The 113,849-nt window shown below is 56.0% G+C and overlaps 3 protein-coding genes and 1 non-coding gene across 7 annotated transcripts; 1 reads left to right on the top strand and 3 right to left on the bottom strand.

Moving 5' to 3' along the window:
* Positions 1-5,171: 5,171 nt before the first annotated feature.
* On the bottom strand, positions 5,172-14,426 carry EEF2 (eukaryotic translation elongation factor 2). The gene is made up of 15 exons (XM_003938806.4): positions 14,324-14,426; positions 13,083-13,297; positions 12,004-12,185; positions 11,702-11,913; positions 11,130-11,308; positions 10,763-10,868; positions 10,180-10,293; positions 9,727-9,865; positions 9,388-9,583; positions 8,571-8,829; positions 8,053-8,160; positions 6,835-7,188; positions 6,453-6,635; positions 6,239-6,371; positions 5,172-5,861 (listed from the first exon to the last, which is right to left on the bottom strand). The coding sequence occupies exons 1-15, from the start codon at positions 14,324-14,326 to the stop codon at positions 5,668-5,670; spliced, it is 2,577 nt and encodes an 858-aa protein (XP_003938855.1). The 5' UTR covers positions 14,327-14,426; the 3' UTR covers positions 5,172-5,667.
* On the bottom strand, positions 11,394-11,459 carry LOC120362891 (small nucleolar RNA SNORD37). Its single transcript, XR_005578683.1, has one exon. It is a non-coding gene; the product is annotated as a small nucleolar RNA SNORD37 (small nucleolar RNA).
* A 22,938-nt stretch (positions 14,427-37,364) lies between the features above and the next one.
* Positions 37,365-71,223, top strand: PIAS4 (protein inhibitor of activated STAT 4). Of its 2 annotated transcripts, none has more exons than XM_039466524.2 (11): positions 37,365-37,448; positions 41,864-42,287; positions 58,334-58,418; positions 61,406-61,447; positions 61,931-62,021; positions 62,136-62,264; positions 62,356-62,461; positions 66,120-66,193; positions 66,520-66,596; positions 69,196-69,326; positions 69,438-71,223. In XM_039466524.2, the coding sequence occupies exons 1-11, from the start codon at positions 37,422-37,424 to the stop codon at positions 69,695-69,697; spliced, it is 1,446 nt and encodes a 481-aa protein (XP_039322458.1). In that variant the 5' UTR covers positions 37,365-37,421; the 3' UTR covers positions 69,698-71,223. The 2 variants fall into 2 exon arrangements, with proteins under 2 accessions (XP_039322458.1, XP_039322457.1); XM_039466523.2 differs by having other exon boundaries at positions 66,436-66,596.
* Positions 71,224-74,534: 3,311 nt separating this feature from the next.
* On the bottom strand, positions 74,535-98,434 carry ZBTB7A (zinc finger and BTB domain containing 7A). 3 transcript variants are annotated; one of them, XM_039466081.2, is made up of 3 exons: positions 98,187-98,434; positions 86,646-87,922; positions 74,535-79,503 (listed from the first exon to the last, which is right to left on the bottom strand). In XM_039466081.2, exons 2-3 carry the CDS (start codon positions 87,905-87,907, stop codon positions 79,011-79,013), a joined length of 1,755 nt encoding a protein of 584 aa, XP_039322015.1. In that variant the 5' UTR covers positions 87,908-87,922; positions 98,187-98,434; the 3' UTR covers positions 74,535-79,010. The 3 variants fall into 3 exon arrangements, with proteins under 3 accessions (XP_039322015.1, XP_039322014.1, XP_039322016.1); XM_039466080.2 differs by lacking the exon at positions 98,187-98,434 and adding an exon at positions 96,937-97,411; XM_039466082.2 differs by lacking the exon at positions 98,187-98,434 and adding an exon at positions 95,775-96,848.
* Between the last annotated feature and the right edge of the window lie 15,415 nt (positions 98,435-113,849).

Below are 113,849 nucleotides of genomic sequence, written 5' to 3'. Positions count from 1 at the left end.
AGAGATGAATAAATAAGAATTATTACTTCTCTTAAAAGTTCAACATTTTGGGAAGACAGTAATCCCAGCATTTTAGGAGGCTGAGGTGGAAGGATCACCTGTGCACTAGAGGTCAAGGCTACCCAACCCAGATACTAAATGCATTTTTTATTTATTTTTAACATTTCAACATACAATGGGTTGGCCAGGCATGGTGGCTCATGCCTGTAATCCCAACACTTTGGGAGATCAAGGCAGGCAGATCACTTGAGGTCATGGGTTTGAGATCAGCCTGAACAACATGGAGAAACCCCATTTCTACTAAAAATACAAAAATTAAGGCTGGGCGCGATGGCTCACACCTGTGTGCCGAGGTGGGTGGATCACAAGGTCAAGAGATCGAGACCATCCTGGTCAACATGGTGAAACCCCGTCTCTACTAAAAATACGAAAAAAATTAGCTGGGCATGGTGGCGCGTGCCTGTAATCCCAGCTACTCAGGAGGTTGAGGCAGGAGAATTGCCTGAACCCAGGAGGCGGAGGTTGCAGTGAGCCGAGATCGTGCCATTGCACTCCAGCCTGGGTAACAAGAGTGAAACTCCGTCTCAAGAAAAAAAACAAAAAACAAAAACTAGCCTGGCGTGGTGGCAGGCATCTGTAATCCCAGCTACTTGGGAGGCTGAGGAAGGACAATCGCTTGAACCAAGGAGGTAGAGGTTGCAGTGAGCCAAGATTGTGCCTGGCGACAGTGAAACACTGCCCACCCCTGCCAAAAAAGAACAATAGGCTGGACACAGTACCTCATGCCTGTAATCCCAATACTTTGGGAGGCCAAGGTGGGCAGATCACCTGAGGTCAGGAGTTTGGGACCAGCCTGGCCAACATGGTGAAACTCTGTCCTCCACTAAAAATACAAAAATCAACCGGGCATGATGGTGGGTGTCTGTAATCTCAGCTACTCGGGAGGCTGAAGCAAGAGAATCACTTGAACACAGGAGGTGGAGGTCAAAGTGAGCCAAGATCAAAAAATTGCACTCCAGCTTGGGAGACTAAAGACTCGTGTCAAAATAGCCAGGTGCAGCGGCTGACGCCTGCAATCCCAGCACTTTCAGAGGTGAAGGCGGGCAGATCACAAGATCGAGAGATCAAGACCATCCTGACCAACATGGTGAAACCCCATCTCTAGTTAACAATACAAAAATCAGCTGGGCGTGGTGTTGCGCACCTGTACTCCCAGCTACTTGGGAGACTGAGGCAGGAGAATTGCTTGATCTCAGAGGCAGAGGTTGCAGTGAGCCAAGATCCTGCCACTGCACTGCAGCCTGGCAACAAGCATTTGAGACTCTGTCTCAAAAAACACACACACATACAATGGATTTCCCAGGATGCGACCTCATTGTCAGCTGAGAAGCATCTATATTTGAATCCAGACGTTTCTCTGAGGCAGCAATAGCATGATATTGCTAACAGGGGCCAGCATCAGCAGCCACAGGCCAACCTTCCCGTTTCCTAAGAACAGGGGACACAAGGGGGCACACTGTCAACTGGACCCGGGTCCACTCTAGAAATACATCCATGACTCCAGTTAGTAAGTGCCATGGCATTTGATGCTGGGTTATTTTGCAAAGAAACTCTTCCAGTGAACCGGCCATTGCAAAATTGTAACTGACACAGTGAAAAACAGCTGACCTACCAACTCCATCTTGCTTCCTTGTTCATTCATGGGTGTAGGCTGAACTAACTTTCGGAGGAATTTATAGTTTAAAACAAAGATGATGCCGGTGGCTCACACCTGTAATCCCAACACTTTAGGAGGCCAAGGCGGGCGGAACACCTGAGGTCAGGCTGGTCAACATGTTGAAACCCCATCTCTACTCAAAATACAAATATTACCCGGGTATGGTGGACAGGTGCCTGTAATCCCAGCTACTCAGGAGAAGAGAATCGCTTGAACCTGGGAGGCGGAGGTTGCCATTAGCTGAAATTAAACCACTGCACTCCAGCCTGGGAGACAAGAGACTTCTCTCAAACAAACAGAAAAAAAGGTAACAGCCCTTTCCCAAAAAGGGTTGGCTGAGGACTAGACTTGATTGAGGACTAAACTGTAGGACTAACATATCAGCCACAAATTAGAAATTATGGTTTAGGAGTCACACAGCTGGAGGCTACAAGATTCTGACCTTCAGACCAGGGAGAGTGGGTCACACCTGTAATCCCAGCACTCTGGAAGGCCGAGATGGGCAGATCACCTGAGATCAGGAGTTCAAGACCAGCCTGACCAACATGGTGAAACCCCATCTCTACTAAAAATACAAAACATTAGCTGGGCATGGTGGCGTGTGCCTGCAATCCCAGCTATTCAGGAGGCTGAGGCAGGAGAATTGCCTGAACCCAGGAGGCGGAGGTTGTGGTGAGCCGAGATCGCGCCATTGCACCCCAGCCTGGGTAACAAGAGCGAAACTCCGTCTCAAAAAAAAAAAAAAAAAAAAAAAAGGGCTGGGCGCAGTGGCTCACTCCTGTAATCCCAGCACTTTGGGAGGCCGAGGTGGGTGGATCACAAGGTCGAGAGATCGAGACCAACCTGGTCAACATGGTGAAACCCCATCTCTACTAAAAATACAAAAAATTAGCTGGGCATGGTGGCGCATGCCTATAATCCCAGCTACTCAGGAGGCTGAGGCAGGAGAATTGCCTGAACCCAGGAGGCGGAGGTTGAGGTGAGCCAAGATCGCGCCATTGCACTCCAGCCTGGGTAACAAGAGCGAAACTCCGTCTAAAAAAAAAAAAAAAAAAAAAAAAAAAAAAAAGTGATTCTCTCTGAAGGGCTCCTAAGGTCAGGGCTTAGAGGTATTTTACAGACTCTGCACTTCATCACCTGGCCCCACCCAGATCTGTTAATTGGTTCATCTGACTTTATGGCCCCCCCCAAATGAAGGAACCCACTCAGCTGAAAAAGACAGCTGAGGCCAGGTGTGGGGCCTCGTGCCTGTAATTGCAGCACTTTGGGAGGCCGGGGCAGGCAGATCACCTGAGGTCAAAAGTTCGAGACCAACCTGGCCAACATGGCGAAACCCTGTCTCTACTAAAAATTCTACTAAAAATACAAACATTAGCTAGGCATGGTGGCACGAGCCTGTAGTCTCAGCTACTTGGGCGGCTGAGGCAGGAGAACCGCTTGAACCTGGAAGGCAGAGGTTGCAATGAGCCAAGATCGTTCCACTGCTCTCCAACCTGGCAACAGAGCAGGATTCCTCCTCAAAAATGAACAAAAAAACAGTAGGGCCTAATACGGTGCCTCAGCCTGTATCCAAGGCAGGCGGATCTCTTTACGTCCTAAGTTCGAGACCAGCCTGGCCAACATGGTGAAACTGGCTCACCTAAAAATACAAAAATTAGCCAGACAGGGTGACTGGCACCCGCAATCCCAGTTTCTCAGGATGAAGCACAAGTCACTTGAAGCCTTGAACCTGGGAAGAGGTTGCAGTGAGTGGAGATCACGCCACTGCACCCCAGCCTGGGAGACAGAATGAGACTCACCCTCAAGAAATGAGTAATCCAAGTTACCCCTTGCGACTGGAAAACGGCAGTTACAGCCAATTCAAGTGGGACAGCCACAGCAAACCTCAGGCACACCTGTATGCGGGTCAGGCCTCAGCTCAAGCTTAGCCTTGGCAGTGCAGGGCGAGTGGACCCTACCTCTTGCCAGGAACCCACAGCACCACTCCATAGTCCCTACCTGCCACCCTCAAGACAAAAAGGTGAAAAATGACGTTTACCTTATTCTTACTAGCACTGACGAGACTGGACCTACTTACGTCTTAGGCACCACTTAGAGAACAAATGAGGCTGGGTGTGGTGGCTCACACATGAAATCCCAGCACTTTCAGAGGCTGAGGCAGGAGAATTACGAGCCCAGGAGACCAGCCTGGACAACAGTCAGACCTCATCACTACAAAGTAACATTAAACAGGCACAGTGGCTCACACCTGTAACTCACTGAACTTCGGGAGGCTGAGGTGGACAGATCACTTGAGGTCAGTTCAACACCAGCATGGCCAGAGCAAAATGCCCTCTCAAAATTAGGTGGGAATGGTGGTGCATGCCTATAGTCCCAGCTACTCAGCAGGCTGAAGCAGGAGGACTGCAGGCCTTGATGGCTCACGCCTATGATCCCAGCACTTTGGGAGGCTTAGGCAGGTGAATCAGAAGGTCTGGAGTAGAGACCAACCTGGTCAACGAGGTGAAACTGTCTACTACAAATGCCAAAATTAGTAGAGTGTGGTGGCCGGCGCCTGTGGTTCCAGCTACTCAGAAGGCTGAGACAGAAGAATCACTTCAAACAGTGAAGTGGAGGTTGCAGTGAGCTGAGACTGCACCACAGCACTCTAGTCTGGACAAAAAAAAGACTGTCCAAAAAAAAAAAAAAAAAAAAAAACAACCCTGATGGGTCTCCAGGAGCTAGTCAGGACTAGGGTGACAACAGTGAAACCTGAAGAACAGAATTTGTCAGCTCAGCTAGGTGAGGTGGCTCATGCCTGTAATCCAAGCACTTTGGGAGTCTAGGGCAGGTGGATCACAAGGTTAAGAGTTCGAGACCAGCCTGGCCAATATGGTGAAACCCCATATCTACTAAAAAGTTAGCCAGGCATGGTAGCTGCTGCCCATAATCCCAGCTACTCAGAAGGCTGGCTGAAGTAGAACTGCGTGATCCCAGGAGGTAGAGGCTGCAGACACGTTGCACTCCAGCCTGGGTGACAGAGCAAGACTCCGTCTCAATAAAGGAAGTTTGAAAGTAAGCAAATGGGTTTCTAGCAAGCTCGTCAGGACCACAGAAAATCTGATGGCACAAAGTATCTGTGAGCTCATGAGCAAGTTGGAGGTCACTGAAGCCTGCCAGGTCCATCTGGGAGCTCCATAATCCACAAGGCCACGGAAACACAAAGTGACATCTTGTGATTTAGTTCCTTGCCACACCGATCCTACTTCAAGTGTGCAGTAGACCCTCACAGCTGGCAACTGCTTCTCTGAACGACACAGGGGTAGGACATTCTCACCATTCTAGAACATTCTGACAGAGGCAGCCCCAGGCTGCAGCTAACTAGGGCCCAGGTCCCCTTCCAGGTTCTGGTGAACCCAGTACGGGGCAGCCCTGCTCCCCTGCAAAGACAGTGTGAGAAAAACCCAGCATGGAGTCACCACCATATCAAATTTATTATTCCAATGGCACTAGTACAAGCTGGAGGTGCTCATGGTGACGCCACACAGGACTTCCTGTGTGCTAGAAATTATCTATCCGGTTGTTCCTTACCCCTTTCTGGGGCAAAAGCCACAACGGGCCAATTACCCACATAAACCTCTTAATGCGTTTGTTAAATTTGTTTGGACATCTGAGTTTCCCTCTGAAGAAATGGAAAGTGTTGGGTGTCCCATCCCACCTCCCCCTCCCCCACAGGCCCAGTCAGTCCCTGCAAAGAGGGCGTGTCTGCTGCCTCTGGACTCTGGAAATAAATATCGAAAGAAACGGCATCAAGTATTGAGCTTGAGCAATGGCACGCAGCGGGCCCCAGAAACTTCTCAGGGGAGCGTCGCTGTGTTGGGACAGTCTCCAGGTGTTGTCTGACAATGTAAGGATGTGGTGCTGTAGGTGCCGTGAGTCCCCAGGGTGGCAGACGCTGCAGGAGGTGCCGCCTACAATTTGTCCAGGAAGTTGTCCAGGGCTGGGATGCCTTCCTTCAGGCCCTTGCGCTTTCGGGTCTCCGCCACCACCTGGCTGGGGCGGCTGGTGTTGTCGAAGGGGTCTCCGGGCAGGATCTGCCAGTGGTCGAACACGCACTGGGGGAAGGCCTGACCGCCCGTGTTAGACCTCAGGTCGGCGGTGAAGCCTGCAGAGGGAAGCAAGAGGCTCACTGGGCTGCCAGGAAGGTGGCGGGGCAGGAGAAGCTACTTCCTCAGCCAGTCACCCTGCAGACCAGACACTCAGTCGGGTGCCCAGCACTTCACCGAGGACCTCCTCAAAGACCACTCATGGGACTCGTGCCCCTGCTCATTCTGGACTACCCTGTGCGACAGCTCAGCTGCTCTACTGGCCGAGTCCTTCTAACCCTGAAGATGAGAGCCCTCCCTGGTGAATTTAGTGATTTGGGGGTCACATGCCCCACCAGGCCACCTCCTTTAACCCCCTGCGCCTCAGCTTAACGGGGCCTCTGTCCTACCTCCCTCGCTTGCCGGGCTCTGTGGACCACGCCAGGTTAGAACTCACCAAAGGACTCATTGACGGGCAGGTATGCCTTGACGACAAACATGGGGGTACCGGCCACCTGAGACTCCTCGAACACGTGGCCCCGCTTCCTGTTCAACACCCCATAGATGCCACCAACCACCTGCTCTGGGCACTGCCGGAATGGAAGAGGTACTGTCAGTGGCCATCGGGGAGGACACAGGGCAGGGTCAGAGGCGGTGGGGGGGGGGCTCACCTGGATCTCCACCAAGTAGATGGGCTCCATAAGGCGCGGCTGGGCAGTCAGCACACTGGCGTAGAGGCAACGCCGTGCCGTGGGGATGATCTGACCACCCCCGCGGTGGATGGCGTCAGCGTGCAGGGTCACGTCGTGGACGTCGAAGCGCACACCCCGCATATTCTCCTCACACAGCGCGCCCTGGGAAAGGGAGAGCCGCCGTCAGGGGCTAAATGCACCCTGGCTGTTGCCCTCCCCATGCCAAGCCCTGCAGGTCTCCACTGAGGGAACTGTCCTTGCCCACCTCAGCCCCATTAGGGTCCCAGAAGGCAGGACCATGAGGTCCCTTCTAGGGGCTGGAAACGTGGGTGTGGTCTGCCCATGGTGAGCTGTGCCTCACCTCCTTGGTGGCCCACTGGAAGCCAGCCACCACACTGTCCTTGATCTCGTTGAGGTACTGCACGCCCTTAGTGATGTCAGTGAGGATGTTGGGGCCGGTGCCGTCGGGCCCAAAGCACCAGATCTTACGGGCTTCGGCCACGTCCCACTCGTACTTCTCAGCCAGGTAGCGCGCCCGCTGCTTGAGCTCCTGGCGGGCAGACACCTCGCCTTTGTCGATGTCCTCGGCCAGGCCATCGGGGAAGGGCCGCGCCTTCATGTACAGCCGGTTGTGCTTGTTGGGGGACTTGGAAAGGCAGAGCACGTTGGACTCTTCACTGACAGTCTCACGGTATGAGACGACAGGGTCAGATTTCTGCAGAAAGAAGAGGAAGGTCACACACCTGCCTGGAGGAAGCAGGAACTTAACACACAGAGGAATCCTTAAAAGATTTTCCCAGCGAGGCAGACTTAATACAGCCTGGCAGAATGACGCCAGTCAGAATCAAGGAGTCAGTGTTGCACGGGCAAGCACATCTCACCGCCATCCAGGACACGGAGCAGGGCTCCACTGAGCTCTCCGGCACAGAAAACCATGGGCTTGCGCAATTCCAAGTTTTCATGAGTGAGAAACAAGGTCTGGAGCAGGCCTGGCCCGACCCCACTGAGCATGTGTGTTGGTGCACAGAAGCCCGTTGGATGAGCTGTGTCTGTGAGGAACTCACAATCGGCCCCGCTGGCTGGGTACGGTGGCTCACGCCTGTAACCCTAGCAGTTTAGGAGGACCAAGGCAGGTGGATCATGAAGTCAGGCGTTCATGACTAGCCTAGCTAACATGGTGAAACCCAGCCTCCACTAAATATACAAAAATTAGCTGCACATGGTGGCAGGCACCTGTACTCTCAGCTACTTGGGAGAATGAGGCAGGAAAATCGCTTGAAGCCGGGAGATGGAGACTGCAGTGAACAGAGATGGCGCCACTGCACTCCAGCCTCCAGGACAGGAGCAAGACACCATCTCAAAACAAGAAAATAATCCCACGTGTCTGTAGCAAACCCTAATGAAGAAACTTAAAATAACTAAGACAAGACCAAGGCCAAAATCAAGTCTAGGAGCCTGTGCAAAGCCCAGCTCAGCTTTAAAGCTGAGGGTGGGATTGAGCGCCCAGAGCACAGTGGCAACAGACTGTCTCAGCCTGAGGGGCATGGGGAACAGCTGATCACTGATGCTCGCAGCTCACCTTGATGGGGATGCAGGCATGGTCCTCTTCCAGGTCCTTGAGGCAGATCTCCAGGTGCAGCTCGCCAGCACCCGCGATGATGTGCTCTCCCGACTCCTCAATGATGCACTGAAAGGGACATGTGTCAGCACCAGCGCAGCGGGACGGGCCTGGGAACAGGCTCCCCGGTTCCCTTTAGCTGGGAAGAAGCTGGAGTCTACAAGGACAAGATTTCAGAGGAAGGTGCCGGGATCCTGGGACCACCCGAGGCAGCACGAACTGAAGATATGTAAGCCCACAAACTACAGTGCACATGCGCAGAGCAGCCTAGGAGAGGGTGGTGGCCGCCTAGGCAGGAGTCCCCATTTATAGGACTTCCACCTTCGAGGCATGATCCCCATGCAAGCAGGGGTTTCCTGCACAGCTGGGAATCCCTCCTTTCCAACCTTACAACCACAGCAATCCACACAGCCACAGATGAGGCCCCAAGCCATCCCCCCTCAGAGGGTCTACCCACAGCGGGTGCACTCCATGCCCACCTGCACCATGGGGTCGGACTTGGCCAGCCTCTTCAGACCCTCCACCAGCTTGGGCAGGTCGGCTGGGTTCTTGGCCTCCACGGCCACCCTGACGACAGGGCTGACGCTGAACTTCATCACACGCATGTTGTGGGCATGCTCGAAGGTGGTGATGGTGCCCGTCTTCACCAGGAACTGGTCCACACCCACCAGACCCACAATGTTCCCACAAGGCACATCCTCGATGGGCTCCACGTAGCGGCCCATCATCAGGATTGTTCTGGGAAGAAGCAGAAGGCCATGGTTCTGCTGGATCCTCTAGGTCAGGCGTCCCCAAACTACAGCCCCCTGAGGCCATTTATCCGGCCCCCTGCCGCACTTCAGGAAAGGGCACCTCTTTCATTGGTGGTGAGAGGAACACAGTATGTGGCGGCCCTCCAACGGTCTGAGGGACAGTGACCTGGCCCCCTGTGTAAAGTTTGGGGACGCCTGCTCTAGGTCCAGGGTGGGTCCCTCCGCGTTGGTGGCTCTCCTGCCTGGTCCCAAGGCAGGCAGGTGGCTTCCACAAGGCCCCGACTGCGGCATCGGGGCTGCCAGGAAACACATCCTCTCTGGAGTTCCCGCCCTCTCCTGGGTATGAAGCAAGACTGCTGCCACCAACGTGAAACCCAGGGACACAGATGAGCTAAGATTTGCTGTGCCCTGGGGCTTGTGGCGTCTCCAGGGACTCCCTCACTAGGTCATGATGACAAAAGCCATGGCTGGCATAAGTGTAACCCTACACTCCCTCCATGCTCCTCACTTCAAGCTGCTGACTGGCCATCACCCAGCTGCTCACCTCTGGATTGGCTTCAGGTAGAGGTCCTCCTTCTTCCCGGGGGTGTAGTTCGGCCCCATGATCCTGACCTTCAGGCCGGTGGAGACTAGGCCCGAGAAGACCCGTCCAAAGGCGTAGAACCGACCTTTGTCGGAGGTTGGCACCATTTTGGAAATATACATCATAAGGGGGCCTTTGGGGTCACAGCTTTTAATGCCTGAGGGAACAGGAAACCCACAAGGTTCATTCCAGCTCGGCTCATCCTTTCAGAACCCTGCAGCCCACAGAACTTTGGCAATGGCAAGTCTTCCGGCCATAGCCTCAAGCTGCAGCTCAGGCCCGGCACCCAGGACCACGTACCCATGGCAGCCTCATCGTCCGGGGGCCCCTCGTACAGGAGCTCACAGCGGTACTTCTGGGCTGTCACAGGGGAGGGCAGGTGTATGGTGATCATTTGCAACAAAGCGTCTCCGGCGGGCAGCCAGCGGCGCATCACAGCCTGCAGGGCAGAGGGCAGTACATGAGACACCTGGGGAGCCCAGGAAAGCTCCGTGCACGAGTCACGGAAGCCAAAGTCAGGAGTCGCCTTCTCCCACAAAGCACACCCCCTCCTGGAAGGCAGCAGAGGCCAGGCACACACCTGCCAAGACCCTCACCCACAACTTTCCCAGATGGGGCTGGCTGCTGGAATTTGACTTCAGCAGCACTCGGAGCCTAAAGGGGCAGCCGCTATCCCTGCCCAGCTGAGGACCTCAGCCCCCAGATGATGCAGTGTGCACTGCCCCCCTCCCGAGGGCCAAGGCCGGGCCGCACCTTCAGCAGGGGTTTGCCTTCCTTGTCCTTGTCCTCGCTATCCAGTTTGATATCCAACTTCTCGATCAGTTTTGCTGTCTCCTCCTTCTTGAAATTCATGATGGCATCGAACACCTAAATTCACCACCCGGAGACAAAAAAGCATATTTGGGAACAGCACGAGGATGCCTAGTGCTGCTTCCTCAAGAGACCTGGGCCAGCCAGGAGTGGGAGCAGGCATGGCCTGCCCACCAGGGGCCCAGCCAGCTCAGCAGATCAGGACCTGGAGATGATGTCACGGTAGAGCAGAGAAGAAAACCCCATTTTGACTTCTACCACTGAATGGTCACCTGCAACCAAAACCCCCGGTTATCCACCCCCGCCAAATAGGGGCAGTCCTAAGGCTCGGGCCTTGCAGTCCAGATCTCGGGAGAGGATCCCTGACTCTACCTCAGTTAGGAGCTGTGCCTCCTCCTGTCTCACACCTGCCCCACGGGGAGATGGGCCCAGCCAGCTGATGGGGAAGCTGGAGAGACCCCAGGTCCAAGTGCCAATAGTCCCACTGGCACAGAGCGCAGGGTGCTGGTGCAGCCCTCCTGCCTACCTTGAAGATGGGGTCCAAGATCAGCTGGCAGAAGGTGCGAGGCAGCTTCTTCCCATCGGGGCTGCTGGCGGACTTGCTGAACTTGCCGGTGGCGGGGTCAAAGTACCTGGCGGGCAGGCCAAAACAAGTCAGAGCTGCCTAGGGGTGACGGGGGCTGCCAAGGGGACATGCTTGGGCAGGGCTCTGCAAGGCGACTGATGCGCTTGAGCCGTGCTGTGAACACGACTCCGCACCCCTACATCTTGGGCAGGGCTCTGTAAGGTGACTGGTGGGCACCAGCCGTGCTGTGAATACCGCACCGTAACCCTGCGTCACTGCCACTCCCCTCAGATGTCAGGAACTCCCCACCATATCCCGTGGTGCTCACCTGTCACCCCACAGCTTCTTCATCATGTCCTCAACTTTCTTGGCCCGCTCGGCAGGCCCCAGCTGGCCCTCCCCCTTGGCAGCAAACTTGGCCACGTACATCTCAGCAAACTGCTTCAGGGTGAAGGCCCAACCATGGAGGCCAGACCCGAAGCCCACAGTACCAAGGACAGGATCGATCTGAAAGTGTAAGAAGCAGCAAGAAGCAATGAGCAGGGCCCCTGAGCAGAGCCTACAGCTGCAGGCCGAGCACCAGGGATCCAAGTCTCAGACACTAGATTTCTTCAGTAGACATCAGGTCAAAGTGAAGAAATAGTCAGTCATCACGAACAAGGGGCCAGCTTCAGCTGCAGTCCCTCCACCACCCAGGGGCGCCGTTCCCTGAGTCCATCTCCACTGGCTGCCCAAAGGTCAAGGGCTAGACAAGTCGGTTGAGAACATGCCAGCTGCCTACTGTCACCCCATTAATCTTGCCAATAACACACTTCTGGTGCTCTCAAGTCAACTCTGTCCCCCAACAGCTCCTGAAAACCCCGCTGTGGAAGCACACCACCCAGCCAGGGAAGGCCGTACCATGATGTTGCCCATGGGGCCGCTCTCGCCCTCGCCATAGGTGGAGATGATGACGTTCACATTCTCCACTATGCGCTGGAAGGTCTGGTAGAGCTCCTCGGGCTCCAGCTGCAACTCCAGCAGGGCGCGATCCATCTTGTTCATCATCAGCACGGGCTTGATACGCTCAGCAATGGCCTGCCGTAGCACTGTCTCGGTCTGCACGCACACGCCTGGGGACGCAGGGGACCGGGCACGCTGTCATCATCAAGCTGGGATGGCCCCGGGTTCTTCTGGGCCCTGCCTCAGGACTCGATGCTTACCTGACACGCAGTCCACTACCACCAAGGCGCCATCAGTGACTCGGAGGGCAGCAGTCACCTCCGAGGAGAAGTCCACGTGCCCAGGGGAGTCGATGAGGTTGATGAGGAAGCCAGCACCATCCTTGCTCTGCTTGATGAAGTTCAAGTCGTTCTCCGAAAGCTCGTAGAAGAGGGAGATGGCACTGAGGGAGGGAGGGACTGGTCAGGGGACAGGAGCCACACCTGGCCCAGGGAGGCTGGGATGCTGTCAGAAGCCAGGCTACTCCTCCATGACTCATCCCTGGACAGGCTCCCAGAAGAGCCAACCCACCCCTGTCCTTTGTCTCTGCAGTCCCCTCTCCCCAAAACAGAAACTCCTGGTACCAGCTCCACAGAGCCAGAGCTTTCCTGTCCAGAACCCCCTCTGAGCCTACTTGGTCCCCCCAGACTCATCACACCCAACTCAAAAGTAACAAATAAAAGACCCAGCTAGACAGCCAAAGCCTCCAGACTCCAACCCTTCCCTCCTCATTTCTCCCCCACCTCCAGCAGAAATGAAAAGCCTAAGGCAAAAACCCTCACACTGGCACCAACCCAAAACACGAAGAAGCTGAGGTCACTGAGCTCTGCTCTCACCTTTTAGACTCACGCTACTCACATCAAGGGCCAGAAACTATCATGAAATGAATGCTGTCCAGTGCAACACAGGAGTTTCCCAGCATTCCTCATGCCAGGAACTCCCTCCCCTTCCAAGAGTGACAGACAGGAGTTTCCCAGCAATCCTAGTGCCAGGAACACCCTCCCCTCCCAGGTGTGACAGCAAAACTGTCTGGATATTCCAGGAGTGGAGAAAAGTCCCCCAGGGAGGGAGACCACTGAGTTAAACCCCGACCTCAGACACCCCTCCAGCTCCCAGTACCCCCATCCCTGTGCCTCTCCAACCTATCTTGCTAGACTGAACCTCACTCATTCTTCTCAAAAATTAAAAAACCAAGGAAAACAGACATTGTCTAGTCTCCCCTCTCCCACCCTGGCTCAGTGGCCTCCAGCTGCCAGGCCAGCACCTCCCTGCCAGAGTGCAGAGGGCACGGGGAGCTCACGTTGACTTGATGGTGATGCAACGCTCCTGCTCGTCCTTCCGGGTGTCAGTGAAGCGTGTCTCCCCAGCCCGGGCAGAAGCAATGATGCCAGCCTTGCACACCAGTGAGTCTGTCAGCGTGGACTTGCCGTGGTCCACGTGGGCGATGACAGACATGTTGCGGATGTTGGCCTTCTTGTCCATGATGGCGCGGATCTGGTCTACCGTGAAGTTCACCTGGGCAAGCAGGGGAGGCTCAGTCAAGATCCCCATTTCCAGGAACACAGCTTGGCATGGAGCATTCAGTCCAAATGAAACTCCAGGCCCAAGGCCAGGAGGGGGTTGTTCCTAGGGTGCCCCACGGCCATCCAATCTCCAGCCTAACACCCCTTAAGACTCACCACGAAATCTCTAAAGAACCAGCGTTAAGAGGGGTCATTCAGGATTGACAACCCAGAAACAAAACTCCTTGGGAATAAAACCGGGTGGCAACACATTTCCTTGGTACCAAGCACGATACTAAGAAGTACTTAGGGTCAAACACACAAGGGATGCACCCGCTCCCAAAGCCCTCTCCCTCCACGTTGTCATCAGGCCACCCAGGCTTCCCCGAAGAAAAAGCTTCATTATAAAATGCCAGGTCACCACTCAGCAAGGGGGATCAGACAAGACCCCCCACCCCACAAGGAGATAACGGGGAGCCTGAACGGCCCTAAAGCACAAGCCTACACCTCGTGTCTCAAAAACAGACTGCACATTTGGTAGTCACAGGAAGGACAAGCGCCTAGGGCCGAAGGTTAACATCGGGAGAAGATATTTGGAGAGGAAAGGAGGGAGCCTTTCAGGCGTCGCTTTGCTCGTTCTGCCATTTCTCTGCCGCCCCTAGCCCTTCGGCAGAAAATCGATCTCAAACTTGCGGCCCGCGGGTTACATAAGGCGCTTCCCCGTCTCCCCGCTTCCACCGCGGTGCCCGCCATTACAACGCCTGCCACATCATCATTCCCCACCCCCATCCCCGCCACCACCCCAGCTCCAGCCGGATCCAGGCAAGGTTACAGCGTCCCCGGAAGCGGAGAAGGGGCTCGGCGAACAGCGCGGCGCACAGACATGGCGGCGGCCGCTTCCCCAACCCCTGCTCCTCCAGTCCCGCCGCCTCCCCGTCTCCTCCAGGCACGGACAGCCTCAGCGTCCCAAACTAGGCAGCGTCGGCCCCGCGGAGGCCCCGCCGCCGTTCCAGAACACCAGTGAGGTAGGGTTACTTACCATGGTGGCGGATGGTGGTGGATTCTTCCAGGTAGATCCGAATGAAGCGAGTCGCGCCGATTATGGCGGCGACGACGGCGGAAGAGAACGCTGACGTCAACACTCAGCCTTTTATAGGCGGACGCCGGTTGGGCGGGTCATGTGACTGCTCTGCGGAGGCGGGGCGAAGCGTCTCCGCGCAGGCGCACGGGGGAGGGCCGCCTGTTGACCCCTTCGGCGCCGGCGCGGCTGCTCTTAGATACAGACTGGGCGTCTCTGGGGCGGTGGTCGCCTTCGGTGTGCAGTGCTCAGGTGCACAAAGCAAAGGGCGCCGTTTTAACTGAGAATAAAACCATAGCAACGACATTAGCTTGCAAAATGTCCAGCACTTCTATTAAAACCACATTACAAGGTGAAGAGAGTCTGTGAATTATACCCAAGTCATTTTCCGGGTTTGGCCATTGTTATGTAAGATGATACCCCCGGGAGAGACCGAGGAAAAAGGACACTCGCGACCACTCTAGTTTTTGCAACTCCTTGCCTGTAATTATTTCAAAACGTAAAGTTCTATAAGAGGCCGGGCGCGGTGGCTCACGCCCGTAATCCCAGCACTTTCGGCGGCCGAGGTAGGTGGATCACCTGAGGTCAGAAGTTCGAGGCCAGCCTGGCCAACATGGAGAAAACCCCCGTCTCTACTAAAAATACAGGAAAAATAGCTGGCGTGGTGGCAGGCGCCCAGCTACTCGGGAGGCTGAGGCAGGAGAATCGCTTAGAATCCAGGAGGCGGCGGAGGTCGCGATGAGACGATATCGCGCCATTGCACTTCAGCCTGGGCAACAAGAGCGAAACTCCGTCCCCAAAAAAGGAAGAAGCAGGCATCGAAATCACTGATCCCACAAATGCATACCGAGCATCTACGCACCAGGCATTATTAGGGGTTTTGTATATACAGCAGTGAGCAAAACACCTTGCTAGCTTGACCACACTGCGTGTTTCTTCTAGGAGCTACTGGGATTTATCTGTGCCTCAATTTCCTCATCTGTAAATCGAGGGTGATCAATACCACCCTATTGTTTGGGGGAGATTAAAACAAACTAAATACATCTAAAAGAATTAGCACCGTGCCTGATATCCAACGCTCAACAAACGCTATTTTAATTAGCTAACGTTGCTATTAATAAAACAGTTACTTATTTCAGGGCTGTTTTACCACGTCCCAAGCACCCGGCTAAGCGCTTTACTGGCGCAATTTCATTTTCTATTTCTTTTCCTCTCCAGGGGGCGGCGCAGGAAGACTGTTCAGCATTTGTGTCCTAATCTGACCCTAAGAAACAGCTGAATGTGTTTCGTATCTTCGGCTCGAGGGAATTAATTGGCGTTCAATTGAGTATCTCTATTCGCTATGAAGAGTCCAGCCAACGTTCTGCACATAGTAGGCACTCAGTATTTCTTGCACGATGTTCTCACAGTGCAAATGAACCCCCTTGCTGTAAATCTTTCCCTAAACTCACTTTGGGAAACAGGAGAGCGACTGCAGTTTTCTTCCTGGGCTGGGAGAGGGGGAGGTGTGGGACCGCAAAAAGTAATGCAAATTCCAGGCTGGACTCTAAAATAAACCTGTACATGCCTCCCCCTCGCAAATGCTTCGGGCACTTTGCTTTATAAAGCGCCATCAACCTTGGCTTTCATTTAATCGATGATTGATCTTGCTATCACCATTTAACCCAGGGGAAAACTGAACGGATTGAAGCTCTGAAAGGCAGAGGGGTGGCAGGGAGCAGGTGTGAGCGCTAGGGGTTCTTAACCACCTACACCTGTGTCCGAGATGTGTCTAATGTTAAGTTACAAGTCAAGCGAATGCGCCAATTGGGGGATGAGGGGTTTTTGTTTTGTTTTGTTTTGTTTTCTTTGAGACGGAGTGTGGCTCTGTTGCTAGACTGGAGTGCAGTGGCGGGATGTCAGCTCACCACAACCTCCACCTCCCTGATTCAAGTGATTCTCCTGCCTCAGCTTCCCGAGTAGCTGGAATTACAGGTGCACACCACCACACCCGGCTAATTTTTGTGTTTTTAGTGGAGACGGCATTTCACGATGTTGGCCAGTCTGGTCTCGAACTCCTGACCTTGTGATCCAATCCCCACGGCCTCCCAAAGTGCTGGGATTTACAGGCGTGAGCCACCGCGCCTAGGCTTGGGAATGAGTTTTTTTTTTTTTTTTTTTTTTTTTTTTGAGACGGAGTTTCGCTCTTGTTACCCAGGCTGGAGTGCAATGGTGCGATCTCGGCTCACCGCAACCTCCGCCTCCTGGGTTCAGGCAATTCTCCTGCCTCAGCCTCCTGAGGACCTGGGATTACAGGCACGCCACATACCCAGCTAATGTTTCGTATTTTTAGTAGAGACAGGGTTTCACCATGTTGACCAGGATGGTCTCGCTCTCTTGACCTCGTGATCCACCCGCCTCGGCCTCCCAAAGTGCTGGGATTACAGGCTTGAGCCACCGTGACCGGCCTTGGTTTCGCTTTCTTAATAAAATTCTTTTTTTTTTTTTTTTTTTTTGAGACGGAGTTTCGCTCTTGTTACCCAGGCTGGAGTGCAATGGCACAATCTCGGCTCACCGCAACCTCCGCCTCCTGGGTTCAGGCAATTCTCCTGCCTCAGCCTCCTGAGTAGCTGGGATTACAGGCACACGCCACCATGCCCAGCTAATTTTTTGTATTTTTAGTAGAAACGGGGTTTCACCAAGTTGACCAGGATGGTCTCGATCTCTCGACCTTGTGATCCACCCGCCTCGGCCTCCCAAAGTGCTGGGATTACAAGCTTGAGCCACCGCGCCCGGCCTCTTAATAAAATTCTTTAAAATCTTTAAATACAGGCCGGCCTTGGTTTCGCTTTCTTAATAAAATTCTTTAAAATCTTTAAATGCAGGCCGGCCTTGGTTTCGCTTTCTTAATAAAATTCCTTAAAATCTTTAAATGCAGGCCGGCCTTGGTTTCGCTTTCTTAATAAAATTCTTTAAAATCTTTAAATGCAGGCCGGCCTTGGTTTCGCTTTCTTAATAAAATTCTTTAAAATCTTTAAATGCAGGCCGGGCGCGGTGGCTTAAGCCTGTAATCCCAGCACTTTGGGAGGCTGAGGCGGGTGGATCACGAGGTCAAGAGATCGAGACCATCCTGGTCAACATGGTGAAACCTCGTCTATACTAAAAATACAAAACATTAGCTGGGCATGTGGCGCGTGCCTGTAATCCTAGCTACTCAGGAGGCTGAGGCAGGAGAATTGCTGAACCCAGGAGGCGGAGGTTGCAGTGAGCCGAGATCGCGCAATTGCACTCCAGCCTGGGTAACAAGAGTGAAACTCCTTCTCAAAAAATGCACTTAGCACTTACTATGTGTTCTGTTCTCTATTAGGCACTTCACAGTCGTTTTTTCCTTGCAAAGGGGGGCCATTTCAGAGATGTAATGCAAAGGTTCTCATTAAAAGAGGTGTTAGGCTGGGTGTGGTGGATCACGCCTGTAATCTCAGCACTTTGGGAGATCCAGGTGAGCGAATCACGAGGTTGCAGTTCAAAACCAGCCAGGCCAACACAGCGAATGTCTCTACTAAATTACAAAAATGAGCCTGACGAGGTGGTGAGTGCCTGTAATCCCAGCTAGTCGGGAGGTTGAGGCAGGAGAATTGCTTGAAGCTGGCGAGATATAGATGGCAGAGTCAAGATCAGGCCACTGCACTCCAGCCTGGGAGACAGAGCAAGACTCCGTCTCAATCAATCAATCAATCAATCAATCAATCAATAAAGAGGCCGAGCACGGTGACTCACGCCTGTAACTCCAGCACTTTGACAGGCGGTGGGAGGATCACACGGTCAAGTGCTCGAGACCATCCTGGCCAACATGGTGAAACCCTATCTCTACTAAAATTTAAAAAATTAGCCAGACGTCATGGTAGGTGCCTGCAATCCCGTTTCAAAAAAAAAGCGGGGTGTGGCAGGGGGCTGTGGATCCTGGAACTTAATAAAAAAGGGGTTGAATTTGTTCTCGTTTGCGTAGATTGCTTATTGAAAAATTGGAATATCATGTAATTTAAAAAACTAAGGAGACAGCGTAAGGGAAAGATGGAAATTTTCCACCCCACAGCTGCAGGGGGGAAGCCAGTTGTTGGCAGGGAAGGATCTATCCCCATATTCACGAAGAGCAGAATCCTGAGTACCACAAGCAGCCACAACCAGGTCAGCTGTAATAAGTACAGTAATAAATACGAGCAGGGTTTAAAGGGTGGGGACCAAAAATAAAATTCACCTCTGCAGGGAGGCTCCGCTGCGCATGCGCCTGCTGCGGCGCCAGGAGGACCCAGAGACGGCAGCAGCGGCCCCTGCTGACCGGCAGGCGCCAGTGCACGTGGACGCTTCTCGACACAGCTTTTTTTTTTTTTTTTTTTTTTTTTTTTGAGACACAGCCTTGCGCTATTTATTGCTCACTGCAACCTCCGCCTCCCAGGTTCAAGCGATTTTCCTGCCTCAGCCTCCCGAGTAGCTGAGATTACAGTCGACTGCCACCATGCCCGGCTAATTTTTGTATTTTAGTAGCGGGGTTGCATCATGTTGGCCTTGCTGGTCTCAAACTCCTGACCTGGTGATCCGCACGCCTCGGCCTCCCAAACTGCTGGGATTACACGCATGAGCCATAGCGCCTGGCCAACACTAGCTTTTAATTACTTAGCGCTTACTAGGTCCTGACCTCACTGCCGTTTTCTTTCTTTTAACCCTTCAAGCTTTTTTTTTTTTGAGACGGAGTTTCACTCTTGTTACCCAGGCTGGAGTGCAATGGCGCCATCTCGGCTCACCGCAACCTCCGCCTCCTGGGTTCAGGCAATTCTCCTGTCTCAGCCTCCTGAGTAGCTGGGATTACAGGCATGCACCACCATGCCCAGCTAACTTTTTGTATTTTTAGTAGAGACGGGGTTTCACCTTGTTGACAGGCTTGAGCCACCGCGCCCGGCCCCTTCAAGCTTTTATTCACTGCCCTCTAAATCAAATCCTTCACCTAACCCACCCATACTCTGGGCTTTGGGTAGGCTCCTTTACACCAGAGAAAACTGACACTAAACGAAGTTAAGGCATTTGCCTAAGGTCACAGAGCTATTAAAGGGGCAGTCAAATCCGACTCAAGGAGTCATTTAATCAGGAAAGAGCCCTGCCCTGCAGCTGTTGCCCAGATGCATTTCAGATTTGGGAAAACGAGCCGGAAGGGGAAAGGGGGCAGAGCAAAAGCATAATAATAATAGGGGCCGGGCGCGGTGGCTCACGCCTGTAATCCCAGCACTTTGGGAGGCCGAGGCGGGTGGATCACAAGGTCAAGAAATCGATACCATCCTGGTCAACATGGTGAAACCCCGTCTCTACTAAAAGTGCAAAAAATTAGCTGGGCATGGCGGCGCGTGCCTGTAATCCCAGCTACTCAGGAGGCTGAGGCAGGAGAATTGCCTGAACCCAGGAGGCGGAGGTTGCGGTGAGCCGAGATTGCGCCATTGCACTCCAGCCTGGGTGACAAGAGCGAAACTCCGTCTCAAAAAAAAAAAAAAAAAAAAAGATAATAATAATAATAATAATAAAATGAGCCAGGCACGGTGGCTCATGCCTCTAACGCAGCACTCTGGGAGGTGGAGGAGGGCAGATCACCTAAGGATAGGAATTCGAGACCAGCCTGGCCAACATGGCGAAAACCCATCTCTACTAAAAATACAAAAATTACCTGGGTGTGGTGGCGAGCACCTGTAATCCCAGTTACTCAGTAGACTGAGGCATTAGAATCACTTAAACCCGGTAGGTGGACACTGCAGTGAGCCAAGATCAGGTCACTGCTCTCCAGACTGGGCGACAGCAAAATTCCATCTCAAAGAAAAAAAATTGGGGAAAACAAAGCCAGATGTGCTGAGTTTACACTTAGCTTCTGACCTCTCTGGCTGTGTGACCTTCGGGGAATTAATTACTCAACCTCTCTGAGCCGCAGGTGCTGCGTGTAATATATTGAATCATAACAGAAATGGTTTTATAGGGCTCTTGTGAGATTTAAAGAAATTAGTAGGGCCGGACGTGGTGGCTCATGCCTGTAATCCCAGTACTTTGGGAGGCCAAGGTAGGAAGATCAGGTTGCGGTGAGCTGAGATCGCGCCATTGCACTCCAGCCTGGGCAACAAGAGCAAAACTCCATCTCAAAAAATAACAACAAATCATAATTTTTTTTTTTTTTTTTTTTGAGACGGAGTTTCACTCTTGTTACCCAGGCTGGAGTGCAATGGCGCGATCTCGGCTCACCGCAACCTCCGCCTAGTGGGTTCAGGCAATTCTCCTGCCTCAGCCTCCTGAGTAGCTGGGATTACAGGCACACGACACCATGCCCAGCTAATTTTTTTTATTTTTAGTAGAGACGGCGTTTCACCATGTTGACCAGGATGGTCTCGATCTCTTGACCTCGTGATCCACCCGTCTCGGCCTCCCAAAGTGCTGGGATTACAGGCTTGAGCCACCGCGCCCGGCCCAAATAATAATTTTTAAAAAATGAAAATATAAAGAATTTAATAGACACAGTGGCTCACACCTGTAATCCTAGCACTTTGGGAGGCCGAGGCGGGCAGATCACCTGAGGTCAGGAGTTCAAGACCAGCCTGGCCAACATGGGGAAACCCCATCTCTACTAAAAATACAAAAATTAGCTGGGCGTGGTGGCACGTCCCTGTAATCCCAGCTATTTGGGAGGCTGAGACGTGAGAATCCCTTGAACCCAGGAGGCAGTGGTTGCAGTGAGCTGAGATCATGCCATTGCACTGCAGCCTGGGCAACAAGAGCAAAACTCCATCGAAAAAAAAACAGAGAGAGAAAGAGAAGGAAGGAAGGAGGGAGGGAGGGAAGGAGGGAAGGGGAGGAAGAAGGAAGGAGGGAAGGGGAAGTGAAGGAAGAAGGAAGGGAAGGAAGAAGGAAGGGAAGGAAGGAAGAAATAAAGGAGGGAAGGAGGGAAGGGGAGGAGGAAGGAACGAAGGAAGGAAGGAGGGAAGCTCCAAGCAACAGCTGGTACTTCTGACCACAGGGCGATTCACAGCCTTTATGGTGAATACGGAATTATATGCAGCCCAGATAATTGAGGCTTAAACGCAGGGTCTCAGCGTGCGCAGAGCTCCCCCTTCTGCCGAGGGCTCCCAGTGCAACCGTAGGGACCTGCAGCAGAGCCCCGGCACCTGTTTCCTTTGTTGTTGTGGCTGTGCTGGGGGCCTCTGGGCTAGGGGACTTTCCACTGGGCCACACCCATCTTGCTGGCAAACGCACCCATCAGTTTTTCCCCTGGTTTTCAACTTCTCTCGAAACCCAGTTCCTAACATAACTCAGCCCCCAGCACTCATGAGTCGAGCAAACCTGGGACACAGCTGGAAAAGACTCACACAGAAATCCCAGCCCTCAGGAGATGATGGAGAGGACTGTGCCAGGAGGGTGAGGGAGACTAAGCAAGGAGCGGGCATCGTAGAGGAGGATAGGCTGGGCGCAGTGGCTCACACCTGTAATCCCAGCACTTTGGGAGGTTAAGGCACGTGGCTCACCTGAGGTCAGGAGTTCGAGATCAGCCCCGCCAAAGTAAACCCCTTCTCTACTAAAAATGCAGTAATTAGCCAGGCGTGGTGGCGGGCGCCTGTAATCCCTCAGTCAGGAGGCTGACGCAGGAGAATTGCTTGAATCAGGGAGGCAGAGGTTGCAGTAAGCTGAGATCACCGTACTGCACTCCAGGCTTCACGAAGGGAGCAAGACTCCGTCTCAAAAAAATAAAAGAAAAAAACAGGAGGGGACTGAGATCGACCGTGGGGGGTCAAGGAGGGCTTCCTGAAGGAGGTGATTTTTGCTTTAAATTTTTTTGTCTTTTGAGACAGAGTCTTGTTCTGTCACCCAGACTGGAATGCAGTGGCATATCAGCTCACTACAACCCCCACCTCCCAGGTTCAGGCAATTCTGCCTCAGCAAACTGAGTAGCTGGGATTACAGGAACCTGCCACCATCCCTAGCTTTTTTTTTTTTTTTTGTATTTTTAATAGATTCGGGGTTTTGCCATGTTGGTCAGGCTAGTCTCGAACTCCTGACCTCAAGTGATCCCCCCCACCTTGGCCTCCCAAAGTACTGGGATTACAGGTGTGAGCCATTGCACCCAGCCTGAGTAGGTAATTTTTAAGCTGTTACCTGAAAGAGAAAAAGGGCTAATTAAACAACAGTACAGAGAGGAATCCAGGCTGCAAGAACAACACAGGTTCAAATCTGAGGGTGGGACTCAGGGTTGAGAATTTGCACAGGGGCTGAGCAGCGCGGCTCATGCCTATAAGCCCAGCACTCTGGGAGGCCGAGGCGGACAAATCACTTGTGGTCAGGAGTTAGAGACCAGCCTGGGCAACATAGCAAGACCCTGTCTCCACTAAAAATACAAAACTTAGCCAGGCATGATGATGGTTGCTTGTAATCCCAGCTACTGGGGAGGCTGAGGCACAAGAATCGCTTGAACCCAGGAGGCAGAGGTTGTGCTGAGCAGAGATAGCGCCACTGTGCTCCATCCAGCCTCGGTAACAGAGGAAGACTGTCTCAGAAAAAAAAAAAATACTGCACAGGGCCATCGAGGTGTTCACGCCTGTAATCCCAGCACCTTGGGAGGCCAAGGCAGGAGGATCGCTTGAGCCCAGGAGTTTCAGGAACTGGTGAACTATGACCCTGCCCACTGCACTCCAGCCTGGGTGACAGAGCAAGACCACCACCCGCCGCATCATCTCTTTAAAAATAACAAAATTTTCTCTTAAAAAAGAAAACAAAAAATATATTTTTTTTTTTGTAGAAAGTGCTTTATTTAAAGAGAGAAAGAAACAGTTAACTCTGATGCTGAGTGAGAGAATTCAGAAACATGGAATCCAGGAGAGGAAAACAGCTTCCATACTGAGTGGAAGGAAATAGAGATGGAGTTTAGGAGGGGAAGACAGGCTTCCATGAGAGAGTGTGGAAGGGGACCCCAGAAAGGATATCCAGGAGAGAGGGAGAGAGAAAAGCAGCTTCCACGAAGAGAGTGTTCCTGGAAGGGGACCCAAACATGGAGTCCCTCTTTTTTTTTTTTTTTTTTTTTTAATTGAGACGTAGTCTCACTCTGTGTCCCAGGCTGGAGTACAATGGCACAATCTCAGCTCACTTCAACTTCCACCTCCTGGGCTCAAGCGATTGTCCTGCCTCAGCCTCCCAAGTAGCTGGGACTACAGGCACCCACCACCATGCCCTGTTAATTTCTGTATTTTTAGTAGAGATGGAGTTTCACCACGTTGGCCAGCCTGGTCTCAAACTCCTGGCCTCCAGTGATCCGCCTGCCCCGGCCTCCGAAAGTGCTAGGATTACAGGCATGAACCGCCTCGCCTGGGCGCCCCAGGGCTCCCCCACCTAAGACGTTGCCAGGATGGTCTGGAACCATAGGTTCAAGTGATTCCCCTGCCTCAGACTCCTGAGCAGCTGGTGTCACAGGCAGGAACTCCTGCACCTAACTAACCCGCAGTGTGGATTCTGCCCCAAGGAGACACCTACAAACTTCTGGAGAAATGCAGGGCGCTCCTGGGATAGAGTGGGTGGAGGCCAGGGAAGCTACTGGGCGCTGGAAGTACACAGGACGGCCCCACCCCAGAGGAGGATCTGGCCCCAAATGTTGATGATGTTGAGGTTGCAGTTGAAACCCTGTATCAATTATCTGTGAAAAACAAAAAACAAAAAACAAAAAACAAAAAACATGAGCCGGGCGCGGTGGCTCACACCTGTAATCCCAGCACTTTGGGAGGCCGAGGCGGGTGGATCACAAGGTCGAGAGATCGAGACCATCCTGGTCAACATGGTGAAACCCCGTCTCTACTAAAAATACAAAAAATTAGCTGGGCATAGTGGCGCGTGCCTGTAATCCCAGCTACTTGGGAGGCTGAGGCAGGAGAATTGCCTGAACCCAGGAGGCGGAGGTTGCGGTGAGCCGAGATCCCGCCATTGCACTCCAGCCTGGGTAACAAGAGCAAAACTCCGCCTCAAAAAAAAAAAAAAAAAAAAAAAAAAGAAAACATTGAGACACCAGAGTAAACTCTGGACGGGGTGAACAGATCGCACCTCCTGGGATTCACCTCCTCCATCCCTCCCCACTCAGGGTGTGGATTTCAATGTGTACAGCCTCCTGGGAGGGTCTCAGCCAAGGTTGATCCTGCCTCCCCAGGGGACACTGGCAAGGTCTGGGGACTTTTGTGCTTGTCCTGGCAGAGTGGGTGGTGTTCAGCACCCTGCAGTGTCCAAGATGGCCCCACCCGAGAGAACCATCTAGTCCAATTGTCAATAGTGCTATGATTGGCCGGGCATGGTCATCCCAGCACTTTGGGAGGCCGAGGTGGGAGGATCACGAGGTCAAGGGATCAAGACCATCCTGGTTAACACAGTGAAACCCCGTCTCTAGTAATCATACAAAAAAATTAGCCAGGCGTGGTGGCACATGCCTGTAGTCCCAGCTACTTGGGAGGCTGAGGCAGAAGAAACGCTTGAACCACGTGCCACTGCACTCCAGCCTGGACGACTGAGCAAACCTCCCTCTCCAGAAAAGAGAAGCGCTGAACATGATTGTTTAAAATTATGGTTTGTTTGTTTTAAGAGACACAGGGTTTCACCTTGTTGGTCAGGGTGGTTTCGAACTCCTGACCTCAGGTGATCCACCCACTTCGGCCTCCCAAAGTGCTGGGATTACAAGTGTGAGCCACCACGCCTGGCCGATTATTTAAAATTATGAAATGCAGAAACTACTCTAAGAATATAAAATAAAATGGCTGGGCGCGGTGGCTCATGCCTGTAACCCCAGCACTTTGGGAGGCTGAGGCGGGCAGATCACAAGGTCAAGAGATCGAGACCATCCTGGCCAACATGGTGAAACCCCGTCTCTAAAATAAACATATATATACATATAAAAGAAAGCAGAAACTATTTCAGAATTGCTATGCCCATTGTATTCTCTCATTCCACCCACACTTACAGGGCACTTTCTGCTAGACATTTACTGAGGTACTGGGGACACAGACCTGGTTGGGGCGGAGACTCTAGTGAAGGTGACAGCAAGGAGGTGATGGGGCGGGTTGTACAGGACCCTGTGGGCCTCAGAGAAGGCTGGAGCTTTTATCTGGAGGAAGGTGGGAGCCACCGAGGGCGGTGGGCAGAGCGCGGGGTTTGACTCGGGTGCTCACCCGCGCCCTCTGCTGGTTGCTGCCGGGAGACCAGGAAGAGGCTGCGATTTGCGGAAAGCAAGCTGCAGGCGCTGGAAACCCCACCTGGACACCTCGACCCTTTCCATTGCCGCACAGGAGATGGAGGACGTGGGGAACAGATGCCAACATGATGTTCATTTGGCCTACCATGGTCTGAGTTTGTTGTTTGTTTGCTTGAGAGAGAGTCTCGCTCTGTGACTAGGCTGGAGTGCAGTGGCTCAATCTCGGCTCACTGCAACCTCCACCTCCCAGGTTCAAGAGATTCTCCTGCCTCGGCCTTCCCCAGTAGCTGGGACTACAGGCGCCCACCACGCCCGGTGTGAAGCTCTTTTTTTTTTTTTTTTTTTTTTTAAGACGGAATTTCTCCACGTTAGTCAGGCTGGTCTTGAACTCCCAACTTCTGGTGATCCGCCTGCCTTAGCCTCCAAAGTGCTTGGATTACAGGCGTGAGCCACCACGCCCGGCCGTGAAACTCCATTTCTACTGAAAATACAAAAACAATTTAGCCCAGGGTGGTGGCACACGCCTGTAATCCCAGCTACTCAGGAGGTTGAGGTTCGATAATTATTTACACCCTGGAGACGGAGGTTGCAGTGAGCCAAGATCACACCAGTGCACTCCAGCCTGGACGACAAGTAGAGACTCTGTCCTAACTAAAAATTAAAAAAAAAAAAAAAAAAAAATGCCGGGCGCAGTGGCTCAAGCCTGTAATCCCAGCACTTTGGGAGGCCGACGCGGGTGGATCACAAGGTCGAGAGATCGAGACCATCCTGGTCAACATGGTGAAACCCCGTCTCTACTAAAAATACTAAAAATTAGCTGGGCATAGTGGCGCGTGCCTGTAATCCCAGCTACTCAGGAGGCTGAGGCAGGAGAATTGCCTGAACCCAGGAGGCGGAGGTTGCCGTGAGCCGAGATCGCGCCATTGCACTCCAGCCTGGGTAACAAGAGCGAAACTCTGTCTCAAAAAAAAAAAAAAAAAAAAAAAAAAAATTCCAGCCGGGCGCGGTGGCTCACGCCTGTAATCCTAGCACTTTGGGAGGCCAAGGTGGGTGGATCACCTGAGGCCAAGAGTTCAAGACCAGCCTGGCCATCATGGTGAAACCGCATCTTTTTTTTTTTTTTTTTTTGAGACGGAGTTTCGCTCTTGTTACCCAGGCTGGAGTGCAATGGCGCGATCTCGGCTCACCGCAACCTCCGCCTCCTGGGCTCTGGCAATTCTCCTGCCTCAGCCTCCTGAGTAGCTGGGATTACAGGCACGCGCCACCACGCCTAGCTAGTTTTTTGTATTTTTAGTAGAGACGGGGTTTCACCATGTTGACCAGGATGGTCTCGATCTCTCGACCTCGTGATCCACCCGCCTCGGCCTCCCAAAGTGCTGGGATTACAGGCTTGAGCCACCGCGCCCGGCCTAATTTTTTGTATTTTTAGTAGAGACGGGGTTTTACCATGTTGACCAGGATGGTCTCGATCTCTTGACCTCGTGATCCACTCGCCTTGGCCTCCCAAAGTGCTGGGATTACAGGCTTGAGCCACCACGCCCGGCCCGTATTTTTTTTTTAGTAGTACAGTCGGGGTTCCGTCACGTTGCCCACGCTGGTCTCGAACTCCGAGGTGGCGATTCGCCCGCGTCGACCTCCCAAAGAGCTAGGATTACAGGCGTCAGCCACCGCGCCCGTCCTTGCGTATATACACCCAGGAGTGGGACTGACTGCTGCCTTGTTAATGTTTCTCCTGGAGCAATAGATAACTGAAACAATTACCCTTCCAGGTAAAAAGTCCCAGCTGATAGGCTGATAGGGTGCATCTATTACAGCAGCGGCGTCGAGAGCTCCAGCACCTTTTTTTTTTTTTTTTTTTTTTTTTTTTGAGACGGAGTTTCGCTCTTGTTACCCAGGCTGGAGTGCAATGGCGCGATCTCGGCTCATCGCAACCTCCGCCTCCTGGGTTCAGGCAATTCTCCTGCCTCAGCCTCCTGAGTAGCTGGGATTACAGGCACGCGCCACCATGCCCAGCTAATTTTTTGTATTTTTAGTAGAGACGGGGTTTCACTATGTTGACCGGGATGGTCTCGATCTCTTGACCTCATGATCCACCCGCCTCGGCCTCCCAAAGTGCTGGGATTACAGGCTTGAGCCACCGCGCCCGGTCCAGCACCTTTTAACGCTTTGCCTTGCTCTCCCCAAAGTATCGCCTTCAGCCAGCCTCAAAACCCAAGGTGTCCACCATCACGTCCACATGTCAGCCAATAGGAAAAAGGAAAGAGGAAAACAGGAAAAGACTTTACACGCCGCTCCTGCTATTGGCCAGAAGTGTGTCACGTGACCGCACTCACCTGCAAGCGTGGCTGGGACATGTAGTCTTTTTTTTGTATGGGAGGCCACGTGTTCGGCTTAAAATGGTCTTTTTTTTCTTTTCCCTCCCTCCCTTCTTTTTTCCTTCCTTGTTTCTTTCCTTCTTTTTTTTCTGAGACAGGGTCTTCTTGTGTTGCCCAAGCTGCAGTGGTGCATTCATAGCTCATTCTAGCCTTGAACAACTGCTTTCAAGCAATCCTTCTGCCTCAGCCTCCATAGTAGCAGGCATGCACCACCACATCCAGGTAATTTTGGTTTCGTACTCCTAACTTCTGCCTCTGTTGCTTTATTTTATTTAGACACGGTCTTGCTGTGCTGCTCCAAGCTGGTCTTGAACTCCTGAGCTCAAGGGATCCTCCCACTTCAGCTTCTCAAGGTGCTGAATTACAGGCATGAACCATCACATGCAGCCAGTTTTTTTGTTTTTGTTTTGTTTTGAGTCTTGCTCTATCACCCAGGCTGGAGTGCAATGGCGCAGCCTCGGCTCACAGGAGATTCACTTGAACCAGGGAGTCGGAGGTTGCAGTGAGCCAAGAACGCGCCACTACACTCCAGCCTGGATGACAGAGCAAGACTTCATCTCGAAAAAAAAAAGAAAGAAAAGAAAAGAAAAAGCACCAAAGAAGATGTACTTTTTTTGTTTTGTTTTGTTTTTTTGAGACAGAGTTTCACTCTCGTTGCCCAGGCTGCAGTGCAATGGTGTGATCTTGGCTCACCCCAACCTCTACCTCCTGGGTTCAAGCGATTCTCCTGCCTCAGTCTCCGGAGAAGCCGGGATTACAGGCATACGCCGCCACGCCCAGTTTATTTTGTATTTTCAGTAGAGACGGGATATCTCTATGTTGGTCAGGCTGGTCTCGAACTTCCGACCCCAGGTAATTACCTGCTTCAGCCTCTCAAAATTCTGGGATTACAGGTATGAGCCACTGCACCCAGCCTTTTTTTAATTTTTATTTTTATTTTTTTTTGAGACGGAGTTTCGCTCTTGTTACCCAGGCTGGAGTGCAATGGCACGATCTCGGCTCACCGCAACCTCCGCCTCCTGGGTTCAGGCAATTCTCCTGCCTCAGCCTCCTGAGTAGCTGGGATTACAGGCACGCGCCACCATGCCCAGCTAATTTTTTGTATTTTTAGTAGAGACGGGGTTTCACCATGTTGACCAGGATGGTCTCGATTTCTTGACCTCGTGATCCACCCACCTCGGCCTCCCAAAGTGCTGGGATTACAGGCTTGAGCCACCGCGCCCGGCCTTTTTATTTATTTATTTATTTATTTATTTTTTTATTTAAGAGGCCAGGCAAGGTGGCAACAAGAGCACAACTCAATCTCCAAAAAAACGAAAAAGAGTATGAGACCGGCCTGGCCAACATGGTGAAACCCCATTTCCACAAAAAATGAAAAAAAAATTAGCTAGGCATGGTGGCGTGTGCCTGTAAAACCAGCAATTCAGGAGGCTGAGGTGTGAAGATTGCTTGAGCCGGGGAGATAGAAGTTGCAGTGAGCCAAGATTGTGCCCCTGCGCTCACTCCAGCCTCAGAGATAAGAGTGAGACCCTGTCTCAAAAAAAAAAAGAAAGAAAAGAAAAGAAAAGTAGGTGGTTATGCCTATGAAAGAGACTTCTGTGTCCCTGAGAACATGGCCTGAGGGTGGGGTGGTGGGAAAGAGAACACATTCCTTAACTCCCAATTCAATTACTTCCTTGTTTATTTATGTTTAGACAGGATCTCACTGTTAACCCAGGCTGGAGAACATTGGCGTGATCAGCCTCGACCTCCCAGCTCAAGCAATTATCCCACCTCAGCCTCCTGATTAGCTGGGACTACAAGTTCACGCCACCGTGCTCGGGTACTTTTTAAATTTTTGTAGAGATGGCGTGCGACTGTGTTGCCTAGGCTGGTCTTGAACTCTTGAGCTCAAGCAATCTTCCCTGCTCCGCCTCCCAAAGTGCTGAGATTCCAGGTGTGAGCCCTGGCACCCAACTAACTCCTCATTAGATTAGATTTGTTTCTACAATCTGTTTGGCTTATTTATTTACATTTTTTTTTTTTTTTGAGAGGGAGTCTCATTTTTTGCCCGGGCTGGAGTGCATCCACACGATCTTGGCTCACTACAACCTCTGCCTCCCAGGTTAAAGCAGTTCTCCTGCCTCAGCCCCCCGAGTAGCTGGAATTCCAGGTGCACACCACTATGCCCAACTAATTTTTGTTGAGAAATGTGAAGTTTATGAATATTGATGATGCTAAGTGTATGAGAGAATACATTGTTTGCTAGGAAAAACGATGGCAAGGGAAACCTAAGCGCCCCCCACCAAGTGGAAAACTACTTGGGGCGTTCCAAAGTGGCATGGCAATGTATAAATACCATACACTGTTTAAAACCATTCTTCGGCCGGGCGCGGTGGCTCCTGCCTGTAATTCCAGCACTTTGGGATACTCAGGCGGACGGATCACAAGGTCAGTAGATCGAGACCAGCCTGGCCAATATAGTGAAACCTCGTCTCTACTGAAAATACAAAAATTAGCTGGGTGTGGTGGCACGTGCCTGTAATCCCAGCTACTTGGGAGGCTGAGGCAGGAGAACTGCTTGAACCTGGGAGGTGGAGGTTGCACTAAGCTGAGATCCTGCCATTGCACTCCAGCCTGACGACAGAGCGAGACTGTCTCAAGAAAACAAAAACGACGATTCTTGGTTTTTCTTTTTCTTTTCTTTCTTCCCCTCACCCGCCCCCCAAAACCACAATTCTTTAAGATATCGGACCCTTCTCTCGTGGAGAATACTTTTTAGGTTGTCTGTGATCCGTGGTAAGCGGGCACCAGCTGCCTACTTGGTGTGTTTTGTGTTAGGAGAAAATACTGAACACCTGTTTGTCAATGAGGATCACCTGATGAGAGAGAATGCGTGGGTCAGCGTTTGGGGCTTTCAGCCCTGAAGGCTGTCCCCCCCTGAGGCTTTCAATTCGGAAGGCTGCTGCCCGCCCCTCCGCTCTGCATACGCCCGCATACGCCCACCTTGCTGTTCTATCTGGGTGTCTGCCTCTCAGTTCCTTCGAGGCTGCTTGGGTGGGGGTCTCTACGGCCCAGCTGGTACTCAGTATTTTGTATTTTTAACGGAGACGAGGTTTCACCACATTGCACGGTCTGGTCGTGAACTCCTGACCTCAGGTGCTCCTCCTGCCTCGCCTCCCCTCCCCAAGTGCTGGGATTACAGGAATGAGCCACCGTGCCCAGCCTACAATCTGTTTTGGAGCCAGAAAATGCAATCAATAGTGGTAATATATTGTTATGTATTCAAATGTATATATACAAACACATATAACTTTAAGCTGCTTTTAACATGCAGCTAACACCAAATTCAGTTTCATAGGTTTTCTTACCCAGGAAACGACTCCATTTATTTAAGTGCAAAAGGGAATAACTGTACGTGTATGTGTATCTGCCTCTCCTCATCTATCTCTATGTATCTTACGTAACAGTGGAGGTGGTTTGTGAAGTTTGTCAGAATCGCAAAGGATCTGATTTAGATCTCATGAATTCTGTCCTAAAACAGGCTGTAAAGCTTTAAATTGGTCATGTGGGGATTTTCCAAAGCCTCCCTCTCTGCTTTCTTGTCTGTCTACCCCCTATCAGTGTCTGAACTTGTTCTGTCTGTATTTAGCTTTTTTTTTTTTTTTTTTTGAGATGGAGACTCCCTCTGTTGCTCAGGCTGGAGTACAATGGCGTGATCCCAGCTCACTGCAAACTCCACCTCCCGGGGTCAACAGATTCTCCTGTCTCAGCCTCCTGAGAAGCTGGGATTAACAAGCATGCACCACAACGCCCAGCTAATTTTTGTATTTTTAGTAGAGACGGGGTTTCACCATATTGGCCAGGCCGGTCTCGAACTCCTGACCTCGGGTGATCTGCCCACCTCAGCCTCCCAAAGTGCTGGGATTACAGGCGTGGGCCACTGTGCCTGGCAATTAGCTTTTGATGGTGTTTGTTGTTCATCTCTTTCCTGGAATGTCACCTCCATGAGAACAGGAAATTTTGCCTGTTGTCAACAGTGTCTAAGCGTGTCTAACAAAGGTTAGCAAACCACAGCCTTCAGCCCTAATCTAACTTGACACCTTTATTACTATCTTTGAGACAGTCTTGCTCTGTCATCCAGGCTGGAGTGCAATGGCAGAATCACGGTTCACTGCAGCCTGGAACTCCCGGGCTCAAGCAATCCACCTGCCTCAGCCTCCCGAGGCATGAGCCATGCACAGTTCATATTTTATTTTTTGCAGAGACAGGGTCTCAATGTTGTTCAGTCTGATGTAGAACTCCTGTGTTCATGCAATCCTTCCGCCAGGCTCTCCAAAAGTGCTGCGATTACAGGCATGACTCATAGTCCCGAGCCTTCTTTATCTTTTAAATCTTCAAATAAAAGCGTAATAATAATAATACCATGACCTGAAAATACACGAGATTGGAGGCCCAGGCAGGGGGATCATGAGGCCAAGAGATTGAGATCATTCTGGCCAACATGGTGAAACAAAAAATACAATAATTAGGGCCGGGAACAGTGGCTTACGCCTGTGATCCCAGCACTTTGGGAGGCCGAGGTGGGCGGATCATGAGGCCAAGAGATCCAGAATTACCCTGGCCAACATGGTGAAACCCTGTCTCTATTAAAAAATACAAAAAATTGACCGGGCGTGGTGGCTCAAGCCTGTAATCCCAGCACTTTGGGAGGCTGAGGTGGGTGGATCACGCGGTCAAGAGATCGAGACCATCCTGGTCAACATGGTGAAACCCCGTCTCTACTAAAAATACAAAAAATTAGCTGGGCATGGTGGCGCGTTCCTGTAATCCCAGCTACTCAGGAGGCTGAGGCAGGAGAATTGCCTGAACCCAGGAGGCGGAGGTTGTGGTGAGCCGAGATCACGCCATTGCACTCCAACCTGGGTAACAAGAGCGAAACTCCGTCTCAAAAAAAAAAAAAATTAGCTGGGCATGGTTGTGGGTGCCTGTAGTCCCAGCTACTGGGAAGGCTGAACTGGAGAACTGCTTGCACCAGCAGGCAGAAATGTTTTTTTTTTTTTTTTAAGATGGTGTTTCACCATGATGGCCAGGCTGGTCTTGAACTCCTGACCTCAGGTGATCCACCCACCTCAGCCTCCCAAAGTGCTAGGATTACAGGTGTGAGCCACCGTGCCCGGCCAAAGAAATTTTTTAAGAAAAGGCCAGGTGTTGCCAGGAGCGGTGGCTCAAGCCTGTAATCCCAGCACTTTGGGAGGCCGAGGCGGGTGGATCATGAGGTCAAAAGATCGAGACCATCCTGGTCAACATGGTGAAACCCCGTCTCTACTAAAAATACAAAAAATTAGCTGGGCATGGTGGCACGTGCCTGTAATCCCAGCTACTCAGGAGGCTGAGGCAGGAGAATTGCCTGAACCCAGGAGGCGGAGGTTGCGGTGAGCCGAGATCGCGCCATTGCACTCCAGCCTGGGTAACAAGAGCGAAACTCTGTCTCAAAAAAAAAAAAAAAAAAAAAAAGGCCAGGAGTGGTAACTCACGCCTGTAATCCCAGCATTTTGGGAGGCCAAGGCAGGTACATCACCTGAAGTCAAGAGTTCGAGACTGGCCTAGCCAACATAGCAAAACCCTGCCTCTACTAAAAATACAAAAATTAGCTGGGTGTGTTGGCACACACCCGTGATCCCAGCTACCTGGGAGACTGAGGCAGGAGATTAGATTGAACCCGGAAGGTGGAGATTAGAGTGAGCAGAGATCATGCCACTGCACTCCAGCCTGGGTGACAGAGTGGGACTCTAATAAAAAAAAGAAAAAAGTGGCTTAAGTGGCTTGGCCAGGGCCTGAGCAGGTGGTTCCCATCTGATCCTGGCTTTCATCATCAGAGAACTGGGGTCAATGGGGAAGCAGCTAACATGGAAACACCTTGGTCTGGCAGTTTCTAGAGGCAGGCTCAGCAATTTTTTTTTTTTTTTTTTTTTTTTTTTTGAGATGGTATCTCCCTCTTTTGCTCAGGTTGGAGTACAATGGCATGATCTCAGGTCACTGCAACCTCCACCTTCCAGGTTCAAGCAATTCACCTGCCTTGACCTCCCAAGTAGCTGGGATTACAGGCACCAACACGTCCTGCTAATTTTTGTATTTTTACTAGAGACAGGGTTTCGCCATATTGGCCAGGCTGGTCTCAAACTCCTGACCTCAGGTGATCCACTCACCTCGCCCACCCAAAGTGCTGGGATGACAGGTGTCAGCCACCAGATCTGGCCAGTTGCGTAAAATGTTATCACTGGGGGAATGTGGGAGAAAGGTGCACAAAGTTGTCTACTATTTTTGCAACTTCTTGTGAATCTTCACCAAAACAAATAGAACTTATAATTTAAAAAACCTGGCCAGGCACGTTGGCTCACACTTGTATTCCCAGCACTTTGAGAGGCCGAGGCAAACCGATCATTTAAGGTCAGGAATTTGAGACCAGCGTGGCCAATGTGATGAAATTCCGTCTCTCCTAAAAATACCAAAAATTAGCCAGGTGTGGTGGTGTGCGGCTTTAATCCCAGGGACTCAGGAGGCTGAGGCAGGAGAATTGCTTGAACCCAGGAGGTTGCAGTGAGCTGAGATCGCGCCATTGCACTCCAGCCTCGTGACAGAGCGAGACTCCATCTCAAAAAATAAAAAGGGGGGGACCAAATGTCATTAAACATTTTTTAAATTTAAAATTTACAAATTTAAAATTCAAAAAATTTAAAATTTACAAATCTAAAATTTAAAAAAAATTTAAAATTTAAAATTTACTTGATCTTTCCCCTTCCACCTCCCCAACTCCTTTTTTTCTTTTCTTTCTTTTTTTTTTTTTTTTTGAGACAGAGTCTTGCTCTGTCGTGAGGCGCCAAGCTGGAGTGCAGTGGCACAATCTTGGCTCACTGCAACCTCTGCCTCCCAGGTTGAAGCAATTCTCCTGCCTCAGCCTCCTGAGTAGCTGGGATTACAGGCACGTGCCACCATGCCCAGCTAATTTTTTTGTATTTTTAGTAGAGACGGGGTTTCACCATGTTGACCAGGATGGTCTCGATCTCTCAACCTCGTGATCCACCCGCCTCGGCCTCCCAAAGTGCTGGGATTACAGGCTTGAGCCACCGCGCCCGGCTAATTTTTGTATTTTTATTAGAGACAGGGTTTCACCATGTTGACCAGGATGGTCTCAATCTCTTGACCTCGTGATCTGCCTGCCTTGGCCTCCCAAAGTGCTGGGATTACAGGCTTGAGCCACCACTCCCAGCCCAGCCCTTTCTTGAATGCCTCCAGAGACTCTATCTCAAAACAAAAGAAAATGAAAACAAAAACCAAACCCCATCCCCGGCACAATCAACAGGGCCAGAATTAGGGTGACATGAGACTCACATGTGTCATGGCAGTTATATTCAGCTGTCAATGAACAACTTCAATAAATTTAAGGACCTTAATTGGCTTCACTGCAATTTGCTACACTTCATTCCATAAAATAGGATAATTGTTCCAATCAGTTGCACAGAGGAGGTTGGCTCTATAGACAGAGAAAGGCTGAAGAGAGTAAAACCAAAGAATAGTTTGGGCGCAGTGGCTCATGTCTACAATTCCCGCACTTTGGGAGGATCACTTGAGCTCAGGAGTTTGAGAGCAGCCTGGGCAACTTGGCAAAGCCCCATCTCTGCAAAACACACAAAAATTAGGCCGGGTGGGGTGGCTAACGCCTGTAATCCCAGCACTTTGGGAGGCCAAGGCAAGTACATCACAAGGTCAGGAGTTCAAGACCAGCCTGGCCAACATGGAGAAACCCTATCTCTACTAAAACGACAAAATTAGCTGGGCGTAGTGGTACATGCCTATAATCCCACCTACTTGAGAGACTCAGGCAAGAGAGTCACTTGAACCTGGAAGGTGAGGTGTGGTGAGCCAAGATCGAGCCATTTCACTCCAGCCTGGCCAACAAGAGCGAAATTCCATCTCAAAAAAAAAGAAAAAGAAAAAGAAATTCCAAAAATTATCCCGGCATGTTGGCGTGCACCTGTACTCCCGGCTACTCAGGAAGCTGACAAAGGACGATCACCTGGGCCGGGGCAGTTGAGGTTGCAGTGGGCCATCAGCAAGCTACTGCACTGCAGTCTGGGAGACAGAGACCTTATTTCCAAACAGCAGCAGCAAAGAATGTGTTTACCGGCCGGGCGCGGTGGCTCAAGCCTGTAATCCCAGCACTTTGAGAGGCCGAGGCGGGTGGATCACGAGGTCAAGAGATCGAGACCATCCTGGTCAACGTGGTGAAACCCCGTCTCTACTAAAAATATAAAAAAATAGCTGGGCATGGTGGCACGTGCCTGTAATCCCAGCTACTCGGGAGCCTGAGGCAGGAGAATTGCTTGAACCCAAGAGGAGGAGGTTGCGATGAGCCGAGAGCGTGCCATTGCACTCCAGCCTGGGTAACAAAAGTGAAACTCCGTCTCAAAAAAACAAAAAACAAAAAAAAAAAAAGAAAAATATTGATATTTCATCCATCATTAACTTTTTTGTATAGATTTTTTTTTTTAAATGTTAAAAGTGTTGGACTCGCCAGGTGTGGTGACTCCTGCCTTTAATCACAGCACTTTGGGAGGCCCAGGCAGGAGGATCGTTTAAACCCAGATGTTCGAAATCATCCTGGACAACATAATGAGATCCCCGTCTCTACAAAAATTAAAAAATAAATTGCACTAAAATAGTTGATTACTGAAGTTTGAACTTCACTTCTACGGGCACTAGGGAGCCAAGGAGCGCTTTGAAATCCGCAGCTGGTACAGATTCCAGGGTTTCCTAAAGGTGGGGAAGCAGGATGGGAGGGGGCGCCTATAAACAGGTGAGAGCTGCACGAGCTCCGGGGCATTTGGGAGCCGCGGCCCGGCTTTTCCCCGCCTAGCGCCAGCCCGCAGGGTGCCGAGCCCACGCCCCGTCTGCACGCCAGGACCCGGATGTGCAGCGCGCGGGGCGTCGGGGCCCGTGGAACGTGCACCGCGCTGCGCTGCAAGTCGCCGCACTGCACGCGCTGGCGGTCGCTGCGGCGGAGCAACCGTCCTCTCCCCGACGCCGCCGGGAGCCTGGATACGCACCTGGCGGAAGGAGCCGCGGCACCTGGCTGCATTGTCGTCGCTGCCACCGCCCCCTCCCTCCCTCGAGGCGACCCACACCCGTTCCCACTAGTGCAGAGCTGGTACCCCTTTAAGGAGTCAGACGCCGTCAGGGGTGGGCGTGGTCGCCGTGAGCTAGAGAAGGCGAGGGAAGCGGGGAGGGGCTGGTGTAGGGCGGACCTGATTGGCCCTAGGCCCGGGCGGCGGCCGTGCGCGCCTGCGCAGGACGCAGCAGCGCGCGCCGGCGGCGGGAGGAGCTCGCGCGGGTGCTAATTGGCCCGGGCGGCGGCCCCGCCCGCGAGTGGTGGGAGGTCACGTGACGCGACGGCTGGGGGCTCCCCGCGCGGGGGACGCTGGTGGCCAAGATGGCGGCGGAGCTGGTGGAGGCCAAAGTGAGTGAGCGGCGGCGGCGCCGGCTGGGGCAAGTGGGCGAAAGGGCGGGCGCCGGGCCGCGGGTCCAGGTCTGTGCCTTCCGTCCGGGGCCCCACAGCGCGGCCCGCCCGCGGCTCGCCGTCCCGGCCCCCAGACTCCGACCCCGGGGCTCAGGGTGAGGGCGGGGGGGCGGGGAGGCCGGGGGCGGGGCCCTCCTGCCTCTCCGGGGTCTTCGCGCCGGGGGTCGCTCCCCCAGCTTCAGGCAGGATTCCCCCACCCAGCCCGAGCCTTTAGGGTCCGGGTCCCCAGGCGCTGGGCCAGGGCCGCGCCTGCTGGTTGAGGCACCGTCCCCCCAGGCTGCGGGACGGATTGAGCTTCTCGTTGCCCTCTTGCTCCCGAGCCGTAGTCCCTGGTATTTGGTCGGTGTGTGTCGGAGGGGGAGTGTCTGCGCTGACCCGCCCGCAGGGCTGCCAGGACTGGTATCTGGGTCTTGTCCCCGCCCAACACGCCAGGCTGGGGTTTGCAAGTCCTCTGCTCCGAAGGGTCCCCTCAGTTCCGGATAGCGTCCTGCCACTGTCCAGGCGGAGAAGTCAGGGCCGTGAGACTACCGCAAGACACAGCATGTCCTCTTAGGGGCTGGAGCCCCTCTTCAGCTCCTGCATTGGTCCCAGGACCCCGCCCCCTTCCCGACAGGGTTTCTCATACCCAGGAGTGGGCGCTGGGGAAACGCTGGGCCCTTTACCCTTCCCATAGGATGGAGTTTTGACCACTTACCTTGGTTAGAAACCTTCCTTGCTCACCCCCTTTTTTTTTTTTTAATTCTTAAATCCTGGACCTGTCTCGTTCCCCTCAGGACAGAATCTAAGATTACTGATTCTGCTTCTCGTGGCTCTAAACCTCACCTGTGCAGCGTCAGATACTGTCTCCAAAGTTTGGCCGCTTCTGTTTTCTACTCTTGAGCGAGTCTGCTGCGAAGATCAGACTCCGTTCCTCCCTGCGCAGCCCCCAGCACCTTTCTGCACCCCAGCTTTGGTTTCTAAGGTCCCCTGTCTTTCTGCCTATACTCTTATTTTGATCTTTGGAGAGTCCCCACTGGGTCCAAGGCTGGCCTCTTTATAATAATTTTGGCTGTTGGTCTGTCATGGTCTGGGTCCTGTCCAGGTCCCATGTCCGGTAGGTACCATCTCCTCTTCTAGCTTGGAACCCCTTTTAATCGTCCTGAGATTGAGCTCAAAGTGTCCCCATTCCTGAGGATGTACCTTCTTGTAGCGGGCTACCTAGAGCTGAGGGTCGTCTAAAATCTTCTGAAGTGTTGTTAAGGCCACTGCTTCCAGGGAGGTTAGGGGATCTCTCCCTCCCTCACCCCGCTTTAGGTCTTCCCTCCGCAGGGTCCTGACCTGTACATATTTTCTTCCCACATCACCCGCTGGGATCTGAAAGCACAGCCCTCAAGGTTCTGTGATGATCGCATCCAACCCTCTTAACCCTCCCAAGTCTTCACCCCACACGCACTTCTGCCCCTCTCTAGAGTTTTGCAGAGTGGAGACACCCTGGAGATGTGGAGGCCCGAACTCTGTAACCCCAAGGCGGCAGGCTCGGGGCTTGAAGTTTCCTGGAGACCTTGGGACTTGTGACCCTGACCACCCCCACCCTGGCCGAGGGCAGGGTCTGCACTCTTTCGTACCATCCAGGCCTTGAAATACGATCTGAGGAACTTTCCTTGACCCTTTGGTGGCTGGTACCCACCCCCGCCCCCCCCAGTTAAATCAAGTTTGCCCCTTCTTTTAGACTCTAAATTGCGAGCCTTCATTCAAGGGGGCGGGACCTTGAGGAGCCTTCTTTCTCCTTGAGTCTGTTTCTATCCCTTCAAATGCCTTAAATGTCATCGAAACACATCCCCTTTTTTTTACAGGGGCCTTCCCCAGCCTGTCATATGCATGGCTGCAGATTTTGTCTTTTGGGGTGCCTCACAGACTGCTCGGAGGGGGTGAATGGTGGGGCTTGTTATCACAGCACACATCTCTGCTCTTCTGGAGAGAGGCGCCTTCCTGAGCTTCCCCCAGTGCTCGGTGTTCCGAGGGCCCCGTACTGGAGGAAAGGTTCAGCGCAGCTGCTGTGTTTCTGCTGATGTCTCCCCACGAGGCTTCCAGGCAAGCCTGGAGTTGAAACTCGGAAAGCTCTGGAAGCTGCCGGGGCCTGGCGCTGTTTATAAACACAGCTTTGATGGCAGGCGGGTCAGGATGAAGCCAGGGCAGGAAGCAATCTCGGAGTGTTGGGGGCTTCTTCCTGAATGCGTGCCCTCCTGCCCCCCTCCAGTGCCCAGGGCAGGCTCTTCCGAGGTGGCAGCTGCTGGGAAATCTGAATTGTGAACATATGGCTGCCTAAGGGGTGTGCTCTGGGAAGCAGGAGATGCAGCTCCACTGTCCAGCTTGGGCGGGGTGGGGGCTCCCGGGGTGCCAGAATGTCAGCGGGTTCCCAAGCCTACCTGCCTTCGGCCAGGCTGCCAGTGCGAAGTGTCCACATGACATCGCCTCTCCTTGCTAAGGCCTGGGCAGCTTCCAGAAGAAACATCTTGTCCGCAAGCCTTTTTGGTTTCTGCACAAGGTAGGAAGTCAGGCCAAGAGAGATGAGGCATTTTTGTTTGCAAAGCATCCCTGACTCAGGCGCAGCAGACCACGCAGGTCCCAATAGCCAGTGTGCTGGTGAAGGAGGGGTCCCAGGGACCGATGCCACCTCCGTGCTTGTGTTGGGGAGGCTGTGGGCCAGCCGCTTCCCTCTGCGAGCCTCGGTTTCCTCACCTATGCGATGGGTGTGGTCATTGTGAAATTGGCGACCCAGAAAGGCCCTGCTGGTGCCTGGCAGGGAGCAGACACTTGTGTCCCTAATTCTTTACAGTCGCGGGGTCACGCATCCCTGATAGGGAAGAGGGTTCTCCTCAGGCTCTTTGGGCAAGACTGGGCCACCCACACGTGCGTCCCTGTCGTTTTGAGCCTGGACAGCCTCTCCGTCTCCAGCAGGACCCTGGCCTGGTACAGCTGGAAGAAATGTCAGCTGATAGATAAGGATTCTGCCAGTGGGCCGGGGCTGCTGCAGCCTCACTGCTGAAATGTGCTGCTGGGCTCCTGGCCTCACCCTTGGGCAGCTGGGAGCCGGAAACCCCTTCGCCTCCTGGCACGGAGGCTGTGGTGTAGACTGCCCAGTGAGGCTGCCTCTAGCTTCGCCCCTCAGGGTCTTTGAAGAGTAGTTTGAGTGAGTGGTTTCTTCGGGGCCCGTCAGCTTTCCTCAGCACCCTTGACACCAGCTTTTTCCCCATTCCTCCAGGAAGTTTCTCTTTTCCCGCCACATCTCGTTCATCCCAGGCCGGCTTCCGGGCCGAGGGTGGATGGCCCCGAAACCCTGCCAGCCGGCCTTCGAGGACACCTGGCTTCTGCGGCTTGTTGAGGAGCCCTCCTTCCCCTTCAGGGTTCTAACCCTTCATGAGTCAGCTGGGTTCTGTTTGGTTTGATTTCACTGCAGAGTCCCTGCCGGGAGAGGAGAGCCAGGTCCTGCAGCAGCCCTGCGGCTGCCGCCCTCCCCTCAGACCAGCCCCCCAGGGAGTCCGAGCAACATCTGGAGATGTATTTGGTTGTCATGAATTGGGGGGTGCTTAGCACCCCACAGTGCCCAGGACGGCCCCAGCGTCCACAGGGTCAAGGGGAAAAACCTCACATGGGACGATGAGCTGACGTCTCGGAGGTCCCCGAGTTGACGTCCGGAGGGTAGTGTGGGAGCAGGAGCCGCCCCTGGTGTCAGAGCCAGGCCTCGGTCTGAATCTTGTCATTGCTGCCCCTAAGGCGGCAGTTCCTCGTTTGTGACAGAACTCACACTCGCCAGCAGAGGTGCTTTCAGGGTCAGAGTTAAATCTATGATCACGTGACCGGCTGAGTTCCCGGCAGGTGATTAGCACTGAGTAAACTGTGGCTGCCATCGGCGAGAACGAAGAAAGCGTGTTTGTGGCTGACGTGGGTGGAGGGCCTGCCCAGCCGTGCTTTATGTTGTTATCTCCCCGATGAAGAGACTGACGGTCAGAGAGACACTTGGCATTTGCCGGCTAGGCAACGGCAGAGGGGGTTTAAAGCATGATTTCCAGTTCCTGCCCCGGGGATGCTTTCAGGCTGAAGACAGGGAAAGAGAACCAAAAATAGAAGGGGGGCCTAGTCAGAGGCACTTTCGCTGCGTTGGCGATGCTGGGGAAAGTTTGATGAGGAGGAGGGAGGGGCGGGGCTCTGCTGGGGGGGCACCCTAGGGGCAGGGCACGCCACCAGCACCAGCCAAGGCTGGCACTTCCTGGCGAGTGGGTGTTTCTCAGGCCCCCATGTCGGGGCTTGGCCTCCGTGGCATCCCCTGCCTCGGCAGCTCTGGCCTCTGAGAGTATGTGTCTGTTGCTCTTCCTCAGAACATGGTGATGAGTTTTCGAGTCTCCGACCTTCAGATGCTCCTGGGTTTCGTGGGCCGGAGTAAGAGCGGACTGAAGCACGAGCTCGTCACCAGAGCCCTCCAGCTGGTGCAGTTTGACTGTAGCCCAGAGCTGTTCAAGAAGATCAAGGAGCTGTACGAGACCCGCTACAAGAAGAACTCGGAGTCTGTCCCGCAGCCGCACCGGCCCTTGGACCCCCTGACCATGCACTCCACCTATGACCGGGCCAGCGCCGTGCCCAGGACTCCGCTGGCAGGCCCCAATATTGACTACCCCGTGCTCTACGGGAAGTACTTAAACGGACTGGGACGGTTGCCCGCCAAGACCCTCAAGCCAGAAGTCCGCCTGGTGAAGCTGCCCTTCTTTAATATGCTGGACGAGCTGCTGAAGCCCACTGAGTTAGGTGAGTGGCTGCCGCCCCGGGGAGGCTGCGCCTGGAGGTCTCACCGAGGCCCACCCGGCCGAGCGACTCGGCTGACCTCCAGGGATGTCCTGTGTGGCGCAGCCAGGGCGGGGAGCCACAGTGGCAAGGGTGTTCTTCCCGGGAAGCAAAGGGACCATCTTTGATACTGTTCATCCCTTGGTGTGTTACATGTTACCCCACAGTGGAGCAGCTGGAAGCAGTGGCTGGCTGTTAGTTCTCGGAACCTGTGAGCCGCATTGTGGAACGTTGGGGCACAGGGGCTCTCACGAGGCTCAGTCAGGCTGGAGCTACCTCATCTGGAGGCTCAACCGGGGCTGTTGCAGCCACATCCTTGGTGTGGTGTCTGGCAGGCCTCAGCTCCTCACTGGCTCTGGGCCACAGTCCCCGGGTCCTCACCGTGTGTCCCCCTGCACAGGCTGCCCAAGTGCCATCTGCCTGGTGGCTGCCTCGCCCTGGGCAGTGAGCATTCCCCACCAAGCTGGGAGCTGGATCCCTTTTTATAAGCCAACCTCAGACACCTCACCCCCTCCCCCACGGAGTCCATTGCTCACACAGACGCTGTGGCGCAGGCAGGGACCACACCAGGCTGTGATTGCCAGGGCCACTTGGGAGCCTGGTTTCCCTGCTTATTCCCCACGGAAAGGGGGCTGGACAGGGGCATCAGCCTTCCCTCCTTCCCGCAGGCTGTGGGTCCTTGCCTGCAGCCTGCACGAGTACCTTTGGTCAGTGGGCTCAGGGGGACGCTGAGGTGCCGGCTCCAGGATGGAGACCGCACCAGGCAGACAGGAGCCATAAATCACTGCCAGGCTGCAGGAATGTCTGCCTCAGCCATAGCCCCCAGCTGAGGGCCAGGGAGGCCTGAGCAGCCCCAGCCCACAGGGCAGAGAGAGTATAGCCTTTGGGACTCCCAGATAGTGAGCGGAACCTATGCCCTGAGGAGCTTTGGTTTACAACCAGGACCCTCCGTGCCTGGAGACCTCTCCGTTGTCTCTTCTTCCTGCCTCCCCTCCCCTGCCCCCACTCTTTCCTTCATGCAGTAAACATCAGAGTGCCTGCTGGGTGGGTGCGTGATGGGCACCAGGCGCACCAGGCGTGGGCATGCAGCAGGGAACAGGACCAAGGCTTCAAGGTTCAGAAGCCCTGTACACGCCCCTCCCACCCTGCTGACCCAGCGAACTGCCTGGCCCCTGCTGTGGCCTGGGGGCCCCTCTCTGGCACTATGCAGTCCACTGGGTGCCAGCTGGCCCCCTCACCTCTGCTTTGGGAGGTGGGGTTGATGGGGTGGGGAGAGGGGGTACTGGCTGCCTTTCCCCTCCCGCCTACAGCCCTGGGACTCTGTGAGGTTAGGCTGGAGGAGCTGTGCTTCCTGGTGAGGATGGAGGAGGTGAAGGAGGGAGAAAGGCACTGCCAGTGGTGCCTGGGCAGCTGAGGCTCCGCCCTCCAGCCTGAGGCTCCGCCTTCTCAGTGAGGCTCCGCCCCCACCTTTCTCCTGGCAGGAGGTATCTAGCACAGCCTCCCACGGAGCAGGTTGGCCCAGCAGCACCTGTCCTGTGGGACTCCGGGCCTTGGCCTGAGTTCCTTCAGGCTGACTGTCCCTGCCTTTGCTCCCTCGTAAGGGAAGCTATTCCCCATGCCGGGTTTTTGGGCAGAGCCGGCTGTCCCTGAAGGTCGGGTCTTGAGAAGGACCTGGGTGGCAGGGAGGCTGGACTTTCCCGGGAGCGGCAGGGCAGGCTTGGTGCAGGGTGGGGGACGGGGCTGGCCGGCTTCCTTCCTGCACAGGGACCAGTCGCTCCGCCCCACAATGCTTCGCTGTGCCCTGAGCCCCCAGGGACCCCGGTCACCTGATCTCCGGGAGAGCCTGTTCCCCTGTCTACACCAGGATGACTCTGCTGGCGGCTCAGAACAAAGAGGCCAACCCCGCCCTGCCTCTCCTACCCACTGATTCCCGCCCCATCCCAGGGCCTTGAAGGGTACTTCCCTCAGGTGAACCCCCTTCCCTGGACTCCCATGCTCTCAGGGGGCCCCCTGGGTTCTCAGAGCATAGACCCTGGCCCTGAAGCAGTGGTCCGCATGGTTTGAGGACCCGAGATGCCATCCACACACCCACACTGACCCTGGGCTGTGTCCCTCCCCAGGGTGCCCTCTGTGGTGCTGGCCTTGCTGGGGGCCGCCTCAGGAGGACTCGGCTCCACTGGTTCCCTCTCGCCCCAGCCTCTGGCTGTGACCCACTGGCCGCCGTGAGGCCCACCGCTCTCTGGTCTTTTTCCCCGGAAGAGCCGCCAGCCGGCTCCAGGATGGAGACCGCACCAGGCGGACAGGAGCCATAAATCACGAGGCGTGGAATGCCGGGCTGGGGGAGGGGGTGACAGAGCCGCAGAGCGGGCTGCGGGGACCTCGGGCTACAGATGATCCGCTCCATCGGGAGGTGCTTGTGTGGGGAGGGGCCGTGCCCAGAACAGTGCGGAGAATGGCCCAAGGTCACACAGCAGCCCGCCTTCCTCCTCCCAAGCCGTCTGGGTTCTACTCCTGAGCAGAGGCTCCATCCAGGACCTCGTGAAGGCTGGAGACCCTGTCCTGTCTCTCAGCGAGAGAGCCAGCTCCACCCCTGCCCAGCCTCCGCCTCTGACTAGGGGGCCTGAGCCTCCTGTCAGGGCATGTGGGGGGTAGAGGCTGTCAGGAGTTGTAGGGCAGAAGGAAGGATGCGCTGGCTGGGCACAGAGCTGCTCCCCAGGGTCTCAGCCCGCAGTGGGCACCCCGAGGAATCTGCCTGCCCACCCACCTGCCTTGCGGAGTGGAGTCCCTGTCTCCGTGGCTCTAGACGCCCCCAGAGGCAGGTAGCGCCTGCACCGGCCAAGAGCCGCCAGTGTAGCTGTGCTGTGCAGAGGTATGTGTGCCTTTCATCCAGCCTCTGAAGCCCTTGGACCAGCATTGCCCAGGCTGCAAGCAGGGTAGCATGGTCCCTGCTCAGGTGCAGCACAGCAGGTGACAAGACAGTGCCAGTGATAGGTGTCTCATAGCAGATGGAGGGCTTTCGGGGCAGCTGTCAGTAGTAGGAGCCATTTACTGTACATTTGTAAGGCGGTGGCAGTCAGGAAGGCTTCCTGGAGGCAGCAGCATTCCATTCCAGACCCGAGGGTGACTCCCAAGAAGCCAGGCAGAGAGGAGGGGCAGAGGAGTGTGTTCCAGGCAGAGGGCAGTGAGGGCAGAGGCCAAGGCGAGAGAAGGCTCTTTCATGAGGTTGAATGGAGTCCATTGTGGCCAGAGCATGGTGCACCCAGGAGGAGGGACACAGCAGCCTGGGTGCGGGCGGCAGAAGCTGGAACCCGAGCATGCTGGGCTGAGAACGGTGGGCCCAGGGAAGGCTGGGGCTACCCTCCTTGCCCCAGAGCTGCAGCACCCCTGAGGTTCCAGGGAGCTCTTCCTGGTCTCAGATTCTGGTGTTATTTTTGGGGTCATTGAGGAAACTGAGGGGTACAGGAGGCAAGTGGCCGCCAGCTATTTCCAGCCAGGCCCAGCACCCAGCCAGACCTACCCTCCGTCCATCTGTGCACTGGGAGACAGGATGGGCATGGCCGTCCTGTGTCACTGTCCGTGTGCGGGATGGTCTGACCCACTCAGCTTGTTGGGGTCTCCCATGGCTGTGGGTGGGGAATGGGGACTGGCCTCGGGGGACTCGTACCTGGTCGAGGAGGAGGGATGAGCCCACTGTTAACCTGTTGAGGGACTGCTGGCAGCCACCCCCATGTCCCACTGGTTCTTCTCCTGTCCCCTGTGACCCCCAGCCCCGTCCAGCCCAGTTCCCACCTGCCCGCCAGCTCCAGCCTCCTGCCCTGCTTCTGCCCACTGGTCCCCCTCCCATGGCAATTGGGAATGTTCTCGGATAGAAAGTGAGCCACAGGCCTGCCCCCCTCAGAACAGCCCCCAACCCGGACCCCATTGCCTCTCCTGTTCCGTCCCCTACTTCCTCCCACGCCCTCCTCACTCTGCTCAGCCACATGGGCCTCCCTGCTGGGCCTCCTGGCCGTTCACCGTTCCTCCAAGGCTCCAGGCAAGGTCCTACCCTTGGGCCTTTGCGTGGCTGGGCCGGTCACTCACCTGCCTAGACCCTGCCAGGCTCCTCCCCTGGCTCCCTGAAGGCTAGGCTCCTTGTTGCGCTCTTGGAACAGCCCCCCGCTCTAGACTTTGCTTTTCATTTCTTTTTTTTTTTTTTTTTTTTGAGACAGAGTTTCTCTCTTGTTACCCAGGCTGGAGTGCAATGGCGCGATCTCGGCTCACCGCAACCTCCGCCTCCTGGGTTCAGGCAATTCTCCTGCCTCAGCCTCCCGAGTAGCTGGGATTACAGGCACGTGCCACCACGCCCAGCTAATTTTTTGTATTTTTAGTAGAGACGGGGTTTCACTATGTTGACCGGGATGGTCTCGATCTCTCGACCTTGTGATCCACCCGCCTCGGCCTCCCAAAGTGCTGGGATTACAGGCTTGAGCCACCGCGCCCGGCCCCAGCTAATTTTTGTATTTTTAGTAGAGACGGGGTTTCACCATGTTGACCAGGATGGTCTCGATCTCCTGATCTCGTGATCCACCCATCTCGGCCTCCCAAAGTGCTGGGATTATAGGCGTGAGCCACCGCGCCCGGCCGCTTTTCATTTCTTTATTTTTTGATGTCGTTTATTAATTTGTGCATCTTATTTCACACTGGGAACTTGGACTGCCTTGCCCTGTGGATGGGTCGGAGCAGGATTGGGGGACCATGTCAGGGAGGACAATGAAAGCAGCGAAGAGCCAGCGTTCCTGAGCTGCTCTCTGCATGCCCCGATTGTCCTGATGGCCCTGCTGATGAGAGGCAGCCAGCCTGCTTGGCTGAGTGTGAAGCTGGGGCCGAGACAGCCTGGCTTCTCGCCGTGAATCAGGGAGCTGGGGTTAGAACCCGGAGCCCCAGCTGGGGCGTGTTGTGCCTTCCTGAAACCTTGGCTCTGTCCATGACAGGCAGCTTGGCTGATGGGTGGAACTGTCAGCGTCGCCCCCTGTGCCTAGCCAGCGGCACCTGTTCCCTACCCCTCCAGGACAGTGCCTCCTGTGTCCCTCATACCTGGTGATGCTGCCTCCGCTCTTGACCTGGGGGAGCTGGGGTGGGGAATCAGTGCTGGCAGCTCTTAGCTGGACAGGGTCGGGCCAGGCGTCAGAGAACTTGCATGTGCCGGGGAGGGGACATCCTGGAGGAGGGGGCCAGCTGGAGGGGAAACAGTCCCATCCATCAGCAGCTTTTTTTTTTTTTTTTTTTTTTTTTGGTGGGGGGTGGAGTCTGACTTTGTCTCCCACCCTGGAGCATAGTGGTTCGATCTTGGCTCATGGCAACCTCCTGCCTTCAAGCAGTTCTCCTGCCTCAGCACTCAGCTCCCCAAGTAACTCAGATTACAGGCACACACCACCATGCCCATCTCCTTTTCTTTTTTGGAGACAGAGTCTCTGTCGCCCAGGCTGGAGTGCAGTGCTGTGATCTTGGCTCACTGCAACCACCACCTCCAAGGTTTAAGCAGTTCTCCTGAGTAGCTGGGATTACAGGTGTGCACCACCACACCTGGGTAATTTTTTATATCTTTAGTAGAGACAGGGTTTCATCATGTTGGCCAGGCTGGCCTCAAACTCCTAACCTCATGATCCGCCCGTGTCAGCCTCCCAAAGTGCTGGGGTTACAGGTGTGAGCCACCTCGCCCAGCTCTATTGTTTGTCTTTTTAGTAGAGACGGGGTTTTACCATCTTGGCCAGGCTGATCTCATCCCCTGGCCTGAGGTGATCCACCTGCCTCAGCCTCCCTGAGAATGCCTTCCCCACCTTCTCAGTGGCCCAGTGAGAAGGATCCCAAAGTGCTGGGATTACAGGCTTGAGCCACTCACCCAGCCTAATTTTTTGTATTTGTAGTAGAGATGGGCGGGGCACAGTGGCTCACACCTGTAATCCCAGCCCTTTGGGAAGCCGGGTGGGGGGTGGGTGGGGAGAGGGAATCATGAGGTCAGGAGTTAAAGACCAGCCTGGCCAACATGGTGAAACCCTTTCTCTACTAAAAATGCAAAAATTAGCTGGGCATGGTGGTGCATGCCTATAATCCCAACTACTTGGGAGGCTGAGGCAGGAGAATTGCTTGAATCGGGACCCAGGAGGTGGAGGTTGCAGTGAGCCGAGATTGCACCACTGCACTCCAGCCTGGGGTACAGAGCGAGACTTCATCTCACAAAAATAAAAATTAAAAAAAATTAAAGAGGGTTTCATTGTGTTGACTAGGCTAGTCTTGAATTCTTTTTTTTTTTTTTTGAGACGGAGTTTCACTTGTTACCCAGGCTGGAGTGCAATGGCACAATCTCGGCTCACCACAACCTCCGCCTCCTGGGTTCAAGCAATTCTCCTGCCTCAGCCTCCTGAGTAGCTGGGATTACAGGCACACGCCACCACGCCTAGCTAATTTTTTGTATTTTTAGTAGAGACAGAGTTTCACCATGTTGACCAGGATGGTCTCGATCTCTTGACCTCGTGATCCACCTGCCTCGGCCTCCCAGAGTGCTGGGATTACAGGCTTGAGCCAGCTGGCCCAGCTGGTCTTGAATTCTTTTTTTTTTTTTTTTTTTTTGAGACGGAGTTTCGCTCTTGTTACCCAGGCTGGAGTGCAATGGCGCGATCTCGGCTCACCGCAACCTCCGCCTCCTGGGCTCAGGCAATTCTCCTGCCTCAGCCTCCTAAGTAGCTGGGATTACAGGCACGCACCACCATGCCCAGCTAACTTTTTGTATTTTTAGTAGAGGCGGGGTTTCACCTTGTTGACCAGGATGGTCTCGATCTCTCGACCTCGTGATCCACCCGCCTCGGCCTCCCAAAGTGCTGGGATTACAGGTTTGAGCCACCGCGCCCGGCCTGGTCTTGAATTCTTAACCTCAAGTCATTCACCTGCCTTGGCTTCCCAAAATGCTGGGATTATAGGGGTGAGCCACTGCACCCAGCCCCAGTTGGCTTTTTTAAATCTCCCGGTAGCTGGCTGCGTTGGCTTACGCCTGTAATCTAATCTCAGCGCTTTGGGAAGCCGAGGTGGGGCAATCGCAAGGTCAGGAGTTCAGGACCAGCCTGACCAAGATGGTGAAACCTTCTCTCTATTGGAAATACAAAATTTAGCCGGGCATGATGGTGCACACTCGTAATCCCAGCTACTCAGGAGGGCCGAGGCAGGAGAATCGCTTGCACCTGGGAGGCAGAGGGTGCAGCGAGTCAAGATCGCGCCACTGTACTCCAGCCTGGGCAACAGAGTGAGACTTCGTCTCAAAAAAAGGAAAAAAAAAATTTCCCTGTGTTTCATTTCTGTTTAAACTTTTGTACAATTACACAATTGTCTTAGAAAACTGGAGTCAGCAGCGGAGCAGCCGGGCTGGCGCCCTGCCCCCCAGAGTGGCCGTCTGGGCACACCGGGCCGGTGCCCTGCCCCCTGGGGTGGCTGTCTGGGCACACCGGGCCGGCGCTCGCCGCCTTGTCTCTTTGCATGTGTGACTGTAGGAACGTGTGGCTGTGTCCTGACAGCTATTTTATAACCACCCCCCATATTGTGAGCATCTGCTCGCAGTGTTAAATATTCATCGTCAGCAGCATCTCGTGAGGCTGCCTGGCAGGCTGGGGTGGAGCCGATGGCTGAGCCCTTCTTGGGGTCTTGGATCGTGCCCAGGGGCTTCTTTGCTTGCCAGGGCTGAAGGGCCTCATCCCAGAACCCACTCTGTCCGGCAGGCCCCGATGGTCACCCTGCCTTGCACCTGGCCTCAAAGGTGCATGCTGGTTCAGTGGCGCCCGCGCCTGTGTCCTGCAGGCCTGTGGGTGCCAGGCAGCACACAAAACCATCTCCCCAGGGAACTGCATGCTTCAGTGGCTCAGCAAGGAGGAGCACCAGAGTGATGCGGGAAACGGGGTCGGTCCTTGGGAGGGAGAAGCTTCGGAGAAAAGTGGGGCAGCGGGTGTGGCTTTGAGATGAGGTACTCAGGACATCTTTTCTTTCTGGTGACATTTGTGCAAAGACAAATACAGGGCCGTGAGGTTGGTCAGGGGAGGAAGGTTCCAGAAGAGGGAATGGCATGTGCAGAGGCCCTGAGGCAGCGTGGCTGGTAGGGCAGGCTGGTGGCTGCGTGTGCAGCAGGATGGGTATGGCTCTGAGCAGTGGTGCTGAGGGCCAGGGGTCTCCTGTGGAGCCAGCCCAGGGAGCAGCCGCCAGCTGGTGAGCCCGGCAGAGCTGGGGGAAGGGGTAGCAGCAGGTGGGGTTTGCAAGCAGAGCTGACAGTGCTGGTGGAGGGAGTGGATGTTTACGGAGACAGCAGAGACGGGCTTCCTGATGCCTCCCAGGTTTCTGGCCCCGACTAGCTGACCTCGAGGGCAGAATCGCAGTCTCGTGGTTACTTCCCCAGCGTAGCGGGGCTGGGGCCAGTGGCAAAGCAGAGCGGGCAGAGCACAGGCCACAGCCCAGCCTCTTTAGAGGGTGGGGCCCTCCCAAGGCAGGGACCCTGGAGCCTTGGGCCCTGTCTGCTCTGGGCATAGGCTACCAGCAATCTTCGGGCAACTGGGTGGCTCCATTGTTGCATGCTGGGACCCACCCTCCTCCCTTGCCTCCTCCTGAGACACTGAGGGCTGTGGGGTCGGTGTTTTGACCTCCATCCCAGCCTTGGAAGCCCAGGGGCCCAGCTCAGGTGTCAGCTCCTGGGATACCTCCCTGCCCCTGAACCATTGCTCCCCTGGCACTTGGGGCAGATTTGGGCATGTCTGCAGGTGGCCTGTGTGCCCAGCCTCCCTATTAGGCAGCCTTCTTCAGGAGCCTAGCTGGGAATCCACAGCCTATTACCCAGAGACCAACTGGCTGTGCCCTCAGAATATAAACAGAAGCTGGCTGTGGCAGTGTGGCCCTTGTGGCAGTGCCATGGCTGTGGCAGCCCCCTCTTCCTGAGCACCAGCCAGACCCAGCACCAGTTCCCCAAGAAACAGGTCAGGCCGGGTGCAGTGGCTCATGCCTGTAATCCCAGCACTTTGGGAGGCCGAAGTGGAAGGATCACCTGAGGTCAGGAGTTTGAGATCAGCCCGACCAACATGGAGAAACCTCATCTCTACTAAAAATAAAAAAATCAGCCGCATGTGGTGGTACATGCCTGTAATCCCAGCTACTCTGGAGGCTGAGGCAGGAGAATTGCTTGAACCCATGGGGCAGAGGTCGCGGTGAACCAGGATCATACTGTTGCACTCCAGCCTGGGCAACAAGAGCAAAACTCTGTCTCAAAAAAAAAAAAAAAAGAAAGAAACAGGTCAGCATGGGTTGGATCAGGGCTGGGATCCGAGCCCTGGCAGTCTGACTTCTGAGCCTAAAGCAGGTGTGTTTTTACATCGTTACTTCTTCTCATGGGTTTTAATTCAGAAAGTTCCAAGTCAGTGCTGGCAGTTGAGGCCGGATCCCATCGCTGCCGGTTTTGGAAAAGCCCTGTTACTGCCGTCCTGGGACGAGGCACTCTTGTGGTCATGACACAGACAGTGTAGCCCGCGAAGCTGGCAAACGCCAGCCTGGACAGGGCCAGTTTGCTGCCCCCATTACTTTTTTTTTTTTTTTTTTTTTTTTAAGATGGGATTTCACCATGATGGCCAGGCTGGTCTTGAACTCCTGACCTCAGGTGATCCACCCACCTCGGCCTCCCAGAGTGCTGGCATGACAGGCCTGAGCCACCGTGCCCTGCCAGCTGCCCCCATTACAAAGGGCTTGCCCGTCGTTTTCCCCCGACACTCCGAGTCTGCCACCGTGGCCAGATTCTCACTCCACTGCGTTCCTCCAGCGTTTTTTGCACTTATAAACAATCAGCTGTTTACTCATAGGCTTTCCCTCCCTTTTCATTACACTCTGGTCAGCGTTTTTGTTTTAGATCTATGTACACACACACACAGTCACACACACCTATATACGTATGCATGTATATATACATATCCATTTTTTTTTTTTTTTTTGAAGCGGAGTCTCGCTCTGTCACCCAGGCTGGAGTGCAGTGATCACTGCTCACTGCAACCTCCACCTCCTGGGTTCTTGGAGTTCTTCTGCCTCAGCCTCCAGAGTAGCTGGAACTACAGGTGCATGCCGCCACGCCTGGCTAATTTTTTGTATTTTAGTAGAGACAAGGTTTCACCGTGTTGTCCAGGCTGGTCTTGAACTCTCCCACCTCAGCCTCCCAAAGTGCTGGGATTACGGGCGTGAGCCACCATGCCCAGCTATATATGTATGTATATATATTTTGAGACACTTTTGCTCTGTTGCCAGGCTGGAGTGCAGTGGTGTGATCTTGGCTCCCTGCAACCTCCGCCTCCCAGGTTCAAGTGATTCTCCTACCTTGGTCTCCTGATTAGCTGGGACTACAGGTGTGTGCCACCATGCCCAGCTGGTTTTTTAGTTTTTGTATTTTCAGTAGAGATGGGGTTTCACCAGGTTGGCCAGGATGGTCTCAATCTCTCTTTTTTTTTTTTTTTTTTTAAAAGATGGGGTTTCACCGTGATGGCCAGGCTGGTCTTGAACTCCTGACCTCAGGTGATCCACCATCTCAGCCTCCCAAGGTCTCAATCTTTTGACCTCATGATCTGCCCACCTTGGCCCCCCAAAGTGCTGGGATGAGAGGTGCCCGGCCTAAATATATATCTTTTTTTTTTTTTTTTTTTTTTTTTGAGACAGAGTTTCGCTCTTGTTTCCCAGGCTGGAGTGCAATGGCACGATCTTGGCTCACCGCAACCTCCGCCTCCTGGGTTCAGGCAATTCTCCTGCCTCAGCCTCCTGAGTAGCTGGAATTACAGGCACGTGCCACCATGCCCAGCTAATTCTTGTATTTTTAGTAGAGACAGGGTTTCACTATGTTGACCAGGACGGTCTCGATCTCTTGACCTCGTGATCCACCCGTCTCAGCCTCCCAAAGTGCTGAGATTACAGGCTTGAGCCACCACGCCCGGCGATCTATGTCTATTTTTTTTTTTTTTTTTTAGACGGAGTTTTGCTCTTGTTACCCAGGCTGGAGTGCAATGGTGTGATCTCGGCTCACCGCAACCTCCGCCTCCTGGGTTCAGGCAATTCTCCTGCGTCAGCCTCCTGAGTAGCTGGGATTACAGGCACGTGCCACCATGCCCAGCTAATTTTTTTTTTGTATTTTTAGTAGAGACGGGGTTTCACCATGTTGATCCAGGATGGTCTCGATCTCTCAACCTCGTGATCCACCCGCCTCGGCCTCCCAAAGTGCTGGGATTACAAGCTTGAGCCACCGCACCCGGCCTCTATTTTTAAACATAAACGCGATTGTGCTGTCTTGCCCAGCCTGGTGTTGAACTTCTGAGCCCAAGCAGTCCTCTCACCTTGGCCTCCTGAGTGGTGGAGAAGACAGCTGCACACTACCACACGTGGCTTATTTTAAAACGTTTTTTTTGTTGTTGTTTTTTTGTTTTTTTTTTTTTTTTTGAGATGGAGCCTTGCTCTTGTTGCACAGGCTAGAGTGCAGTGACACAATCTCGGTTCACCACAACCTCCACCTTCAGGGTTCAAGCGATTCTCCTGCCTCAGCCTCCCTAGTAGCTGGGATTACAGGCATGCACCACCACACCCGGACTATTTTTGTATTTTTAATAGAGACAAGGTTTCTCCATGTTGATCAGGTTGGTCTCGAACTGTTGACCTCAGGTGATCCACCCACCTCGGCCTCTCAAAGTGCTGGGATTACAGGCGTGAGCCACCGTGTTCGGCCTAAAAACATTTTTTTAGAGACAAGGTCTCACCGTGTTGCTCAGGCCTGTCTGCAACTCCTGTGCTGAAGTGATCCTTCTACCCTACCTTGGCCTCCCACAGTGCTGGGATGACAAACATGAGCCACCATGCCCGGCCTGCAGCTCCTTTTGGATGCATGTTTCCATTTATTTTTTATTTTTTTTGAGATAGACTCTCACTCTGTTCCCAGGCTGGAGTGTGGTGACGCGATCTTGGCTCACTGCAACCTCTGTTTCCTGGGTTCCGGTGATTCTTCTGCCTTGGCCTCCCGAGTAGCTGGGACTACAGATGTGCTCCGCCATGCCTGGCTACTTTAGTACTTTTAGTAGAGATGGGATTTCACCGTATGGGCCAGGCTGGTTTCATATTCCTGACCTAGTGATCCGCCCACCTCGGCCTCCCAAGGTGCTGGGATTACCGGTATGAGTTACTCTACCTAGCCCTGTTTGCACTTATTGAGGGGAAAATACTTTGGAGTGGGGTTTCTGGGTGATAGGGTGGGTCTGTGGTTACCTTTATAAGGGCAGGTTCCTTAATAAAGGGAAGAGTGGTTATACCTTCTTTCAACCCTACCAGCGGAGAGTTCTGGTTGCTCTACACCCTTGCTGCCTCTTAGAGTTGTCAGTCTCTTAATTTTAGCCACGCTAGTGAATGTATAGAGAGGTATTTTATTTTATTTTACTTTTTTTTTTTTTTGATACAGAGTCTTGCTATGTTGCCCAGGCTGGAGTGCAGTGGTGCGATCTCGGCTCACCGCAACCTCCGCCTCCTGGGTTCAAGTGATTCTTCTGACTCAGCCTCCCAGGTAGCTGGGATTATAGATGTGGGTCGCCACGCCTGGCTAATTTTTGTATTTTTAGTAGAGATGGGGTTTCACCACATTGTCCAGGCTGGTGTTGAACTCCTGGCCTCAAGTGATCCACCTGCCTTGGCTTTCCGAAGTGTTGGGATTCCAGGCCTGAGGCAGCGCACCTGGCCTTTATGTACAGAGAGGTTTTCAACCAGTCTTGCGTTTCTCACATAGATCTCAGGGGCCTGAAATACTGGCTGAGATTTTGTGGAGGATTTTACATCTGTGTTCGTGAGGGGTATTTATCTGTAATTTTTCTTCTTGATGCTTCACTGTAAGATTTTGGTATCAGAGTTATGTTGGCCTTGTAAAATAAGTTTTCTTTTCCTTTCTGTTTTTTTTAAGAGTTTATGGCCGGGCGCGGTGGCTCAAGCCTGTAATCCCAGCACTTTGGGAGGCCGAGGCGGGTGGATCACGAGGTCAAGAGATCGAGACCATCCTGGTCAACATGGTGAAACCCCGTCTCTACTAAAAACACAAAAAATTAGCTGGGCGTGGTGGCGCATGCCTGTAATCCCAGCTACTCAGGAGGCTGAGGCAGGAGAATTGTCTGAACCCAGGAGGCAGAGGTTGCGGTGAGCCGAGATCGTGCCATTGCACTCCAGCCTGGGTAACGAGAGCAAAACTCTGTCTCAAAAAAAAAAAAAAAAAGAGTTTATGTACAGTTTATATGGTTTATTTCCAAATGTTTTATAGAAGTCACCAATATGTACCTGCAGTTTTCTTTTCTGTGTTTTTTTTTTTTGAGACGGAGTTTTGCTCTTGTTACCCAGGCTGGAGTGCAATGGCACGATCTCGGCTCACTGCAACCTCCACCTCCTGAGTTCGTGCTAGCTATTCTCCTGCCTCAGCCTCCTGAGTAGCTGGGATTACAGGCACACACCACCATGCCCAGCTAATTTTTGTATTTTTAGTAGAGACGGCGTTTCACCATGTTGACCAGGATGGTCTCGATCTCTTGACCTCGTGATTCACCCGCCTCGGCCTCCCAAAGTGCTGGGATTACAGGCTTGAGCCACCGTGCCCGGCTGTTTTTTTTTTTTTTTAAATAAAGACGGGGTTTCACCATGTTCGTCAGCCTGGTCTTGAACTCCCGACCTTGAACTACTCAGGTCGTCCGCCCACCTTGGCCTCCAAAGTGCTTGAATTACAGGTGTGAGCCACCGCACCCGGCCCTTTTTTTTTTTTGAGTTGGGGTTTGGCTCTGTTGCTCAGGCTGGAGTTACAGTCCTGTGATCATGGCTCACTGCAGCCTGGACCTCCTGGGCTCAAGTGATCTTCCTGCCTCAGCCTCCGAAGTAGCTGGGACTACAGGTGGCACATGCCTCCACACTTGGTTAAGTTTTAAAATTTTTGTAGAGACAGGGTATCGCTATGTTGCCCAGGCTGGTCTCGAACTCCTGACCTCAGGTAATCCACCCACCTGGCCTCCCAAAGTGCTGAGGTTACAGATGTGAGCTACCATGCCCAGCCTACTTTCATTTCTGATATTGATAGTTGATGTTCTTTTTGTTCAGTCAGCTAGGGCTTTTTTCTTTCTTTGTTTTTTCCTTGTACCCCCTGAAAAAAGCTAGGGTTTTGAAAAAAAATTTTGGAAACAGTCTTGCTCTGTCACCGAGTCAGTGGTAGCACTCCTTGACTCCCAGCTTCAAGCAATTCTGCCTCAGCCTCCCAAGTAGCAGCTGGGATTACAGGTACCCCCCCACCATACTTGGCTAATTTCTTTTTTATTTTATTTTTTATGCTGGGATTACAGGTACCCCCCACCGTGCTTGGCTAATTTCTTTTTTATTTAATTAATTAATTAATTTATTTATTTTTAAAGACGGGGTTTCACCATGTTGGCCAGGCTGGTCTTGAACTCGTGACCTCAGGTGATCCGCCCGCCTCGGCCTCTCAAAGTGCTGAGATTACAGGTGTGAGCCACTGCACCCGGCCAGCTTGGCCAATTTCTTTATTCTTTTTTGGATAAAGTCTCTGTTGCCCAAGCTGGAGTGCAGTGGTGTGATCTCGGCTCACTGCAGCTTCCACTTCGCAGGTTCAAACTCTTCTCCTGCCGCAGCCTCCCGAGTAGCTGGGACGACAGGTGCCTGCCACTGCACCTGGCCAATTTTTTTTTTTTTGTATTTTTAGTAGAGGTGGGGTTTCACCATCTTGGCCAGGCTGGTTCTGAACTCAACCTTGTGATCCACCCGCCTGGGCCTCCCAAAGTGCTGGAATTATAGGTGTGAGTCACCACACCCAGCCACTTTTCTTCTTTTTAAAAGATACGGCAGCTGGGTGCGGTGACGGTGACTCACTCGTGTAATCCCAGCACTTTGGGAGGCCCAGGCGGGTGGGTCACCTGAAGTTGGGAGTTCAAGACCTGTCTGGCCAATATGGAGAAACCGAGACTCTACTAAAAATACAAAAAATTTAGCCTGGCGTAGTAGTGCACACCCGTAATCCCAGCTATTCAGGAGGCTGAGGCAGGAGAATCACTTCAACCTGAGAGGTGGAGGTTGCAATGAGCTGAGATGGCACCACCACACTCTAGAATAGGTGGCAGGGCGAGACTCTGTCTCAGGAAAAAAAAAAAAAAAGAGATGGGGTTGGCTGGGCGCGGTGGCTCACACCTATAATCCCAGCACTTTGAGAGGCAGATCACCTGAGGTCATGAGTTGGAGATCAGCCTGGCCAACATGGCGAAACCCCATCTCTACTAAAAATACAAAAATTAGCTGGGCGTGGTGGCATGTGCCTGTAATCCCAGTTGTTGGGGAGGCTGAGGCAGGAGAATCATTAGAACCTGGCCAGGCAGAGGTTGCAGTCAGCCAAGATTCTGCCACTGCCCTCCAGCCTGGGCAACAGTAAGACTCCGTCTCAGAAGAGAAAACCACAGTGTTTTCTGCCTGTGCCTCTGCTGCTCAGCTCAGCTGTAACCGATAGGGTAGGACCCAGACTTGTCAGCACCGTGGCCTTATCCCCTTTTAGTACCCGTGGCGAGACCTCTGTCCTGGTGACGTGGGTGCCTTGCAGGCATGAGGAGAGCTGGGGACGGGTCCAGTTTGTGCTGCCAGAGGGAGGAGGAGGAAGGACAGTCATGTCCTCCAGGCCTGGCGGGGCCCAGCTCTTCCCCCAGGCAGCTGGTCACTTTTCAGTCTTCCTAAATAGACGCCTGCATCCCGCCGGCTGCCAAGGTTGCCCTGCTTTCTGAGTGGCCCCAAGAAGGGGACGAGAATCCTCCCTCCTCCTCCCTCCTCGCGCAGCCCCCACCTCTGCCCCACATATCTGTCCAGCCAGCTTCTATTTCCTGTTTCCTGGTCTGAAGAGGCGCAGGCCCGGAATGGCGACTGGGCTCGGGGGACCTGCCAGGGACCAGATGCACCCCTGAACCCATGTTTGTCTTCAGTCCCACAGAACAACGAGAAGCTTCAGGAGAGCCCGTGCATCTTCGCGTTGACACCAAGACAGGTGGAGCTGATCCGGAACTCCAGGTGCGCGGTGCCTCCCCCAGCCCAGTGCCCCGTGTCCTGGGCTCACGGGAGAGCCGGCAGCCACGTCCACCGCAGGCCTCGCTCGAGCTCAGTCCAGATCCCTGCTGCAAGGCAGTGGCCGCGTTCTCTTCCTTCCATAAAACCCTGTCCTGGGTCTCAGGTGCTGGGCTGTGTGCTCACTGCCTGTGCCCTGCAGCCCGAGAGAGAGGCGGACTGACTGTCCACTTTCAACACGGTTGTGCCCTCTGCATGTGGGACTGTCCTGGGCACGGCAGGGTGCTGAGTCGCATTCCTGGCCTCCACCCACTCCATGCCAAGAATATGCCCCTGTTGTGACAACCACAGATGTCCCCAGACACTGCCTGGTGTGTGTCCCCTGGGGCAGCGTCACCCTCAGGTAAAGATGGTTGAGCTGTAGCAGGTGAGGGCTGGCGCAGCTGCCCTGCTCCTCCCTCAGTCTCTCCAAGGCTGCCCTGCCCCAATCTGAGACATTCCTGCTGGGGCAGCCATGTGACAGGTGCTGGGATCTCAACACAGGGGAGGCCGTTTGCCCAGGTCACACCTGAGTCCGTCTTCGGGCTGGGGTGGGTGCCACATGTAATGCCCGGCCTCTCGGGCCCAACTGCTTCTGACCCACTGCCCCCACCTGCTGTGGGCCCAGGTCCCCAGGGCCTCCCAGCATGGTCCTCACACCTGGTAAGGGTTCGGAATCAGCCTAGCCAGGCCTGGCCACGGAGGCCTCTCTGCCTGGGAGACCCAAGGTGGTGACTTGCCTTCCTCAGCCTCCTCTTAATTCGTCTTGAACCAGGGTCAGCACAGCCTCTACCCCCACTGGGTCCCTGCTCTGGAGCGCTCAGAGCCAGCCATGCAGGGTCTTGGCTTCATTTTTTTAAATTTAATTTAATTTTACTTTTTGAGACGGGAGTCTCACCCTTTGCTGTGCTGGAGTGCAGTGGTGCTATCTTGGCTCATTGCAATCTCTGCCTCCCAGGTTCAAGCGATTCACCCTCAGTCTCCGGAGTAGCTGAGATTACAGGCATAAGCCACCACACCCAGCTAATTTTTGTACTTTTAGTAGAGATGGGGTTTCACCCTGTTGGCCAGGCTGATCTCGAACTCCTGACCTCAGGTGACCCACCCACCTCAGCCTCCCCAAGTGCTGGGGTTACAGGTGTGAGCCACCGCACCAGGCCCTGCGTGGTCTTCTGTGTTTGGCATCTCGTGGGGCGGGACATCCTCACAGTGCATCTGTGCCAAGGCCTGGGTCTTAGCCTCACTCTTTTCCAAGGCTGGGTCGCATCCAGTGCATGTGGGTCCTTCACATCCAGTGGTGTGTGAAGGACACTCAGGCGGCTGCTACTTTGTGGCTGTCATGGTCAGTTCTGCCGTGAACATCCATGGAAGTGTCTTTGGGTAGACAGATTTTTCTCTTTTTCTGGGGGCATTTCTTGTTTAAGTTTATCCTGGGGTGTTCTCGGGGTTTTTTTTTTTTTTTTTTTGAGAGGGTTTCTCTTTGTCACCCAGGCTGGAGTACAGTGGTGCAGTCATAGCTCACTGTAACCTCCACCTCCATGGGTTCAGAGGATCCTCCTAGCAGGAGGGATCATCCTGCCTCAGCCTCTGAGCAGCTGGGACCACAGGTGTACACCACCACACCCAGATGATTTTTTTTTTTTTTTTTTTTTTTTTGAGACGGAGTTTAGCTCGTTACCCAGGCTGGAGTACAATGGCACGATCTCGGCTCACCGCAACCTCCGCCTCCTGGGTTCAGGCAATTCTCCTGCCTCAGCCTCCTGAGTAGCTGGGATTACAGGCACGTGCCACCATGCCCAGCTAATGTTTTGTATTTTTAGTAGAGACGGGGGTTTCACCATGTTCACCAGGATGGTCTCGATCTCTCGACCTCGTGATCCACCTGCCTCGGCCTCCCAAAGTGCTGGGGCTGGGATTACAGTCTTGAGCCACCACGCCCGGCCTTTTTTTTTTTTTTTTAGACAGAGTTTCGCTCTTGTTACCCAGGCTGGAGTGCAATGGCGCGATCTTGGCTCACTGCAACCTCCGCCTCCTGGGTTCAAGCAATTCTGCCTCAGCCTACCGAGTAGCTGGGACTACAGGCGTACGCCACCATGCCCAGCTAATTTTTTTTTTTTTGAGACAGAGTTTCGCTCTTGTTACCCAGGCTGGAGTGCAATGGCACGATCTCGGTTCACCGCAACCTCCACCTCCTGGGTTCAGGCAATTCTCCTGCCTCAATCTCCTGAGTAGCTGGGATTACAGGCACGTGCCACCATGCCCAGCTAATTGTTTGTATTTTTAGTAGAGACGGGGTTTCACCATGTTGACCTGGATGGTCTCAATCTCTTGACCTCATGATCCACCCGCCTCGGCCTCCCAAAGTGCTGGGATTACAGGCTTGAGCCACCGCGCCCGGCCTAATTTTTGTATTTTTAGTAAAGACGGGGTTTCACCATGTTGACCAGAATGGTCTCGATCTCTTGATTCTAATGATCTACCCGCCTCGGCCTCCTGAAGTGTTGGGATTACAGGCATGAGCCACTGCACCCGGCCTTTTTTGTATTTTTTGTAGAGACAGTTTTACAATGTTGCCCAGGCTGGTCTCAAACTCCTGGGCTGAAGCGCTCTGCCAGCCTTGGCCTCCCAAGCTGGGTATTTTCTTCGGTTGTGAGCTGGCCGCTAGATTCCAGCGTGCGCCTTGTAGCTGCGGTTCCTTGGCAACTGGCTGCGCTCTCTGGTTCAGGGCTTTGTGGTAGATTCTTTTCCATTTTCCAGGGAGGCCGACCCCTATCCTGGCCCCACAGCCACTTTAGTCTCACCCAGCCTGCACAAAAGAGTCCTGGGCCTCAGTTTCCCAGCTTGGGGGAGAGAGCCTTTCGGGGAGGAAGTCTCCGCCTTGTGGGGCGGGCCAGTGTCGTGCCCTCCTCACTCACCTCTGCTTTCCTTTCCTCTGGTTTGCTCCACACCCACAGAGAACTGCAGCCTGGAGTCAAAGCTGTGCAGGTCGTCCTGAGGTATGCCCAGGTGTGCCCGCCACCCCAGGGCTGGGCCCCCAGCCACCCACCTCTCCAGGCCTGCCATGGCTCCCCAAGTCCTAGCCCAGGCCCTTCTCAGTCTCCCCTGCTACCAGCTCCCCCCATCTGCCATCTGTCCCTATCTGGGGACACATCAGTATCCTCCATCCCTGCCCAGGCCACACCCAGACTCACCGAGACGCCCCCCCACCCCCATGCAGTCCAGCCACGTGTTACGTTTTGTATCGCCCCCCGTCACTGCCACCTGTGTCCCCCGGGACCCACCCCCTCCTGTATTCCCCCCACCTGCTGCCCCATGTCCCTGTGGTCCCCTGCAGCGACCCAGCCTCTCCTGTGCCTCCCTGTCTGCCACCCCTTGGTCCCTGTTGTTCTCCACAGCAGCTTGGCCCCTCCTTTGCCTCCCTCCTGCGGCCCCTCCTGTGTCCCCCTCCTGCCACCCCATGGTCCCTGTTGTCGTTGCAGAATCTGCTACTCAGACACCAGCTGCCCTCAGGAGGACCAGTACCCACCCAACATTGCCGTAAAGGTCAACCACAGCTACTGCTCGGTCCCGGTGAGCACGGCCGCTTGCGTCTGCTGTGAGGGTCGGCAGGGTGGAGGGGCGTGGGGGCCATTGGAGTTCGTGGCCGTCCTTACACTCCCGTCTGAGTAGCCCGTCTGCTCACAGGGTTACTACCCATCCAATAAGCCCGGGGTGGAGCCCAAGAGGCCGTGCCGCCCCATCAACCTCACCCACCTCATGTACCTGTCCTCGGCCACCAACCGCATCACCGTCACCTGGGGGAACTATGGCAAGGTGAGTGAGTGCCCAGGCTGCCTCCCTGCCCCTGACCTGTCCGTCGCCGGCCCTGCCCTGCCGGCCCTGACCCAGCCCCTCTCCGCCCCAGAGCTACTCGGTGGCCCTGTACCTGGTGCGGCAGCTGACCTCGTCGGAGCTGCTGCAGAGGCTGAAGACCATTGGGGTGAAGCACCCGGAGCTGTGCAAGGCGCTGGGTGAGTGCGGCTCGGGGCCACCTCGGCTGAGGGCGGGCAGAGCTGCATCCTGGAAGCCTGCCCTGTGCTGGGCGAGGGGCGGGCCCTGCGCCTGTAGGAGATCAGTCAGAGGCCGCCTGTCACTCGGGGGGTCCGTGGCCTGTGCTGCGGCTAGGGAGGTCTCTGGAGGATGCGGATGGCAGAGGTGACGCTTGGCAGTGGGAGCTGCTCTGCAGAGGCCTGCAGGGGCATGCCCTGTATCACTGGCCCCAGGTGCCCCAGCACAGAGTGGTCCAAGCATTCCAGGACAGCACAGAGGCCAGGAGGGTTGAGAGGGGCGCACAGCAGGAGCCGCATGAAGCAGTTCCTCCTGGGGCCACGGCGAGACCGAAGGTGCTGCGGGCCTGGCAGGCACGGACAGCGAGGGCAGTACAGTCAGTCACTGTGGGAGGAAGACCGACGGGAGAGGTCTGACCTCCCGTGTTGAGGCCCCATTTTATCTTTTTTTTTTTTTTTCCAAAGGGAGTCAGGGTCTCTGGGAGGCAGAGGTTACAGGGAGCTGAGATCTTGCCATTGCACTTGAGCCTGGGCAACAGAGCAAGACTCCTTCTCAAAAAAAGTCCACTGTATCACCCAGCTAGAGTGCAGTGGTGTGATCATGGCTCCCTGCAGCCTCTAACTCGGCTCCAGCAATCCTCCTGCCTCAGCCTCCTAGCTAGCTTGGAACCATCCACATGTGTTCACTACCATGCTAGCTAATTTTTTAATGTTTCGTAGAGCTGGGATCTTGCAGTGTTGCCCAGGCTGGTCTTAAACTCCTGGGTTCAAGCAGTGCACCTGCCTCAGCCTTCCAAAGTGCTGGGATTGCAGTCGGCTTCTTTTCACACCTGGCCTCTTTGGTACTTGTAACAATGGAAACAGTTTTTTTTTTTTTTTTTTTGAGACCGAGTTTCGCTCTTGTTACCCAGGCTGGAGTGCAATGGCGCGATCTCAGCTCACCGCAACCTCCGCCTCCTGGGCTCAGGCAATTCTCCTGCCTCAGCCTCCTGAGTAGCTGGGATGACAGGCACGTGCCACCATGCCCAGCTAATTTTTTTGTATTTTTAGTAGAGACGGGGTTTCACCATGTTGACCAGGATGGTCTCGATCTCTCGACCTCGTGATCCACCCGCCTCGGCCTCCCAAAGTGCTGGGATTACAGGCTTGAGCCACCGCGTCCGGCGAAAACAGTTTTTTTTAAGTGACGCGCAAGGCAGTTTTACAAAAAGCCTACCAAGACTGGCAGCTGGATCAGTCCCCACCCGAGCAGCTGCCCAGCACAAAGCCAGTGTCAGTTAGCCTTGCTTGGCAAGCTGTGTGGCCTCGGAAAGTCAGTGGCCCTGTCTGGTGGCTGCTGTCTTCAGGGGACCAGGTCTGAGACATCTTGAGGGTACCTGGGCCTCTCTCTGGACCCACATGCTTGGGGCCCAGGCCTCAGTGGGCTCTACAGGCCTGTCCTGTGGAGAAATGAGGCGTAACCTGGAGTCCTTTGGTGCTGGGAGTGGGAGTCGGGCAGGTGGGCGAGGATGGGGGCTGCCTTCCAGGCTGAGGGGAGGGTGGCTCCAGGCCAGCCAGGTTTGCTCACATCCCCTTCAAGAATGGTCACTCTCTTCAGGTGGCTCCTGGGCACCACCCCAGCCCCTTGGCAGAATGTGGGCCAGAGGGTCTCCCAGCTGCCCCTCCTAGCTGCCCCTCCTAACTGCCCAGGGCCCCTGTGCCCAGGCCCGAGAGTCCCCCGTGAGCACTGCCCTCCTGACACAGCTGGGCCCAGGCCTCTGGCCCCTGCTCCTGACCTCTAAAGGGCACTTCCTAGCCTGGGTGTCTGGAGCCTGGAGCAGTGCTGAAATCGCCACGGACCTGTGAACCCCCTTATGTTGAAGCCTACTGTGCACTCCAGCCCCCCAAGTCAAGAAAGATGGCCATCAGCGTGCCCTCTGCAGAGCAGGACGGGGAGGGGTGAGGGGAGGGAGGGCTTAGCGATGTCTCTGTCTGACCAGTGGGGATACTGAGGCACAGAGTGGCAGAGTTAGGGTTCTGTGATCTGGGTGTTCCATCCCCCACCTCCCTCTTCCCTCGAAGGGCCCTTTCTTCAACCCCCCACCTTCCCTGCCTGCAGGCATAATGGCTAACTTGATCGATGAGGCTGGGGCCAGGCAGGCCTCTTCTAGGCCCACGGGGCAGGGACTGGGCCAAATTTGTCAGTGACCACAGCTTGCAGTGCCGGGGGCCGCGGCTGGCCCTCTGGGGCCTGCGGGGTCAAGTTTCCTGTCTGAGGTGGTCCTCAGGCGCTGCCCACCTGCGGCCCCAGGCTCGGCCTCCTTGTCCCTCCTTGTCCTTGTTCTCTCTTGTTGCACCCAGGAAGTCCTCACCTTTGTTTCACTTGAACCCTTCTTGCCACACACGTCTTTCTATACGCGGAGGAGGGAGAGCTTGCTTTGAAATCTGATGGGCACCTGCATTCCCTCCTAGCTGCCCAGGGCCCCCTTACCAGGCCCAAGGGTCCTCCCGGGCATCTGGTAGCCAGAGCTGGGACCCAGGGCTGGAAACTTGGCCAAGGCTGGGGCAGCCTTGGCTCAGGCAGGAGAGCTGCTGGGGCCCTGCGAAGGAGCAGACCATGGCGGCCAGCACGTGGCTGCTGCCGCGTCCCCATGGGAGGAAGAAGCGCCCACTGGTCCACACACAGGCTGCAGGTTGGGCCAGGGGGCTGGGTAGGGGTCAGGAAGGAGGAAGTGGCTCCTATTCGGCCAGAGATAAATGGTGTTTCAGGCCAACAGCGGGTGGTGGGGGCAGTTCCAGGCAGAGAAACGTCAGGGCAGCTGAGGGCAGTGGGGAGACAGGTTGGCACTGTCACTCTGGACCCCAAGTCAGGTGGGCAGGTGGCTTCCTGGAGGAAGCAACTCAGGTCCACCAAGCAGCTAAGGGCCAGGTCGTGGATAGAGAAGCCCTGTGGGCTGTGGGCCAGTGTGGTCTCTGCCCCGAAGGGCCCAGGGCTGGAGTTCCTTCCTGAGCTACCCGGGGATGGAATTTGGCCGCATTCCAGAAGCGTCAGGAGGGCAGCCAGGTGCCTGCGTGAGTTCCTCCTGCCAGTGGCCTGCAGCCTGTCGAGAGGTGGGCGTGTCTTTTCCTTTGTAGAAGCAGCTATGCTCCTCCTGGGCGTGCAGGGTGCCCAGGGGCGGTGCCCATGGCTGGGTGGCAGCCGCTTCCTGGCTTATGGTCAGGAGTTCCAGGGTCCATCTCATGGCGCGGTTGCTGCCTTATTCCCGGCTGTGGCCTTGGGGATGATGCTTTGGTGACAGGATTAAGTCACGTCGATGATCCTCTAGGTGGCTGTGTTGCATGAAACTTTCCAGAAAAGTGCCGTGGGTCATAGAACGCTGACGCGGGCCAGGGAGAGGCCTCATCTGCGTGTTGGGGCTTCGGCTGTGTCTGTGATTTGCCCAGGCTGCGGCCAGATCTAATGGTGGTCGCCACCCAGCCTTCCCTGATCCCTCGTAGCTCTGAACCAGCAGCAAAGCTCGGGGCTTGTCCTCAGGGCACCTGTTCTGGGAGGTGGAGGTCAGTGCTGGCGAGACCCGAATCCCAGTCCCGAGCCCCGCTGCTCCCTCCCCTCTGACCGTGTCCTCTTGTTTCCTCCTCACAGTCAAGGAGAAGCTTCGCCTGGATCCTGACAGCGAGATTGCCACCACTGGGGTGCGGGTGTCTCTCATCTGCCCGGTGAGTTGGGGCACACAACCCTCCTCGGGGCCTCTGTTGTGGCCGGGCCTCCTCCACGGTGGTCCCGGTCCCGGGGTGGCTCGGCTGGGCCGAGAGCCTGAGCGGCAAGGCTGGTCTTGGTCCCCTCTGTGTCCCTGAGACACGAGCTATTGGAAGGAGCCACAGGATGGAGTTGGGGGTGAGGGGCACCGGCCGGGCACAGCAGTCAGGGGTGCCCTGCTCACCCAGCCCCTCACCCGCAGCTGGTGAAGATGCGGCTCTCTGTGCCCTGCCGGGCAGAGACCTGCGCACACCTGCAGTGCTTCGACGCCGTCTTCTACCTGCAGATGAATGAGAAGAAGCCCACCTGGATGTGCCCGGTGTGTGACAAGCCAGCCCCCTACGACCAGCTCATCATCGATGGGTGAGCCTGGGGCCTGGGGCCCGGGGGAGGGAGGCCAGAGCCAGACGCCGTGGAGGTGTTGGCTCCACCCCGCTTCCTGCAGACCTCGTGATGCCCCAGCAAGACCCAACAGTGAGGGCGCATGGTCCTAGAGCTCCGGAAGCCCCGGGGCTGCGGTACGAACCCATTTCTTCCCCATGGAACTTGTCAGAGCTGTGCAGGCGCCAGGCGTGTGTAACTTAGGCTGCAGAAGGTGGACTCGGGTCCATCCCCGCTCCCACGTGACCTTGGGCAAGTGTGACCCTGAGTTCCAGGAGTATGTATGGTTTTTGCCACAAAAAGCTGAGCCAGGCACGGCTTCCGCACGTCATTCCACTCGAGGAAGTGTGACTTGGCAGACTTGGTTGGGGGTGACCTCCTCAGAGAAAGGGCAGAGCAGGCGGCAGCTCCCCGAGCACTCTGGCTACACCACACCACACCTCCCCTTCCTGGGTGTCACAGCTAGCCAGGCGGTCCCCAGGCCTCAGGACAGGAGGACAGAGCCTTTCTCCCTGGAGGGAGGCTCTCTCTGCCCAGGGCTTAAGTTTCCAGAAACTGAGCCCCGTTGTCTGTGGTGCCCAATTTGCTGGCTGGCGTCAGCCACGCCTCCCTCTCGTCCCCAGAGCCGCTGGCAGGGTGTGAGGCCACATCGGCATGAGCTGGTGCCCTCATAGGTGGGAGCAGGCCCCGCCCAGGGGAGGGGGCCCAGCCCCCAGCCCCCAGCCCCCAGGGGCATGGCCTCAGCCAACCGTGCAGGTGAAGGCAGGACTGGCCCACCTCCGGGGTTGTAGATTTAGTCTCCAAGTAAAGGTCCCGGGAGGCAGACCTTCGAGCCTCCCCATCTTACAGTTGGAGAGATAGGCTTAGAGGAGGCAGCCAGCAGCTGGAGCTACCCCGGCCCACAGCTGGCCCGGCTGGGACTGGAACCTAGCCTGAGTCTGCTCCCCTCGGGGGTTGCGTTGTCACCCCCCTGCAGGCCAGTTTCGGGTGGAGAGAGAGGCCCTGGGGCCCGGGCACATGGGCTGCCTGAATGGCCTCTCTGTTCCCAGCCTGACAGCTGTGCGGCCAGTGCCCGCCTTCCCCCACAGGCCCTGAGCTGGGCTTGGGCTCTCAGCTCCAGGGCTGGCAGGGCTGGGGCAGGCAGCTGTGTCCCACGTAGGCCTTGGTCTCAGCAGCCCATGGGTACTCGGTGCAGCCAGGGAGGCTTCCTGAATGAGGGCTCCTTGGTTCATATATTATTCCATGAGCCCTGTCACCTGTCTGTCCCTGGCCCTGAGCTGGGTGAACCCAGGGTCCCCAAAACAGTCATTTCCCAGACCCTGCCTTCGGAGAGCCTTGCTCTGGTCGGGGCGGATGGAGGAGCAGAGCCAGACATAACACTCCTGTTGCTGTGCTTGTCAGGGAGGGGGAAGGGAAGCTACGGGATGGGGCTTTGGAGGTTGAGTAGGAGTTTTACAGGTAAGGAAGTAAGCAGGCAGAGCTTTGCCCATGCCTGGGATGGCCCTGGCACAGTGAGCTCTGAGCATCACTCCAGGGTGAGGGTGAAGGTAAGGGTGAGGGTAGGAAGGGTAGGCGGGGCTGACCTGGGTGAGGGGAGTCCCATAGGCCTCAGAGGGTGGCCCAGAGCGGGAAGACGCCTCGTCTCCTGCGTGATGCGAGCGGGGCTGCTGCAGGCACATGGGAGCAGCTGCAGCCTTGACAGCAACAGGCCAGCCTGCTCTGTGGTATACGGCACTGCCTATACCTGGGGCATCCATTCAGACGCCCCCCTTTGGCCACTGCACCCCTCCCATTCTGCAGGTGGGGAGACCGAGGCCCTTTGGTTAGGATGCCCCAGAACCAGGGCCTGCCTCTGATTGACCTTGGGTCTTTGGGACTCATCCCTTTCCTGGGCCTCTGTTTGCACATTTGTGAAATGGGGCTGGTAGGACTCTTGAGTAAGAAGGCCGGACACTGGGTGGGATGGGTGCTCTGGAGAGGCTGTGGCTGGGATGGGCATGGGGGGGGCCCCCACTCTGCTCCCAGTGCTACCCTCACAGCGTCTGCAGGGTCTTTGAGCAGCCCACACCTTCCCCCCGAGGCTGTTTCCTTGTCTGCTGGCACACAGTGCAATGGGAAGGCATGAGCGTGCGCACACCCACAGGCTCACACATGCTCGCACATGCTCGCACATGCGCGCACACACCACATGCGCACACATGTCTGCAGTCTGCGCCTTCACATGCACACGTGTCTACATTAACACAGCGTGTGCCCACATTGGTATAGTCCACATACACGAGTGTGCACATCTGCACATGCATACATTCAGATGTGCATGCATATACGCTCACACGCGCTCATGGCCATGCAGTCTACATATGCGTGTGTGTACCTGGAGACCTGCCCAGGGCTCAGCAGCTGCAGGGGCCGTGGCAGGGAGGGGAGGCAGCACTCCTGGGTCTCCCTCCTCGGGGTGGTAAAGCCGCTCGGGCACAGAGAAGTGGGCAGCGGCCGGCTGCATTCGGAGGGGATGGTGGGCTGCGGAGCGGGTGCGCAGGGCGCCCCCAGCCCAGGGCTCAGCTTCTCTGCCTCGCTTCAGCCTCCTCTCGAAGATCCTGAGCGAGTGTGAGGACGCCGACGAGATCGAATACCTGGTAGACGGCTCATGGTGCCCGATCCGCGCTGAGAAGGAGCGCAGCTGCAGCCCGCAGGGCACCATCCTCGTCCTGGGTGAGTACTGCACCGCCACTGACCTCGCGGTCCCCAGCCAGGCCGCCTTAGTTTCCCTATTTGTCAGTGGCTGCGTCCTAAGTACCTGCGCCCTGTGCCTGTCGCCTGCAGGCCCCTCAGATGCCAATGGGCTCCTGCCCGCCCCCAGCGTCAACGGGAGTGGTGCCCTGGGCAGCACGGGTGGCAGCGGCTCGGCGGGCAGTGTGGAGAATGGGAAGCCAGGCGCAGACGTGGTGGACCTCACGCTGGACAGCTCATCGTCCTCAGAGGATGAGGAGGAGGAGGAGGAGGAGGATGAGGACGAGGATGAGGAGGGCCCCCGGCCTAAGCGCCGCTGCCCCTTCCAGAAGGGCCTGGTGCCAGCCTGCTGACCCCGGCCGGACACTCGACTTTCCTGGTGCTCACCACAAAGAGGGGCGCGGGCCGGCCTCGGGCGCAGATGGAGGAGTGACCTTTTTATTTTCTTTTTATTGTCGTTCGTTTTGTTTTTCCACCCCTTTGCCTGGCTCCTGGCACCTGTACCTCTGGACTCTCCTGTCGGGGGATTAAAAAAAAGTAAAATGACAAAAAAAAAAAAAAAAAAAAAAAGATACAAAAAAGAAAAATGAAACAAAAAAGTCAAACTCTTAAAAACAAGGCCGGCCACCCACACGGCCACCTCCCCGGCTGGAGTCCAAGCCGGGCAGGGGTGGTGGGCGGGAGGGACCAGGATGCCACCCCGCACCCTCCCCTCAGGATGCCCTGCTGCCCGCCGCCCTCTTCCCATGACCATTCCAGCCAGGGCGCAGGGACCTGGCGGCGGGCGGTGGGGCACAGCCCCTCTCTGGCAACCACTTTGACGTTTGTCTCTTCCTTTGCTTTTTCTCTGCAAACGCGGCCTCGCCCAGAGACCCTCACGCTCCTAGCAGCGAGCGTTTTAGCCAAGAAGCCATGGATTGGTTTGGGGCAGGGAGGGGTAGGGTGGGGGGAGGGCGGGCAGGTTGAGGGCACGGTGGGGGGCTGGGGAGGGTTTAGCCACAGATGTGTTGTATTTTTTGAAAGTGCAATAATTTGGTATTTTGAAGACCCGGCGCGTGGCCAGGAACCCCCGGGGAAGGCGGGGGCCAGAATGCGGCACCGTGTGGCGTGGGGGGGTCTCAGTTTTCTAGCCAGCTACCTCGGTAACTCCAATTCAGGTTAACTTCCCTACGGAACAGCACAGATGTCCACAGATGTCCACAGCTGCCGCCGCCACCACCACCACACCCTGGTCCTCGAGGGACGGGGGGCGGTGGCTTCCCAAGGGGCAGCGGGGACTCCGGCCGCCCTGGCTCTCGGTTTGGGTAGATTCCTCTCCCTTCTTTTTGCTCTTGGGTTTTCCGACGGGTACGAGGCTGGCCTGGCGCCCTGTCCCCCGGGAGCCTCGCTCTTCCAGCAGGACCAGACCAGACGGGGCCTCCCTCCCGCCCCCAGGGGATCCCGGCCCCTCACAGGCCCCACCCATGCCCTTGGCCTCAGGGTCCAACCAGAGGGGGGGCTTCGGGGGCTCTGCCTCCCGGAGCCTGTAGCTGGGCGTCCCCCTCGCCCCTCCAGGAGACCGGGGCGCAGGCGGAGCGCCAGCCTCACCTGGTTCTCCAACACCGCTCCTTGCGGTCTGTTTTGCTTTTGTCTTCCCCAGCCCAGAATTTTCCTTTGTATAAACAGAACTCCTAGTCAGGAAGCAATATCATTTCAGGTCTAAAGAAAGGGACGTGCATCTGGCCCAGGGCAGCTCAGTCTCGCTGCAGAGCCCGCAGCCCTCTGCGCAGCCCGGCCCCTCCCGCCCGCTCGGGCAGCTGAAGGCCGCTGTTTTCTAATATTTGTATTCTAATTTAATTGTTTTTAAAAAATGGAAATAAAAAAGGTCAAGGTGAAGCCACCCAGGCGTCCTCTTCTCTGTGCCCTGTGTCTCTTGTGTGCCTTGTAGTGGGGGGCAGGTGGGGAACGGACAGAAACTCCTGGTCATTGCCTGAGCTCCGGAAGTCAAAAGGTACCGCACCTGGTCAAATGAGGCAGATTTTTATTATAGAGATGGGGTTCGGGGTCTGTTCTCAAGTGATCCTCCTGCCTCAGTCTCCCAAAGTGCTGGGATGACAGGAGCCACCGCGCCTGGCCTGAATGAGATCAGTTTCACCCAGCAGGGGAGACTGGGAGACTGAGCGGGGGCTTGGGCCAGACACAGAATTCAGGTCCCAAGATCATCCATGTCTCTCTGGGGTGGCAAAGAAGATAAGTGTTTTGCTTTCGTAAGGAAAAAAAGGGCTCAGCCTGGTGGCTCACACCTGTGATCCCAGCACTTTGAGAGGCCGAGGTGGGCTGAGGTTTGAAGATCAAGACCATTCTGGCCCACCTCTACTAAAAATACAAAAAAGTAACCGGGCGTGGCGGTGGATGTGTGTAGTCCCAGCTACTAGGGAGGCTAAGGCAGAATTGCTGCAACTAGGGAGGTGGAAGTTGCAGTGAGCTGATACCAAGCCATTGCACTCCAGCCTGGGCGACAGAATGTTACTGTCTCAAAAAAAAAAAAAAAAAAAAAAACAGCACATGAAGAGCTGTTAGGGATGTGAGAGTCAAATCCACAGTGAGATAGTTGTCACCCCCACCAGGACGGCTAGCATCAAAGACAGCAGCGAGGGTCAGGGCAGATAACATGGTGCAGCCCCTTGGAAAGAGTTGGGCCGTTGCTCAAAAGGCTAAATGTGGAGTTAGCGTGGGACCTGCAGTGCCACCCCTAGGCATGTCCCCAAGGCACTTGAACACATCCGTCCAGATAGAAACATGTTCAGAGGGCCAGGCTCGGTGACTCACACCTGTAATCCGAGCACTTTGGGAGGCCAAGGCGGGTGGATCATGAGATCAGGAGATCAAGACCATCCTGGCCGTGGTGAAACCTCTCTCTACTAAAAACACAAAAAATTAGCCGGGCATGATGGCAGACACCTGTGGTCCCAGCTACTCAGGAGGCTGAGGCAGGGGAATGGCTTGAACCCGGGAGGCAGAGGTTGCCGTGAGAAGACTGTGCCACTGCACTCCAGCCTGAGCAACAGAGCAAGACTCTGTCTCAAAAAAACAACAAAAAAGCGAAGTGTTTACAGATATGCACAGCAGCCAAACGTGGAAATGACCCGTGTCTGTCACCCTGGCGGTGTATCAGCGCAGTGTGGCCATCCACACTGCAGTATGACAGCCATGGAAAGAAGCGAGACCCTGACACAGAACCTAGCGCGGACGAACCCTGAGGACGCCACACGCCAAAGGCCACTCAGCATGTGATCCCATTTCTATGAAATGTCCCGGACAAGCCAATCACAGAGACAGGAAGGGGATTCAGGGGTGCCAGAGGGTGGAGAAGGGGATGGGACGTGATCACGAATGGTTATGGGGCATCCTTTGGGCTGATAGAATGTTCCAGAATTAGTGGTGATGGATGAATAATTTTTTTTTTTATTTTTTTTATTTCTTGGATGAATAATTTTTTTAAGGGATTTTTTTTTTTTTTTTTTTTTTTTTTTTTTTTTTTTTGAGATCGATTCTCGCTCTGTTGTCCAGGCTGAAGTGGTTTGATCTCGGCTCACTGCAACATCTGCCTCCCGGGTTCAAGCCGATTCTCCTGCCTCAGCCTCCTGAATAGCTGGGATTACAGGCACGTGCTACCACACACAGCTAATTTTTGGATTTTTAGTAGAGACAGGGTTTCACCATGTTGGCCAGGATGGTCTGGATCTCCTGATCTCTTGATCCACTGGCCTCAGCCTCCCAAAGTGCCGGGATTACAAGTGTGAGCCACCGTGCCCAGCCTTGAAGGGAAATTTTATGGTATGTGAGTTACTGGTTTTTTGTTTTGTTTTTTTAATTTTTGAGACAGGGTCTCACTCTGTCATCCAGGCTGGAGTGCAGTGGTGCAGTCATAGCTCAGTGCAGCCTCAACCTCCTGGGCTCAAACAATCTTCCTTCCTCAGCCTCCCAAAGTGCTGGGATTACAGGCAGGAGCCACTGCACCAAGCCTTGTCTAAAGCAGAGAGGTTAAGAAGCACCTACCCCCGACTGGTGGTCCTGACGGTTCTCCTTCAGCTTCCTGAGGCTGCAGGACCTCTGAGCAGAGGCCTGTGTGCCCTGAGGGCCTAGGAGGCAGGGGGCTTAGGACAGGGTCTGGCTGTAGGACCGATGACCCTCCCACCCTGCCCCAGCTCACGTTGGGGACCTGGGCTCAAATCCTGGCTGCAGCAGGTTCATGGGTGGCATCACATAGGTACGGGGCTTTGACTTGGGGTCCACACAAAGACCCAGTGACCCTCAGACTCTGTGGTGTGGCCTTTGTGGTGCTTCCTGGTGAGGGCTGGGCGAGGCTATGTTGACTTTCTGTGGCTACTAGGAAGGGCCCAATCCACAGAAGAGGAGCTGCGGCTCTGAGTGGATCCAGTGCCCGGCTCAGTGCAGCCACATCTGCCTCATTCACCCCTTGGGGCCGGCCCCATTCCCACCCTTGCTGGCCCAGACAGATTCCTTGGACTTGGGCTGAGTCTGCTTGGAGGACAGGCGAGAGGAGGAGGCTATCCCTCAGGGATCCCACCCAGAGGTAGTGGCTGCAGCTAGCTGAGACTTCCAGCTCCAGATCCTGGCTCATGGCCCAGGGGCCTGGCATGGGGCAGCACGCTGGGGTCCTCTGAGGCCCTAGCAGAGTCTGATGGCCCCCAGGTGGGTCTACCCCACCTGGGGCCTTGGGATAGCCTGGAACCAGGGGTACCTAAGACCCACCCCTGGATTCTGCCAACACCCTGCCTAGCCGGTTCTCCCTGCTGCCCCTCTGGCCTTATCCTGTGCCAGCTGCCTGCCCACGTGAGGGGCTGTGGGTCACCTTCCTCGCAGGGGCCTCCGGGCCTGGGACCTCCTTGGATACTCAGCCCCCACCCCTCACGCTGGGTCACTGTCCACGGCCTGCCTCCCCCCATGGGACAGACCTGGCTTCCAAGGCTGGGTGGGAAGGGTCAGGGACCTGGCGTTTCTCTCCTTGAGACCCAAGGTCAAGTCACCCTGGGTCCATAGGTGTGGTGTGGACCAGGGGCTCAACCCATCCAGTCTCTTCAGGGCCAAAAGAGGAAAAAGGGGACCCCCCCCAAGCCCTCCACCCCCGCTCCCCACCCTCCCCCCAACAAAACACAGAACATCAAATGAGGCAACCGAGGCAGCAGCGGTCGTAACAGGCTGCGTTTAGTGGTTTTTTTTATGTACAAGAAAAATGAATTTTTTTCTGCTTTTTCATCTTTTGTGTTTTTGTTTGTATTTTTTAAATTACTTTAAAGCTTCTCCCTCCCCACTCCCCAAAAGTGCATTTTTATCAGATTTTTTTTTTTTTTTAAATCTCCCACACTTTATAAAGACTCTCAAATACAGTCTCTGGAATGTCTGTCTGTGCTCTGTACCCTGAAGGCGCCATCCCGCCCCCCATTCACCAGTCCTGGCCCCCGCAAAGTCCAAGGCACCTGGATTCTGGGCCTGGGGAGGGGCGGGGGGGTTGGACCTGGGCATCGGACCCCCGTCCACAGCCTCCAGGCAGCCCCGGCAAGGGATTGGGGGTCGCCCCGGCCCCCTCCACCTCCTGGCCCCAGTCCCCCCCCCGCCCCACCCACCCTTGTAAATCTATGTATTTAATGCAAACTAGCCTGAATTCTGAGGTTGTAGCTCCTGGGGGCCCCCCAGCTTCCAGGCCCCTGACCCGTCCTGTGCCAGCCACCCCCCACCCACCTCCGGGAAGGCTGCTTCAACTTAAATAACTTCTTAAAATAAAACTGCAAATATAAATATCTTTCTTTCTCAAAAAATAGGATTTTTGCTTTTTTTTGTGGGTTTTTTTATTTTTATTTTTTCTGTTTTTCATTTCATTCTCTCTGTCTCGCCAGCTGCCTGGACTGTCCCCATTTGGGGAGGGGGGCACCCTACGACCCCTGCCACAGTGCCACCGAGTGTAAGGTGGCTGCTCCTGCCACAGCCCCGGGGTCTGAATCGTGCCAAGACCCCCTCCGCCATGTTCCTCGCAGTCCCCGACTTCCAGGGGAAGACCCAAGAGAGGCTGGGGACCCCCCCCCCGGAAGGAAGCAAAAAGACAGCTATGGACAAAAGGTGACAGGGCTCCCATGACCACAATGGTGGGGGGGGTCTCCTGAGCGGACCACCCAAGGCAGGGGCAGACTTTGGTATTGCCCGCTCAAGCCTGGCTTGCCACAGGCCCACACCCGTGCCAGGCTGGACCTGGTCCGGCATTTTACATTCACTGGTTTATAATTTTTTTTTTTTTCATTTTTAAAAATTTTTTTGCCTTTTTTTTTTTTTTTTTTTTTTCCTTAATCTCAAAAGGCGGGGTGGCGTCGGTGGGACCGAGGCAGGGAACAGCAACAGCTGGTAGCAAGGATGCTTCTCTCTCTCCCCTGTGCCCGGCAGGCTGGCGGGGATGCTGCAGACGGGGGCTCCGGCCTGGCCACCTCCCTGGCCCCCCGGGCGCCCCCGCCTGAAGCCCCCCGAAGCCTGGACCTCGCTCCCGCTCTCTTTCACACACGCACACACCCGTCCACGAGAATGGAAGCCACAATTTCGCATTGGTTTTTTTTTTTTTCTTTTTTTTTTTTTGTACCAGGCAGTTTAAAAAAAAAAAAAAAAAACACCCCAAAAAAAGAAAACACAAAATAAACCCCAAACAACCAAACAAAAAAGCTTTTAGCTGTGTCCTCTCTCACGGAGTCACACGACCCTCCTCAAATATCACTTTTTGTTTCCTGAAACGCGAGAATTCAGCAGGTATCTTTGGCAACACTTTATCACGACCTTAATTTAAAGAATAAAAATAAAATCGATCCACGTCTATATACAGTATGTGATTGCGCGGAGTCTGGGGAGGATGGGGCTGGGCTGGGGGGTCCCGGCTCTGGGCCCATGCAGAGGCTGTGGCCCCCAGGACGGGCGGGCAGTTAAGGCAAAGTGGGCGGGCGGGACAGGCGAAGCTGAGTGCGGAGCTGGGAACGAGGGGTTAGTGCAATCCCCAAGGAGGTCTGTGTGAGTGTCTCGGTGGGCAGCAGCCCTGGTTCCTACGGAAGTCCCAGAGGGCTCCACCCCCCAAGTCCGGTCGCCCCCACTGGCCAGGACGACAGCTGTGATTTTGGAGTTGGTTTTATTGCGAGGGGGTGCGTGGAGAGGGGCAAGTGGAAAGAGGGCTCACCCCTCAGGGGGCTGCTCTAGGAGCTGGAGCAGGGGGTGTCCCTGGCCTGGGTGCCCAAGCCACCACAGATGGTTTTCTCTTCAGAACAGCTCGCCCTGTACCACTGGGGTGTGAATGCAGCCGGGGTGCCATCACCCAGCCCCAGGGGAGAGGGGGGATCCTGAGACATTGGAGGGGGCTGACAGGCTTAAGGAGGGGTGGGAGGGGAACCAAAACCATCTTGTAGAAACAATGTGGAAATTGCCTTCTTTAAAAGCTTCCCTTTAAAAATGAAAGAAAAAGAGACGAGAAGACGTGTGTCACAGAGAAGGGGGCATGGGGGGGCAGGGGCAGGGAGACACCCCCCTTGGTTGGGCATTGACAAGGAAGTGTCAGTGCAGCAGAGCGTCTATTTTCGGGGTCCCATGCTAGGCATTGCATATGCAAAAGGGGTGAGGGCATCCTGGCATCTGGCGACATTGTCTCCCCAACCCCGGCCCCTGTCCGTGGCCTGTGGCTCGGTCAACGCCGGGCCTTGTGGAAGCCAGAGGTTGGGGGGAGGCAGGTCCCAGCCCCCTGGATTACAGTCAGTGCCTTTGAGTAAAAAGAGGGGTGCCTGGGGCGGGAAGGGGGGGCGGTGGTTCTAAGGCCCTGGAGATGGGGGGCCCCTGTCACCCACCTCAACAGGGCAGGCGTGTCCAAGGTCCAGCTCCTGGGTGGCCATGCGGGAGGATTGGGGTATTGGGGGTGCGGGGCAGCAATTGGGGTTCTCCAGCTGGAAGGCCCATCCCTGAGCTAGGGAGGAGGAGGGAGACCCCAAGGACAGAGACGGCCCTTTGTATGTCTAGTGGGCGCTAAGACCTGTACACGTCAGAACCAAAAAAGGGGACAGAAAGCGGGGCGGGGGACACAGCACAGACACCCCTTAGTCCTGCCTTCGAGGCTGGCGTCCAGGGGTGTAGCACAAACACCTCGGGGCGCCTCCCAGGGCCCCTGCAATGGCTTCCTCCTGAACCCCCCTTCTCGATTTTTGGGGAACAGAAGTGGATTCTACGTTTGTGGTGGGTTTTTTTTTTTATTATTTTATACAAAAATAAATCGACTTTTAGGAATTTCTGCTCTCGCTCTCTCTCTCGCTCTCTCTCTCTCGCTCTTTTTTTTTTTTTTTGTCTTTTCAACTTTTCATAGAAGTTGGTTGTAACTTGTAAACATGTTTTTAAATTAAGAATTAAGATAAAGTGTAGTACCCGTTCCATTACAAAGTGCCGAGACTTCTAATGTGGTTGGTTACCTTTTTTTCCCTTCCTTTCATTTTGTAAAATCTTTTTTTTTTTTTTTTTCTTTTTTCTAGGTTGTTTTATTGCTTTTGTGACATCGGAATTTGTGGATTTTCTCTCTCTCCCCGTCCCTGCCATCACCAGACCCTGGGGTTCCTCTGATCATGACTCTGTTTACCCCACACTTTGCCTGCTCCTCTGAGGAAAAGTATATTATTTATATATATATATATAATCTATATATAAATTTTGTTTTGAAGGAGGAAAGAGAAAAAAAAAATCTAAAAAGTGCTTTAAAAACTTGGGAGAGGGGGCTCGGGGGAGAGGACCAAGACAGAAGTTTTGAATCTCCAAACATGGGGGTCTAGGTGGACCGGACGGGGGTGGGGGGCGCCCTGAGGGGTGGTCCATGGGGGTCCCGCCAGTTGTAAGTGCCGTGAAGGGAGGCGGCGGGAGGCCCTCCCGGGAGCCATCCTGGTGCCCCCCCGGGAACCCCAGTCCGATCTCCTTTCTCCAGGCCTGGAAATAAATAGGTTTGTGTCTCGTGGCCAGGAGATGCAGGGGGTGGGGGAGAGGGGCCGCAGGCAGGGGTGGAGGTGGGGAGGCCGTCGGGGAGATGGAGAGGGAGACCCCTCCCTTAGTAAGTGCCCTGAGGAAGGAGGGTGCGGGGCGGGGGGCGGGGCCCATTTTAACGTCTGCTCAGAGCAGACAGAAATCATTTAAGGTCTTGTCTGAAAGACTCATAGAAACCAGCGAGGGGAGGAAATTAAAAGCCCACCCCATCCTCCCCCAAGCTCCCCCCATCCACCCTCACCCCGACCCAGGGCCTGAGATCGGCCCCGGGCCCCATGCCGGGTGCCCAGGGGGCTGTGTGGGGTCTCGGATTCCTTGTGTCCCACAAAAAAACCCCAAACCAAGCCCCGAAACCCAGCGATGGGGTGTGGGGGTGGGGGGCAGGGGAGCCAGGGAGGGCCGGGGCCCCTGTCGAGGGAGGAAAAACGTCAGAAAAGAGGGAAATCTGAGAAAGCGCTACCCTAGATTCTGTGACGCGTCATATATATATATCTGTATATATATATAGATATAGATATCTGTATATAGATAGATTTTCTTTTTTTGTGTTTTTGGGGGGGTGGTGGGTGATTTTTTTCTCTCTCTCTGTCTCTCTCTCTCTCTCGGGTTTCTGTTTTCTCTTTTTGGTTTTTAGACGAGTCCGGCTGTGAAGTTACCGTCGGTGGCCGCCCCGGGCCCACCGCCGCTGTCACCTCCTCCGCCGGCGCCCGCTACATTCAACCGGCCCAAGCCGTCGGGGCTGGCCACGTCCTCGTCCTCGTCCTCGTCCTTAAAGTGCTTCTCCTGGCCGTTGCGCCGGGCGTCGGGGGAGCCGGGCTGGGCGGGGGCGCCGGGGGTGGCGGTGGCCCCCGGGCTGGGGTCGGGCCCCCCGCCCCGGACGCGGGGCTTGCGGCCGCGGCGCGAGGGGACGCCGTTGCAGCCGTCTTTCTTGAGGTGTCTGTGCAGGTGGTCGGAGCGGACGAAGGTCTTGCAGCAGCTGTCGCACTGGTAGGGGCGCAGGCCCGTGTGCACGCGCATGTGGTTCTTCAGGTCGTAGTTGTGCGCGAAGGCGGCGCCGCACTGCTGGCACAGGTAGGGCTTCTCGCCCGTGTGCTTCCGCATATGCACCTTCAGCTTGTCCTGCCTGTGGACGGGGCACGGGGCGGGCACGGTCAGCGGGGCCGGGGACCCTCTCATCCCCCGCCCAGGGACCCTCACGGACGCGGCAGGCCCCACGCCACCCCCCCACACCGGACCACCCCAGAGGGACACGGATGTGCGCCAGAGGCTCCGGCCTCCCCGACGGGCAGGGTCCCCCGACAAACGGTGGGACTTCGCATTCTGAGCATCTGAAGATGGGCTGCGTGCTGTGTGGCCTTGGGAAAACGCTAACCCTCTCTGAACCCTGTCTCCTTTCCTTTTTCAACTTTTATTTATTCATTCATTTTTTTTTTTTTTTTTAAAGGCGGGGTTTCACCATGTTGGTCAGGCTAGTCTTGAACTTCCGACCTCAGGTGATCCGCCCGCCTTGGCCTCGAAAGTGTTTGGATTACAGGCGTGAGCCACCTGGGTAGTGGCTTTTGACCTTTTTCAACTTTTTAACAGAAAGGTCTAGGCCAGGTGCCACGGCTCAAGCCTGTAATCCCAGTGCTTTCAAAGGCCCAGGCAGGTAGATCACCTGAGATCAGGAGTTTGGAACCAGCCTGGCCAAAATGGCAAAACCCCGACTCTTCTAAAAAATACAAAAAATTGGGCTGGGCGCGGTGGCTCACGCCTGTAATCCCAGCACTTTGGGAGGCCGAGGCGGGTGGATCATGAGGTCAAGAGATCGAGACCATCCTGGTCAACATGGTGAAACCCCGTCTCTACTAAAAATACAAAAAATTAGCTGGGCATGGTGGCGCGTGCCTGTAATCCCAGCTACTCAGGAGGCTGAGGCAAGAGAATTGCCTGAACCCAGGAGGCGGAGGTTGTGGCGAGCCAAGATCGCGCCATCGCACTCCAGCCTGGGTAACAAGAGCGAAACTCCGTCTCAAAAAAAAAAAAAAAAAAAAAAAAAAAATTAGCCCAGCATGGTCTAGTGCGCCTGTAATCCCAGCTACTAGTGGGGCTAAGGCAGGAGGATCGCTTGAACCCGGGAGGCAGAGGGTGCAGTGAGCCAAGATCATGCTGCTGCACTCCAGCCTGGGCAACAGAGCGAGACTGTCTCAAAACAAAAACAAAACCAAAAACAAAAATTAGCCAGGCATGGTGGCAGACGCCTGTAATTCCAGCCACTAGGAAGGCTGAGGCAGGAGAATCGCTTGAACCTGGGAGGCGGAGGTTGCAGCAGTACAGCGAAACTCTGTCTAAAAAAAAAAAAAAAAAAAATTGCCAGGCATGGTGGCGCGTGCCTGTAATCCCAGCTACGTGGGAGGTGGAGGTTGCAGTGAGCTGAGATCATGCAGTCATGCAGCTGCCCTCCAGCCTGGGTAACAGAATGAGACTGTCTCCAAAAAAAAAAAAAAAAAAAATAGAAAAGAGGCAGGCTCTGGTTTGCTGCCCAGGCTGGAGGGCAGTGACATGACCATGGCTCCCTGCAGCCTCAAACTCCTGGGCTCATCCTCCAGAGTAGCACATGCCCGCCTCACCCTATTAAATAGCTATTAAACAATACATACATATGTATGTAAGTTTTAGAAGATGGGGGTTGAGCTAAGCTGCCCAGGCTAATCTCAAATCTCAAACTCCTGAGCTCAAGCGATGTTCTTGCCTCAGCCTCCCAAAGCTCTGGTATTACAGGTGTGATCCACTGCACCTGCCCTGAACCGGCTTCCCTACGGCAAAAGTAGACAGCGGGCTTTGGCTGCCTCATCCTGCCCCTACCCCTAGGGTGGGGCGAGGCCAGCCAGTGCCCGGTGTCTTCATTCACGCCACGGACGTTTGCCGAGCTCCCGCTGAGGGCCAGGCCCTGTTCCAGGTGCTGAAAATACCACAGGGAACAAGACAGGCAAACATCCCTGCCCTCTCGAGGCGGACGGTCGCCGGGGTGTTTGGTGACATACAGGGTGACCAACTGTTCTGGTTTTAGCACTGAAAGCCCTGCATCCTGGGAAACCCCTCTGTCTGGGACAAACTGGGGCAGTTGGTCACCCTAGTAACAGAGTCCCCACCCCACAGCACCCAGACCCACCCACTTTCCCCTCTCCCCTCAACTCAGCCTCGCTCCCCCATCTGGGATCCACCCTGACCTGCAAAGCTCGAGCTACTCTGGGCCCTTTGCACGTGCTATTCCCACTGTCCAAGGCGCTTTCTTTTTGCCTACTGGATCTTCACAGTGAAATCTGGGCTCAAATGTCACCTCTTCTCCTAGCCCTATCTCCATCCTTGTGCCATCACCGTCTGACTCTTTTTTTTTTTTTTTTTTTTGAGACTGAGTCTCGCTCTATTGCTCAGGCTGGAGTACAGCATCGTGATCTCGGCTCCCTGCAACCTCCATCTCCGGGGTTCAAGAGATTAAGAGAGGCTGGTCCGATGGTAGTGGATTATCAGAACTTATTAACATTAGTATCACTAAAGTTGGTATACAACCCCTTACTGCTAAATTTGACTGGCTTAAAAAAAAAAAAAAGAGATTAAGAGATTCTCCTGCCTCAGCCTCCTGAGTAGCTGGGACTACAGGCACCCGCCACCACGCCCAACTGATTTTTATATTTTTAGGAGAGATGGGGTTTTCCCATGATGGCCAGGGTGGTCTCGAACTCCTAACCTGAGGTGATCCACCCGCCTCAGCCTCCCAAAATGCTGGAACTACAAGTACTTGCCACCACGCCTGGCTGATTTTTTTTTTTTTAAAGACGGGGTTTCACCTTGTTGGTCAGGCTAGTCTTGAACTCCCAACCTCAGGTGATCCGCCTGCCTTGGCCTCCAAAGTGCTTGCATTACAGGCGTGAGCCACTACGCCCGGCCTGATTTTTGTATTTTTAGGAGAGACAGGACTTCACCGTTTTGGTCAGGCTGGTCTTGAACTCCCGACTTCAGGTGATCCACCCACCTCGGCCTCCCAAAGTGCTGGGATGACCAGGAGTGAGCCACCGTGCCCGGCCAATCTCTCTTGTTTCTGTAATTTCCTTGTTTTTCTTTTGTCTCCCTGATTGGACCGTGAGCCCTGAGACAGCAGGGATTGAGTGTGACTGGAAGGCCCCTCCCTGCCCATCTAGCCTAAAAGCCGGTCACTGTATGAGCCCTGGGGTGCCTGTGACCTAGGTGGCTCCTGAGCCCTTGAAATGTGGCCAGTCGGAACTGATGTGTGCTGGAAGTGCAAAAGGCACCCCAGCTCTTGAAAACCTGATACACAAAAGGTGATGTAAAATAGCTCACTGAGGCCGGGCGCTCATGCCTGTAATCCCAGCACTGTGGGAGGCCGAGGCGTGTGGATCAGGAGTTCGAGACCACCCTGGCCAACATGGTGAAACCTCCGTCTCTACTAAAAATATAAAAAATCAGTCGGGCACGGTGGCTCACCCCTGTAATCCCAGCACTTTGGGAGGCCGAGGCGGGTGGATCACGAGGTCAAGAGATCGAGACCATCCTGGTCAACATGGTGAAACCCCGTCTCTACTAAAAATACAAAAAAATCAGCTGGGCATGGTGGCGCGTGCCTGTAGTCCCAGCTACTCAGGAGGCTGAGGCAGGAGAATTGCCTGAACCCAGGAGGCGGAGGTTGTGGTGAGCCGAGATCGCGCCATCGCATTCCAGCCTGGGTAACGAGAGCGAAACTCCGTCTCAAAAAAAAAAAAAAAAAAAAAAATATATATATATATATATATATATATATATAAATTAGCTGGGCGTGGTGATAGGCGCCTGTAATCCCAGCTACTCAGGAGGCTGAGGCAGGAGAATCACTTGAACCCAGCAGGAGGAGGTTGCAGTGAGCCGGTATCTCTCCACTGCACTCCAGCCTGGGTGACAGAGCAAGACTCCGTCTCAAAAAAAATAAAAATAAATAAAATAAAAAAATAGCTCACTGAGGATTATGCATATTGACTCCACAGAGAAATGCATCCACTGGGTTGGGTAGAATATGTTTCTTGCAAGTCACTTTCACCAATTTCCTTTCACTTTTTTTAACGGGGTGTCAGAAAATGTAAAAATACTTAGGTGGCTTGCTGGCCAGGCACAGGGGCTCACACCTGTAACCCTAGCACTTTGGGAGGCTGAGGTGGGCAAATCATCTGAGGTCAGGAGTTTGTGACCAGCCTGGCTAATGTTGTAAATCCAGTCTCTACTAAAAGTACAAAAATTTGCCAGGCTCGGTGGTGGCATGCCTATAATCCCAGCTACTTGGGAGGTTGAGGCAGGAGAATTGCTTGAACCTGGGAGGCGGAGGTTGTAGCGAGCTGAGATCGTGCCACTGCACTCCAGCCTGGACAACAGAGAAAGACTTTGTCTCAAAAGAAAGAAAAAGAAAAAGAAAATGTAGCGGTGTCTTGCCTATATCCATTGCATGATGCCCGTCCACAGTGATAAAGTAGACTGCTTCTGGGATCTGGAGGGCAGGAGGGAGCCCTGGGTCTCAGGAGCCCGGGCTAGAATCTGACCTGCTCCTTGCTGCTGCCTATTGTGCCCCACATCTGAGCCACTTTGGGTTTCTTCCTTCTCACACTCAACAGACTGAAGGCTTTTTCAGTGTGGGGACTGGCAAACTCCTATGCATCCTGCAAAGCCCTACCTTGAATGCCCTCTACTTTTCCTAATTCCCAAAGACCTGGCTCCCCTCTGGGTTCCTCCAGCTCTAAGTCCCTCCCTCTGGCGCTAGCTACAGAACTGGTGTCTCTAACTTTAACCCCTCCTTGGCTCTCTGTTGCCCCGAGGATCAAGGCCTGGCTGTTTGCAACCAGACCCTGACCTTCTTCTCTCCAGCCCTGCAGCCCCACTGAAGCCAACAGAACATGGTGACTTGCTAACAGAACCCTGGCCTGACCAGCTCTGTCAACCGCCTCCAGGCCTCTGGTGTCTACCGATCACCTCCTGCAAAGCCCATGGACAAGGTCTCCGGGCTGTCCTGCCCAGATCTGGCAGAGGGCCAGGGTCACAGAGGGGATGGCAGCCACAAGGTTTTTCTAGAACTGTGCAGAGACTCCCCAGATGAGCCTGGGAGGCCCAGAGGGAGGAAGTGCCTTGCCTAGGGCTGCACAGCCGGCCAGTAGCCACGAAGAGGCGGGGTGGGGGCGGAGGTATCCCTAGTTTCATCACCCTGAGCCCCAGCCTGGGTAATTATAGCCCCGGCCACCACAGGCCCTGCTTACTCAACGCCCTGCTGTGACTCAGAGGGGCCTCGGGCTCCCAGGCTTTTGTGTGTGTGTGGGGGGGTGCTGGTGCCCTGGAGAGTGGGGACTGAGGCTCAGAGTGAGGAAAAGAGGAAGCAGGTGGGTATGCCTTGGGGTGGGAGGAAGAGCTTTCGAGTGTCCCTCTCTCAGCCTCAGTTTCCCTGGCTGACGAGATCAGCCCTGGGGTCGAGTAGGGTGCACTCCACGATGCCCGAGTCAGAATGAAACTGTGCCAGGGAGGTGGAGTGGTAGGGGCAGCATCTAGCTCAGCCTGGTCTTCTCTGCAGACCCCGGCTCTCTGTACCCACCAAGCTGCTCTTCCTGAGCTCAGAGATGAACCCACAGTGACCTCAGGACCCCTGCCTGGAGGAAGAGGAGACCCCCAAGATCTGCAGTACCCCAATCTCACCAAGGAGGGGCAACCATCAGCTACAATGCCCGCCTCCCAGTCATCGACCTTTGCCCCCTGCCTGGCACTCCTGGGCGCCGGAGTCCAGGCCGCACCCTCCTCTCCTGGCCTGCTGGGGAGGGGTCCGGGGTGCTGGGTGGGGGGAGCTGGGGAGGGGGTCAGTTCTAGTTCCTGTCCCCACGGGGCGGGGCCGGGAAGCTGGGACAATGGCCTCTTTCTTCGGCCCTGGTGGGCATGGCTGGGGGAACCCCAGGGCGGTAGAGGGGCAGGGGGTGGTGCTGAGTCACCCAGCCTGGCCAGGTCCCTGCCTGCCAGCCCCCTGCCCCCACCGCTGCAGCCTGCCCTGGATCTACGACGCCCGGCCAGCCACCTCTGGACTCCTAAGACCAAATCCGACACTGCGCCGGCGCGGCCTTGAACTCCTGCTGTTCAGGGACCAGGCCCCAAGGCTCCCACGGGGACACAGTGATCTCTCAAGCTGAGCTGGCCTCAGGGCCTCTTGCACTGGCTGTTCCCTCTGCCTGGAACGCCCGTTCCTGCATCTCCTTCCCGCATCCTTCAGGACCAGCAAGCCTGTCCCCGGCACCTACAACAGGGCCTGGCACCAGAAGATGTTTCAGAAATGCTGGCTGATAAAGCCAATGACCGGGCTCATAGGAAACTCAACAGCCTGGGCTCTCCCTCCCTAAGCCTGAGCACCTGTCACCCTCTCCCAAAGCAAAAACAGAAAAAAATCGAAACACGCAGAAGAGAAGAACCAGCCCTCTAGGGCAGAAGAGCGACTGTGCCTTCCCGCCCGCCTCCCGCACTTCAGCCCTGACACGCACGCTTCGCATTCGACACAGCTGTCACCTTATGCCTGGCCTGCACCGTCACCCACCAGGATGTCCACACACGAGGGCAGGGGCTGGTCTAGGCTGTTCTTAACAGGCATACCGGCCAGGGACGCAGCAGCTTTGGGCCTGAGGTGGGGTGTGTCTGTGTGTGTGTACACATACATGTGCCCGTGGGTACATTGTCTGCATGCATGTGCGTGTTCATCTGTGCACGTGTGCATCTGTGTGCATGTGTGTGCGTGCCTGTATGTGTATGCATGTGCGTGTGCCTGTGTATGTGTGCGTGCATGTGTCTGACTATGTGTGTGCATGAGTGTGTGCCTGCATCTGTGCCTGTGCATCTGTGTGCGTGTGTGCCTGTTTGTGCATGTGCATCTGTGTGCCTGTGTGTGTGCCCACATCTGTGTGGCTGTGTATGTGTTCGTGCATGTGCGTCTGTGTGTGCCTGTGTGTGTGCATGTGCGTGTGCGTGCCTGCGGGTGTGTGCATGTGCCTGTGTGTGCATGTGCGTGTGTGCCTGTATATGTTTGTGCATGTGTGTCTGTGTGCGTGTGTATGTATGTGGATCTCTGTGTGCATGTATGTGTATGTCTGTGTGCCTGTGGACATGTGCATCTGTGTGCGTGTGTGCATGGGTGTGCGGTGCAGAGGGAGAGGCGGGGAGGGCCCGTGAGCAGCAGGTGCCGGGCAGAGTGCGGACGCGCCTCCCTCCGCGGCGCGGGCAGCTCACCTGGTGAAGCGGACCTTGCAGATGTTGCACTCGTAGGGCTTCTCGCCCGTGTGGGTGCGGATGTGTCGCGGCAGCTTGCCGGCGCCCTGGATGACCTTCTCGCAGATGGGGCACTTCTGGAAGGCCTTGGCTCGGATCTTCTTCTCCACCTTCTGCGACCAGGCTGGGTAGACGTCGCCGTCGTGGGCGTTGCTGAAGTACTTCAGGTAGTAGTCCATGACACCCTTGTCGTCGGCCCGCGACTCCTCGTCGCTGTCCCCAGCCGCGGTCCCCGCCCGGCCCACCGACGACATCATCTGCTGCAGCAGAGTGCTGGCCGCCAGCCCGTCCACGTCGGGGCCGTCCCCGTCCTCGCCCTCGGCCGCTCCCGACAGGAAGCCCGGGGAGTCGCCCGGCTCGGGGGCCGCCTCCGACAGCGAGGCGGCCTCCTCCTCTCCGCCCCGGCCGTAGTGGCCATTCTGCGTGGCGGCTGGCGGGGCCGCGGGTGGCGGAAAGAGACCCCCGGTGGGCGCATCCTCATCCCGCTCCGGCCACAGACCCGGGTTGCTGTCTCCCTCGTCCCCGTCCGCCGTCGGGGGCCGCTCGGCAGGGGGGCCCGGCCCATAGAAGTCTAGCCCGTTGCAGTCGCCCGCGGCCACCGCGGCCACCGCGGCGGCCACGGCCTCCTTGGCGGCATCCAGGTCATCGTCAGACGCCCCAAAGGCAGACCATGGGAAGCTGGTGGCGGCGGCGGCGGCGGCGGGGGGCAGGCTGTTCATGGGGTTGCTCTGGAAGAACTCGAGGTACTCCTTGGCACGGAGGAGGTTGCGCTGATCAATTTGATCTACAAGGTCCAGCTGCCCGGCGTCGGCGCCCGCGTCGGCCGCCAGGATCTGCCGGTCCAGGAGGTCGGCGCACACGTGGCTCACGGCGGGGATCTCCAGCAGGCGGGCGGCGCTGAGGATGTCACCCACGTTGGCCGTGCTGACGGTGAGCGTGGCTGTGTAGGCGAAGTCCATGAGCGCGGTGAGCGCCTCGGCGCTGACGAAGTCGATCTCGTACACGTTCTGCTGGTCCACCACGGCGCCCGACGTGAACAGCTTCTTGAAGTACTGGCTGCAGGCAGCCAGCACCGAGCGGTGCGTGGGGAATTCGCGGCCCTCCACCAGGATCACCACGTCGCACAGCAGGCCCTGCGTCCGCTGCTCGTTAAGCCCACTCAGGATGTCGCTGCTGTGGTCGGGGAACGGGATCCCGATGGGGCCGTCCACGCCGCCGGCCATCTTCCGCGCCGAGACCTGCAGCAGCGGGGAGGAAGAGGGCGCTCGTGAGTGGGGGCGCGGGGGTTCCTGTGCCCACTGCCAAGGCCCCAAGACCGTTGAGAAGCAGCGCTCCACCTGCCCCCCTAGCCTCGGGTTCCCATCTGTGCATGAAGGCAGTCAGGTATCTGCCTTCCCAGCCCATTTTCCGAGCTGTGCGTCAGAGCAACAGACTCCCGCCCCAGCCTCTTTTGTTTTCAGTAGAGATGGGCTTGCACCATGTTGGCCAGGCTGGTCTCGAACCCCTGGACACAAATGATCCAACCACCTCGGCCTCCCAAGGTACTAGGATTACAGGTGTGAGCCACTGCGCCCCGCCAAGCCTCAGTAGTTTTCCACCTGAGCATGAGGACAGCCAGATGTCCTGGCTCCCCAGCCTCAGTTTCACCAGCTGTTCCCAGGGGCAGTCAAATGTCCTAGTTCTTTAGGCTCAGTTTCCCCAGCTGTGCACAAAATCGATCAGCTGTCCTGTCCCCAGACTCAGTTTCCCCAGCTGTACATCAGGGTGGCCACATGTCCTACCCCCAGCCTCAGTTTCCCCAGTGGTGCATGACAGCCAGGTGTCCCGCCTCCACCAGCCTCAGTTTCCCCAGCTGTGCATGCGAACAGCCAGGCGTCCTGCCTCCCCCCCAGCCTCAGTTTCTCATCTGTACATGAGGGCAGTCAGATATAGTGCCTCCCCAGCCTCAGTTTCCCCAGCTGTGCCCAAGGGCAGTCAGATGTCCTGTGCCAGCAAAACCCACACTGGACGCTTAGTGCCACAGGCACACTGGCACCACCCCTCCCAGGAGGGCCCCCAGGAATGCATGTTGAAAGGACACATTGGGAGGCTGAGGTGGGCAGATCACCTGAGGTCAGGAGTTCAAGACCAGCCTGGCCCACATGGCTGGCATTTAGTAGAAACCCATCTCTTCTAAAAATACATAAACCAGCTGGGCGTGGTGGCAAGCACCTGTAATCCCAGCTACTCAAGAGGCTGAGGCAGGAGAACCCAGGTGGTAGAGGTTGTGGTAAGCTGAGATCGAGGCACTGCACTCCAGCCTGGGTGACAGAGTGAGACTCTCTCTCAAAAAAAATAAATAAATAAATAAAGGAAAATGCATTTTGAGGTGCCACAGGAGCACACAGTAGGTGCTCAAGAACAGTGCCCTGATCTCAGCCATTTTCCTGTTGGTCAGAGTATGGGCTTCGGCCGACACAGAGGAGAGGTCGCACAGTGACTTTTACAAATCACCTACTTAGGCCGGGCGCGGTGGCTCACGCCTGTAATCCCAGCACTTTGAGAGGCTGAGGTGGGCGGATCACGAGGTCAAGAGATAGAGACCAGCCTGGCCAACATGCTGAAACCCCATCTTTACTAAAAATGCAAAAATTAGCCAGGCATGGTGGCTCGTGCCTATAATCCCAGCTACTAGGGAGGCTGAGGCAGGAGAATCACTTGAACCCGGGAGGCGGAGATTGCAGTGAGATGAAATGGTGCTGCTGCACTCCGGCCTGGTGAGGGCAAGACTCCGTCTCAAAACAGAACAAACCCCACAAAACACCTACTTCACGCTGATCCCAAGGGAACCCAACCGGCGGCACCCGCTGTCGTGAGCTGAGGCCGCCTACCCCAGCCCCACGGTCAGAAGACAGTGGCATCTGAACTCAGACTAGGAGTGGGCCTAAGAGCCAGCCCCCTGGTCCCCCAGCCTCCTGCCTCCTGGTCAGGCCTGGTTCTTTTCAGGGGGCTCTGAGTCAGCAGGAAGGGGTGTGGTGGAGGCCGGCGACCCAGAGCCGAAACCCTGCCGAGGTCAAGGCCACTGTGGGTGTGCCCCGTCGGGGCAGGGCCAGTGACTCCGCAGGCTAAACCCCTTCCTGCCCCTCAGAGCCCCCAGCCTGCGGCCCAGCCCTAGCTGTGAGTAACAGAGGAGTCCAGACCCCGCCCGGGAGGAGCAGGGAGCCGGGGAACCCCCATCGCCTCCTGCCACAGGCCCATTTGGCAGCCCTTCCTGAACTCCCAGACACCCTGGCTGCGCTATTCAGCCCCAGACAAGGCCCTGACCCTCTCTGGGCCTCAGTCTCCCTATCCGTCAAATGGGCAGAGGTTTCGGGCGGCGCTAGGCCCTGGGGGGACTGTGTCTGTCCCACCCCTCTCTTCCCCTCCCTCCTTTTTTCCACCTTCCCCTCTGCTGTGACTCATCCGCCTACTCGGAGCTTGTGCAACCCTCTGGCCCCTGTCCCCACCCCTCCGCCCTCTCCTGGGAGCCCCCGGCTGCCCCGAGTCACCCAGCACAGCTCACATTCCTCCCAGCCTGCTCGCAGCTCTCGGGCCAGAGCCCCTGGGCAAGGTCCCTGGGTAGAGGGCCCGAGCCCGGCCTCTCACGGCCTTCTTCACGCCATGGGACCCTCCTGCCCCCCCCACAGCCTGGCAGCACAAGGGAGGCACGGTGTGGGTCCAGCCGGACCCAAAGCCCAGGGCCCTCCTCACGGGGCCTGAGCTGCCGTGCGACACAGAGGCCTTTGTGAGCCTGCTCAGCACCACCACGCTCCCCAGGTCCCCTCCGCCCGCCCTCCTTCCCTCCTTCCAGCCTCGGCCCAGGCCCTGGCTGCTCAGCGCCCGCGTCCGCTTGGAGGCCTGCAGTGGGGCAGTGGGGCTCAGATGTGGCTGCTGGGAGCTGGGAGGGTGGGACCCCACCCGAGTCTCCGCCCTGGGAAGCCTCCGAGGAGCCCCCTTGGGTGGTGTCCACCCCCTGCCACCATCTGCCGTCTGGCCCTGGGCCGCAGGGAGCGTGAGAGCAGATGGAGCTCCGGATCAGACAGGCCCGGGCCCTCCTACCCACCCCAGCACCCACCCTCTGACCCAGGCCACCAATGCCCCAAGATGGCCACGCCAGGCCTGCGGGGCCACTCTTCCCCTCAGGTGACCACGGTCCCCGCTCTGGGTGGCTCAGAAGTGTCTCTCCTGGGGCCTGGAGGATGGGCCCAAAATAACCCAGGCGGCTCAGCCACCTCTGGGAGTCCCAGCTATCGTGAAGATCCCAGCTCCAGGCTGGGTCCGGGGGTCCCAGCCTCTGCCCTCTCCAGCCTGGGACCCTCCCTTGGGCCCCTGCTCCCCACTAAATATCACCGAGGCCCTCCCTCAAAGCAGCCAGGCCCAGGGTGATGTCACCCAAGGAAAGCCCCCGTGAGAGGACCATTTCGCCGAAGAGAATGCCCGGGCCCAAGGGTGCCCGTCAGGGCTGACTCCCAGGGGCTGGGGGCCAGGAAATGATGAAGGGACCTGCCCCCCACCCGCCCAGGGCATGGTCCGGTCCTGTCCTCGCCCTGGAAACCAAACTTGCTCTGAGACAACTGACCCACGCCCTCACTCCAGGAACACAAGCCACCTGCCGGCCACGCCCCGCACCCCCACCCCCACCTGGGCCTCCTGGAGGCCGCCCCTAAGGAAAAGGCCAAAGACGCTGCCTCCAAGATGGGAGAGGGGAGGCCAGGCTCCAGCCAGAGCACCCCCGGGGGGCCACGAAGTCCCGACAAGAAGAAGTCCCCGAGTACTGAAGCCCCACTGCGCGCCCAACACACAGTCCGCGCCTCCAGAGGTGGCGGCTTCGTTCCCCTCCTCCGGAAAGCCCCAGCCCCACGCCAGCCAGGTCCCCACCCCTGCCGGCCAGGGTCCCCTGGGCTCGGCCCACACCCACCCAGGGCCCCATCTTTCATCACAGCTCCTCCCCTGCGCTGGCCTCCGTGGGATTTCCGGGGCTGCTCGGTGCTGACTCGGCGGCCAAGGGGCAGGCCCTGGCAGGCCCCTCCTGGGCTGGAGGTGGGGCGCCTTCCTCCCCCTGGGCCGCTCCCGGGCCCCTAAGCCCAACCCTCCCAGGGCGGCGCACAGTAGGGGCACAGCAAACCACCGGATAAACCAGAGACGGCCTGCACCCGGCCCGCCCACCTTGCTGGAAGGCACACCCAGAAGCAGGGGGCTGTGCAGCCTGCCAGTCCCACCTCCTGTCTAACCTAAGGGTCATTTGCTGCAGTGTCTGTCGAGAGCCACTGCACCCAGGCCACCTTTTGGCCTCCTCTGTGCTACCTGCTTTTAGAAACCAACTGGGTGCCCTTCCTTTCGTCTTCCCAGGGTTCCCGAGAGGCTCAGAGAGGTTAGGCGGCCCAGCCCAGCTCACACAGCAGCCCTCTGACCTGGGCGGCTGCCACTCCCAGATGCTGAGGACTTGCCGAGAAAGCTCGGAAGCACCCTGATGTGGCTCGGGAGCCGCAGGTGTACCCGGGAAGGCCCCCGGCATCCAGAGAAGGGCGTCCCAGCACAGGGAGTGGCAGAAGCTGAGGCCTGGAGGTGGCTGACTGGGGACGGGCAGAGAGGAGGCGGCATTGCTAGCACAGGGTACCGGAGCGAGGGGACTCCCCAAGGTCATACAACAAGGGGAGGGCTGGGGACCCCCAATCCTCAGGATGGAGAAGGGGCCGCCAGCCAGGGGGCTGGGCAGGCCACTGCCACCCACCGCCTCCCCGAAGGACACTTTCTGGGGGCCATCTAATGAGGGGCTCAGGGCCCCCATAAAACCCTCTGCCCAGGGAGAGCAGGAGAGGAGGCCAAAGGGACCTCTCACCCCTCCTGTGTGCTGTGCAGAGCAGCACGGGTTCAAGCCCCAGCTCCCCCACCTCCAGGCTGTGAGTGTGGACAAGATGCAAGACCTCTCTGAGCCTCCATCTCCTGGGGGATGGGGTTTGTGACACTGGAAAGGGGCCACCCCAATGTGCCAGCGTGGTCAGGGTCCCGCTCACATCCACGCAGCAAACTCAGCCCAGGGACCTACTCCGCGCCAAAGCCAGGCCCCAAAACACTGCCAGGCCGTGTGTTCAGCACCCCTCTCGGATGGGAACTTCGCCCCTGAATGCTATTCCGGGAAGCCGGTCCCCCCTCACCTACTAAGGGAGTGTGGGTGGCGGGGTCTGAGGAGGAAGCTGGAAGGGGAGACCAGGCCCAGAGAGGGTGGGTGGCCAGCCCAAGGTCACCCTACCAGCCTGGTGCGCAGGTGTGGCTGCCAGGCCCGCACCCGGCAGCCCCTGCCCCCTCCCCGCCCGGCGGCCTGTGTTGCAAGGTTGGCCCCGACGGGTTACCCCGCCCTGACCTGGTGCCAAGCCCCGCCTGGCCCAGTCCCCAGCCTGGGTTTAATGGGACAGGAATGCAGTGTCCCGATCGGGGGGCACCAACGGCCTGGGGTGGCTGCCAGCTGCCAGCCCGCCCCCTGCCCGCCTGCCCTTGCCCAAAGGCCTCCTTCTGGGCCAGACTCGGAGCAAACAGGCCCTCGGCCATTTTACGTGTCCACTTATTGCCCTAAATGGGGAGGGGCTTCCTGCCCGGGGCCTTAAAGGGCCAGCAGGAAGGCCGCGGGGGCCCAGTGGGAAGTGTGGGGTGGGGATGGGGGCAGCGATGAGGAGGCCAGGGGGATCCCATCTGACGCCCAACTCAGGGGTGGGACTGAGGCCCACCCAGTTCCCACACTGAGTGCTGTCATGGGCCAGGAAGCCCAGCCTGGAGCCTGAGCCTAGGTTCTAAGAGGAAGCTTCACAACAGCAGTGGAGGGGCTGAGCTTCCCGTCACCGGGGGCAAGCAAGGCCAGACTCTCAGACGCCCATCCTTGTCCACCTTGCCATCAGCCCAGGCTGCACCTGCTTAGCCGAGATGCCTGCAAGAGGCCGGGGTGACCTCTCTCCCTCCCCTGAGGGAGGCCTGCGAGTCACCTGGACATGCCCGCACCACCCCCACCCTTGCCTGAGCAGGTGGAAGGCTAGGCCTGGGAGCCCAGCGGCCTGCAGAACCCAGCCAGATCCTTCTCTCAGGTATCCTGATAGGTGGGATGGGCCTTGTTTTCCAGTAAAACCAGAAAGGCGTGGGTGGCGACACTTCCACCCAGGCCGTCCACAGCCTGCTGGGGGGACAGATGGAGGGGCTGGTCCTTTGGCCACGCTCCTCCCGAGCGCCGGATTCTCCAAGGGGCGCCTTCTGCGCTTCGGGGCTCTGGACTCGGCGCTCGGGGAGGCTGGGCCTCGATAATCGCCCCAGAGACCCACAGTACCCGCCAGCCCCCACAGTGCTGGAAGGCAGGATCTGCGTCCATGCCCCATTTTGCAGAAGGGGAACAGGATCAGAGAGGGGGAACGGCTTGGCCGGGGTCGCACAGCAGAACTGGAATTTGAGCCCGGGCCGTCCGTCTGGCTTCACCCTGCCTAACTAGTCCTCCCACAGCTCCTTCCATCCCCATTCCTGGCCCCCAGATACCAGCAGGAGGTGAAATCCCCCTACCCTGGGGCTGAGGAGCTGAGAGGCCGGCTTATTCTCATACCCTCAGCGCTGCCTTGCAGGGCGCCCGGGGCAGGGCTGGAGTCCAGCTGACACAGGTGACCTCAGGGAGGGGTCCCCTGGCCCTGGAGTCCTCAGGACAGCCCCCCAAGGGCCCGACACGGTACACAGCAGTCACTCAACAAACGTTCCCAAGGACCCACTGAGCAAACCCTGGGGACAACATGCTAGGGCTGACGATCCTCTCCCCACTGTCCGGATGGGAAGACTGAGGCTGGCCGAGAGGGAGTGACTGCCCGGGGTGGGCCCAAGGCCAGGGCTGGGATTCGACTGAGCTCACCTCCACCAAAGCTCATTCCTCTGGTCCCTGTTGCCCGGGGCTACTGCAGGGTGGGTTACGGTCTGGCAGGTGAAGGCTGGGGAGCAGGCCTCTCACGCAGCTCTGACCCACACCCCACACTCTGGTCCCTGCCATGCCCTGAGCTGACCTAGGAGCTCCCGCCACGGAGGAGAACACAGCATGGGTGGCTTTGCAGGCACCAGCTGGGGGACCCTCAGCGCCCCACGCACACAGCACAGTAGGCCGGTGTTCCAACCCCCAGAAGCCCTCCTTGCAGCGTATGGGCTGCAGAGGGTCTGCTCTGGCGAGGTGACCTCCAGCTCCTCTGGTGGTAAAACCCAGAGCCCTGCCCGCCTCTGAGGGCCAAGGTGAGACGGGATGGTGGCTCGGCAGCACTGGAGAGGGGCGTCATACACACAGGCACCAGCAAGGGCCTGCCCGGTGAGGCCGGGAGGTGAGAGGGCTGTGGCTTGTGCTGTGTGACCTTGGGAGCCATGCTGGCCCTCTCTGGGCCTCAATGTCATCTTCGGACACAGGGTTTAATAAGCCTCGGTGACGCTCCATTTGCAGGCAGGTGCCTGCAGTTGAGCCTCTACTGACAACCTCCAGCCCTGCTCAAAGACAGGTGCCTCGGTCACCGCACAGGGGAGACTTTGGGCAGGCCGGGAGCTAGAAGGATGGACCACAGGGGACAGCTCTGCCTCCACCTGAGTGACCTTGGGCAGCTCTCTGCTTCTCCCCACGCCTCAGTCTCCCCTGCCCAGCACCTGCTCTGAGACTTGCTCCAACCCCCCAGTTTCCAAGCTCACATTCTGCCTCCCTCTCCGCCTTAGTTTCCCCCTCATATGGCAACGGGGATCTGGCACCAGGTGGACCCAGCTATAGGTCAGAGGGACTCAAGGAAAGAAAAGGAAAAAAAAAAAAAACAATAACAAAAACCCCAGCAGGGGACTTGTGATCGCCCCAAGAACCTTCCCGACCAGGCTCAGGCTGCGCTCTGCCTTGGCCCTTGCCGGGCGTCGGTGTCCTGCACAGAGCAAAGGACCCATCCCCTCCCTGCCGCCACCCGCGGGGCTCTGCCGAAGCGGGGCTCTGCCGAAGCGGGGCTCTGCCGAAGCGGGGCTGCCCGCCCCGGCCCGGGTGCTGACTGGCCGCCACGCAGCCAATCGGAACTGAATAATAAATACCCCCGGACTGACCCACGAATTAAAATTTCAGTGTCCCGGTTGGCTCTTCTTTCCTTCCTCAGACTTCGCTTTTCCAGCGGCCGGCTCCTGCCCCCCCTCTCCCCCAGGCTCTGTCTCCACAGCAATGGCTGGTGGTAAACAGAGGCCCCGGCCCTGACGATAGGTGCTCTTGGGGGTGGCCCTCGGGGACAAACGCCCCCGGCCTGAAGCCCTCAGGCCCCGGCAGCAGCAGGGCCGGGCCTCGGCCTGGCCTCCCGGGGACCTCTCCCAGACCAGCTTGCCAATAGGAAGTGATCGCCAGTGGTGGGGGGGCATCCCCAGTGTGGGAGCGGCACGGTCAGGGTTACGCCCTGGTCCAGTTCTAGGGTTGGGGGTTGCTGACACGGAATCCCGACGCCCTCTCTGGAGGCAGCTGGCCCGGAGGTCGGGGGGGCCCACCGAGCCCGCCACCCATGGGTGAGCCAGGTGGGCGCCGCTGGTGGCAGGGGCACCAGCACCTCTGTAACTTCCGCCGGCTGGCTAGTGGGGAGAGGAGTTGCTGCCTCCCCCCTCCTCGCCGCCAACTCCTGGCTGCATTCCGCCAACATTTAGTGGGCGCCGACTGGGTGCCCGGGCCCGGGTGGACAGCACCCTCCCGCCACGGCCCACCGTGCGCCCCCGCCAGCCAGCCCGGGCAGCACCTCCCAGAACCCGCAGAGGCCCGGGCCCTGGGGGGGCACCCGCTCCTCCGCTCGGCTCAGCCCCCGGCCAGGCTCCCAGGCTCCCAGGCCCCGGGCTGGGGCGAAGGGCGGGCCGGGTCTCCGGCCCCGGAGGTTAGGAGCGGGAAGGAGGGGGCCGGATCCCACCAGCTCCCCCCTCCTCTGCCCGGGCTCAGGCTTCGCACGTGGTGGTGGCGTCAAGGGGAAGGAGGGGGGGTCCGGGCCAGAGGAGACGGGGTCACGCGCATTGGGGGCGCGGGCGGCGGGGACCGGGGGTGCCCTCTCCACCCCCTCCCGCGGGTCGGAGCCGGACGGCCGCCAGGGCAGGGCGAGGGGCCAGGCCGGGCCCCCCACCCCGGGCTGAGTCAGGCCCAAGCGGGGGCAGGAAGCGGCCCCCTCCCCCGCCCCGGCCGCAGCGCGCGGCCCCCGCCCGGCCCGCGGGCCCCCGCCATCTCGCCCGCGCGGGGGGCTCCTACCTCCTTCCCGGGGCAGCGGCGAGGGGGCCCGGCCCCGGCGGCGGCGGCGGTGGCGGCGGCTGCGGCTGGGCTGGCTCCCTCCGAGGGGCCGGGAGGCGGCAGTGAGCCTGGCCCCGCGCCACCCCCCGCCGCCGGCGGCCAATCCCCACCCGGGCTGGGGGGAGGGCGATGCAAATTACCCCGGATCTGGGTCCGCCCGCCCGCCTCCCCCACGCCCGGGCCCGGCCTGCGCTAGGCCGCGCATCCCCGGGCTCGCCTGCACCGCGCGGCCGCCCGGGCCGCCGCCCTCCCCGGGGAGCGCGGGGAGGGTGACCCCCCCCCCGGGCGAGGGGCCTAGGGAAGGGGGGCTGGGGACGGTTACACAACCAGGCGGGGAGGGACCCCGGGGCGGGGAGGGGGCCGGCCCGCGGGCCGCGCAGCCGGAAGCCGGGACCGCCACCGGCCCCTGGCGAGGGGAGCCCGGCTCCAGGCCCCGCCCCCGGGCTGGCTGGCCCCACCCCCGCTCCGCGCCGCGCGATCGGCTCGCGCCCATTGGCTCTCCGGTCCGCCGCTCACCGCCCCTCCTCCGCACCGCCCCTACCCGCGGGCCGCGGCGGGCTGCCGGCGCGAGGCACCCTGGGACTTGAAGTCCAATCCGCCTGCCACCTGCCGGTCGCAAACGGCGAGGGAACTACGACGCCCAGAGGTCCCCGCGGCCCTGCCCGCCCACCCGGACACCCCACCCCTTCCCCTCCTTTGCAAAGCCCCCCTCCCTGTTTTTTCAGCCCCCCTCCCCCCCATCCCCCATGGAGCTCAATCCTGGCCAACTCCAACGTATGCACGCAGCACCGAATAGGCCCCCGGGGGGCGAGGGCGCCCCTCGTCTTCAGCTGCAAACTTAGCAGGCGACGCGCCCCCCTATCTCCCCACGCCGGCTCCCCCCATCCTCAATGCAGCCCTGCTTCCCCTCCCCCGCTCCCCGCGCGCCTGGGAGCCCCGAAAAGCCATGCACCCGGGTTGGGGGGGCTGGCGCACAAGCCCATGCACTTCGCCCCCAATATCCCCTACCGGGCGGCGCCCCCTCCCGCGCTCGAGATTCAGGGCGCCTCCAGCCTCCGGGCAGCTGCCGACCACCCCCTCCTCCGAAACTTGGGGGAACGTCCCCGGCTCCCCGGATCTCCCCTTCCCAAGGGGGCAGCGGTGGGCGCAGCGTCCCCCGCCCGTCCCCGCCCTGCACCCCGTGCCCGGGGCCGCGCCGGGCGCTGACTTACCTCGCCGGGCCGGGCCGGGCCGGGGCGCGCGGGGCCGGGGCCCGGAGTTGGGACTGGGCTCCCTCGGCCGCTCGCCTCCGGGGTCCGCGGCGCTCGCTCTGCCCGCGTCGCGCTGCCCTGGTCGCTCCCTCGCGCGGCGGCGGCGGCGTCACTGCCCCTACAGTAACTGTACAGTACAGCCAAAGCCCCGTATGATGCTCGCGACTCCCTTCCTGGTTTCTCCGAGGGCAAGAGGGGTCCTCCCTTGTCTTAAAGGTGCCGCAGCCGCCGGCCCCCCCACGCCCAGCCCGCCCCCCCCAGCCCGGCCTCGGAGGCCAGAACAGGCTCGGCAGGTCCCCTCTTGCCACGTCTCTGCCCTCCTGTGGGGCTTCGCCCGCTGCGCCGGGGAGACCGGGCTGTTATTAGGTTTTGTCAAGTGGGGGGGGGTCCGGCCCGCCCCGGCGCGCCCCCCCCGCCTCTGACCTCTCCGCCCCGCCGCGCGGCGCCGTGCCAGCTTGCCAGCTTATCTGGCCCCAGAGCTCCCCGGGGCGCGGGGGGAGCGGGCCCCCCGGGGTGGAGGGGGGTGGGGGCCTCCAGATAAACAGGCCCCCAGCCTCTGCGCAGGGGCGGGGTGCGGGGGGGCGCGGGCTGTGCCCCCGACGCCCGGGGCGTGGCAGGATGGCAGCGGGGGCGGGGAGCGCGGTGCGCACGGCGAGGAGCGACACGGGCGTGGGTCGCGCGGCCCGGGCTGCCGGGGATGGGTGGGGGGAGGTGAGGCGGTGGGGACCCCCCAGGCCAGGCGCCGGGCCTCAGTGGGCCCCGCCGCGCGCGAGGACCCGGGGGCTGGCCTCGCCAAGGACGGCCAGGGTCCGCGGGGCTCCCGGGTCCCTAAATGAAACCACCAACCTGCCCGCCCGCGATTATATAAAGGAGTCGCCTCCACCCCGCTGCGCTAGGGGCGTCAGCGGGGGAAGGGGTTGGCGAGGGGCGGGGAGGACGGTTGTTTTCCCGGCTTCGCAAGTTCCCCGACCCGGCTGCGGGCCGCGGGGAGGGACGGGGCCCGGGGCCCGGACGCCTGGGTCTTCGCGGGCCTCTCCTTTGCACCAGGGGGTCGGCGTGGCTCGCGAGGCGCGGACGTGAGGAGTGGGGAGGCGTTGGCTCAGCGCGACTTTTTTTTTTTTTTTTTTTTTTTCCCCTGTCCGTTTCTCCGACTTCCTCCCCGGTCGTGGGAGAGGTCCGGCGGGGGACGGGGAAGGGGGAGGAGGGCACGAGCGTTGAGAACGTCCTGGCCCGGCCCGGGGACGGCGGGCTGGTGCGATCGGCCGCCTGGGAGGCTCCGGGACTCAGTTTCCCCCTCCTCATTCCTCCGCACGGAGAGTGCTGACAGCCGCTTGAGCTGCCGTTTCGTGAGCGCTCATCCAGTGGGTGACCCTGTCCTGGGTCTCGGTGCGCCTTCATTCTAACACCTCATCCCAGGGACATGATGATTTCTTCTTCTTATTATCTGTCATTCTTATTACCAACACCACCTGACAGCGGGAACTATCACTGGCCTGCGTCAAGTGTACCCAGCCTGTCCTCTGACTTCAAAGCTCGTGTATGGCCTCTTCGCACAATTTTATTAAAAGCGCCTTTCAACACCCAGATGGGTTGAATTGGCTTTTGTAATAATAATTTGGCTTCAAGGGGAAACCCTGGAGGACCCCCACCCCCGGAGGGGAGGTGAACTGTCTCAGGACTTGAAGCCTGAAACCAGCCGAGGAGGTGGGGAGGCATCCAGGGAGGGGCCGCGTGCATCTAGGGTGAAGGTGTCACCCAGGGACTTTGCTCCGAGGACCCTGCCTTGGATAGAAGCCCTTCTTCCTTCAACCACCAGCCATCAGCCTCGGGACCAGGAGGCCGAACTGAAGCAGGATTCTTCTTAGATCTGATGCCCAGGCTTTTTTTTTTTTTTTTTTTTTTTGTGGGGGACGGAGTTTCGCTCTTGTTACCCAGGCTGCAGTGCAATGGCGCGATCTCGGCTCACCGCAACCTCTGCCTCCCGGGTTCAAGCTATTCTCCCGCCTCAGCCTTCCCAGTAGCTGGGATTTTAGGCAGGTGCCACCACACCCCGATAATTTTGTATTTTTTAGTTGAGACACAGTTTCTCCATGTTGGTCAGGCTGGTCTTGAAGTCCCAACCTCAGGTGATCCTACCAACTTGGCCTCCCAAAGTGCTAGGATTACAGGCATGAGCCACTGCACCCGGCCTTTTTTTTTTTTTTTTTAAATAAAGATTTGCGAGGGGGGCGGGGTTTTCGCCATGTTTCGCAGGCTGGTCTCAAACTCCTGGGCTCCAGTGATCCTCCTGCCTGAGCCTCCCACTGTGCTGAGATGACAAGCATGAACCATCGTGCTGGACAGACTTGGCTCTAAACTCTACATAGTCTAACCTCCCCCACACCGGAAGCAGTGTGTGACTCAGTTTCCCCTCCTGTACCACCAGCCTCAGATCTGATCCTGTAGGAAAAGGAGAAAGCCCCACATGGATTCTCCTTGGTGAGAACCTGACTCAGACGGGACAGGGGCTTCTCTGTAAGAAGAGAATTGACCCTAATTGTCATCTCAGCCCTGAGGAAAAGTAGAGGCCACGATTTCCATCATACAGTTGGGGAAACTGAGGCCCAGAGATGGAGAAGGAGTAAGGATGTTAAATCCAGCATTCACGTGTCTCTGGACATTGAGGGGACCCAAGGGAGGTCCTTCAGGAAAAGCCAGGATGTGGCGTACCCCAAACCACGCCCCCCCACCCCTGTCAATGAAAACAGAAGGAAGGGGGCCCAAAGCTTCCTCCTGACCTCTGCCCTTCACTTCCTTCTTCCTCCCCCGCAACAACAACAACAAAAATTGAGTTGATACTATTTCAAAACCTAATAAAGTATAAAAGATTGGGTTACTGTGTGATCTCCGGCAGGTGGCTTAACCTCTCTGATCCTCAGAGTCCTTTGAAGAATCGATGCAACTTCCTAGGGTTGTCACAAGGGAGAACCGAGACTATGCATGTATTTCTGAGACAGCACAACCCCTGCACCAGGAAGGCCTTCAATACATGAGACATGTGACTGTATTATTAATGTGTGGGTCATGCCTGTTATCTTGATCTCTGTGTAGTCAGGTTTTTGTTTTGTTTTTGAGATGGAGTCTTGCTCTGTCACCCAGGCTGGAGTGCACTGGTGCGATCTCAGCTCACTGAAACCTCCGCCTCCCGGGTTCAAGCCATTCTGCTTCAGCTTCCCAAGTAGCTGGGATTACAGGCATGTGCCACCACGCACGGCTAATTTTGTATTTTTAGTAGAAATGGAGTTTCTCCACGTTATCCAGGCTGGTCTCGAACTCCCAACCTCAGGTGATCCACCTGCCTCAGCTTTCCAACGTGCTGAGATTACAGGCATGAGCACTGCATCCGTTTGTGACATCCAATCTCATTTATTTACTGGACAAACACAGATCATGTGCTTCCATGGGCCAGGTCCCTGCTCTCCAGCTTATAGGCTAGAGGAAGCTAAAGACAGCAAGATAGAAGATAAAGGAATACAAGAATTCCCGACACCGTGAATGCAGTGAGAAAGCAAGCCATAGGAATGGAAACACAAGGACCAGATCCTGGGGAACTGTGTGTGTGTGGCGGTGGGGCGGTGGGGGGGTGGTTTTTTTTTTTTTTTTTTTGGAGACAGAGTTTGCTCTTGTCGCCCAGGCTGGAGTGCAGTGGCAGGATCTTGGCTCCCTAAAACCTCCACCTCCTGGGTTCAAGCGAGTCTCCTGCCTCAGTTTCCCGAGTAGCTGGGATTATAGGTGTCCGCCACCATGCCCAGCTAATTTTTGTATCTTTACGTTTGTATTTTGTATTTTTATTTATTTTTTTTGTGATGCCAGAGAGGAAATTTTTGTATTTTTAATAGAGAAAGGTTTCACCGTGTTGGCCAGGCTGGGCTCGAACTCCTGACTTAATGATCTACCTGCCTCGGCCTCCCAAAGGGCTGGTATTACAAGCGTGAGCCACCTTGCCTGGCCTGTTTTTTGTTTTTTTGTTTTTTGTTTTTTTGTTTTTTGTATAATTAGGAACCAAGCACAGTAGTGCATGACTATAGTTCCAGCTGTGGGAGGCTGAGGCAAGAGGATCACTTGAGCCCAGAAACTGGTGGCTGCAATGAGCTATGATTATGTCTGTGAGTATCCTCTTCTGCACTCCAGCCTGGGCAAGATAACAAGATTCCATCTATAAAATTTAAAATAATAATAATAGATCAGGTGCGGTGGTTCAGGCCTGTAATCCTAGCACTTTGGCAGGCTGAGGCGGGCGGATCACCTGAGGTCAGCAGTTCGAGACCAGCCTGACCAACATGGTGAAACCCCATCTCTGCCAAAAAATACAAAATTAGCCAGGCACGGTGACGCATGCCTGTAATCCCAGCTACTTGGGAGGCTGAGGCAGGAGAATCACTTGAACCAGAGAGGCAGAGGCTGCAGTGAGCCAAGATTGCCCATATACATATATATATATATATATACACACATATATATATATATATACACATATATATATACATATATATATATGTAAATACATATATATATGTAATTGGGCTGGGTGCAGTGGCTCACACCTGTAATTCCAGCACCTTGGGAGGCTGAGGTGGGTGGATCACAGGTCAGGAGGTCGAGACCATCCTGGCCAACATGGTGAAACTGCCCCCCTATCTTTACTAAAAACACAAAGATTTAGCCAGGCGTGGTGGTGCACACCTGTAGTCCCTCAGGAGGCTGAGGTAGGAGAATCACTTGAACTTGGGAGGTGGAGGTTGCAGTGAGCTGAGATTGTGCCGATGGACTCCAGCCTGGGCGACAGAGCAAGACTTTGGCTCAAAAGTAAAAGAGGAAATGCTGGAGTGAATCTCCATATAGAAGGAAGACGTGACAATATGGAATGAATTTGCTTTTTTGTGGACAAGAATTGTTGAAATTATTATCAGTTTTCTACAACTTACTGAGTTGTGAAATAACTCAAAGATAGCAAAAGACAGAGAGATCCCACAGAATCAGACAAAAGCTACTTGTGCCTTGGGGCTATTTTATTTTTTAAATAGTCTTGAGGGCTGGCACGGAGGCTCGAATCTGTAATCCCAGCACGTTGGGAGGCCTAAGGTTAGAGGATCCCTTGAGCCCAGGAGTTCAAGATCAGCCTGGGCAACGTAGTGAGACCCTGTCTCTACTTAAAAAAACAAAACATGATCGCTGGGCATGGTGGCACGTGCCTGTAGTCCCAGCTACTCGGGAGGCTGAGGCTGGAGGATCTCTTGAGTCCAGGAGTTCTGGGCTGTAGTGAGCTATGCCGATCAGGTGTCTGCACTAAGTTTGGCATCAATACGGTGACTTCCCGGGAGCGGGGGACCACCAGGTTGCCTAAGGAGGGGTGAACCGGCCCAGGTCGGAAACGGGGCGGGTCAAGACTCCCTGCTGATCAGTAGTGGGATCGTGTCTGTGAATAGCCACTGCACTCCAGCCTGGGCAACATAGCGAGACCCCCTCTCTTTAAAAAAAAAAATGTTCAGCCGGGCGCGGTGGCTCAAGCCTGTAATCCCAGCACTTTGGGAGGCCGAGGCGGGTGGATCACGAGGTCGGGAGATCAAGACCATCCTGGTCAACATGGTGAAACCCCGTCTCTACCAAAAATACAGAAAATTAGCTGGGCGTGGTGGCACGTGCCTGTAATCCCAGCTACTCGGGAGGCTGAGGCAGGAGAATTGCCTGAGCCCAGGAGGCGGAGGTTGCGGTGAGTCGAGATTGCGCCATTGCACTCCAGCCTGGGTAACAAGAGCGAAACTCCGTCTCAAAAAAAAAAAAAAAAAAAAAAATGTTCAGCCGGGCGCGGTGGCTCAAGCCTGTAATCCCAGCACTTTGGGAGGCTGAGGCGGGTGGATCACGAGGTCAAGGGATCGAGACCATCCTGGTCAGCATGGTGAAACCCCGTCTCTACTAAAAATACTACAAATTAGCTGGCCATGGTGGCGTGTGCCTGTAATCCCAGCTACTCAGGAGGCTGAGGCAGGAGAATTGCCTGAACCCAGGAGGCGGAGGTTGCGGTGAGCCGAGATCGCGCCATTGCACTCCAGCCTGGGCAACTGGGCAACAAGAGCGAAACTCCATCTCAAAAAAAAAAAAAAAAAAAAAAAGTTCATGAAGATGATTTCTTCGAAGGAAGTAATGTTTGAGCAGAGATCTTTTCTCTTTTTTTTTTTTTTTTGAGACAGAATCTTGCTCTGTCGCCCAGGCTGGAGTGCAGTGGTGTGATCTCGGTTCACTGCAACCTCCAGCTCCCAGGTTCAAGAGATTCTCCTGCCTTAGCCTTCCGAGTAGTTGGGATTACAGGCTCCTGCCACCATGCAAGGCTACTTTTTGTATTTTTAGTGGAGGTGGGGTTTCACATTGTTGGCCATGCCAGGCAGGCTGGTCTCAAACTCCTGACCTCATGTGATCCACCCGTGTTGGCCTCCCAAAGTGGACTTGACCAGAGATCTGAATGAACATAGAATCCGATGAAGACCTGCGTATATTTCCTAGGTGAGAGGAACAGCCAGGGTTTCCAGAGTGACTGCAGTTGGGAGACAGAGGGCAGCCAGTGGGGACGTGTGGGCCATGGTACAGCTGTGGACTTTATTCAGAGCGTCCTGGATTCAGGCATGAAAAGGAAGGAGGCAGGAGGCTGTGACTCAGGCCACCGCGTGGATGACCCTGGGGACCTCACGCTCAGTGAGAGAAACCAGACACAAAAAACCCACACAGCGTATGATCCCATTTCTATCAAATGTCCAGGACAGACCAAGCCGCAGAGACAGGAAGGGGATGGGTGGGTGCCGGGGCTGAAAGGGGGATGGGTTGTGACTAGTGATGGGGATGGGGCTTCCTTTTTGGGGTGATAGGTTCTGAAACTAGATAGTGGTGATAGTTGCGAAACTCTGTGAATGTATGAAAAATGACTGAATCGTATCCTTTAAAGAGTGCAGGCTCTCGCCTGTAATCCCACCACTTTGGGAGGCCGAGGCGGGCGGATCACCTGACGTCAGGAGTTCAAGTCCAGCCTGGCCAACATGAGGACACCCCGTCTATACTAAAAATACAAAAATCAGCCAGGCGTGGTTGCGGGTGCCTGTATCCCAGCAACCTGGGAGGCTGAGGCAGGAGAATTGCTTGAACCCGGGAGGCGGAGGCTGCAGTGAGCGAGATTGTGTCTCTGCACTCCAGTCTGGGCGACAGAGCGAGACTCCATTTCAAATAAAATAAATAAATAAATAAGGCTGGGTGCAGTTGCTCACACCTGTAATTCCAGCACTTTGGGAGGCCAAGGCGGGCGGATCACCTGAGGTCAGGAGTTTGAGACCGGGTTGATCACCATGGAGAGAAGAGACCTTGTCTCTACTAAAAATACAAAATTAGCTGGGCGTGGTGGCACATGCCTGTAATCCCAGCTACTCGGGAGGCTGAGGCAGGAGAATCGCTTGAACCCATTTAGCTCAGGAGGTCTCATCTGGGGTGACTCTGCCTCCTTCCAGGGGACACTGGGTGATAGCTGGAGACATGTTTAGGTGTCGTGATTGGGGAGGGGGTGGGTGGAGGCCAGGGACACTGCTCAGCACCCTGCAGTGCCCAGGACGGACCCGTCCCAGAGATCAATCCATCCCTATTGCATCCACGGTGCCAAGGGGCTGAAACCCCAGCCTGGCTCTCCCTCCAGTCTTGCTCGCTGTAGAATGCAGCCGCATGCTTCTTCCCTCTCTGTGCTCTGTGGAGAAAAAAAGCCACCAGTCAGTGGCCTCTGGACAAGGGAGGACTTCAGCCATCCACTGCCCTCCACCACCACCCCTGGGGTTGACCTAGGGGGTCACTTGAACCCGGGAGGTGGAGGTTGCACCCCCTTGTCCAAAGCAGATAGTCCGACTCTGAAATAAGGTTGGGGACCCTGGCTCCTGGCTTTACCCACTTTGGGGTGATTCCTGGATCCTGGAGATGAACCCCAGGAGTCAGCCTCACCCCACGGGACGCCTCTCCACAATGGACAAGGCTAGTCTGTCCTCTCCCCCAGCCCCTAATCGTGCGGAATCCTCAACATGGTACCCCCAGCGTGGGGCTGAAGACTCCAGACTTCAGGAGTGGGGGCAGGGGCCGTGGAAGTGGAGAATGTGGCTGCGGTTCTGGTCCAGCCAGATCTTCTGGGTTTGTTCTTTTTCTTAAATCACCACAATTTAAAGAGCAGTGTCCTCCCTCCCTCCAGCCTGCCTGCCACGTGGGCTGGCCCCAGGCCCCCTCTCCTTCTCTCCGTCTCTGCCTGCCGGGCTTGGCTGCGGGGGCCAGGGCTTCGGTTTCACTTTGGTATCACCGGTTTCACTTTCAGGGCTGGGGACACAGAGAGGAGAGAGGGACAGAGAGAGGGACAGAGCCAGGGAGGGTGGCTTTGTCAGGTCGGAGGTGTGGGGAGGTGGAGGGGGGGGCAGCCACCACCTGCTGCTTTTTTTCCTGACTTTCTTCTGGCCTGGGGGAGGGATCCTGGAAGTCAAGGTCAGGGGGTCAAGGTCAAGCTCTCCGTGTGCGACCATGGGTGAGAAAGGCAATGCAATGTCCTACCAGTTCTGAGCCTCCTTTCCAAGACCCTCCAGTTACCCAAAAGTGGGGCTAAGAATCACGTACACCCCATCCGGCAGTGGGAAGTGCTCTTCAACTGAGAAAGGCTCCTCCAGCAGGGGCACCGAAGACCATCCCATACTGTCCCCATGGGAGGGGGCAGGGCAAAGCCCCAGGCAGAACAGGATGTCCAGGCTGCTTTGGCCAGGGAGAGACCCTTGGCCCAGAAACCACGGGGAAGGAGGCTCCAGGCTGCCTGAGTCCAGAGCCCGGGGTGAGCCGCTGTCCCCTAGAACTCTCAGCGGTGCCTAGAGCTCTGTCCTCTAGCAGATCCTGGCTGGAAATTCTGCTGGGCATGGCCTCCTCCCTGCCCTACCTCCACCTCCACCTCCACCAAGCAGGAAGGACCCCATTTAGGTCCTTCCTGCTTGGCGGGGGCCTGGGAGTTTGAGCCACTCACTCAAGAGCAGGAACTGGAACCCACTGACCTCCCTGTCCCCAGCACCCACACAGGGCCCAGTCAAGGTGAGGCAGGTGCTTGATGCTGGTCAGACAGGATAGGGGAGTGACTACTTGCATGTCAATATCAATAACATATCTCAGTAGAGACAGGTGGTTAGTCTGTGTCAAAATGTGAGAGGGTGGTAGGGTTTTTTTTTTTTTTTACAGTTTTATTTATTTATTTGCTTTTTGAGATGGAGGAGTCTCGCTCTGTCGCCCAGGCTGGAGTGTAGGGTGCGATCTCGGCTCACTGCAACCTCTGCCTCTCGGGTTCAAGCAGTTCTCTTCCTCAGCCTCCTGCATAGCTGGGATTACAGGTGTGAGCCACTGCACATGGCCAACAGCTTTATTGAGATATAATTCACATACCATGCAATTCGCCCATTTAGAGTATACAATTCAGTGGGTTTTTTTTTTTCTTCTTCTTTTTAGGACAGCAGTGTAATCTCAGCTCACCGCAGCTTTCACCTCCCAGGTTCCACTGATTCTTGTGCCTCAGTCTTCCCAGTAGCTTGGACTACAGGCGCCCACCACCATGCCTGGCTAACTTTTGTATTTTACTGGAGGTAGGGTTTCACCATGTTGCCCAGGCTGCTCTTGAACTCCTGAGTTCAGGCAATCTGCCAGGTTCAGCCTCCCAATATGCGCTAGGATTGTAGGCGTGAGCCACCTCACCCAGCCTCAGTGTTTCTTTGTTTTCTTTTTTTTTTTTTTTTTTTTTTGAGACAGAGTTTCACTCTTGTTGTCCAGACTGGAGTGCAATGGCACGATTTCGGCTCACCTCGACCTCTGTCTCCCAGGTTCAAGCGATTCTCCTGTGTGAGCCTCCCAAATAGCTGGGATTATAGGCATGTGACACCATGCCTGGCTAATTTTGTGTTTTTAGTAGAGACATATTTTCGCCATGTTGGTGAGGCTGGTCTCAAACTCCTGACTTCAGGTGATCCCCTCACCTCAGCCTCCCAAAGTGCTGGGATGACAGGCGTGAGCCACCCTGCCTGGGCTTACTTTTATTTTTATTTATTTATTTATTGAGAGGGAGTCTTGCTTTGTCACCCAGGCTGGAGTGCAATGGTGTGATCATGTGGGAGTTACACCATATTGGCCAGGCTGGTGTTGAACTCTTTTTTTTTTTTTTTTTTTTGAGACGGAGTTTCGCTCTTGTTACCCAGGCTGGAGTGCAGTGGCACGATCTGGGCTCACCACAACCTCCGCCTCCTGGGTTCAGGCAATTCTCCTGCCTCAGCCTCCTGAGTAGCTGGGATTACAGGCGTGCGCCACCATGCCCAGCTAATTTTTTGTATTTTTAGTAGAGACGGGGTTTCACCACGTCAACCAGGATGGACTCGATCTCTTTTTTTTTTTTTTTGAGACGGAGTGTTTCACTCTTGTTGCCCAGGCTGGAGTGCAATGGCGCGATCTCGGCTCACCGCAACCTCCGCCTCCTGGGTTCAGGCAGTTCTCCTGCCTCAGCCTCCTGAGTAGCTGGGATTACAGGCACGCGCCACCATGCCCAGCTAATTTTTTGTATTTTTAGTAGAGACGGGGTTTCACCATGTTGACCAGGATGGTCTCCATCTCTTGACCTCATTATCCACCTGCCTCGGCCTCCCAAAGTGCTGGGATTACAGGCGTGAGCCACCGCACCCGGTGGTCTTGAACTCTTGACCTCGTGATCTACCTGCCTCGGCCTCTCATGCTGGGATTACAGGCATGAGCCGCTGTGCCCGGCCCTAAACTCTTATCTTTTAGGACTCCAGAGGGCACTGTGGAAGACCCCCAAATATTTGTGGATTGTGAAGGCAGACTCCTGTTAGGAGAGAGAGCAGGATGGCGGGACCACAGCATCGTCCATATCTTCCCTGGGGAGGTTCCAGTCACCCTGAGCAGGTCACCTGACTTGCAGGGACCCCGTTGCACTGCAGCAGCAGTACCTGACCTCAGGTGATCTCCCTGCCTCGGCCTCACAAAGTGCTGGGATTACAGGCCTGAGCCACCTCGCCAGAGCTATGATGAGTTCCTTTGCATATGGGGGAACTGAGTCTCTCAGAGGGGATTCTACCTTCCCCAGGGTCACAGGCCAAGGCCATTAGCAATATCCTCAGGTCTGTTCTAACACCTGATGTTCAAACAGGCCCTGACCAGCCAAAGTGGGTTGCACCTGTATGTTAGGATGGGGATGAGTGCTTGGGGCCAGGAGTTCCAGGCCAGCCCGGGCAATGTGGTGAGACCCCCGTCTCTATGAGAAAGTTTTAAAAAATTAGCTGGACATGGTGGCGGGTGCCTGCAGTCCCAGTTACTCTACTCAGGAGGCTGAGGCAGGAGGATCACTTGAACCCTGGAGGCGGAGGCTGAAGTGAGCTCTGATGGCACCACTGTACTCCAGCCTGGGCGACAGAGTGAGACCCTGCCTCAAACAAAACCTAAACAACACAGGAGGCCCCGATGTCCTGAGGCGCTGGTGTTTAGTCACTGGTGGGCGGGGAGACAGCTGGTGGCGGAGTCCCAGCTGGGGGTGGGTCCTCACCTGTGCTGCCCTGCGGGCCGGGGGTGGGGATGGGGATGGGGATGGGGGAGGGGTGGGGGTGGGGGGGCCCTCTCTGCAGGCCTCTCTCCCTCCCAGGGGAAGCCCGGCAGAAACCCGAGACTGGGGCTCCAGATCCAGGTCGCCACTGGGTCCGGCCTCGCCCGCCCGCCCGCCAGGGACTGCGGAACAGGTAACTCCTGGGCCGCCCTCAACCCACCTGGCCTGTTGCTCCAGGTGCGGCCTGGAGGCCCCCGCCCGCACACCTGGTCAGCTCAGAGGCCAGGAAGGGGAGTGGAGGGAGGGGCGGGGCCTTGGGCCGGCTGCTGCTGCTTTCGCTTTGAGCTGGGCACCTTCCCCTTCCTCCCTCCCTCCCACTCCTCCTCAGACCCCTGCTTTCTGGGAAATGCTGTGACAGCTTCCTCTGAACTCTCCCTAACCTGCCCTGGAGCCCAGGGCCCCCAGGAGGCTGAGTTCCTCCGGCCCCACGGGACCTCATGCTTCCTGTGGGTCACACACCTCCACCCGTGGCCACGTGGCCCCAGACTGCCCACCTTCTAGAAGGTTCTTTCTCTGCAGCCCCACCGTGTCCCCACCCCGGATGGAGCTGTACCCCGCCTGCCCCACCTCCAGGCTCTGCACACAGGAAACCCCCGTGGCTCCAGGGAGGACGGCCTGACAGCCCTTGCCTCCACCCCGAACTGTGGACATCGGGGCTGCACGGTTCTCTGGGGTGGGGCCGCCCTGGGCACTGCAGGGTGCTGGGTGAAATCTGTGTCTGGAAGTTTCCAAGCCTCCCCTGGGTGGAGGGACAGAATTGCTCCCGTTGAGGTCCAGTGGAGTGGACTAAATGACCGTCTGGGAGGGTACAGAATGACTTAGACCTGTGCTGGACGGGCAATCCCTGCCAGACAAGATTCCCAAGACTTTGCATCCTCCCAAAAAGAAACCTAAATTCTTCATGTTGATTCCGAGGTGAAATGGTAATATTTGGCTCTGTGGGGTTAAATACACTATCACATCATCTGTTCTTTTTTCTATTTTATTTATATACTTATTTATTTACTTATTTATTGAGGTGGAGTCTCCTATCTACGTATTTATTTATTTGAGATTGAATCTCCGTCTGTCGCACAGGCTTGAGTGCAGTGGCCTGATGTTGGCTCTCTGAGACCTCCACCTCCCAGGTTCAAGCAATTCTCCCGCCTCAGCCTCCTGAGTAGCTGAGATTATGGGCACTCCTCACCATGCCTAGCTAATTTTTGTAATTTTCGTGGAGACAGGGTTTCAAGGCTGGTCTCGAACTTCTGGCCTCAGGTGATCTGCCCACCTTGGTCACTGGGATTACAGGGGTGAGCCACCTCGGCGGACCAGTATTTATTTATTTATCTTGAGATGGAGTCTTGCTCTGTCACCAGGCTGGAGTGCAGTGGTATGATCTTGGCCCACTATGGCCTCTGCCTCCTGGGTTTAGAGGAACACACCGGCTAATTTTTGTTTGTTTATTTTGAGATGGAGTCTTGATTTGTCACCCAGGCTGGAGTGCAGTGGCATCTAGGCTCTCTGTAACGTCTGCCTCCCTGGTTCAAGTGATTCTCCTGCCTCAGCCTCCCGAGTAGCTGGGATTACAAGCGTGCGACACCATGCCCAGCTAATTTTTATATTTTTAGTAGAGTCGGGGTTTCATCATGTTGATCAGGCTGGTCTTGAACTCCTGACGCCATGATCTGCCCGCCTTGGACTCCCAAAGTGCTCGCATTGCAGGTGTGACCCACTACATCTGGCCTTTTCTATTTAAAATGCTTTAGGTTAGGAGGCTGGGGCAGGAGAATTGCTTGAACTCAGGAGGCAGCGGTTGCAGTGAGCCGAGATCGCGCCATTGCACTCCAGCCTGGGTAACAAGAGCGAAACTCCGTCTCCAAAAAAAATAAATAAATAAAATAAAATGCTTTAGGCTGGGCACGGTGGTTCACACTTGTAATCCCAGCACTTTGGGAGACTGAGGTGGGCAGACACCTGAGGTCAGGAGTTTGAGACCAGCCTGGACAGCATGGTAAAACCCCATCACTAGGCCGGGCGCAGTGGCTCAAGCCTGTAATCCCAGCACTTTGGGAGGCCGAGGCGGGTGGATCACGAGGTCGAGAGATCAAGACCATCCTGGTCAACATGGTGAAACCCCGTCTCTACTAAAAATACAAAAAACTAGCTGGGCGTGGTGGTGCGTGCCTGTAATCCCAGCTACTCCGGAGGCTGAGGCAGGAGAATTGCCTGAACCCAGGAGGCAGAGGTTGCGGTGAGCTGAGATCGCGCCATTGCACTCCAGCCTGGGTAACAAGAGCGAAACTCCGTCTCAAAAAAAAAAAAAAAAAAAAAAACAAACCCATCACTACTGAAAATAAAAAAATTAGCCAGATGTGATGGTATGTGCCTGTAATCCCAGCTACTCAGGAGGCTGAGGCAGGAGAATCGCTGGAACCTGGGAGGCAGAGGCTACAGTGAGCCCAGATTGAGCCACTGCACTCCAGCCTGGGCAACAGAGCAAAACACCGTCTCAAAAAAAAAAAAAAAAAAAAAAAAAGTTTTAACAGGGAAATTCTGCTGAAACTAGGAAACGCACATTTCATCTGGGGTGCGATGTGCACACGGAGTGGGGGTGGCACCATGAGGACACAGGAGGGTGACAACCTGGCATGGGGATCTGGGTGGAATCGCACCCTCCGGGCAGCTGGCTGCTGCTGCGGCCTCATTTCATTTGATGACCTTTCCACTCGCCCCACCCAGGAGCGGTTGTTGTAGAGGGAGAAGGAAGTGTGTGTCTGTCCCAGGGCCAGGCTGGTCCCATCTGGGGAGAATTCCACGATGAAGTGAGCGAGCGGTCGTCTGTGACCCCAGCTTCATAAATCGAATACTTCAACAGATCCTCCCGGCACACAGCCTGGGGCACCTGCGTGGAGCCAGTGACTTATTGGCATGTCCGGGGGCAGACTGCGCCGGGAAGAGGGATGTCAGGGCTGCCCGCACCCTCCGAGGACAGAAGCCAGCATACGTGACCTAGTCAAGCGCTGTTTATTTACGAGGAAAATGCCGAGCTGGAAAAACAGCCGACAAAATGCCGTAGGCTATCTTCTTGGGGTCACAGGTAGTGTGCCCCAAGTCCAGGTAGGCCTTAGACAGGGGGCAGGGCCATCGTTGTTGTCTGGAGGTTTTTTTTTTTTAAATATAAATTTTTTTATTTTTATTTATTTATTTATTTATTTTTAAGATGGGGTTTCACCATGATGGCCAGGCTGGTCTTGAACTGCTGACCTCAGGTGATCCACCTACCTCGGCCTCCCAAAGTGCTAGGATTACAGGTGTGAGCCACCGCACCCAGCCTGTCTGGAGGTTTTTAAGAATAACCACAGAAAATGTTCTAAAGCCCTGCAAACATTATTGATCGATTGACACAGTCTCACTCTGTCGCCCAGGCTGGAGTGCAGTGGCACAGTCTCAGCTCGTTGCAACCTCTGCCTCCCGGGTTCAAGAGATTCTCCTGCCTCAGCCTCCTGAGTACGGGGGATTACAGGTGTGCACCACCATGCCCAGCTAATTTTTGTGTTTTTGGTAGAGACGGGGTTTCTTTTTTTTTGAGACAGAGTCTCACTCTGTCACCCAGGCTGGAGTGCAATGGCACGATCTTGGCTCACTGCAACCTCCACCGCCCAGGTTCAAGCAATTCTCCTGCCTCAGCCTCCTGAGTAGTTGGGATTACAGGCGCATGCCACCGCACCCAGCTAATTATTGTATTTTTAGTAGAGATGGGGTTTCAACATTTTGGCCAGGCTGGTCTCGAACTCCTGACCTTGTGATCCACCTGCCTCGGCCTCCCAAAGTGCTGGAATTATAGGTATGAGCCACCGCGCCCAGCCTGAGACGGGGTTTCACCATGTTGGTCAGGCTGGTCTCGAACTACTCCTGGCTTGAAGCAATCCACTTGCCCCAGCCTCCCAAAGTGCTGGGATTATAGG

Source organism: Saimiri boliviensis, chromosome 14 (genome assembly GCF_048565385.1).
Source record: "Saimiri boliviensis isolate mSaiBol1 chromosome 14, mSaiBol1.pri, whole genome shotgun sequence".
Taxonomy (NCBI): Eukaryota; Metazoa; Chordata; class Mammalia; order Primates; family Cebidae; genus Saimiri; species Saimiri boliviensis.
The sequence above is the reverse complement of the archived record's forward strand: the minus strand, read 5'-3'. Positions and strand labels throughout refer to the sequence as shown.

What these genes read in the sequence shown, in the direction of transcription:
- EEF2 (XM_003938806.4), bottom strand. An exon ending in GGTAGTGGACTGCGTGTCAG is followed by an intron (nt 11,914 to 12,003) that starts GTAAGCATCGAG and finishes CTGCGTCCCCAG; the next exon opens with GCGTGTGCGTGCAGACCGAG. An exon ending in AAGGCAAACCCCTGCTGAAG is followed by an intron (nt 9,866 to 10,179) that starts GTGCGGCCCGGC and finishes TCTGCCCTGCAG; the next exon opens with GCTGTGATGCGCCGCTGGCT.
- PIAS4 (XM_039466523.2), top strand. Translation starts at nt 37,422, where the DNA reads ATGGCGGCGGAGCTGGTGGAGGCCAAA. An exon ending in GCTGTGCAGGTCGTCCTGAG is followed by an intron (nt 61,448 to 61,930) that starts GTATGCCCAGGT and finishes TTGTCGTTGCAG; the next exon opens with AATCTGCTACTCAGACACCA. An exon ending in GGGCACCATCCTCGTCCTGG is followed by an intron (nt 69,327 to 69,437) that starts GTGAGTACTGCA and finishes TGTCGCCTGCAG; the next exon opens with GCCCCTCAGATGCCAATGGG.
- ZBTB7A (XM_039466081.2), bottom strand. Translation starts at nt 87,907, where the DNA reads ATGGCCGGCGGCGTGGACGGCCCCATCGGGATCCCGTTCCCCGACCAC. An exon ending in TGCAAGGTCCGCTTCACCAG is followed by an intron (nt 79,504 to 86,645) that starts GTGAGCTGCCCG and finishes CCCCGTCCACAG; the next exon opens with GCAGGACAAGCTGAAGGTGC.